This window comes from Haliotis rubra, unplaced genomic scaffold (assembly GCF_003918875.1).
Source record: "Haliotis rubra isolate DU_JTF1 unplaced genomic scaffold, ASM391887v1 Scf235, whole genome shotgun sequence".
In the NCBI taxonomy this organism is placed as follows: Eukaryota; Metazoa; Mollusca; class Gastropoda; order Lepetellida; family Haliotidae; genus Haliotis; species Haliotis rubra.
In genome coordinates, this window is record NW_025766392.1 from 1,237,879 (window position 1) to 1,382,057 (window position 144,179).

The 144,179-nt window shown below is 41.7% G+C and overlaps 4 protein-coding genes and 2 long non-coding RNA genes across 8 annotated transcripts; 3 read left to right on the plus strand and 3 right to left on the minus strand.

The window, feature by feature from the left end:
- Window positions 1–40,602: 40,602 nt before the first annotated feature.
- Window positions 40,603–70,701, plus strand: LOC124278345 (RNA-binding protein fusilli-like). 2 transcript variants are annotated; one of them, XM_046714067.1, is made up of 13 exons: window positions 40,603–41,029; window positions 41,149–41,292; window positions 43,765–43,990; window positions 56,903–56,992; window positions 60,435–60,489; window positions 60,890–61,000; window positions 61,729–61,904; window positions 62,461–62,555; window positions 63,094–63,309; window positions 64,361–64,621; window positions 65,331–65,559; window positions 65,990–66,261; window positions 67,180–70,701. In XM_046714067.1, the coding sequence occupies exons 1-13, from the start codon at window positions 40,907–40,909 to the stop codon at window positions 67,336–67,338; spliced, it is 2,157 nt and encodes a 718-aa protein (XP_046570023.1). In that variant the 5' UTR covers window positions 40,603–40,906; the 3' UTR covers window positions 67,339–70,701. The 2 variants fall into 2 exon arrangements, with proteins under 2 accessions (XP_046570023.1, XP_046570024.1); XM_046714068.1 differs by having other exon boundaries at window positions 40,605–41,029; window positions 65,990–66,131; window positions 67,180–67,315.
- Window positions 63,459–90,958, minus strand: LOC124278347. The gene is made up of 4 exons (XR_006899068.1): window positions 89,440–90,958; window positions 84,895–84,900; window positions 71,690–71,700; window positions 63,459–63,468 (listed from the first exon to the last, which is right to left on the minus strand). It is a non-coding gene; the product is annotated as an uncharacterized LOC124278347 (long non-coding RNA).
- On the minus strand, window positions 73,490–83,778 carry LOC124278346. Its single transcript, XM_046714069.1, has 6 exons — window positions 83,494–83,778; window positions 82,557–82,659; window positions 80,592–80,754; window positions 79,941–80,090; window positions 73,940–74,206; window positions 73,490–73,886 (listed from the first exon to the last, which is right to left on the minus strand). The coding sequence occupies exons 1-5, from the start codon at window positions 83,692–83,694 to the stop codon at window positions 74,020–74,022; spliced, it is 804 nt and encodes a 267-aa protein (XP_046570025.1). The 5' UTR covers window positions 83,695–83,778; the 3' UTR covers window positions 73,490–73,886; window positions 73,940–74,019.
- Window positions 90,959–94,305: 3,347 nt separating the features above from the next.
- LOC124278349 lies at window positions 94,306–94,821 on the plus strand. Its single transcript, XR_006899069.1, has 2 exons — window positions 94,306–94,436; window positions 94,636–94,821. It is a non-coding gene; the product is annotated as an uncharacterized LOC124278349 (long non-coding RNA).
- Window positions 94,822–95,532: 711 nt separating this feature from the next.
- On the minus strand, window positions 95,533–115,030 carry LOC124278348 (ubiquitin-conjugating enzyme E2 Q1-like). 2 transcript variants are annotated; one of them, XM_046714071.1, is made up of 10 exons: window positions 114,726–115,030; window positions 109,731–109,853; window positions 105,491–105,633; window positions 103,843–103,925; window positions 102,089–102,165; window positions 99,061–99,141; window positions 98,695–98,730; window positions 98,600–98,657; window positions 97,603–97,679; window positions 95,533–95,929 (listed from the first exon to the last, which is right to left on the minus strand). In XM_046714071.1, the coding sequence occupies exons 1-10, from the start codon at window positions 114,894–114,896 to the stop codon at window positions 95,786–95,788; spliced, it is 993 nt and encodes a 330-aa protein (XP_046570027.1). In that variant the 5' UTR covers window positions 114,897–115,030; the 3' UTR covers window positions 95,533–95,785. The 2 variants fall into 2 exon arrangements, with proteins under 2 accessions (XP_046570027.1, XP_046570026.1); XM_046714070.1 differs by having other exon boundaries at window positions 105,491–105,636; window positions 114,726–115,029.
- Window positions 115,031–115,834: 804 nt separating this feature from the next.
- LOC124278351 lies at window positions 115,835–135,026 on the plus strand. Its single transcript, XM_046714072.1, has 11 exons — window positions 115,835–115,927; window positions 116,885–118,586; window positions 123,186–123,336; window positions 124,789–125,057; window positions 125,765–125,857; window positions 127,034–127,175; window positions 127,605–127,769; window positions 129,688–129,883; window positions 130,952–131,067; window positions 132,244–132,909; window positions 133,528–135,026. The coding sequence occupies exons 2-10, from the start codon at window positions 117,863–117,865 to the stop codon at window positions 132,701–132,703; spliced, it is 2,316 nt and encodes a 771-aa protein (XP_046570028.1). The 5' UTR covers window positions 115,835–115,927; window positions 116,885–117,862; the 3' UTR covers window positions 132,704–132,909; window positions 133,528–135,026.
- Window positions 135,027–144,179: the final 9,153 nt, after the last annotated feature.

Below are 144,179 nucleotides of genomic sequence, written 5' to 3' on the forward strand. Positions count from 1 at the left end.
GTGTAAGTTGTAAAAAGTATTGGTCCTGGCACGGAACCCTGGGGTACGCCGTACCTAAGCTCTGTCATCTCAGATCTAATACCGTCTACATCGACACATTGGTATCGACCTATCAGAGAGGATTTCAGCCAGAAAAGTACATCGCCAGTAACGCCAAATCTCTGCTCAAGGGTATCAAGAAGTCTTCCCTGATCAGTGGTGTCAAAAGCAGCGCTTAAATCAAGGAGTACCCAACACTGCTGCACCATCCTCGTCGATTGCCTGTCGGAGATCGTTCTGAACGCGAACAAGGGCAGTCTAAGTACTATGGCCAGTTGCCGTAGGCTGATTGGTGAACTTCAGCGTTCCCTGACCTGATCAAATGCTGGTTCAGTTGTGAAGCAACTACACGCCCAAGGACTGTCGAAACAAACGACAGGTTAGACACAGGTCAGCATCAAGTAGTGTTTTTTTCAATAAAGGCGAGACAAGGGCCTTTTTGAATGCTTCAGGAACGGTTGATGCAAGAAAGGATTGATTAACCATGGATTCTATAAGAGATAGGCTCCACGCTCTGTACGCATTTAAGAAACCGAACTACTTGACAGCCTCCTAGAAGCGGTCACTGACATCAACGCATTGTCAACCTTTGATAAGCTTCCGTTACAGGTGGGATAAACATCGCGTTGAAAATACTGCAGAAGCGGTAGTAAAATATTCCGAAGATCGGTGCTACTGTTTGCTAGTCCAAGAACCCATGTGGCATTTTTGTACAGAGAGGTTGAAAGATTTGAGCATGTATTACATGCTCATTTCCTGTTCTACGCCGCACTAAGCAGACTTGCACACTTTCAGCAATATAACGGCGGTCTGTGAATAATCTAGTCTAGACCAGACAATCCACTGACTGACATAATGACCATCCAACCGCGAGACTGGGATACGTCACACTACTGTTGGAGACATGCCAATGCATTAACACCTAGCACAGATACTCCCCCCCCCCACCCTCATTTTCGTTTCCAGTACCCCGTGGATAACTGAGGTATCCTATGTCAAACAAACACATTACACATACAATATGTCAAACAAACACATTACACATACAATGTACATGGATGTGCACACGCATTATGGTAGCCTTTCCACATTCCATAACATCAAACTGGGCACAATGTGTGAAGCCCATTTCTGGTGTCCCCCGCCGTGATGTTGCTGGAATATTGCTAAAGGCGGCGTAAAACCTTGGAATATTGCTAAAGGCGGCGTAAAACCAAACTCAGTCAGTCAGTCATAACATCAAACAGGTATGCAATATAATAACTGTGTTTACAGTGCAAAGATTATACAAAAATAACTATCATTAAATGAAATGATAAGGATTTAGGTGCGTGACATTTCACCAATAAAGAGAACAATTTTCAAGATAACCATCTTTTTACTCACTAAAATTTTGAACCATTATATATGGGGGAACAACAGCCGCGACTGGCTACACGGCTTCTGATATTGCGTTAAATAATAATGACTCTGTCACTACTTAGAAATAGTTGAATTTACAGTCTAAGTAAACTTCGGCTCAGTATTATTCGTTACACTGCTCTACTGCTTACTTAGACTGTCGTAGAAGGTCGCGGTGTAACGAATAATACTGAGCCTAAATTTACTTAGACTGTTGAATTTATATCGTTCAAACATAAAATATGTTATAATTCCATGTAATGCCATTGGGTTGTATCTGTGGTACAACATATGATTTACACAATACGGTACGTAAGGCAGAGCGATATGATGTCTTCGATGACTATATGTAATCTCAGCTAATACCATTGGAACTTATACAACTCTGCATACATATGAATTGCATCTGAAATAGCAATGGTAACATGTGTTTGCAAAAAAACGCGAGTGAATTCTGCCCCACCACAGGTATCTGTGACAAACACAAAACCCCATGGCGGAACATATGGTACAAGTGAAAATAGGTCACTTCATTCACTTCATCTGTGGTAGTCACAAAATATTTGACTTATAATGCTTAAATGATTTGTTTCTTAAATAGCTCCCACCCAAACAAATGCAACAGCAAGAGACACACACACACACACACACACACGCACGCACGCACACACACACACACACACACGCTCTCTCTCTCTCCTGTCGCTGTCTCTCTCTCTGTGTGTCTCCATCTCTCTACTCTCTCTTTTATTTCATTAAGATAACATCGAAAAGTTACGTTTACTTGTGTTCTCTTCAATCAAACATCGGGGTATATGGTAATTTGTTCGGGACGGGGTCAAGTTTGATCCAATCAGAGATCATCACAATGCTACAACGAATTTATCTTACCGAATGTTTAAATGCTAAATGGTCTTATATCGTGATAAATAGTTCATATCGTCCCGTCTTATTGCATCATAACCCTGACAGGTACATTAACTTTATTTTCAGGGGATTTTGACACACCCTATAAATATGAATAAAGCGGTATTACAAGCAAAAGACAAACAAGCGATGAGCTTTGTTTATCCACGACTGACTGAATGTACATACCTATACTGACAGTACAACACAGAGGTGAGGTGACGTGAAATTGGGTTTAACGTCGTGCTTGAGAATATTTCGCTCATATGGCGACGTGCATGCGTGTGTATGTGTATGTGCGGCTGCTTGTACTAGCCCAGACTAAAGCTTGTTTTATAGTGCTAGCCCATTGAGATACCATGCCGCAGTGAAGCATGAATACCCCACTCAGACACATTATACTGACTCCGAGACGACCAGTCCTTGTTTTACCCATTAATGCCGAGCGCCAGGCAGGGTCCAACAAGTAACATATTTTAACGTGTTTTGGTATGACGCGGTCGGGGATCGAACCCGCGACCTTCCGCTCTCCGGGCGGACGCTCTAACCACTACACCACGGAGGCGGTTATAAGAGACATCACACTCATGCATGTATTAAATAAAACGATCATAACTTTAGTACATTAATCTGACAGAGAGACTGGTTAAGCTTGCATGAGCAGGGTGGAGGGTGCAGGCAGGGCAAGGGGGTAAGGGTTCAAGAGGAGTCGGGTGCAGTGGGGTGGGGGCGGGTTCTTCGGGTGGTTAGTGTGCATATAGTTACGGGTGAAAATAGGTCACATCATTCACTACATCTGTGGTGGTCAGAACATATTCGAGTTATACTGTTAAGCCTATATCGTAATAGCCACCGCCCATACAGATGCAACAACCAACAATCAAACACAAACCACACAGAATAGTGGGTCTAACAACAAATAGCTAACCGATAGGCATACCCGGGCAATGTTTCGTCCCATAATTACATGACCCTGGCACGTTATACTAGTGAGTGAGTATGGGTTTACGCCGCTTTTAGCAATATTCCAGCGATATCATGGCGGGGACACCAGAAATGGGCTTCACACTATGATGTACTACACGTAACTGTTCTGAATATATCAACCTGAACACGTTCAATACACAAAAATAACCCTGAATATTTTAGCCTATACTTCTTCGAATATACACAAATCTTATACCACCCCCTGAATAGTATGTATTGTCTCACCTAAAGTGAATTCAAATACAAATGTGACAAAACTTTCATCACAATTTAAACATAATATTTCTGTAAAACGAATGTTTTACACATTGTACAGTTGTGGGGAACCGAACCCAGGTGTTTGGTGTGACGAGCGAACGCTTTAACCACTAGGCTAAACCACCACCTCCGTACGTTTTACTACCGCTTATCAATTTTGATAGAAGCAGATAACTCCATATAAATTGAAAAGGATCCCTATTGAATTCAGGGATTCCAAGCCAGAGGAAACCCAGACAGAGTTGGGAGGAAGTGAAATAATAAGGTTCTGTGACCATGAGACACACTGCTGGCACGTCTAAGGCCCCAGTGATGCAGAGCAAATATTCCTAGTACAAGGAGGGACGCTCATTTTAATATCCTAATCTCCTAGTGAATTCGTATTTTAAAAAAAATAACAAACTAAAGCGGGAAAAAGATAAAACTCCTGCAAGGTGAATGCTATCATTTAAAGACAAAATTACGACTTCAAACATGCCCTTGGAAAAATGCATCTATCTTTCAATTCCATTATATTTCACAAAGGAAAGTTAACCCTATTTCTTTAAAACACAGTGTAAAGTCCGTAAATGGCTTCACTGTTGTTGATTCAATATTACTGACTGACTGACCGAGTTTGGTTTTACGCCACTTTTAGCAATATTCCAGCAACATCACGGCGGGGGACACCAGAATTGGGCTTCACACATTGTACCCATGTGGGGATTCGAACCCGGGTCTTTGGCGTGATGAGTCAACGCTTTAACCACTAGGCTACTCGGAAATCTAACAGAAGAGTACCCCAGCGCCCCCAATATTACTGACTGCTCAGTACCATTCATGTAATATTCCTGATACTTTGAGTGTACATATGTTCTGCAGTGTGTGTGTGTGTGTGTCTGTGTGCGTCTGTCTCTGTGTGTGTGTGTGTGTGTGTGTCTCTGTCTAAGTGTCTGTCTGTCTGTCTGTCTGTGTGTGTCTGTCTGTCTGTCTGTGTGTATGTCTGTCTGTCTGTGTGTGTGTCTGTCTGTCTGTCTGTCTGTCATGTGTGTCTCTGTCTGTCTGTCTGTGCGTGTCTGTGTGTGACATGGATACAGATACTGATATGATTAAAACAAAAGTATTCCGACCAGGCTTCATGTTAATCCCATCAGTAAGCGTGGTTCAGGACCTTCAACTCCTAACACCTCTGTTTTGTCGTGTATAACCCGTTAAGCATATAGTTTATGGAAGTGCAAAATTAAAGAAACATCACGATGAGGCAGCAACAATATTTGGTAAGCAGGCAAAACAATGGAGCGTAGCACCAGAACAGGGAGTTTCCTGGGAGACCATGTAGCTCCGGTGTTTTAAATATGATTAGTTATAGCACTGAGCATTGGTCAGTGTGTTAGTAGTAGACAAAGATCTGGGCTGGCAGAAGCTTTTATTCATCGAACACACGTTGTGTTGATCACAGCTGGTGACATTCTTATCTCTGTCGGAACAATAAAATTGCTTAGGCCAATTCTAAATCACAAGTCATTGTTTTTCTGAATCACGTACAATCCTCAATCGCCTTTTGGGATCAACAATGGAAGACCTCCTTTTCTGTATTTACTGGGGCTCAGTTTCAGTAATGTTCACCCATTCAATACGAATGAATCATGTATCGTTGTCATAGCTGTTAGGCATGTTTATCATAAAGCTACACACTTTCTAAGAAGTTTGTTTATATCTAAAAAAATATGAATAAATATAAGCGACAAAACCCTTTCTACATCCATAAGAAATCTCTCCTACAAGGCAGAGTCGATTGTACAATGTCGATTACATTATAAGCAAGTGTTTGTTTAACGCCGCTCTCATCAATATTGCAGCTGCAGGTTGGTGGTCTGTGAATAATCGAATCTGGACCAGGCAATCCAGTGATTGTCACCATGCGATAGGATGACAGAGCATATGTTTATGAATCACTATAAAATAGTGATGACACCGGGTGTTTGCGAAAGGGTGAGCGAATCCTGCCCCACCGGTGACACTCGTCATAAACATAAGCAGAGGCTAGTCAATTGTTCACCTGAAATAATTCGGGAACGTTTGGTAAGAGTCAAAATTGGTAATATATATTTTACTGACATCATTTATGCCACTGATCATGAAATTTTGAAACGTCTACCATAAAGTATTACTGAAAGGCTTTGTACTACCCGTCCATTTTAAAGACATTTTTGGTATGAAGTTTGTGTGCGACTTTCTCCGTCCTTCTGAATCCTCCTTGTAAATCATCCCCATGTTCAGCAAGTGTCGACCGAGGAAACAACGAAAACGTCAAGTGTACCCAAGAAATGCATTAAGGAAGTTGTGGCTAAGTAGACTTGTTGCGTTTCCGACACATTGACTTCTTAGCGGATATTCTATACCTACATAGCCAAAAGCATCCCATGTCGATTATGTGTAATATAACGAATCATACGTACTTTTCAAGCAGATCTACTGTTGTTACAATCGTTATATCAAATTTTATGTCGGGATTGGGATTATTTGTGCATTCATAGAAACATTCACATGTGGATCATTTCCTGAAAACAATAACATTAGCTGATATTGCCACTGTCTAGTCATTAGATTACGATTTAAGGTTTGTTTAAACCTGTGTCAAAATTGAACAACTTTTACCATTATTTGACTCGATATAAATTGATGGCTATATTTACCCACCTTTGTCATATCTATTAATAACTTCCCTAATGCTCTTAATTTCATGACCTCAGTAACAAATGAAGATTTGGCTGCAGAATGACACGTACATTTCAAAGTTAGTCCTGTGGGCATCGGATGATACGTTTGTTTCCTCTCATGGTTATATTTTGGAAATACTGAAATCACGTGTGGTGATGAAGGTCACATCACTGTAGCATTTGCTGCAATTTGTTTACTTTCACTGTTTTTACATCAATCTCTAGGTACCCGTGGAAATCCGGGTTAGAATTGATCTTCAGCAACTGCTTGTCGTAAAAGGCGACTAACGGAATCTGGTGGTCAGGCTCGATGACTTGGTTGACACATGTCATCGCATGTCAGTTTCGTAGATCGATGCTCATGCTGTTGAATACTGGATTGTCTGGTCCAGAGTCGATTATTTACAGACTGCTGCCATATAGCTGGAATATTGCTGAGTGCGGCGTGCTCACTCCATGAATCTTCAGAATATTGCGTGTTTGTAATAAGACTGCGTTATGGGCGTGAAATAGTTTAACCTGTCTACCCAATCTTCTGATCGTTTGTGCGCGTGTACACACACACACACACACACACACAGTGAAATAGTTTAACACTGCACGCTACCCACTAACACGCACACACACACACACACACACACATACATACCGACTGCCTGCCTACCCTCCACCCAGTCCTTGCAAGCTGGGACCAGTATCTCTGTCAGAGTAATATTATTATTAATATTTATATAGCGCACATGTCCACGTAACTGGTATGCAATAACTGCTAATATACTGAAGTTATGATCGTATTAGCCAATAACTGCATGAGTGTGATGTCTCTGTGTTGTACTGTCAGTGTAGGTATGTACATGCAGTCAGTCAACATAGATATTCAAGAACTCCTCGCTTGTTTGTCTGTTAATAAACCCACTTTATTCATATTTATAGGGTGTGTCAAAATCCCCTGAAACTACAGTTAATGTACCTGTCAGGGATATGATGCAATACGACTGGACGATATGAACTATTTACCTCGCTCTTCAATTGAGAACACAAGTGTAAATTCAATTTTATGATGTTATGTTACTGAAATAAGTGATACATCTGAATATCAATAACAACAGCTTTTAGGATAACGTGTTAGGACAACATGTTTCCTTGCCTTCGGGATAATATAAATCTGTTTCCTCAGAGAGATACTATGTGTTTCCCACCGCTTCGATATTACCGATAGCATGCTCCCCAACCGCTTGGATATTATAGATAGACTATTTCCCTACCGATAAAGTATTGGATAATGCTTTTTCTTTATTTTAAAGACCATGAGATCTTCTGGCTTATGTGTGTGTGTGTGTCTGCGTGCGTACGCGCGTGTTTGTGCGTGTGCATGTACGTACGTACGTACGTATATGTATATTCTGATTTTCGGAAATTATTATCCAAGTGATTCCCCTCTATAAAGAGAGTAAAAACACTCTATTTTGCTTTGGACTTGTAACCACATCGCCTTCGTCTAACGCTTAGTCTCTGAAAATATTTTAAACTTTGATAGAAAGAAAGAACTCCATTATATTCAGAAAGTTGCCCCATTGACATGTAAAATTCATGGCCTAAGAAATTTTTGGGCTTGCGTCATTTAGGGCATTTGCATTACAGATAGAGTTGGATGTCAGGGAAAATAATATGATTCAGGGACTGTGGGACAGACTAACACGTCCTTAATGAAAGTACCGACAGCAGAAGGAGACGTACCAAGCACACGTCCATGTAAAGGAGACTCGATAGACCCACGTGTCCGTGTTTAGGTGAGTTTATTGTTATACCGCCTGATACAGTCGAATACGTGGTATCTACAGCCAGAGGACTCATGCCAGGAGCCCTGGCTCCGTATTGACACAAAGAGGCAGATTGTCTGTTATAGTTGACACCCTACTTCAATATCTCCTCCCAGACCTATTAAACGTCCACTTGAGGGGTTTATTGATCATCACGTACAAGAGGCACTTAACAGTTATCTGACCAAGGACAATTTTGTCCAGATATTATAACTATTGTACAAGCCGGTCCTTTCGCGTATGTATATTTCAGTGTTGTTTGTAGATGGATCGCTGATGATGATTTACGGCATGCGACTGGTGTGCAGATAACGTTGTATAACTTAATGAAGCGGCATAAAATCCCCACAGTTACACGTTGAAGGTATGGCTGTCGCCATTTTGACATGGCTGTGTCCATTTTGGATCTTCTGCGGTATTAATCTCCGATACATTTATCAAAATTGAATAGACTTGTCCAAGTGAGCCAGAAGCTTAAATAACAATTATTTAAAAATGTTATTTGTTACACTTGTTAATTAAGTGTGACGTATTTCTATGTCACTTTGCGTTGTAATGCGTGAATAAAAATGTATATACACATAAATATACATGAAATCTACTTTTTGTTTTGTTTTCTTTCATAGTGATATGTGATGATATGCCCTGGTCGGATGTCTCGAAGTTCGGATAACTCGAATGTTTTTTCTTGGTCCCGTGAATATCGAGACAACGGTGCTCGACTGTATTTGTTGGGAGTTTCCACAATAGCAAATGAACTGCCGAGGTACCTTCCACACACCGGGAAGTAGTATGTAATGCGCTTTTGTTTAGGTTTCGTGATTCCTGCATATAACACTGCAGTCACGATTAGGTCAGTAGGGCTTACGTTGAGGTCGGCATAATGGGAGCTTGAAATTAAGGCTATTTGTTCACGATTAACCTCCAAGGTATGTCAGCAGTATTACACATCGTTACCAAGGAAGGACCTTGTTGGTGTAATTCAAAAGTATGTCTTTGATTAAGATGATTCGGGTTGGACACCCCCTAGATAGCATTCAGACGTTGGCCCAACGTTGGCAATGGTTTTGCCAACATTGCCAACGTTGGGCCAACGTCAGAATGCTATCTGGGTCGCAGATAGGTTCCATCCGCCTTATTCAGGTTTGAAAGATAATTCATTATTCATACAAGGACCTACATATTTTGCTTCAAGATAGACATGTTGGTCAGGGTAGGCAACGATCGTGAGCTTTTGTTTATTGCATACATGTCGCTCTACCTGGGCATTATACTAGGAATGTCCATGTCGTGTAGCTTGGTAGTATCCGCCATTATACAGGGACTGCACCCGGGGTTCTCCCCTGCAATGCTCCTGGATCTGCTCGATTAAAACAAATTTTAGGAACAAGAAAAGACTTAAATTTCCTGCCACACAATAGTCTTTCAGATTACATTGCAGCTTAAAGTAGCAGGAGCGCCCAAAGTGACACAGGTGAAGCCTACGACTTGGAATTAGTCTTGGAGAAGAAAATACAAAACCCAAGGATCGTTATAGCAGCACACCTTTAAGTTAGTTTCAGACCTGTTACTGTTACTGGAGCCAAAGCGTGCAAACCACATCGAGCAACTCCCGACAACTCCTGGAAATAAGTGTGATACATCGGGCCCATTCATATGGCAGACCCAGCTCATTCAGTGTGGGTTCACGCATGTGCACCGTGACACTTCCGGGAAGGGACATCCTGGTGATTTGCATTACACCAGTGTCACGCAGTTGAGATGCAAATACAACTTTAGGAGGACAAAGGGTTGAATAGAATGTTTATCTGATGATGGTGGTGAAGATTTGGAGATCTTGTGTGCTTTCCGACATAATGCTTATCTCTCCACGGTATCTATTCGTATAGCCCTGTCTACAAATATCCACCAACCATTCTTGAAGGCAGGGTCACGTGATTACAGGGTCAAGGTCAGATAACTTCATGTATATAATCGTCTTTGATAAAGAACTTGAACACATAGAAAGTACACTCTTTCTTTGTGTTGATGAATATCCGCTTCAAACGCACAGAGGTTAATTTTCAAGAGAATATGGTAAAACAATAGCAATAGCTCTCCCCAACTCACGTCTGTTACCGCGACTAAGCTCCCGACAGAACCGCTGCTGTGTTCGCTGTGAAGAGATTAGTGAGATTCAGACACAGAAGAAGGTGAACGTCACGTCTCACCGCCCGGAACAGGGAAGCAGACGACATAACCTGTGTTAACCACAGAGGGACATGCCAACAAACAGCTCGGATACTGATCACAAGATTTTGATTCTCCCACGTTTAAAGAAGTGAAGCGTGTTCCATTTGGTGGCTTCGCAATCAATCTACGTGTGGATACAAGAAACTACCCTGTTATGGCCGCACGGGTGGCCGGTAGTTTGACGTGGTTAGTGTGGCATCTGATACGTTCAGTGATGTATGGTGGGGATCTGTGGTTTGGGCTCATTGTTAGTGTGGTGTTTGGGGGAGGAGGTTTCACGACAGAATGAGTGTTTGTGAGGTTGAAGTTACTGATGATGCTTTTTGTGAGATAAAATATAGTGATGTCAGCTTTAGTGAGTGAGGCTTGGTGAGGTGACATTGGTGCCTTGTGATTTGGAGAGGAGAGGCGAGATTTAGTGAGTCGAGGTTTGATTAGATAAGCGAGGTGTGTTTGATGTCGAGTTGTCGAGTTGAGACGAGGATTGGGAAGGTGACGTTTGGTACGGCCTGAAGTTTGGTGATAAGTGAAATTTGATGGTCTTTGGCGAGGTGAGGTTAGGTTAGTTTTTGTTGAGGACAGAGGTTTGCAGATGTAAGATTTTGTGATATTTATATTTAAGACTTGGTGAGCTGTCACGAGGTGATGTGGAAAAAGTGAGGTCTGGTTAGGTTTGTTCAAGATCATTTTTCAGATGAGGTTAGAGGAAGTTAGGGGGTTAAGGTTGGGGCAGCTGTATGATGCTTAGTGTCGGTGAAGTGAGGTACAGTGAATCGAGTTCCTATATGTACTGTTTGGACAAAACAAAATGTCATGTCAGCCTATCGGTATTATAATTAAACTACCTCCCCACCCGACAATGCATGTGTTCAAATAATGTACGTTTCCGTTATCAGAACATCACATCCAGATGTCTTGAACTGACTAAAATATCTATTAGAACCTCCCATTCTCTGTCACACGGGATTTCAAGTGTTCCCGTCGTGATATTGCTGGAATATTCTTAAAAGCGGCGTAAACCTGAACTCACTCACTCACTGTCACACGGAACAAGCCACTTTTTTAGTAGTCTAAAGAGCAATAGTTGCCAATCTCCACCTAGAAAAAAAACAGCCACATCTTGTTAGAAACTATATATCCGTAAAGTGCCAAGATATCTCATAGTTGTATACACGTTAAGGTGTTTACTAAATTAAGGTTTAAATGACAGTGACTCAAGACAGACGCTACATATATGTTTATTGTTAAATATGCCATGCACTCGTATCGAAAAAAACTGAAACGTGTAGGCTAACTACGAACAATTGTACAGTGGTCAGTTAAACTTGCATGTTTCATTTGATTAGATTGATGCAAGAGTGATATTGAACATGGTAACAGACACATGTTGTGCAGACACAATGATAAACTGATTGTCAGCTCACAAGAAACATAGTCCATGGGGAGGGAGTCAAGTTCTTTGAGTGTGATCATCGTAATCACTGCTATTTGGCACATACGGAAATAGCCTACGGATTCTGTCCTTTGGACTTCTGCTCCATTCTTCCTGCACCGCTTTGGTCAGTCGCGCAAATGTCCGTGGCGTATGTTGACGTTGACGGCGACGTTGACGTTGACGTACACGTCTATCGAGTTCATCCCACAGATGCTGATGTATTAGATTCATGTATCAGAAGTATGTAAGCAAACAGTGACATGAGTTGTGTCTGGTGTAGCCTTGTCCTGTTGAAACAACTCCCTCTGTCGGTTGATAATCGGAAGACTGACTGACTGAGTTTGGTTTTACGCCGCGTTTAGCAATATTCCAGCAATATCACGGCGGGGGACACCAGAAATGGGCTTCACACATTGTACCCATGTGGGGATTCGAACCCAGGTCTTCGGCGTGACGAGCCAACGCTTTAACCACTAGACTACCCCACCGCCCGATAATCGGAAGAAGGTGACGTTGAAGTATTTGGTCCATGTACCGATTCGCCGTCAGATTCCGATGTTTATTTATGTATACAGCTAGAAGGGTTAATGGTTGCATTAATGAACTACAGTTCATGAACAAATAAGTAACATCGTTCAATCGAAAATGTTACATAATTTGTATTGAATGTTTTTTATTCAATAAACAAAATCAACATTCTCATCCCCTATTCGTTTCTGTTACTGAAGAGTGTGGGGCGGTGGGGTAGCCCAGTGGTTAAAGCGTTGGCTCGTCACGCCGAAGACCCGGGTTCGAATCCCCACATGGGTACAATTTGTGAAGCCCATTTCTGGTGTCCCCCGCCGTGATGTTGCTGGAATATTGCTAAAAGCGGCTATAAATTGCTATACTGATATAACCTTCGATGTAATAAAGACGCACATATTGACTTATATGTTATGTTTTGTGTGATGTAGATGTCTTTTGTTAAGGAACATTAATAACAATTGTTAATTTTTTTGGAGGTTCGAAATGTATTTTAACATTTTACATCTCTAAAATAATCTCCTCATTGGAAAATGTAATAGATATTGAATTCAGTAAAACGGAAGGCAATACTAGTTTCGTTTGAATTTGAAAAATATTCACAGCATTTCACCGTCCTTTGACAATATTGCACAACTGGTGAAGTAGTGATATTAGGTTTGCCGACCGAGCCGACCAGTCCTTGTTGTACCCATTAATGCCGAGCGCCAGGCAGGGACCAACTTTGCATTTAGAACTAAACATATCCCTTAGAAAGCTCTCTACACGTGTGTGCTCTACACACATGAGTCAATGAGTCAAAGAGCTCAATAAGTATGTGTATACAAAGCTTTATGAATCCGATCGCAGATCCTCGCACTTCAAGTGCTATACACGCGTGTAACACTGTCATTTGCTGGAAGCGCTCGGTAAAGTCCCACTAGTAGCAGTGGCGTCCACAACAGTGGGAGTGGTAGATAAGCCTGCAAGTGTCTACAGTACCTATGGTCGGCAGAAGTTCTGCCGGGATCTACAAACCACAAGCGACTGGGGAAACTGTTGTCATGCTTCAGAGTTTTCTTGAACAGTATTATTGCACTTGTATCTGAACTAATCTGAACTAATCTGAACTGAACAGAATTTTTTTATTCTCAGGTCGCTAGCAGCAACATTAGAGGTACAATTCAAGTATTGATGGGACAAAAGGTTATGTACATGAAAACAATATTACAGGGTTATTCTTCACACAAACGGATAAGGTGCGGAACACAACTGAAAATATATGTACAACTATTCATGAAATATTCCTTCCAGGCTGGAACTTTATCCTGATTATTTTAGATAAGTTAGATATTTCTTAAAGTTACTAATCTTCAGCTTTGAAAAAGTAATGACCTGTTATACAGCATGGGGTTGGTAACAATATCTATAAAGAGCTGTATCCTCTCTTCTTCAAATGACGGGCACCTTATTAGATGGCGAAATTCATCACCCATGTCATCAAATTGACAAAGTGGGCATATTCTTTCAGTAAATGGTATTTTCCTCTACACGGATGTTTCGTCCGTAATTATGAATGTATCTAAGTATAGTTCTCAAAACGTTACCATCTGTAGAATTAAAAAGTATTCAAAATCAGTTGTTATTTTTTTTCAATTCTTAGCATGGGACCTTTCGAGTATTTATCTCTTGCAGATATCAAAGCGTTTGAGCCTGATGTGGTAGCATGTGTGTGTGTGTGTGTGTGTGTGTGTGTGTGGTGCCAACGTGTGTGTGTGTGTGTGTGTGTGTGTCCGACCCCCACCCCCCTCCCACCCCTTGGCTCCGCCAACGCACACACACAAAATCTTCAATGTGGTCTTTTCCACACACACACACACACACACCCACACACTGGATCCGCCCATGGGGAGGAAGGTGATGCGGGTGTGAGACATATACCACCGCGATGAAACCCACGAGGACGGGGTGGTACAAACATCATCACACGTTCATTGCTCAAAATAATCCACCATCAGTGGTACATGAGAATAACAAAGGAGTACATACAAAATGAACAACATGGTGACTACATCAATTAAAGTGTTTACAAACAATCTGAATAAACATGGTTACATTTGTAAGGGTAGATATTTTACTTGAAAAAAGTTTATAGAACTTTGACAAATTTGTCCAGGAACTATACGGTTCTTTTAACAACGATTTACGTATGTCTGCAAAATAATTACATTTAAACAAATAGTGAAACTCATCTCCAATCAAAAGTGAATCGCATAAGTTACAAAATCTGTGTTCTTTTGGGGTAGTTTGCCATCTCCCAGTTTCTATGGGAAGTTTATGGTTGCATGTTCTAAATTTTAGGATCGGTTTAGAAATATCTGAGAGAAGAAGATATTGTTCACATTTTGGAGAGCGCTTCAAAACTTTATAATATATTCCTTTAGAGGAATTTTGCATATCGCTAGTGATATCGCTTTTATGATTGTAAAAATTGGTCTTTTAAAATAGATTCAACATTTGAAATGATCCAACAAACCTCGAGACGTAATCAGGGCTAAATTGGGATTCAAACCCACTCCCCACGCATGTTGAGAGTCGGCGTTCCTACCGAGTCTTTTGAACCGTCCAGAGCCCTTCAAGCCGCTGTGTGGCGATCTCAAGTTACGCGGTTGAGGATCAGGTGTAATTAAATCGGTTTAGGTGGCACAAAGGCAACAAATAAATAGTGTTTCTGGAGCAACAGGAACGTGTATTAACTTGAGGGGTAAGCGGGTACGTAGATCGGGGTTTTGGCGTGATGGGGACAAGGGATCTGCTGCCAGAGGGTAGGGTAAACTGACGGGTGTTGTGGGGGTCTGGGAGAGGTGGTAGCGACTGGGTAAATATTGATAGGTGGGATTTCATCCTTTTTCACAGTATAAAAGCTGTCACAGTGGTATTGAGCCGCAAAACGCAATTTAAAGAAAGTTATTTTTAACCCCACCCCTTCTTCTCACCCCGAATGGGCGGTGGGGTAGCTTAGTGGTTAAAGCGTTCGCTCGTCACACCGAAGACCCGGGTGCGATTCCCCACATGGGTACAATGTGTGAAGCCCATTTCTGGCCTTCCTCGCTCTGATATTGCTGGAATATTGCAAAAAGCTGCGTAAAACCAAACTCACTCACTTTCATCCCGAATATTACCTTGTCGTTTCCTCACCATACACCATGCGGATTACATAGGACTTGTTCTCGAAGACGATATAGCAAATATATATACACGCCAATCAATGAACGGCAATACCGTTACCTTACAAGCTTCATACTAGTACCGTTACATGACAGTATCACGTCATCACTGACTGACTGACTGAGTTTGGTCTTACGCCGATTTAGCAATATTCCAGCAACATCACGGCGGGGACACCAGAAATGGGCTTCACACAATGAGGATTCGAACCCAGGTCTTCGGCGTGACGAGCGAACGCAGGCTACCCCACCGGTATCACGTCATCAGAATCTACACACGTTAAATAGTTGTAAAGACAATGGTGCACCGACACTATGTCACAGTGTTCTAGTAGCCAGCTGTTTGCTGTAGTCAGCTAGTATTAATATCTGAGACAGTTGTATTAACGTCCCGGGATAGATACTAATCAGTCACACTTTGTGAGACTTTAAAGCGGGCAGCGACTCGAGTAATGCGGGCCTTGCCGGGTGATCGCCTACTGGTAGAATTACTGCCTATAGTCTTCACCCACAACGTGGCAGGGAGGGCTCATCTAGAACAATGGTTATCTATATTGTTGAGACATACTTAACGGGTGGGGGTGTGCAAGACGGGAATGCCTGGTTCCGCTCTACCACCTGTGCTCGATATAACGCGGGCGAACCAATTATTCTTTAATTAATGGCATTAGCAGACATGTATATGTATACTGTAACACCGGGAAGAACGGTCGCCTCATTGATCACACACACATAGGACATGTCATGCACGCCTCAATACAGGGGAGACAACTAAGAAGTACAGGTAGAGCACTTCTATGTTGACTGACTGACTGACTGAGTTTAGTTTTACGCCGCTTTTAGCAATATTCCAGCAATATCAAGGCGGGGGACACCAGAAATGGGCTTAACACATTGTGCCCATGTTTCTATGTTGACAGTAGGCACTGAACTATAGTCTTAAAAGAGTAGGGGAACTGCATTTTTAATTTGCGATTGAAAAAATTGGGAAATGTATCGGCGTCAATCAATGTTGATATGATAACAATGAATGTTTTGAGAGTGCATCACCACTTGCACGTCCTTATGACCAAAGTTGTTTGTATAGTAATCGCTCTTGAAAGATGATTGGTGTATGACGTGAAATTTGCACGTGTACGATTTTCATTTTCAAACAAAAAAACCCGACTAGAAACAAACACTAACAACTGTGTAAGATGATTGTCACATATGTTATATTTGGGATTACACTTCCTAAGTAAAGTACAAATGCTAGTACTTTTTGGGGTTGAGTCCCATCCGGGATTCGAACCCACACCCTCTTTGTGTGCTGGCGATTTGGTGCCTGACTCTGAGGGTGTGGGTTCGAATCCCGGATGGACTCAACCCAAAAAAGTACTAGAATCTGTAATTTTTACTAAGGAATTAAATCCCAAATATAACATAATTTGTACTTTCTACTAAGGAAGTGTAAGCCCAAATATAACTATCAGAGGGGTACACCAAATGCAGTCAAGACTACCAGTTGTGACTTCCATTCTTGTGGAAGCCGCGGTGGCTGAGCGGGTTAGGCGGCTGACTTTGTGTGCTGGCATTGTGTGGGTTCGAATCCCGGATAAAAAGATGAATTAATCATAAATTAAAGGTCTAATCAAGTGATTTGAAAATGTCTCCAGTGATTTATTGACCTTCTTGAAATCCGTCAAAATCAAGAATGATACCATATACATGTGTATGGGTCTACTGCGTTGGCACGTGCATCCCATGCGTTGTGTTTAGAGGTGTCATTCTTGATTTTGACGGTTTTCAAGAATGCTTCTACCTGGCAAAAGATACTTTAGCGACGGGTATGATATACATCCACGGAGGCATGGTAGTGTATAGGCGTCTTGGCGAAGAAGCAACACAACACAAACAAATGAGTGAGTTTGGTTTTACGCCACTTTCAGCAATATTCAAGCAATATCATGGCGGGGGACACCAGAAATGGGCTTCACACATTTTGCCCATGTTGGGAATCGAACCCAGGTCTTAGGCATGACGAGCGAACGCTTTAACCACTAGGCTACCCTACCGCCCCAGCACAAACAAGACTGAACATAGCTTGGCAGCATACATATACTACTTAGGTTGAGCGAGGGAGGGTATTAGTTAATTGCATGCGTGAGTGAGTGAGTGGGTTGGTTGGCGAGCGAATATGCTGTTATCCAGCATCACCAACTTTGCATCTTTATTGTACTACAGTTTCATGTTCTCTCTTGTCATTATCTGTAAACAAATAACTATGCACAATTCTGACGGAGTATGAATTACACGTAATATGAATATACAACAAGATATAAAATGCTGACGTATTGGCGCAGATGTTGCAGTCGTGTTGCCAGTGGCACCAGCCGTTGTCGTCCTCCATCCGAGGACAAGGCAGTGCAGAGGACATCCATTTGTCCTACACAGGGACATCATTAATCGTTTAGCTACAATGTGACAGGCCGAGATTATATCTCGGGTGACTGTGTATCCGTCTCATCAGCTGTACCAGATCTCTGCCTACAAAGCGTTTGCGGGTACAATGGATTGACCAGGACACGTGCGACCATTCCAATTCTAACTGGAAGTCATTACAGAATGTAGTTCCAATACAGAAGAATATTTCATTAATATTCTTTTCACTTGGTCCGGTTAAAGCTCTGGTGCATCAAAGCGAGTCTTCTTGTAAGGCACGGGCAGTTATTATGCACTACACAGGTGTGCGTTGGGGGAACGTGGTGGGGGAGAATGGGTTATTGCGCTGTGAGGGAATCAATGCGGGGGAGTCAGGTAATAAACGGGGTAGGGGGTCCAGGATAGCGGGGTAGGGGGTCCAGGATAGCGGGGTGGGGAATCGGGATGTGAAGATGAGATTTGGTGGGGGTAGTGGGGAGGGGGGTAGATGGGAGGTTATAGACAGACAGACAGACAGACGGACATAGTGTATTTAAGTGTCACATGTATGCAAAAAAAATATAAAGTACATAGACAATAAACACATACTTTTTTCATACATCCAGCCTTAACAGGCTTATGAGACACTGTTATCTATACATAACTAAAAGGGGGGACAAAATACATCATGGAAATATTTTCATAAAAGCATATACATATATAACCTTAGGTAAAAATATCTCTTCTTTTAAACATTTCATAAACAGAATTTGCTAAAATAGATAAAATGTACGGTTATACCCCTTGTAGCAAGGAGCCGGGTGGATCTGAAGAAAACACACGGTGTATAATAAGCCGTGCTTGCTTTAACGCAGTCATTCTCCCAGGTTTGAATATAACCATAACATTTGTATAACATAAAGTTTGTTCTGATACACGGAAACACGACAACATTCCCATTGCGTCGCACAGTATTTTTCATGCTAGGTGTCAATTTGATTTTTATGCCGTCGTCGTTCAGTCATAAACAAATATCAGTTATAATAGGTTTTCTTGATCAATGCGCACTATATTCCGAGTAGCTTCCAACAACAAGCCCGAATCCGACAGTAGCGGTTATGGTTCATGACAATACCAACAAAACCAGTATAGTGGACCGAGCTCAGTCTCTTAACCTCACCCCCATCCCACCCCCACCCCCACTAATTATCCGAGTTAACATTTGTGTATACACATGTGTTCTAATTTCAATACACTTCCCTTAACCCACCTCTCTTATATTAGACTGTCAAGTTGTTCTCGTGTAGGATTAAAAAATATACATCATAAACATGGCGCCGATATATATGTAAGGTTGTCCTTCACACTAAACTAGACATATTGGATTTGGCTTTTTTAACTCAAGTCAGAAACAGTGAGAACACGGTGGTCGATACGTGCTCTGTACACTGTAGTAGATGTCGATCTGATGGAGGTGCAGCTGTCACAGTCCCAGCCTCATTCTATATTACCAGGCGGCAGCTGATCAGACTATGAAGCTGTCTGTGAATATAATCAACAATAATGTATGTATGTATTTTCTTTTATAATTAAAGTCAATATTTATAGAAGTTTTAAAGTTATTGCTATAAAAAAAATATTAAGAACTATAGCTAGCCATGCATGTGTTACTATCTTTCATTTAATGTACGAAGTCATTATCAAATGTTGAATACAATGTTTATTTGCTGAAGGTTTCTCCCCAACATCTGAAGGCCGTTGATTGTACCACTGAAGTGTGGCTAGTTGAATTGTTTGTAAGGGTCCGGCTATTTGATGTTTGTGAGTGGGGGATCGAGTATGGAGGCTACCCATATATACTATCCATCAAAAGTTTAGACTCACTAGTGTAAATGTAGCCACTTACTTCAGTCAACTGTTCTAAACTAGAATTTGCAAAATATTCCATACTGTTTAAAGGTACTGTTTACACATGAACTGATGTATTGTAAAACAAATTCGTAACGTTGAAAAGATTATTGTCATGAGTTCAATAAATGGTGAAACTCAGTGAAAATTGGCGAATTCTTCACAAAACTGTACACCAAAACGCAGCTGTTCACATGCACGGTATTTTCACATGCTTTTCAGCAATTTGAGGCATGATCCTCACACAATTCATCTGCATAAGGTTTGCAGTTGGTTCCCCCCAAGTTAGTGGAGAAATTCATCTTCGATGTAACCAACTACATATACATAACATATAGTGAATGCTTTTAGTGAGTCTAAACTTTTGATGTATATAAAGGTCGAAGTTCAGCAGTGTACAGCAGTACAAGATAATTTTGAAACACGTAGGAGGGAAATTGGTGTTGTCACACACACACACACACACGCACGCACGCACGCTCACAAAATGAACCCTAATATTTGGTTAAAAACACATATATGTATTTGTGGCAGATAGGTATATTGTTAGTTTAAAGTTTGAGCCAAATGATTCTTTTCAGTTCAACTTTTGGAAAATATATGTTTTTTACGATAACTTCGAATATATTTCGATTAATAAGGAACACCCTCTGTGTATGATGGCCTTGATGGTGAAATATAATATCATTGATGCTAGGAAAAAGCACATCGCGAAATACAAGCTCAGCATCCACAACTGAATTAACAGAATGTACTCACACAGTACAGTTGAGAAACTGAATTTAAACTGCAGTTGCATTTTAAGGAAATAAGTAAGGGATTATTGTAAAATGTTCTTTGTGGAGGAGTCATGTGTGTGTGGTAACGGCATAAAAGAACGCCAGTGTTTCGCGAAATTAGTCTCTTGTAATTTCACAATATACTGTGATATAAATGTGTGAACAGTGTAAATGAGGAATTTAAGAAAAAAGCTCGTTGATCCAGAATTCCGTGATAATAATATATTCATAATAACCCCAATACAGAGCGTTAAGTTACTACCCTGGTCACCTGACCAGTGTACTCGAGATCTTCGTTCTCAACTCCATATGGAGTATGGAGTCTGAGAGACACATCTTCAGTGTAACGACTCAATGATTCGGAGGAATATCATGATGTAATGTAATTATTTACAATAGGAAAAACAGAATATATTTCAGCATCTATGGCTTTGACATTTTAACAAAGAAATATCCCAACACACAGAGGGGCAGTTTTGGAATACATCTCTACACTAAGATGTTTGGTATTCTGCAAATATTTATCAAGAAATATATCCCCAAGTGCTTTACGGTTAAGAATAACTGCGGTAGTGTACTATGGTGAGTGAGTGAGTGGTGGGTGGGGAGTGGGTGGAGTGAGTGAGTGGGTGGAGTGAGTGAGTGAGTGAGTGAGTGCAACGAGACCTAGTTTACACAAATACACGAGTCCATTATAGATACAAAGTCATATATAAAGGGGATTTCTTCAAATACGCATTTGAACGCCTGTTGTGGTATACTCGTTGTGGTCATGCATATAATATCGCCTGATACCCATATTAAATACGTCATAATCAAATACCCACTTGTGGTTTGGTTCAAAGCCACCATAAAACACGAGTGTATACTCAGTTGCTTGGCCGTTTATGAATTAGACTATGGAGTTTCGGTACGCCAGGTGTTCTCGTCTCCAACCCAAAAATGTAACATTTCCAAAAATATTTTGTGTGAAGTGGTTCCACTTAACAAACGATTCGATGTTTAATTTCAAATTACAAATTTGATGAGTGAGTGAGTGAGGTGTCTGGGTGCGTGAGTGAGTGAGTGATTGTGTGAGGTAGGGGTAGAGGCTATTCAATGACCCCCCACCCCCCCAGCCCCGCCCATCCCTCTGAATCACGACCAACTGTGTACGTAGATTGATCTGGACCAACTGTGACACAGCTCCAGCCCCTGGTGCCACCCAGCAACAGCTGTCATGGCCGCGAGTTCAGGCCACAATGGCGGGCCTAGGGTACAGATGGACGTGGAGATAGACTTAATGAGGTTCACCGTCGGCGGGTCAGCAACGGTGTGTTGCACTTAGTAGTGAGATGAATAAACCCAGACTCTCCGACTTGCTCGACCTTTGTCCAGGCTCCCGGGGTAAACATGGCGTACCACCTCGATATCTGCTTCCCCGGATGTTACAGATGTTGCGTCACTTACTGAACGTTAGGGCATTTCTGAGAGAGAGAGAGAGAGAGAGAGAGAGAGAGAGAGAGAGAGAGAGAGAGAGAGAGAGAGAGAGAGAGAGAGAGAGAGAGAGAGAGAGAGAGAGAGAGAGAGAGAGAGAGAGAGAGAGAGAGAGAGAGTGTGGGGGTGGTATTCCATTTGTTACAGACATATATCTCCCAGAAGTATGTTCAATATCCACCAATACCCCACACCATTCCATTTGTTACCGACATATATCTCCCAGAAGTATGTTCAATATCCACCAATACCCCACACCATTCCATTTGTTACCGACATATATCTCCCAGAAGTATGTTCAATATCCACCAATACCCCACACCATTCCATTTGTTACCGACATATATCTCCCAGAAGTATGTTCAATATCCACCAACACCCCACACCATTCCATTTGTTCCCGACATATATATCTCCCAGAAGTATGTTCAATATTCACCAACATCGCACACCATTCCATTTGTTACCGACATATATCTCCCAGAAGTATGTTCAATATCCACCAACACCCCACACCATTCCATTTGTTACCGACATATATCTCCCAGAAGTATGTTCAATATCCACCAACACCCCACACCATTCCATTTGTTACAGACATATATCTCCCAGAAGTATGTTCAATATCCACCAACACCCCACACCATTTCCATTTGTTACAGACATATATCTCCCAGAAGTATGTTCAATATCCACCAACACCCCACACCATTTCATTTGTTCCCGACATATATATCTCCCAGAAGTATGTTCAATATTCACCAACACCCCACACCATTCCATTTGTTACCGACATATATCTCCCAGAAGTATGTTCAATATTCACCAACACCCCACACCATTCCATTTGTTACAGACATATATCTCCCAGAAGTATGTTCAGTATTCACCAACATCCCACACCATTCCATTTGTTACAGACATATATCTCCCAGAAGTATGTTCAATATTCACCAACACACCACACCATTCCATTTGTTACAGACATATATCTCCCAGAAGTATGTTCAATATTCACCAACACCCCACACCATTCCATTTGTTACAGACATATATCTCCCAGAAGTATGTTCAGTATTCACCAACACCCCACACCATTCCATTTGTTACAGACATATATCTCCCAGAAGTATGTTCAATATTCACCAACATCCCACACCATTCCATTTGTTACCGACATATATCTCCCAGAAGTATGTTCAATATTCACCAACATCCCACACCATTCCATTTGTTACAGACATATATCTCCCAGAAGTATGTTCAATATTCACCAACATCGCACACCCACCCTTGTATAAACAGACTTTCACTGCAAGGAATATCGATATGAACTAACACCTGTTAGTTAAGAAGATTTCGTCAGGTAGTTTTAACTTGTATGTCGAGTAGACGTGACGAAACAATACTGCTGTGGATAGAAATGCGTGTGCACTAACAGGTGCCACTTTACACGTGAGCCAGGAAGCCGTCAGCTCTCCCCCACAAAATTTCGGCAGTTGACATAGGCAGGAGATAGGCGACCCAGCTGTATTGGAGCACACTTATCTCGGCAATTCGACTTCAACAGCTGTTCGTCTCACATATATATAACGCTCCATACATCGATAGTTTGGGGATTCTCACCACATGTATCCGAATACCCTTAGCCACCGTCAACACAGCCGCCGCGTCACGTGACACGTGCATCGACGTAAACATTGATTTTTCTTTAGGTATTATTTTGTTTAAACCAGCAATGTCTCCGCCTATGGTGGGGGTTAGTATCCTCCCATCGACTCCTACGCTGCAACAAAATTCTATAGTTGCTATGGAAACTCAGTTTTGTCACCAGCTGGTTCTGTAATAAAGGCGATATTTCAGAAATATCTGAAAACTCTGCACAAAATCCGCACGGAAGTATGGATTACTTTGCCCAATTGATGTTGCCATTCCAGTAAAATGCAATGTTCAACGAAGCATAAACGTTAGCAAAATGGCCAATGTGTAAATTAATGTTTTTGTTTAAACACAATTTACCCATTCGACTGTGTTCAGGGTCGTTTTTATCTGGTTCCGTGGTTGTGGCAGATTGGTCATGGAAACAGTGTATTTTTATCATTTTGTCCTGAAAATTCAGCATGGGCAGTAAACATGTTTTTGAACTCTGAGGTACAATTGTGTTTTTTCTAATACTAGTATTTAATTGAGATGGGTTTTCGTGTGTAGGGATTGGTGATGGAAATAGTTTATTTTTCCTAATTTTTTCACGAATTTCAGCATGGGCAGTGAACATTTAAACTCCGAGGCACAATTTTTTTTTCTAATATCTTTTTTTAGATGGGTTTCTCGTGAATAGGAACAGTTTGTAACCATTTATATGATAATAACTGCCGTTCTGCTATGCTGGTGAAGGTGTGTGTGTCAATATTGCCATCACTTTATATTCAGTGTCTCACTCGCATACAGTATTATAAACTGCCGGAAAAGAAATTATACCCTCAGGTTTGATGGTAGGTAAAAATGAAACCAGAGGATAATTGTTATCAAGTGGGGATGTATTTGATACGAGTAGTATAGGGAATATTATATGCATCATATCAATTAGTATCTCATAACAGGGGACGTCTCAAGAAACATGTAGGTCGCATTTTCCACAGTGAATAGTGATGACAATAGACAAGATAAAATGTGCATTTTCACGTGTAAATCTTTTAGTTAAGTGAGTGAGTTAAGTTTTACGCCGCTTTTAGCAATATTCCAGCAATATCACGGCGAAGGAAACCAGAAATGGGCTTCACACATTGTACCCATGTGGGGAATCGAACCCTGATCTTCGGCGTGACGAGCGAACGCTTTAACCATTTGGCTACCACCCGCTGCTTTATTGCTGATGCGGCTTAAAGCAACATTTTCTCTCTTACTCTTTTAGTTAATACACCTGCTGTGCCTTATATAGTCATTGGCAAAGGTTATTTCAACTATAAACACAACGTGAAGCATCTACTACTAGCTTTGAAGGTATTGGAACAATTTTGTTACACACAGGGTTTTCTGTTTTCAGATTTTGCCACAGTTTTGCTAATTCTCATTAGCTTCGTGTTGGTACGTGTTCAATTAAATCTCTCTTATTCTTAAAAAGGAGAAGGGGCTTATTCAGATTGTCAATAACCCATTTGTTGACGCCTGCAATGTCTTTTACGATAGGCGGCTGTGGGGTAGCTTAGTGGTTAAAGCGTTCGCTCGTCACGCCGAAGACACGGGTTCGATTCCCCACATGGGCACAATTTGTGAAGCGAAGCCCATTTCTGGTGTCCCCCGCCGTGATATTGCTGGAATATTGCTAAAAGAGGCGTAAAACCCAACTCACTCACTCACTCTTTTAATGATATAATCATACATGAACCTGGGACAATGTTAAAGGAGAATACTGACCCAAAAGTTGTGTTTTCATAGGGGTAAAAGTATTCTCAAAGTCACCTTCCATGATTATAATTTAACAAAAAGTTTGTAAAATCGCAATAAACACGTAAAAAACGCACTCGTATTTCGGCGTATTACGGAAACACCCGAACTGCTATGTAGTTGGAAATGTCCGTGCATAACATAAGGCTCATTATTATACATGTCCAAGTTTTATATGGGGAAATATACAAAGTGGTGCTTCATATTTTTTCAGGCGTATACATTGAACATATGAACTCACAAATATACTATTCAGACTTTGCTAAGGATCAGATCATGGATTCAACAGAAGACGTTTATGTGGGGTCAAATTTGGTTTAAATATCTAAGCTTATTGTAAGCATGGATCCTAGGTTTCAGTATGTCATTGCATCTTGTGGATCCCATACCTGCTATTGACATGTGTTGTTGATTTGCAAAATGGCTGATTGGTGCCATGGAAACCATTTTAATGGTTACTCATGTATCAAGTGCATAAGGTTAGATTAAAGTGACTGTTTGCCTAAAGATGTGTTACCATATTATTTTTTATCCAGTTTTAAATGGATACTGTTTCAAATTATAAATCTACGTTTAAGTAAAGTTGTGAATTTTTGTGATCCTTAGCAAAGTGTGAGTAGTATACGTCATATTCTGATACCTGCTTTATATTGGCGCTATATATACTTTCAACATGACCTACAGACATTCTGGAACACAGTTTATTAAAGGCTATCACAACAAGAGATTACATATATAAGAGGTCGATGCATCTAACCAGAGACCATATAATCTATTATATGGTCTCTGATCTAACAGACAATAACTGGTTATATGTTCCCGTTAATATTCTTTAGATAAACGTATTGAACTTTGGTTAATGATGACAATAAACTCGGCTCGGGTTTCATGTTACGCTGGATTATAACCCCATATTAACCCCACCCCACCCCTCCCGCTGTCCGCTCCAGCCCTGATAGCCCACCCACCAGCACCCCTGCGAGGTCCCAGTTAAACCAACATCAACTGGTTACTTTTATCATCTCCATTATTATATAAATACCCTCGGGGCGCTGTGCCTCTATTTCTGAATCACCGAATAATCCTTTCTTTGTGGACAACAAACATACGGCAGAACGCGCCGTTACTGACGACGTCTTGGGATGGGGACGTCTTGCAGAGTTAGCCCTCCGGCAGGTCTCCTTAATGAGTGTCCCGAGGGGTGGGGGAGGGGTTGGAGGGTGTCCTCAACCACACAAGACCCAATATGTCGCCACCGTCAGATTATGGCAAGGGGAAGTCACTCGTGTGTGAAGCAGGTAGTCATATCTTAAATCAGCTCCTCTTCCTTCAAACTGACAAGCGCGCCCCGGGGCAGGATACAGAATACCACCCCCGGGCAGACGGGAGAGGTAGGGTAGCGCTGGGGTGTCACGACTTAACGGCATCTCCTCGGCGACGTGATTGACATTGCGCCAGCAAGACGACTTCCGCGTTGGTACCTCAAAGTCGTTGTAACCTATCAACTGGCTTGCTAAATTTCTGTTATAATGGCTATCACGATATGTTTCCAATATAAGATCAGCGAGTCGAGTGGGGTCAGAGGTGAGAGTTGAATCAAGATGGCTTCAGGCTCTGAGATGGTTGACCTGGGTACACAATCGTATGCAGTATGACTCACCCAAAACCCTTCTTAATCAACATTCTTGCGGGGACAGAGTGTTTCGCAAAGTACAAAGTTTACCTCATTAGGCAAAGTCTTACGTAGTGTCTCTTGCCGCATCAGCGATAGCCTGTAATCTGTGAGCTTCTGTGACACAGCAAACCGTGTTCTTAAGTGGGTAGTCGGGTAGCCAAGTGGTTATAGGGTCGGCTCGTTGCGCGAAAGATCTGGGTTTGATTCTTCACCTGGGTGTATTTATGAAGTCATTGTTGGTGTTTCAAGCATAGTTATTGATAATTTATTCCCCAGAATTAGTTAACCGAAATTAAGCCAGGAGTTGGTTCACATTTGGTGCGGGGCGGTGGGGTAGTCTCTAGTGGTTAAAGCGTTCGCTCGTCACGCCGAAGGCCCGGGTTCGATTCCCAACAGGGGTACAATGTGTGAGGCCCATTTCTGGTGTCCTTCGCCGTGATATTGCTGGAATATTGCGTAAAACCCAGCTCACTCACTCACTCACATTTGGTGAGCCAAGTCAAAGACGCTGAATTTAAACGAATGTGTAAATAACAACTTCGGCTACTCACTCACTATAGGCAAAACCCTCTTCTGGGGGTACATGCTATTTTCGTAACAACCGATTCCAAACCAGCCATGATTCGTCGTGCCGGAAGTTAAGCATATATATAACTTGTGAAAATGTTGTTTTTGTGGAAATTATCTGCAGGATGTGAACACAGAGTGAATAGTTTTACGCCGCGTTTAGCATTACTCTAACAGTATCACGGCGGAGGACCCCAGAAATGGGCTCCACATAATGTACCAATGTGGGGAATCGAACCTGGACCTTCCGCTTGACGAGCGAACGCTTTAACCACTTGGCTCCGCCAAGTTAATACACATATACATTGGATTATATTACTCAAAATATGTAAGGAAAATTCCCTATGACCCACGTTACACTAAAGTGATATCTTATGTTCCTACCAAAAGTTGAGTTGAATACATAATTTCATAATGTATATCAAAATTATTAAGAGCTGTAAAATCTTCCCGGATTTTCCTGGGACCATGTGCTAGAGTTTTTTTCCTCTGGTAAATGCGTTGACATAATGCAGCAATGTCATGGTGTCATGTAATGCTCACGTTCACTTAATCAAGGCCGTCCACTAGCAGTAGGCAGCGTTAGACATATGCAACATGATGGGTGCACCACATGATGTAGCTATACTGACGTCTCTTATGTGTGAGTGTATGGTATAGCCGTGTATATCCACAAGTGAGACTGATTCAGTTAACCGTGTATATATACGAGGGAGTGTATGGTATAACCGTGTATATCCACAAGTGAGACTGATTCAGTTAACCGTGTATATATACGAGGGAGTGTATGGTATAACCGTGTATATCCACAAGTGAGACTGATTCAGTTAACCTTGTATATATACGAGGGAGTGTATTGTATAACCGTGTATATCCACAAGTGAGACTGATTCAGTTAACCGTGTATATATACGAGGGAGTGTATTGTATAACCGTGTATATCCACAAGTGAGACTGATTCAGCTAACATTGTATATATACGAGGGAGTGTATTGTATAACCGTGTATATCCACAAGTGAGACTGATTCAGTTAACTTTGTATATATACGAGGGAGTGTATAGTATAACCGTGTATATCTACAAGTAAGACTGATTCAGTTAACTTTGAATATATACGAGGGAGTGTATAGTATAACCGTGTATATCTACAAGTAAGACTGATTCAGTTAACTTTGTCTATATACGAGGCAGTGTATGGTATAACCGTGTATATCTACAAGTAAGACTGATTCAGTTAACTTTGTATATATACGAGGGAGTGTATAGTATAACCGTGTATATCTACAAGTAAGACTGATTCAGTTAACTTTGTATATATACGAGGGAGTGTATAGTATAACCGTGTATATCTACAAGTAAGACTGATTCAGTTAACTTTGTATATATACGAGGGATTGTATAGTATAACCGTGTATATCCACAAGTGAGACTGATCCAGCTAACTTTGTATATATACGAGGGAGTGTATGGTATAACCGTGTATATCTACAAGTAAGACTGATTCAGTTAACCTTGTATATATACGTGGGAGTGTATGGTATAACCGTGTATATCCACAAGTGAGACTGATCCAGCTAACCTTGTATATATACGAGGGAGTGTATGGTATAACCGTGTATATCCACAAGTGAGACTGATTCAGTTAACCTTGTATATATACGAGGGAGTGTATGGTATCACCGTGTATATCCACAAGTGAGACTGATTCAGCTAACCTTGTATATATACGAGGGAGCGTATGGTATAACCGTCTATATCCACAAGTGAGATTGCTTCAGCTAACTGTGTATATCTACATCATGGCGTGAGAGGGTCGAGCGACGTGTGGAGGCCGGGAGATAGGGAGATATAGATATACACATGTCGTGGAATAAGAGAGCATCACACTCCAGTGAGCCAGGGGCGTGAGGAACATAGCGAGACCTGTATCTATTACCTTATGTCTATCAATGTTTGTTTATGACAGGGAAATCCACTTACACTGATAGGCTTACTTTCAATCCGACAGGTTTTGACAATGTCTGCTTGAGCTCTACAATCCCGCTCTCTGTTTCTACGTACTGAGGCCGTGTGAGTCTTCTTCACAGCGTTGTCAGTTTTTGTTGGTTTGTTTGCTGTTTAACGCCGCAGCTGTATGTAAATATTCGACTCTCGATCAGACAATCCAGTGATCAATGTCATGAGCATCGATCTACGTAATTGGAATACGATGACATGTGTCAACTAAGTCAGCGAGCCTGACCACCCGATTCCGTTAGTCGGCAGACAGTATGTTATATATCGATGATATCAACACAAAGTGCTGTTTATATTGTATTGTTTATATCAGTACAAAATGAATATAGGCGATGCGAGTACTCATCTAATATGGATACATTGTGAATATCATATATTTGTACACAGTTTATACAGGGAATATGGGTACACAGTGTTTATAGGTAATATGGGTACACAGTGTTTATAGGTAATATGGGTGCATTGTGTACAGCTGATATTAGTACACAGTGTATACAGGGAATATGGGTACACAGTGTTTATAGGTAATATGGGTACACGGTGTTTATAGGTAATATGGGTGCATTGTGTACAGCTGATATTAGTATACAGTGTATACAGGGAATATGGGTACACAGTGTTTATAGGTAACATGGGTACACGGTGTATATATATAGATAATGTGGGTACATTGTGTATAGCTGATAATAGTACACAGTGTACCCGTGTATACAGGGAATATGGGTACACAGTGTTTATAGGTAATATGGGTACAGTGTGTACAGCTGATATTAGTAAACAGTGTATACAGGGAATATGGGTACACAGTGTTTATAGGTAATATGGGTACATTGTGTATAGCTGATATTAGTAAACAGTGTATACAGGGAATATGGGTACACAGTGTTTATAGGTAATATGGGTACATTGTGTATAGCTGATAGTAGTAAACAGTGTATACAGGGAATATAGGTACACAGTGTTTATAGGTAATATGGGTACATTGTGTATAGCTGATAGTAGTATACAGTGTACACAGGGAATATGGGTACACAGTATTTATAGATAATATGGGTACACAGTGTTTATAGGTAATATGGGTACACGGTGTTTATAGGTTTGGCTTTGTTTGGATTTCATAGGATATTCGAGATATTGATGGTTTCATTTCTGTTTTTAAGCAAAGATTGTCTGACAATCTTTCACAAGATTGGTACTCATCCCTACATAATACAACCAAGTGTTCTAATTATATACTTTTCAAGTCCCTCCTGAATGTTGAAACTTATCTCAGGTTAGACGTTGCCCTTTATATTTAAGAAATTGTTTAACAAAATTTAGATGCGTTAAATTTAAACTTAGTTCTGAGACCGGTAGATATAACAATATCCCTTGTGATTCAAGATTCTGTCCTTTTTGCTACAAAATTAATATTTATTTAATTGAAGATGAAATACATGTTTTACTTTATTGTAAAGCCTACCTAGATATAAGGAATAAGCTTCTACGTAAATATTTTAAACATCCTATTTCACAACACAGCTCTATAAACATAATGACTTCAACAAACATAAATGTTATAAATAAGTTATGCCTATTTTTATATAATGTTGGGAAAATAAGAGATTCTGATGTTTTTATGTAAAATGCATGTCACTTCTTATCATATTTATGAATGTATTTTGGGCCAGTGGCCTATTACTGAATAAAATGTCTGTCTGTCTGTCTGGGTACACGGTGTTTATAGGTAATATGGGTACACGGTGTTTATAGGTAGAATGGGTACACAGTGTTTATAGGTAATATGGGTACACGGTGTTTATAGGTAGTATGGGTACACGGTGTTTATAGGTAATATGGGTACACGGTGTTTATAGGTAGAATGGGTACACAGTGTTTATAGGTAATATGGGTACACGGTGTTTATAGGTAGTATGGGTACACGGTGTTTATAGGTAATTTGGGTACACAGTGTTTATAGGTAATATGGGTACACAGTGTTTATAGGTAATATGGGTACACGGTGTTTATAGGTAATATGGGTACATTGTGTATAGCTGATATTAGTACACAGTGTACACAGGGAATATGGGTACACAGTGTTTATAGGTAATATGGGTACACAGTGTTTATAGGTAATATGGGTACACGGTGTTTATAGGTAATATGGGTACACGGTGTTTATAGGTAATATGGGTACACGGTGTTTATAGGTAATATGGGTACATTGTGTATAGCTGATATTAGTACACAGTGTACACAGGGAATATGGGTACACAGTGTTTATAGGTAATATGGGTACACAGTGTTTATAGGTAATATGGATACACGGTGTTTATAGGTAATATGGGTACACGGTGTTTATAGGTAATATGGTTACACAGTGTTTATAGGTAATATGGGTACACGGTGTTTATAGGTAGTATGGGTACACGGTGTTTATAGGTAATATGGGTACATTGTGTATAGCTGATATTAGTACACAGTGTACACAGGGAATATGGGTACACAGTGTTTATAGGTAATATGGGTACACAGTGTTTATAGGTAATATGGGTACACGGTGTTTATAGGTAATATGGGTACACGGTGTTTATAGGTAATATGGGTACACAGTGTTTATAGGTAATATGGGTACACAGTGTTTATAGGTAATATGGGTACATTGTGTATAGCTGATAGAAGTACACAGTGCATACAGGGAATATGGGTACACAGGGTATATAGGTAATATGGGTACACGGTGTTTATAGGCAATATGGGTACACGGTGTTTAAAGGTAATATGGGTACATTGTGTACAGCTGATATTAGTACAATGATATTCTGAACAATCTGCTTGTTGACGTGTCGTTGTGTAAACGTAAAAGGTATGAGAAGTATGAAGATAACTTTGAGAGTATCTGTTCGACACATGCTTATTGTAATGATACACGCCACATTTTCCTCTTGATCCCTGTCTTAATTCAGTATCAATCTGGGAAAAGTGAACGACGAGTCACATGACAGAACGTCAGTTATTAATAGCACTTAATGATATATTAATGCATGTTCAATATATTATGTAACCAGCTTGTGACATATGGCTGTCACTTCCACACATGCACTTGTGAGGCTTGGCGTCACCAGAGTGCAGGCATATCTGTTTTAAGATTCATTATTTTAGATTGAAAGCAAGTTCATCTGTTGCCTAGCTTTTTTTCTTGGTGTAAACACTTCAGCACACGCAATTTATGTTTTTACACCATTACGTTCGGGGTTTCTGATCATATGTATATCATCACCGAAATATACTATTTGTATTCACACCTGTCTCCTTCCAGAAACCAGTGATCGGGGGTTCGAATCCCGGTTCCACAAGCTTATGTGTCTAGGTTTTTCAGCACCATACCCGTATTACCTAGGTGGTGAATACCCAGGACCTGAATCACTTCTGGCTGTCTCTCCACATGAAGACATGTGGTGATTTAACTCACTCATTCCAGGAAACAAACCTTATCTATATTTTGACAATACAAGCATTGAAGATCCGGGCTAGAAAGGTCTTAGCAATCCATGCTTGTCGTAAGGCGACTAACTGGATAGGGTGGTCAGGCTCGCTGTCTTGGTTGATACATGCCATCGTATCCTATAGGTGTTCATGACGTTGATCACTGGATTGTCTGGTCCAGATACCATTGCCGCCTTATAGCTGGGATATTGCGGCGCTGAATAACAAACCAACCAACCAGCCTATATATTTACCACACAACTTCAAATCACTCCGACCACGTAACGGTAACTGACGAGATGTGAAACCATGAGTCAACTCCAAGTCGGACGTAACGGTAACTGACGAGATGTGAAACCATGAGTCAACTCCAAGTCGGACGTATCCGAAAACTGGACATAGTGACCTTCATGTGACCTTGAGGTCAGATTAGCGTGTTATGATGGAGATAGACCATCTATATTCTATCTGCTGTGGTCTAAATCGGTGGGCATTCATCACGACCGATTGAGACCTTTAGTTTAATCTGTTCCACTTGGGTGATAAGGGTCAAATGGATCTCGGTGAATATACGACTGAATGACAACGGATAAACATTCTATTTGTTTCATGAGTTATTTATGGGACGCAGTGATGTGAGTTGAGAAGCTAGGTTTCTCTCCACAGTGTGAACATGTGTTGAAGCCTTTTGCATTGCGATAGATACCGAAAATGCAGGAAAACGTATCAATGTTTGGATCCGAAGTCGAGACTTCAGCTTGAACGTCTTACCACCTGGCGAGTTAATGGGAGGATGAGTTAGTGAGAGGATGAGCGAATGTGTGAGTGAGTGAGTCAGTGAGTGGGCGAATATCTGGGTTATAATTGGTCTTCAGCAACCGATGCTTAGTGTAAGGGGCGACCAACCTAATCGGATTTCATCGCGCCGAATGTCATCGTATCCCGATTGTGTAGATCGATCGATGTTCATGGTGGCATTCATTGTATTGTCCAGTCCAGGCTCCAGATTATTTACAGAAAGCCTTTCTGTAATTGTAAATTTGCTGAGTGCGGCGTTAAACAACATACAAACAACAAACAAATCATGACACATCAAGACAGAAACTCGAGACAAACGGCGTGTGGATGCCCCAAACTTTCTTTAGATTATCTCCCCTGATACAAGGTCATGGATACTGTCACGCGGTCCGATAGCTACTCTGATCACCCGAGCGTTAAAAGTTAGACGAAGATTGCACGGAATTGCGTTGACAGACACCGGATTTATGTCTGCTGCTAGAACATGTCTGATACCGAAGAAACCTGACTGTACTGGACAATTCTCCACAGTGGTGCCAAGTGTCTAAGTAGTCATGACATTAAATAAACGGATCAGGGTCCATGTGTACAAAGCGGTCTTAGCGCTAAGACTTGTCTATGATAAAGTAAGGCCTGATTTGTGCATGAATCCAGGTATGCTGCAACATTAAGAGTTACCAAGATAGAAATTGCACCGACGTATAGTTGATTGTTACCCCAACTTTGACCCTGCTGGGTACTTTAAGTCAGAACATGTTCGCATGATCCCTACTTTGAGTGAGTCTAGTTTTACGCCGCCTTAAGCAATATCCCAGCAATATCACGGCGGGGGGCTTCAAACATTGTGTTGCCTTAACAACAGGTCTAATTGAAACTCTCTCTCTCTCTCTCTCTCTCTCTCTCTCTCTCTCTCTCTCTCTCTCTCTCTCTCTCTCTCTCTCTCTCTCTCTCTCTCTCTCTCTCTCTCTCTCTCTCTCTCTCTCTCCCATATTTACTAAGTCTGAACTACATATCTAATTCACATGAATAACATTTAAAGTGTCTGAAATACAAATCTCATTCACAGAACTAATATTTAAAGTGTATTAACAACAGATCTAATTTTTTAAAAAAATACCCTTATATTTACTATGACTGAACTACATACCTAATTCACATGAATAACATTTAATGTGTCTGAACGACAAATCTAATTCACAGAAATACTATTTAACTTGTATTAGCACCAGGTCTAAGTAGGAAAGAATTTTTATTTACTTTGTCTGTACCACAGATCTAATTCACATGGTTAACATGTAATGTGTCTCAACTGCATACAGACCTGTGTATTCTCAGCTGCTTACAGACCCAATGTTACATAGTCAATGCTACGAGAAAAGGCTTCCACAGGGCCCTTAAGCGACATTAGATAGTCGTAAAGCGCCACATTAACATTAACTTACGACTATCTGTCTAGCCCAGGGTTCCACAAAGCGACATTACACTATGTCTGTCTTAAGCCTGTTTCAAGTATCGGAGGTACGACCGCCTTTAGACGCTAGCACACACACACCATCACACAAATCATGTTCATGATCTCAGTGTCAGGATTAACTGGTCTAGATACGACCATTTATGTGCCGCCTGGATTAAGCTGGAACACAGGAGATTGTCGCTTTAAGTAGCAGCTACTCACTCACATGTATGCTTCATAGACAGAGAAATATTGTGTAGAACAACGTCCCTTACACGAAAACCTTCGTGGTTAAAACGTCAGCTTGCGTGACATCTAAGGCCTGGGTTCGATACCCCACACGGACACACTGTGCCCCGCCTTGGTATGGTTGGTATATTGCTCAAAGTAAGGACAAATCTCACTCACTCACTCACTCACTCACAACCCACATGCGATCCTGGCTGTCTCTGTTGACAGCACGACGCAGCACTCCATGTGGCCAGTAAAACTATAGTGATACAAGACACATCTTATGGATAACAACTTCTTGATTTATTTTTCACGACGTTTCGGGGCTAGTTCTTGCCCCTTCGTCAGGTGGATGATAACCTGACGAATGATCATCCACCTGACGAAGGGGCAAGAACTCGCCCAGAAACGTTGTGAAAAATAAATCAAGAAGTTGTTATCCATAAGATGTGTCTTGTATTACTACACCAACTTCTAAATGCCTTTAAAGAATTTCAAAAATACAGTGGTTAAACCTCTCAGTAGCACCTACTTTAGTGAATGTTGTTTACGCGATTTTTAGCAATATACCACCCATACCACAGCGGGCGTACCAAGAATTGACAGCACGCATTGAACCTTTCATTTGAATCAAACCCGGAATTTAGGCGTGACGAACGAACGCTTTAAACCACAAGGCTAACACTCAGCCTCAATACTCACACTGGTATGAGTGCGGTGCGGTGCGGTGCGGTGCGGTGTGGTGGAACGGGTGTACTGTGTAATCTGGGTGTTCTGTGCATTCTGTGTGCACTGTGCCATCTGGCTGTACCTTGTCATTGTTAATTCCAGCATCTTTATTTTTGGCGTGCTCATGTTTAAAGTACGCTCTCTGTTTTAAATTTTGTCATAGGTTTAAAAACATGTGAACTGACTGTTGATTTACATGAAAGTAGCACGCGGCAATAAATTATCATACTATAACAAATTATTTTTCTATTGAAATAGACATAGGAGGCCAGTGATACACTTCAAGACATTTCATCATCCATCTTTAATTCTACATGTGGTTGATGTATAAACACGTTTTCCAAAGTGTGCAAAAATCTACAACTCGTCACGTCAGCATAACGCACGTAATATCTTCCAGTCATTAGAACTTATCAGACGTCTGAAAGATCAACGATTAAACTTCTTTATATGAGTGAAATTTTATTAAAAGTATTGAAAAATACATCTGATCTTGGTCCAGATTCGAGCGTCACGTAGCTACTGCGCATGTCTGAATCTTTGTGATTTGCTACCGCATAGAAGAAAACTACTTATGCTGAGTAAGATGCTCGATTTCAGGCGGAGCATCATTAAACGTCTATGCGTGTATTTGTTGAAGAGTCGCGGCTGTGTAGTTATAAGTAGTATGGACATTAACGTTTAATGACTTGGTGAAATTACTTATTTTACTGGCGGTGTAATCTGGGTGCAAGGTTTCGCGGAGTAATACGGCAGTATTTCCATAACAGGTTTCCGCCCGTTTTATATAGTGCTGTTAAGTCTTTGCTGTCCGACATGAAGCATAATGATACACGGACCACTGGCCGAGGAGATTCCACGTCTAGACGCTCACCGAACACACAGACGAACATGAAAACTGTTCGGCGAAATAAGTCGCCCGCGGCATACATACCCATAGCTGTCGTTCATACTAATGCAGTTTAATTTATATTTTGTTCAGCAAAGTGAAACGGGTAAAGTATACATCATAATCACGCTAACGTATCTCTCCTAAACAAAAACTATAAAAGGACTCATTTCAACTTAACAACACTTTGGCTTCACTTCACTCGGAATATATATGACCGCCTCCGTGGTGTAGTGGTTAGAGCCCCCGACCGCGTCATACCAAAAGACGTTAAAATATGGTACTTGTTGGTCCCTGCCTGGCGCTCGGCATTAATGGGTACAACAAGGACTGGTCGGCTCGGAGTTAGTATAATGTGTCTGAGTGGGGTATTCATGCTTCACTGCGGCATGGTATCTCAGTGAGCTTATACTATAAAACCAGCTTAAGTCTGGGCTAGAACAAGCAGCCGCACATACACATACACACGCATGCACGTCGTCATATGAGCGAAATATTCTCAAGCACGACGAAAAAACCCAATTTCACCTCACCTCAGAATATATATATTGTGGGTGGGTGAGTGGGTGAGCGAGTGAGTGAGTGAGGCAGGGAGGGAGGGAGCGTCGCATAGGCATTATTTCAGCCATATTGCAAAAAGATCCAGTTTACACGGTCCATTAAAAATAATAAAGGCAATATGTTCAAATCCGCATTTGAACGCCTGTAGTGGTATACTCGTTGTGGTCATACATATAAAATCGCCTGATACCCGTATTAAATATATCATCATCAAATACCCACTTCTAGTTTGGTTCAAAGCCACCATCAAACACGAGTGTATACTCAGTTGCTTGGCCGTTTGTGAAGTAGACTATGGAGCTATGAAAGGAGCCAGTTTGAAGTATTTCCCCAACGTGTTCTGTTTTTTCACATGAGTTGTAAAATGGTACACCTGGCGTTGCCTTCGTAGACCCAACATGTAACATGTCCAAATATATATTTTTGTGAAATGGTTTCACATAAAAATGATTCGATGTTTAATTTCAAATTAAAAATTTGATGTTAATATACCCTATACTTATATTTCCTATGTATTAACTAAACAATTTTTATTTTGTGCGGCAAAGTGTATGAATAAATATTTTAAATCAACATGAAATACTAAGCCTCTGTATTGTGTCATTACAGAAGCGCATATTCACTTTACCCTCGAGGCGCAAGATTCCGTCTGCCTATTGTCTATGATAATTATTGTCTAACGATTAAGTCTATCAATGTGGCCCAATTATGACATTTCAAGCAAGCAGGTTTTTATATAAATTTTTATTTACTTATCCAATAAAATAGATTACTGCTATTTGTCTGAATTATTACCGCTCAATAAACCTGTCAGTGGCCTCAAGTAAAACCTGCCATTTGACTTTATGGCCACGCCCCTTGGGCTGTCACGTGATCAACCGTGAATAGCAATTAATGTGATTCTAAAAACATTTTATTGGCCGTGGCATTATCGGAGCTTAGCGGTACTGAATTATAGCAGTATTAGCTCTTTCCTCGGGCAAAACGGATTAGAAAGAAAAAAACTAACACATATGTTGACAAAGTTTGTCTTATGTGACCTCTGTAGATTGGGACTGGTGAGCTGTCTTAACCAGATTAGTGCGAATATGGGACTAGTCACGGTCTGTTCAGTTGGAAACTCTGGCAGTAGAGACAGTCTATACCATTTTTGGAATTGACGAGGAAGTAGTATTTACTAGGTCATTAAAATGACAAACGTCCACATCAAAGACGTCGTCATGTTGGCTGCTTCTTGCATCTTCAAGTCAATACGTGTCAAGTGATTTATCTCGTCGACATGCAGTAAAAACACAGACTCCTAGTGGGCGTTATGAGCCTATATCGTTGGATAAAGTACATGTACTATACAGATACATTTCGCTTGTGACATGGAGATGTTACAGTATGCATGCATTATAAACAACTGTGTATTGGATGTACCTTAACACAACCAAACTCGTTTAAAATAGAGAGCTAATAGATTAAACAAAATGTTCAACTCTTATATTCCAATGTGTACGTAGATTTCTACATTCCGTCCACATATTGTCTATGATAATTTATGAGTTTCGCGACCTCTACGGTCGCATAAACACGTTTCAAACAAATCGGTTTCACTTGAATTTGTACAGACTTGTATTATGATGATAACATTTGGTAAAACATACACATATGGTTGTAAAAGAAAGTGTTAAAACTAATGAAATTAGGAACATTAAGATATTTTAATCAAACACAGAAACATGTCCTGCCCTTGCCCACATGGGTAACATTTAATCATAACAGGACATTTGTTGAAATGACGTGCAGAATATGCTCATATATATACTCGGACACGTAACACTCGTTAATGTGTTTCAACATGCATTTATTTTGTGAAGGGATATCTCAGGCTGGGTGAAAGTTGGATTTAGGTTTGTGAGATTAAATAGCCAACGCATGTGAACATTTCAAGGAGCAAACAGTTTAAATGTCCTCCATGTTGAACAAGCCAAAGCGGGACGTCATGCAGGCTGCAATACGACGACTGATCTTAAGTCAATGACTTTGTTACCTCTATAGTACTTCAATTTGCAGTTGAGGTTAGAATCAACCTGTCTCACCACTGCACTGTACATGTAGGTGATCTGCGAAAAAAAACCATCGGCAAACTCTTTCCATTGTATTAGTTAAGTGAGATTTATGACTCGCGTCCCGCTGTGTGTATATTTAAGGCTCGTTGCGTCCAGACTGAGTAAAATTAATAAAGGACATGCCAAAATTGTTTCTAACTGTAGTGTGTGTAATTTTTTTCCACTTATATCTGAGAGTGTGGTAGAGTTTAAGACATTACTACTTGGCAAGGAGACGTCACTTCGAGCCTTGTTTTGTGTCGTGTCAGACGAGGTGTGACATGAACGCTCTGCGCCATAGAGCACTGCTAACTTAATAACAAGATACGTCAAACACTAAATAAACTCCACACCCGATACAACTAATCTCCCTCACTACTTAAGAGGTGTGAAAGTTTTCTGCCTGGGGATAGGCTACCTGTTGGATCTGAACCCAGACTTTGTAGGATGTCGTCTGCCGGGAAGGGTTTATTGTGTAGCAGACGACACTTTTGAGGTCACGAACTAACCCAACCGGTCCAGGAAATGACGGGCGCTCGTTATAAGGCGCTGAGCGGCGCAACAGGTAGATCAGTTACCTGAGGGCTGCGGTAGGAGAAGCATCTCACATACGACATTCGGGACAGACGAAACACGTCGCCATATTGAATTGTGGAAAGTTTACGGTTAGAGAAAGTGAAATCCCCGAGTTTATCTACGGTAACAGCTGGGACCTGTCCACATACCTGTCAGGTACAAGTTGACAGAGGTGCGCGCGCATTGGGTATTCAGCGCCACGTTCAATGCGTTGAACCAATCAGAGAGAGGGTGGCCAGTAAAGTTGAGTCTCGGCACATGGTCTAGAAGTATAACAAAACATTTGGTGGTGGTCTTGCCTCGAGTTCTAGTCAGTTAGCAAGACGCAAGGGACATGGCCCCATACCTTGTAGCGTTGTTTTGCGCCTCAGCCGGGAAGAATGGAGAGGAACTCGGTTCGGATGAGGAACAGATTGTGTTATTCGTCTACCTGTTATTTGATGTCACCAATAACAAGGTGAGTCAGTGGGAACTCTGTCAGTGTCACCACCTCCATCTGGGACCATCTCCCTAACCCCTTCACTCTCGCCCACCCCCTCGTGGTCTCCCCGTTACTAACTATACCCCTTATTTCAGGTGATTGCAGTTCAACATCACTACGTGAAACCTCAGCCGAACGAACTGTCGGAAACTTTGCTGACTGAGGACTGTAAGACAGAAACTGGAATAGATGAAAACGCTGTTAAAAACGGACAGTCACTGGACCATGTATTGGAGGAGGTACGTTCACAACTCTAGCCTTACCTGTTGATTACAGGTATTCTTTTTGATCTCGCCGCCGTTCAGGCGAGAGATGCATGGATGGAAGGGAAAACAATTAGCATGCTCAGCACTGTTTTAGGCACATTCTGTGCTGCGATTAATTATAAAACTCTCGAGTATCTCGCCATGCAACCTGTTGCACGGATATCGATCGCGCTGGGCTTCAGCATATGACGTTGCAGCGTGTCGTGGTAGTCGTTGAAGGGGTAGGCAACACAGGGAAGGGGACTCCGGGAAGGGGGACACAGGAACGGGGGAGGGGGTCGTTATCTGAACTCCAGACGCAGGGTTCTCATGCCCCCACAAACATCAACACCTTCCTCTGATAACATTATCTATCTACCTACATTCATGTTCACCTTGTCACATATTGTACACAGGTAAGTCCGGAAACCTTACCTGTATTAGGGATGTTTTCACTGTAGCCTAGGATCTGATTTCTTGTCGATATCAAGCCCAAACCTACATACAAAACGTACTCCATTATTTACAGCCTTGATTAATGTTTGATTGCCTATCAACAAATTATGGTCATTTGCTCCGTCTCGTTTGTGTTAAGGTAATGATACTATTTAACCAATCAGTAAACAATCCCCTTGATGTATATAGGTGCTCCTACTTCAGTCAAATCATATACGAAGCAAATCTATATTCGTGTACACAGAAACTTAAATATGCTACCATATGGCAGATTTCTAACTTATAATTGAACTTCTCAGTTAAGAGATTTACCTATTACTTACATAAAATTGCAATTCTACGTTACAATTTCCAGTAGATTATCATAATTATTAATCTTTCACTATTCATGATAAAACTTGTGGAGTGTATATACTGCTGTGAATATTGAACACACGGCCATGTGTGGGTGTCACGTGACTCCCTGACTCAACTTCATTCATTGTACAAGTGAGAATATTGAAACATTAGCACTTAAACAGTCACACACAGAGCACTAGAATCTCCGTGGAGCTCTTGTCATGTGTAAACAAATATATGTAGCGTTAGTACCCGACCATAAATTACAGCCTTATCTATGTTATGACTTTAATCCATATTGTTCTCCGAACCTTTATCTTCTAATTAAGGTGCACGTGGAGCTGATGTGTAGGTATGATGTATACGAACCTGATATTTGGTAGTATATGGGTTTATTCCACATATACCAGACATGCATACCGTTTACTAAACATGCCTCGCTATACCGCGCCGCTCTCTACAGCTTATCCCAATTCTCAGGGTAAACATGGACAGTAATGTACACGATACGATTCACATACGGGATGTTGTTTGTTTATATGTTGTGACACTGTTTGGTATATATAAGCAAACATATAGACATCCATATGTAGTAATTATATCACGATATATATGTTGTACCTTAAACTAATCTAATGTGGTCGTACATGTCATACAGTCGATGTAGACGTTGTCCACGCGGACCACAGCACACACTCAGATACTGTTTTCAGCAATATGGCTTTAAATATAGACCTTTATGTTTCTATACGAAGCGCTTAGTATTCGATGGACAGTGTAGGACTAGATTAATGTTTAGATGGACATTTTATTCTGTAAAAGGCTACTTTCCCAAATACATTCATAAATATATATACAGTATTTTGCATGAGTTTTACAGAAATAATATGTTTAAATTGTGATGAAATACTTGTCACATTTTTATTTGAATTCACTTTAGGCGAGACAATAAATAATAGTCAGGAATTGGTATAAGTTTTGTGTATATTCGAGGAAGGATAGGCTAAATTATTCAGGGTTATTTTTGTGTATAGAACGTGTTCAAGTTGATATATTCAGAACAGTTACGTGTGGTATATCATATTGTGAAGCCCATTTCTGGTGTCCCCTGCCGTGCAATTGCTGGAATATTGCTAAAAGCGGCGTAAAACCAAACTCACTCAGTCTAGTAAATCTTTGAACTTGTTATGTGGAGTTTGAATGCTGGAGGAATTTGCACCACAACCTTGCTTACCCTCCACCAGTTGACACTTTAGGGAGTTACTCGTTTGGAACATGCACACCTATAATTACCTATCTTAATCACACTATCTGTTTGAATATAGGAATATGTTTACTTCGCACTGGCCAGCTGTGTACCTTATCAGCAGGTTTGTCACGTGACGATATATCCATATTAACAATAATGGTTAAGTCTGGAATGGCAGAAATCCTGCAAACCAGTCATACAGGATGGCTTCGAGTTCAGTCATGGTGTTTGAAGGCTGTGGGGTAGCCTAGTGGTTAAAGTGTTCGCTCGTCACGCCGAAGGCCCGGGTTCGATTTCGATTTCATGGGTACAAAGTGTGGTGTTCATTTCTGGTGTCCCTCGCCGTGATATTGCTGGAACATTGCTGGAACATTGCTAACAGGGGCGTAAAACTAAACTCAGTCATGGTTTTCCTGTTCCAGTTTGACCGGTTCCTGTGTGCTAAAGGTGCCCACCCTGACCACGGGTCAAGAACATTTTGCTTTGTGACAGATGGTCAGAACCATCTACGTCAGTTGCTGCACCCAGAGGCATGCACCAAGAACCTCTCCCTCCAATCATACTATGGCTCATTCTACGATCTCAGGAGGGAGTTCAAGAGATTCTACAAAACGGACACTATTAAGAATATCAAAGAAATGTTGGAATGTATCCTTTAAAACTGAGTGTGACAATGTGTGATTCTGTTGGAAATCATGGGTGAGTTATTTTCTTTTGTATTTAAGCGGTGTGACTATAGCATTATCGCAACATATGCTGGACGCTAAGCTGTTGCTGTTATCCAACATACATGCCCTGGTTGTATTAGCTCTTCATCCTATTTCATCCTTCACAGCACATATTCCACACTTGTTTCTGGTCTCCCGGTGATCAGTGTTAGAGACATCAGTTGTCTGAAATAATGTCCCACACATGCCACGTGGGGGTCAAGGTCAATCACTGGTTTGCCTGGTCCAGAATCGACCTGTTAAAGGCTACCGAGACATAGCTATATTGCTACTCGCCGAGTAGGAAGTACATGTATTCGTCTTGCATCTATCTATCTATCTCCTCCAGAAGTGGGAAGTGTATTAAGGAGTGGCCGAGACAATATGAAATATTTTCCCTGTCAGTACGGTATATATCACATGGCAATATCGAAGAGATAACCTATTATTATCTAATATTTCACTCGGCAGTGATGGTTGTGTTTCGTGGAAAATGTATTTTCACAGGGAATATGGAATATGTTACAGCACAGAGTCAATTTTGTTTCGCAGCGTGGAACAGTATATTAGAAAATATGTAAACTTTTGCTTGGCCCTAGTTTATAGCCAGTATAGAGTTTCTCTGGCAATATCAAACAGACCGCGGGGCAGGATGAAGCATTATATGTGGCTGGGTATTAAAGTCTCTGAAACCTGTGTGGAGTGTTCCGACAGTCTCTGGGCTACTGGACGTCTCGGAATGTGTAGTGTTGACATGAGGACCAGCTCGTGGAGGCCCTGGGCTGAAGCTGCTTGGCAGTCTGAGGCTAGCAGGGATTCATGTAGATCCTGGTTTGACTTGACGTACTCTTGTGGCCTCATCGTACGTGTATGTTGACGTAGCCTGTGAGAGTGGATGGCGGTTGAAGGTTCATGTGATGTAGTCGTAAGAGATGCAGCTGTAGATGATGGTTATAGCGGTAGGTGTTGTGGCTGTAGGTGATGCAGTTGTTGGTGATTCAGTCGTTATGGTTAAAGTGGTACATGTTGTTGCTGTAGGTGTTGTGGCTGTAGGTGATGCAGTTGTAGGTGATGCAGTCGCTGGTGATGCAGTCGTTATGGTTAAAGTGGTACATGTTGTTGCTGTAGCTGACGTAGCTGTAATGGATGCAGCCGTGATTGCTGTTCATGTAGATGCTGTTGCTGTAGCTGTAGATGTTTCTGTTGAGATGTATCTAACCTGGACAATACCCAGAAACCTGACGCATGATCTACCCGACGTCCTACTTCTCCCATAGCCAGGGTATCTGCTCTAATTGATCAGTGACTAAATCACAACTATGTCTGACAATACAGTGTCCTGGGTGAACTGCCACCAGCATTGCCGGGCGATGTGTCAGCTGTGAGATGGTATAGCAGAGATAATGCATTCTCCATGCCTGGTAGGTTTGTGTTGTGAGTTACGGAGTGTCACAGGGTCGGGGTTTCGGCTCTCGGGTGTAACGCCACACACATCAGCAGGCATTCACATGCAGCAGACCAGAACACCCCTCCATAGGCGTGGCACTAAACATTCTTACAACCAGCGTTGTGTGCAACACCGTAGGGGCAGGCCCGGGGGAGCTCTCCTCTTCATTTACAGCAATCTCATCCTTGATCTTCTGTGATTTAAGTTATAGAAATGTCGAAGCAATGTGTCGAATTCACAAGCATATAACGGGGTACTTGGTGTGCGTCAGTGTGTGGTAAAACGAGGACACGGTAGTAGCACTCCCTGAAATGATGAAGCGAAGGAAATTCATTAGGTGACGGGAACTTATCACCGTTCTTAAAACAGAATAGGGTGTTTAAGGATCTGGTTCGCGTTATATCGGGGCCCTGGAGCAGAGTTGTTGTATATGACATATGAAACTGCTTGAGTGACGGGGATATATCGTGACCATATCGCCAGTAGCTGAAACACCGGTAGAGCAGGTCATGTGATCCAACTTTATTTACATCACGTATTTACTGTAGAATTTAGCTTCTAAGGTGCTTAAGACTGTGTGAGACTGAGTGTGTGTGTGTGTGTGAGAGAGAGAGAGAGGGGGGGGGGGGAGGGAAGGAGAGAGAGAATGAAGGAGAAAGAATGAAGGAGAAAGAGAATGAAGGAGAGAGAAAGGGGGGAGAGAGAGAGAGTAAGAGTAAAGAAGTGGGTGAGAAATGAAATGACACTTTCTGGTTATCAGGATATGAGATTATGGAAACTGATATGTGAATATTGGATATTGGTCATGTATTTCTCCGCATGCACGTGTGCACGCCATACGCAAGATTCGACTGATACAGCTCTACATTAGGCCATCACAATATGTATATCACATCTATTGTCCAGATGAGAGGCACATTAAGACCGATGCTGCCCTGACCCCTGCAGCCACTCGGTAAACAGCAGACTTGACCCTAAATATAGCACACTGAAATATCGCTGTGTTTTCAGGGACGAGTTGTCCTTACACCGTCCCCATTATGCTGCCATTGTCTTACATGCCCGATTGTGTGATATATCCAATATCCTCAGCTGTGTGATATATATTATATGCCCAGCTGTGCAATGTATCCTATATGCCCAGCTGTGCGATATATCCTATATGCCCAGCTGTGCGATATATCCTATATGCCCAGCTGTGCGATATATCCTATATCCCCAGCTGAATGATGCCCGAATGTGGTAGGCCCTGTGTGTCCTGTTCACGACCCGACTCAATAATAGGAGTGAATGACCGATTCAGTTGCTCTGATGCCAGCCTCAGTGGTATGCAATAGACAATCTTCTGAATAATTTACGGTATATACCCGTAGCAAATCAAGGAAAATATATGCCCAGATTGTCCCTGACAAGCATAACAACGGGAATGTCTGGTCCAAATTGACTTAATTTCCCATATGCATGTCATGTTCGGTACGCTACACACTCTGGTTTGACAGCTACAGGAGACCTATGCTTAATGAACGTACGTGTATAGCGCCTGTTGTCCACTACAGGTATACAATGCGTTCAACTGTATGTGGGGCGGTGGGGTAGCCCAGTGGTTAAAGCGTTGGCTCGTCACGCCGAAGGACCGGGTTCGAATCCCCACATGGGTACAGCGTGTGAAGCCCATTTCTGGTGTCCCCGCCGTGATGTTGCTGGAATATTGTTAAAAGCGGCGTAAAACCAAACTCAGTCAGTCAACTGTATGTTGTGATAACAGGAGCTCGAAGTAGACAGCGAATGCATCGTCTTGTACTGAACCGTGGTCAGCTTCTCGACCGTCTGTGTGTACCCACAGTCTACTATGTGTCAGCCTAAATTGTCCATTTGTAGGGCCTGTATCTCTATCAACATCATCTACCCCGATTCCCGGTTATAACAGGTGTCCAGCAAAACTTGTTGGTCATTGGAGGCGACTGGGTGGATCGGGTGGTCAGAGTCAGTGGTTTGGTAGATAGCGTGTGATCGTACCCTACGTCGTGGATAGTGCTCATGCTATCAATCACTGAGTGTCTGGTCCAGATACGACCATAGACAAGAGGCTGTCATATCGGGAATAATACTGAGTGCGGATGGGTACAATGTGTGAAGCCCGTTTCTGGTGTCCTTCGCGTGATATTACTGGAACATTGCTGGAATATTGCTAAAAGCGGCGTAAAACCATACTCACTCACTCACTTAGTGCGGTGTTAACTGTTAAGAAAAAAACAACAAAAACAAACGAAACCTAAGTATTCTACGTATTCTGTTCTGTCTGCCAATGTGATCTGACTGTCTGATGAACTCACGGAGACAGGTAGTCAGGGCCGTTTGATGTCAAGGGGTTAAGGGTTAATTACCTGAGGTCAGGGTTCACCACCGGATTCTCTTGTGATCTAACGTATTATTCGACATGACGTCACGTCCAAGATAAGCGTAAATTCAAGTTTCTCGTGGCTATACAGGGGGATCAACTTCGCGTCTTTCTTCAACTTGTACGCCATTGTTTACTGTATAGGACAATTGGGATTGAGGCTGGGGGACAATACACGTGATTTAGTCGGTGTGGCCAGGTACGCGGGTAGTCATAATGCCCCTGTTGCCCGTGGCGGGTGTTACAGCCAGGTCATTAAGGCAATCAGGGGTCCGTGTACAGCTGGGTCAGCGTTGTCGGGTACAGCTTAACCCTGGTGTCAGCTGCCCTGGGTAGCTGGGACCCAAGTGTCAGGTGGTCTAGGTTGTTGGGACCCTTGTGTCATCTGGCCTCAGTCGCTGGGACCCTTGTGTCGTTGGGCCTACGGGGCGGTGGGGTAGCCAGTGGTTAAAGCGTTGGCTCGTCACGCCGAAGACCCGGGTTCGAATCCCCACATGGGTACAATGTGTGAAGCCCATTTCTGGTGTCCCCCGCCGTGATGTTGCTGGAATATTGCTAAAAGCGGCGTCAAACCAAACTCAGTCAGTCAGTCGTCGGGCCTACATTGTTGGGACCCTTGTGTCGGCTGGCCTCAGTCACTGGGACCCTTGTGTCGGCTGGCCTAAGTTGCTGGTTTTGGTAAGGTGAAGGTTTTGGTATGTGTGAGATCGGTGACTGGATCAATATCCAGGTAGACTCTTTGAGATATGTGTCTGACTCTACTCGGGTGGACTTGTTGGGTATACACGCTCAGACTGCCGATCTACCCGAGATTAGCGAATCCACTTTCCTTGAAGGTCCGATCAGGTTCCCCTGCCTGACTTTCTATCGCTATTCCCATCTTGAGTTTGCTCTGCACCCGACTGATCAAATCGGAACCTTTCTACCCTGGCCTATCAACCGTAATGCCAACTCTACACGATATACCCACAATGTAGGCTGCCTATACAATGCCAATACATTGACTATAGATTTCTCTTACGTATTCAATCATAGCCCGTATCACGCACACAATTTTCATGTTTCGCTCTATCTGTAGTCTCAAATTTCACAGATGCTTTCCAAATCAAGTTTAAACAAGGCAGCAAACAGCTTCACACCTCTATAATGTGACACCCAGACGGCGATATGTTTGGAAGAGGTCTTAAAACAAAACTCTCAACGATAAGACAGAAACCAGATTTCTCCGGTTACGTATCTGCATGATCAACTGAGTTTGTCAAACTGGTGCTCTTAAATGCCAACATTGGAATGGAATTGACTTTCTCACGCCGGGCCTTCCTCAGGGCCTTCCTCAGGGCGTGTCTTTGTCTCAGAAGCAGACGATCTGTATAATACATGGGCCAGAGCTCTGAGAAGCAGGCGATCTATCTTACATATTAATAAGCGAACTAGTTTATTAAGATGTGTGTAAATACATACGAATAACGTTGATAATGCGATATGTATTACACCCTTACTGTGATAGACATGTACCCGAGCTCTGTCAGATACAGACAGCTATCTCGCACATGTTGCTCGGTTTGCTCCGTTAGAAGCAGACGATTAATCTCACGTTTGTGAGCTCATTCAGAAGCAGACGATTATTCTCACGTTTCTGAACTCGTCAGAAGCAGAACATCCACCGATCACACATGCTGCTGAGTTCTGTAAGCAGCAAGCAAACTGTCTCACAATATTGACCCATGCTTCCCTCCCCTATTTTATCTATGTTGGTGTTCGCAAGCAGACCATCCACAGTTCACACATGTGGCTGAGCGCTGTTAGAAACTATCTTTACTAACACAGTATGTACACATGCCCCGCCTCAGGTCTCCAATTGGTGTTCCCTCCCCTTATAGTATCTATCTTGGTGTTCTCCGATTCACTAAGTGACCCTCCAACTTTCCTAAAGATGGCCACCGTGTTTGTTGATAGGGCTGTTTTTGTCGCGGCGTTGATATTACTGATCACTCCGTACAAGTGTGGATTTAACCCTCTGTCTCGGGATGGGGGATGCAGTATGACCTTCCCCGCTATAACGCTTAGCGAGTCGTAGGGTATGCGTGGGTGCATATCCACCCGTATTACCGGACTGATACACGTGGCCCCTTATACTCTCTCTGGGATCGGCTGTAAGAAAATAGCGTGTTTGTATGTTCAGCCAACACGTTTGTCTCGTTTGACAGCGATGGTGCACAAATCGCGTATATAAGATTAATTTACATATTTGTATCCCCTTTGCCGACTCGGGGTGAATTTTGTGTACATATATATATTTTCTCCCCGACATAACGCCACAAAATGTATCGTAAGTTGTCCATATATCCAGAGAACCGAACGGAGGTCGGAGTTGACACTGAGGTGTCAGAGAACCGTTTTGTGTAGTCGGTCATCGATATGTCGGAGCCAATAATTGATCACTTCTTGTGAAACAAAAATAATAGTGCCACACCGGCCGGGGGTGTCCTACCTATGCCTATAATGTTATGTTGGATATGATTCGTGTTTGGGTATATACAGTTGTACAATGCGATAATACACGACATAGCCACGTTGTGTGTATTAAGAGACACACGGTATCCAGTGCCTGAGCTAGAACATTATCATGTAACCCGAATGTTATCTCCCTCGTTAAAGTTGACAACAGATCTCATCACTTTACGGGATTCATGTTTTATCTTGTCAAGTCGTTTTTCATACTACTCTCTCGTTGTCGCCCTCCTTCCTACCCCCACCATCACCCCCTTCCCCATTCCCTATACTCCTCCCTCCCTCCCAATAGCTCTGCTTTTTTCGAGCCCAGTCTGTTAGAGCGATATTCACTAATATATGTTTGCTGATAACTTGCTAGCATTTATTATGCTTCACGGAGTCTGTCAGCTTAACGATCTGAGTGTGCTGCTTATCAATAAACGGGTCCTACCGTGGGTTCAATAACGACATAATTTAGTAAATTTATCATATTCCTATAGAAATCCATATGTGCGATGCCCAGCATGGAAAGGTCATTGTTGGGTAGATATTACATTAACATGTCGCTACTAGGACCGACACACTAGTAACACAGAGGACGCGGTGTCGGGGGAGTGAAGGGGGATTCCTCTGTGTGGGAATGACGAAATATTATTAGATAGCGTTCGGAATTAGGGATGACGGTAATGTAACTGTTTAAAATGAGTCTATAATCCCTGTATATAATTAATATGCTCCCCACGTCAGTCTGTACAGCTGCGACTGGGTAGGGGGGGGTTTGGGTTACTGTAGATATATAGGTCGCTGTACCGAGAACCACGAATGTCAAACCCACACCCATCAGTTCAATCACATAGAAATAACCCACAGCTATTATTGAGTAGTAGAGTTTTGTCCAACTTCTGATTCCGACCTGAAGTCGAGCCAGTTTGTACCCCCTCTCCCCCTAATTACAATTACCCGATCTACGGTGGGGACAAAGCCTGTGTGATTGAGAGGACACGGTTGAGTGGCCAGATGACGGCCGTGCCAGATTCAGTTACGTGGTCCGTTGTTAGGATAACAGTACATTGGGAAAATACAAGACTTTTGTGACAAAAGAGCTCTATGGGCGCCGCCATTAGGCCTCGAGTTCCCATGGTTTGCGTATAACGTCCTACTAACGATGTGCACGTACGTCTACGGTATCACAGGGCCACAGCATCGTATTCTCCAGTGAAGCCGTGACGATATGTGGGAGAATGTTACCCGTGTCAACACTCAACGTTTCACTCTTTGATGCCGACAGTCAGCTAGACTAATATGACAGCACCCGCAGTGTGCGAAACGGGTGCGGATATAAAGTCGCATATTAACCGTGTTAACGTCTATAGGTGTATTAACTGTTACGGAGGTGCGTGACCCGGATGATGGTATATTTTATGCAAGGACGTGGCAGGCGCTGAGAGGGGTATGGCGGGACCCAGGTCATTGGGTTATATGGTTTATAGTTTACAGTTTATTATTAGCGGTAATGTAGTTATATTCTCCAGAGCCCGAGAATGGTGCATAAATGCCGTTTCTTTATATGGGCTAATGTTTTCCGACGTGACATAGGCGATGTTGTTGAAGATTGTGGCGGCGCTCGGCACATTTTCTTCACTCACTCAAATCTGCTATTCAACATGTTGCACATGGCAGCAATAACACATCGACAGCTCACTTGTTAAGACTTGTGTAAGATACACCATGCATCCCGACTTGACCTTACTTCAAGTAGCGGTAGTTGTTGCAGAGAGCAGAGAGGAAGTAGTTGTAGACGTCCCCTAAATGACAGGTTTATGGTGACTGATGTGATTGATCCGGGCGAGTTATCTCGCCAGTAGGAGATTATGACAGATCAACGTCTTCCTCAGTTAAAGGTAACGGTTGTCACATTGGACTGATTTGCGATGTGTTTGACTCAGGGGTACGGCGACTCCTCATGCTGTGGGTGATGGATGATGATGCCCGTCTCCCTCGCCCCAGGCAACGCACATCTAGGTCACGTGACACTGTGCCCCCTCGGGGTGTTGGTGAGATATCCATGCGTAACGTCTTGGTTGTTTTTGCTGGTGTGGTGTACGACGTCCACGGTATTCGGGGTTAATGGCTGTCTTGGATTTGAAGGATGGGCGAGCAACCTCTTTCTAGTCAATGTTTATGGTTTGCAACAGCAACGAATGAACGATATAGTGCCTCAGTGATTAACAGAAACTTCTGACACTTGCACCGCATCGAAAACATCAAACTATGTGTCGATAAAGATGCTTTGTTGCTAGGAATGTCGGAATTGCACTTATTTTAGCAGGGGTTGCGTCATAATGGCACAAGCAGTCTGTACCGGTATCTGGACAATCTTGTTTATCTCGATGTCGGCTATAGATAGAAAATTGAAGGGCACAGCAGGTGCGCGATTCCACTGACGTGTGATGGTTATATATAGCCCTATTGTCAACGCATTGCCATACCTTCAGGCTCGTCTCACACAATAACCGTATTCTAACCGCCGGCCAAACTTAATCGCCAATCTTTAGACAAACGCTTTAATGAACGATTTTATGCATGATTGGATATCAGATGTATATCTCGTTTTGTTGCACTGTAACGTTTGACTTCGGATTGTGTTCAAGTTTGTTGGAAAGTCTGAAATGAATGCGGGTTGGCACCTTTACGACACAGTCTAAAGACCACATTGCGGCACCACCCGTCCCGCCGATTTACGGCATGCTGCGATATCTGCATGTTTTATTTGCTTACCAAGGCAGGGTGCTGCAGTCTAAAATTCCTAAATATGACACGATGTCATGCAAATGTCGCCTCACAATCCAGAGGGCACACAAGTATTTTACGACAGTATATACGTCCTACGTCACTGTCGTCGAGCGTACTTTCACATTGCATAATATTTGCATTTCATTAACATGTCATTAGTAAGGACACGTTTCATGCTTGAATTGTACAACTGTATTTAGCCTATATGTATCGGGGGCCGAGGGTTTGTTGTCATGGCAACAGAATCACGGTAGAAGGCCTATTTTAATAGTTGCATGCAGGGAGATGATATCAATGTCATGAAACGGTTACGTTGAGCATGAAACCAGTGAGGTATAACGTCCACATTGTTCGGGCGTCCCGTGGCAACACGTGGTGTTTGATCTACGCATGCATTCACGATCTAAGCATGGAGTGCTCTTGTGGGCTGCTTTAGGGGTTCATAGTCATACTCCACCACAGCGAATCATTTGTTTTACCTTAAATATTGAAAAATAATTTGACCTGTATGTTTGTGTGTTACATCAATGTACATCACATGTACTGTTTAATTATGTGACAATTGTGTCGTCACGGGAGAGGCAAGTCACCATGAGCCTGAAGCAGCCAAACAACTGGCACATCCCATGGGGATTCCGGGTTAAAATAGGACCCCTGTTTCGTAAGAGGTCGTTAGAGGCAATCGCTGTTCGAGCTAATAGGTTGAGGCCAGTAAATAGTCCAAATCTTAAAGCAGACAATCCAGTGATTGATATTCTGAGCAACTATACACCTCGTGGGAGTACGATGTGACGCTGTGAACCAAGTCCCTGAGCCTCTTGACAGATCCATTATATCGCCTCTGAGGATCATCAACCTTTACGTTGCCGGGAACCCTTTCGGAATCCAACGCCGAGTATGGTACAAACACTTCACTACACCAATGAGGATTGTCCATAGACACAATACCGGTCACCACTGTACAGAATCACATAACCACCCCCACCAGCTACCCTCCCCGGTATCCACCCGTACACAACGATCTACCCGGACCAGTGATCACAACACAACGGTTCAGCGAGGCATGACCCGCTCAGCTGAGGGTCGGTCGCTGTCTATTTCCCCTGTGTTGAGAACGCCGCTGAATGGCCGACAATACGCTCCCCCGTGTACAACAGTGTATCAATTAGCAGTAGCCCCGGCTTGGAGGTGTCGGCAACTCGTACAGCAGTATATTTGTGTGTACAGTATACAGTGTGCTGTATAGCACTTACCATTCGCCATTCAACTACATACATGTGAACACTATTGACGTGGATAATAGTAGGTCGTGTAACAGGGATTAACTGACTATATGCAACAGCGTTGGGCGTTTAGTGGATCTGTCCCATACACTCTTCTAAGGAAGCGGTTCCTTGTCTCTTATCTGTAATGATGAGAGACAGAGAAGTGCTGAGCAATCAGGTAGTTGGCTAATAATTCTGACATGAATGTACACAACTCAACAATCGCCTACCCCCGTCAATGCGTACCCCTCCTACGTCAATACGTCCCCCGTTTATTGCCCGCAACGCCTAGTCTCCTCCATAACCTGTTGATCCGATTAGAAATATCATACTGGCTCTAGTGTAATCCCCACAGTTTGTGGGCAAATAGGAATATCTGCTTAAGTGAGATATTTACTAAGTGTATTTACTTTCGGTATTGCCAAATAATAGGGCAGCATGCGATAATCTTGAAATGAGAAATTGATGTAAGATATCCACAACAGCGTATTATCCCCCCGACCCCCACCTGCTGGTAATGGTGACACGTGTCCCGGGGGAGGCGCTCAGTCGGCTGTCGTCGGAATCACTCTGCATAGTTGCATCTAGGAGACTGATTGAAACATATTTTATTCAATTAAGAAACGGATTGGGCACAAGTTATCCAACTTAAATAAGCCCTCTCCACATAGTTACAAGTGTATATTACAAAAAAGTTCAACAAGAGGCAGACAAAGGGTATAGATATGTACAGACAGAGTTATTTAAATCGTTTAGTGTTATGGATGTAGATATGTACACTTTTAAAAACATTCTGATTTTCGCTAAGCGAGAGACCTGCATTGCCATTTAAGATGAGATTAATATCAATCTAGGAGACATGCTGGGATAGTTCCCAAGTAATGTATGGTTGTCTTTAGATGCGTTTATAAGTTATTGGGATGGTTCAGATGTTCAGGGGGCGGTGGGGTAGCCTAGTGGTTAAAGCGTTCCCCGGATTCGATTCCCCACATGGGTACAATGTGTGATGTCCATTTCTGGTGTCCCCCGCCGTGATATTACTGGACTATTGTTAAAAGCGGCGTAAAACCTCACTCACTCACTCACTTGAAAAGCATGACCCTCGTTCAAAGTAAACTAATCATGCTATTCTGTGTTCTACCGTGTTGGATGTAGCACATTTCTCCGATATTAAGCTGACACTCCTTAATTCATCTAAACACATGAACTCCCTTTTGATAATTTCATTTGGTTCTTTTAGGACGTTGCATAATAAATCGGCTCTTGTTTCCATCGTTTGTCTCACCCAGCTGTGTGTTTAACACTTATTATTACATCATGTTAAGGGATGGTATTATCGTCTATTGCTAATCGCCTGAAATTGAAATGTTTAAAAATCTCAGTATTTAACGGTATTCATAACCTGAATTTGAGGGGATTTCTTGCATTTGTTTCAAAAAGTCCGTGATGGCAGCCGGCTGTGAAGAGGAGGCGAGGTGACCTTGGAGGCCAAGTCTAGCTCTTAATGTCTCGGGGTAGTATTTGACGGGCTTTGCGATTGTTTGAGTTGAGCATGGCCAAGTTTGATCAAACATGCAATTCTTGATCTGGCTAAGTCTGAATTCGGAGGCTGGTCAATCTACAACTGGTCCTCACAACTGTTCCTTGTGCTCTCCCATTGTTTGTGTACAGGAAGTTGACGCTTTAGAGCAAACTCGAGATATGGATCTTTCACAAACACCCAACAGACTCAGATTAGAGTCAGGACCCAGGCCGCGTTAAAACGTTTCGTGGTCTTCATTTTTGTTGGTCATTGCCATCACTTTCACTGTCTCTACATGGCTAGGTGGCTGTTTACATGCTGTAGGCTGATAGTATCGCCCAACGTTCATTTTCGTCTACCCAGAGTAAAATGTCTTGAATGAAGGTGTTATATTTATGCTAGTAGACTAACGCTTAGTCTCTGAAAATATGTAACCCTTATGAGAAACAGAACTCGATTATATTTGAAAAGGAGCCCCGGGTAGATGGGAGGTTTGAACCTAAGGAAATCTAGACTGGCTTCGTTTAGAGCGTTTGCATAACACAGTGCTGGATTAAAGGGAAAATACTATGGTTCAGGGTCCGTGAGATAGCCTATATAACGCAAAAGAACACATAGTTGTAACATGGCTGTAACCTTGTGATACAGGTCACCTCGACCCGTTATTCTGTGCGATGATGGAATACAACTGAAATGTTCTTGATGATTTAGAACTGATTATAACGATAGTGACATTCAGAATCAGGACGTCATATTTGTGAATTAATTTTTTTTTTACACAACAGCTTTATTTTAGTTGACATGTGAACAGCAAAATATGACGATTCGTCATGTAATTTTATGGAAGCTTTGACGAGCGGCGAATTTATTATCCGTTGTAGCCTACTTGTGGAACATTCCATTCCCACATACTATTTCCTTAACGACATGTTCAGACCTCGGTCTCCAAGAGGACCAGTCCGTGGAGTATGGTGTCAGACAGTGCCAGGAAATGGCCAGCATCCTACACAGACTCATTAACGATGGTAAGTATAATAATTAGTTGTGTTGTTAGTACATGAGTGTCGTAACAACACGACACGTTTTTTGTTTTTATTGCACCAAATAAAATTAATTCAAAGAACGTGGAAAAATAGGTGTTCTGGGGGATGTTCCAACTTGGAAAAGAATCCCGCTATAACTCCTGTGACATCTTTGCGCATGCGCAAGACCTTGTGACCTTGAACGTAAGTCACGTTGGGGCAACTGGTGTTGAAGGTGTACATTTGTTCGGGCTGCGCGTGTGTTTGCCGATGGAGTAGTCACAGGGGGGGGGAATTCAGGGAGTCTTAGTCAAATATTTATTTCTGCCGCAATCCCTTGCTCCCATCTTCTTAGCTTGTCGTCTGCTTTAACCTCCCGACCCCATTCGGTTGACCCCTGCAGCTCGACATCAGTTGTCATGGTAACGCGGCAGAGCTGTTACCACGGAAAAGCAATAACTTTTGAATTTGAATACCTATAAATTCACTCTGCAGCTTTAAAATCTCTCTACTCGACGACTTTGGAATTACTGTTCATGTGCCCAATCCTACTGGACGCGCATAACGGGGGCCAGTGGGTACCATTAAAAGATTATCATTTATGAACAAGCTTAAACGCTATATAATATATGGATTTGAAAAGACCGATTGATTTCAGATTGACAATTTCAATCTATGCAATATATTAAATAATAAATACTACAGCAATATCTTTGTTGACTTTTCAATGCGACGTGGAAAGACAGCGTGGGTTGTAAACTTGATATCTTTGGGACAAAAACATATGTTGTCAGGGAAATATTGTCTAGGTGACAGTGACTACATCTATCATGTTGCCATATAAAACTTGCTTATCTATTAATATTCAAAAACAAGATGGCGCTGCGCGTATTGATCTCATTGCGAGCTGATAGTTGAGCACCAGATGTCGCTGCGCTGTCCGAGCTGGCGAGGTTCCAGTCGGTTGGCACAGATGTGGAACCGACTGAGTTTGTCCCGACCTTATTCACTGCTCCCTCTCTGACAATTCTCCATAATATACTCATGATTTGGAATCGATCACGTGACTACTAACCCGCCAGCTGTTGTAGAGTTGATAATCGACTCCTTCCTGAATACGAGAATGCGCATAATTTGTTTATCATATATGTGGCCACGTGTTTCGACCTTTTGGAGAAGTGCATAATGTCAGGATACATTTTCATGAAGTTACCATAGTAACGGAATAATAACCGTATTTATTCTGTTATGATGTGTGTGTATTTAATGCAATATGTTTTTTTCATTTCGAGGGTTGTTACGGAGGTCAGTGCAGTTCATTGTCGTTTACGATCTACGAGAATTCGCGAGTGTTGACGAGAGTATGGTATCGCGTTACTTTACTAGACGACTATCACGTCATTGAACTGTAGAATTGTTGGTGTAATTACCTGATACAATCACAGCCTTCGACGGCTTAAAACTCCACATCAACAGAAGACTGACATACGTAGTGACACGTAGGCGTCTGTGTATACGTCCATGTTTAGAAGATGAACTGTGATATGACGCTTCACCTTGACGCCATAGAAGTAGTCTTCGGTAACCCATGATTGTCGTAAGAGGCGACTAACGGGATCGGGTGGTCAGGCTCTGACTCGGTTGACACATGTCATCGTATACCAATTGCGTACTCATACTGTTGATCACTGGATTGTCTGGTCCAGACTCGATTATTTACAGACAGCTGCCATATAGCTGGAATGTTGCTGAGTGCGGCGTAAAAGTAAACTCACTCACTGTTAGGGTTCTGTCGCACTAACTATATGAAGATATTCAGGTCATTCTGAGAAGCAACATATCATGACTCACCACCGACATGCTTCACTGAGGGGGTTTAATCCTGTGCTTCCTCAAGCGTCTGCCGTCGCACGATCTTGCTTGGTTTGCGCATGCCTGTGTGTGTAAGACTTCCGGTTGTGTCACTGGGGTTTCAGGTCACGGTTTCGGCGTTAAAGTGCCACATGCCATGTTGTCCCTCTAGATTTGTGTCGACGCCCGGTAGCGTAATCGCCGTCAACACTCGCCATATCTCGTAACCTTTCAGGGTGTACATTTAATTGGTAGCAAATGACAAGCGCTAATTCGTGCGGCTCCATGCAGGTGTGGGTAAATATGAGTGTTATCTCCCACTTAAAGTCAACAAGCATTTACCCCGTCCCTTCCCAGCCGAGACCTACATCGTCCCTGCCGCTAACCCAACATCACACCTTCCGAGCGAGGTGGTCGCACACCCTTCCGCGTCTCGTCGTTCACCTGGGAGTCAAGAGCGTTTAGGCACACCTGGGAAGTGCAGTAGCGGTGCAGTAGCGGTGCAGTCGGTGCGGCAACCGCGTACTCGCTCACACAGGGAATGCTCCTGCAGAGCATCGTGTTTCCCGACATTGCATTTCAACCGCCATTTTACCCACCTGACAAAAACCGTTAGTTCTGCTTGATGATTCCGTCATCCGGGTATTCGCAGATAATGACCGCCTGGGTGTGCCAGTAGCCTCCCTAGGATTGACAGGATTTGTGGAGAAAGGGCAGAGTAATGGATGAATGACATATTTGGGCTATTATCCTAATTCAGTGTTCAAAACATTCCGAAAAGCACATTAACCCACATTATCCGAAAGCTAAACGAAGGAATATGTACAACTGAAACCACGTTAAAGGATGCCAGGTTGGAAGGCTGATGATCAACCATCCATGATTAACTACAATCATATTAAAAAACATTAGTTCAGTATGTTGTTTAACATATTATCACTTACACATACTCCCTAAATCTTGTTTGTCGAGCCCTGTATATTGTATACTGACCCGAAAAGGTTAGAGAATCATATATATTTCAGGGAATGTATTTTTTAAATTGTTGCGAGGTCTTCACTGTTAACTCGAAATATTTCCCCAAATATATAGGAAATTTCCCCAAATATTTACGTTTCCTAACTTTTTGGATTAGTATATATGAATCAAATTTTGTTTGAAGTTAATTCCTACGATTTGAAGCTACTACTGTGGTCCCAAACCGGAACTAACAAGCTATGAATTCAACGGGCTACTGGTATCGATAGCAAATAGATCTAACGACAACCGTCTTTGCACAACGACTGTTTATAAAGATACTCCTGCCTGCAAGGTGGAAAAGGGGTTGCATTCAGTGAGTTTACTTCTAACACACGTATCCTATTGCTAACTCGAGCAGGACATTCTCATCTGAAACAGGATATTGTTAATTTTGTGAGAAGAACGGCTAATGGAGTCACTGAGGGGGGATCTATTGAACTGACAAGTGGTGACAGGTCGCTCGATGTATTGGTCGATTACTTTGTTACAGTATATATTACCTGCGTTGATGTTGAATAACAGTGCGACTAGTGATATGTGTTCCATGAGTTCTAATGACGTCATTCCCTTGTAGGTCACGTGCTAGTGGAGCCAGAAATTATCAGTGAGCGTCTGGAACCGGGGATATGGTAAGCGTAACTTTCATACGTGTTCATTAATTTCTTTAAGTCAGTATTAAATACTAATTGACGCATACTTGTCTTGACGTATAACGTTCAATATCCGGGCTCTCAAGAAGCGGTGGTTTTCCATAGATCAGCTTCCGGTATTTGCCGCGAGACACTTGTGGCTATTTAATTGTCTCTGTCAGAGCGCGCGCTCCCGTTTCCAGGAGACAAGGCATCGGAAATTCTACCAGAATTAATAAAAGATGGAATTAGCGATAAGGCGCAATAGAATTACCATTGTTTGCTAAAGTAACGACATTCTTCTTTTTCCTGAATGACAATATTAAAACCAGTCCACTCATGGCGTTGTTCGACGTCTTATCAAGTTGGATTCTCGCATCACTTGTCTTTCTGTCCACAGCAGCAAGACCGACATCGTCGACGACAATACGGTTGTCAGGGCACGTGGGTTGCCATGGCAGTCGTCAGACCAGGATATCGCACGTTTCTTCAAGGGCTTGAATATAGCAAAGTAAGTTTTCGAACACGAAGCGATATTTCTATTAAACAGGACTTCCGTTATCAGTATGGCAAGGATGATTTTCGGCGCCTTTTGAATGGAAAATATTTTTAATCTGACAAATGAAGTTGCTGATACGCTAGCTGTATCTGGTCCCTTCGACATTTAAAAAGTGCGGATGATACAGAGAGAGATAAATAACACCTGGTGAGTGTTTCAGGAACATGAGGGGTGGTGGAGTGGCCTAGCGTTTGAAGCGTTCGTTTGCCGCGCTGTATACCCGGGTTCAGCTCCCCATATGGGTACTGTGTTGGGTCGTGATATTGCGCCGCCATATGGCTGGAATAGTGCTGAGTGCGGCGTAAAACTGAACTAAAACTCGTGATATTGCTGGAGTAATGCTAAATTACAGCGCCGTAAAAATTCAACACAACGAGGGTTTCAATTTCCCACATGGGTACAGTATATGAAGGTCGTTTCTAGTCTCAGACTGTGATACTCCTGGAATATTTCTAGAATATTGCTAAAAGCAGCATGAAAACGAAACCAAACTCCCAGTCACAAACATAAAGGTAAAAGGGGAAAGTATCTAACAGCTCGTACAGTGTTCGTATAAGCACGTAGGAGTAAATGTCTTCATTGTCGCTGTGGTAGTGGTGGGCAATGTTAAACAGTGAGCGACAATAGCAACAGTGTGAGGAGATTTAGTCAGCCTCTACACAGATACTGTGTATTTACAGGGGAGGTGTGGCGCTGTGCTTGAGCCCTCAGGGACGACGGAATGGTGAAGCCCTCGTGAGGTTTGATGGGGAAGTTCACCGTGATTTAGCGCTCAAGCGTCACAAACATCACATAGGGCAGCGTTACATCGAGGTGTACAAGGCTACTGGCAAAGACTTCGTCAACGTGGCAGGAGGTAAGATCCTTTGTGTTTCACGAGTTACCTCCCCTGTCGAGTTTTAAAGATGATTGATTCGCTGGGTTATTTTGGATTATTCGTATAACATTCTCACTTATAAGGTTTACATAACAGCTGTATGTGGCAATTACTGGTTACAATAATGAAACAGAAATTGTTTTAATATCATCCAATATAAGTGAATATCCGGATTAGAACTGATCTTCAGCCATTCATGCTTCTTAGGACACCATTACAGGGATCCAGTGGTCTGGCTCGCTGACTTGGTTTACCCATGTCGTTTCCGATTCACGTAGATGGATGCTCATTTTGTCAATCACTGGGTTGTCTAGTCCAGACTCGATTATTTACCTCAGACATTTGGCAGGGATATTGCTGATTGCGACGTTCAGGAAACAAAGAAACAATAGGCTCTATGGAATCCATCCAAATGTCTGTGGTGAAACCTTTGACAGTATAATACAGGAAAAATTGTAAAAGATCTGATTACCAAACCAATACTCCAATGGAGGTTTTAAAAAATACTTTGTCAGTTGAGTTATTTCTTCTACAGGGAGTAATTCAGAGGCACAAGCTTTTCTTTCACGGGGAGGACAAGTCATCATACGCATGCGCGGACTTCCGTTCACGGCGACTTCTCAACAAGTGGTGAGTACCAACACTTTGGATTTGTTTGCGGTGTAGACAGATGGAATAGTTATTTGTGAAACAGACTTTCAGATGCACACATGAAGACACATTACAGTGTTCACGTATAAACTGTAGTCATGGTGACTGGGATGGTGTCAACAGAGTACAGGCTGCACGCCACATCATTCTGTCTGTGTTATTTTCAGCAGTGCTGTGTATGATCACGTGACCTATGGGCTCCCCCTGGAGGTAAGTTTTGGGAAGGGCTAGTAACAGACCTGGCGTGTGGTGATTCTTGTTTGGTGGGTCGCATCCACGGTGTTAATGGTCCAGTCGAATTGCAGGTGTTTTGGATTTGGACGGTGCGGGGTGGTTGCTGGCTATTTTCAATTACCTCTTTCACTTCCGACGTCCATTTCTCACTGGTGGTGCCTTTCGGGCGTGGATGTGGGCGTGTCTACACTAGTAGTGGGCGGGGTCGGGTGGGGGTGCTGCATGTCGGTGTACTGTCCATGTCATCTACTAGCCATGCTATTTCCTGTGTTTGCGCTTGCAGCTGGAGTTCTTCGCGAGAGAGCCGAATCCATGTCAAGTTTTGGACGGAGAGGACGGCATCCTGTTCGTCCACTACCCTGACGGGCGCTCTACCGGAGATGCCTTTGTTCTGTTTACGTCCGAGGACGAGTCTAACAAAGCCCTGAAGAAGCACCGAGAGATCATGGGCACTCGATACATCGAGCTGTTTAAGAGCACAACAGCGGAAGTCCAGCAGGTAGCTCTCCTGCTTAAGAGACCCAAAGTTGCTTCACTTCCGGATAGTTCGCGCCGCCGATACAAATAACACGTGGAGTAACTGTCATAGTAGTGTAGACACGCGAGAGAAGACCCGTGGAGGATATGTTAATTTGAGGAGGAAGAACCGACAACAACCCTAGGGTCAGCCCCCAACACCGAACATCTGCTTCCTACTTACCCTTTATATGTCAGTTAACCCTCAGCAGCATTTTGTATATTTTGTGGTTTGAGGTATTTTAGAATATTTGGTTCAAAGGTGGTGACAGGGCGTTTGCTCGCAATGTGGTTTTGGGACTGTTTGTTTACAATTTGGTTTGAAGTGTTACCATAATGAGATGAAATAATGTCTAACTACGCATATTTTTTCATTGTTCAGACATCATTCATGAATCGTCATCCATTTTTGAAGAAATTCTCAAAAAAGTAAAATAAAATGGGAAAAAATCGAATTGTATGCTGATGCCATTTGAGATACAGTTAATGATCTGTCATCCTTTTTTGAAGAAAATCTCAAAAATGTGAAATATACTGGAAAGAAAAATCAAATGGTATGCTGATGCCATTTGAAATACAGTTAAGTTGGGTACACACTTGAACCAGATGTCTAGCAGTATTGTTATATAACGTATATATAGACACACGAGGGTGTAGCATAACATACCGCACTTAGTGACACTACATGACAAGGTGCTCGTCACGTGACGATCTACGCCACATACGCGCTCAGCTTTTGGTCTCTTGGCAAATATCTCTTCCTTTCCACTCTTTTCATGAAGAATATCTCCATTTAATTGTAAAGATTAATATTTTCATATTCTATCATTTTGTTTATGGTAAAAGAGAAATCATTTTCTTTATTTTCTATCGTGAAACATTTTTACCATTCTAATTCATTTTACACAAATCAACTAATCTGGTTTTGTTGTTAACATTTGTTTGTGTTTTTGTAACGAATTTGTCTGTTTATTTGGTTGGAGGAGTCGTTCGTCACTAACACTGTAACTGTAGCTGTGCAATGTCCTCAACAGGTTCTCAATAGGAGCATGGATCCTCGCAACCCCGAACAGCAAGACGGACAACTTCCGCCACTCATTGCGCAACTTCCGGCGCAAGCAACGACAGTGCCTACCATCATTCCTCAAAACCTAATTACTGCCGGGACAAGGAAAGACTGCGTACGCCTGCGCAACTTGCCTACCATAGCACAAGTGACAGATATTCTAACATTCCTAGGCGAATATTCTCAGTTTATTGTGTATCAAGGGGTACACATGGTCTATACAGCTCAGGTTGGTGCTATTCCTTCCTGTGTAGGGGAGATAATTCATCATTCGTTGTTTACTCATATCGTTTGCATTAATTGTGCATGTCGCACATTGTAGTTTTTTCACATTTAATGCTTTCACTTTGAACGCATTTGATTTTAATCGTCTTTGGTTTTGCACTTCATAAATAACTGCATGGTCACTGATGTGTAACAGGTTAAAGCTCCCTGCCCTTTAATTATAATTATATAAACTCCCGTGTTATTATACACGCTTAATCTAGGCCCCCGTGTAGAGGAAATATTAAAGTGTGCGGGACAGTCGACATTCAGAATTACCATTGAGTGATGGGGTAGCCTAGTGGTTAAGACGTTCGCTCGTTACGATGGCACGGGTTCGATTCCCATATGTGTAGATTGTATAATGCCCATTTCTGGTGTCTCCTGCCATGATATTGTTGGAATATTGCAAAAAGCGGCGTAAAACCCAACTCACTCACTCAGAATTACTGTCGTTTCTCTAATTATAAGGTGCAGTTGTACATTTTAGTTTGTTAAAACCGTATTTCATTTTACGATGTTATTCGCGTCATTTATATTTCACTTCATGGTGAGTCTCGAATACTAAATAAACAGACCTCCTAATCCCTTGTATCAATGGGTTTGACGACCTCAATACTGTCATTAGTGTCTCGTTGTGTAACATTGATCTGATTCCTGTGTACTATGTTTAGGGCGAGCCATCGGGAGAGGCATTCATTCAGATGGACTCAGAAGAAGCATCGAGCATGACCGCCATCAACCGACACCGACGACCTATGACATTTGCCAACAAGAAGCGCTTGATTGACGTCATACAGTGCTCTGGCGATGACATGAGCCTTGTTCTGACCAATGGCATGCCAATGGCCACCATTCCTCAAGCACCTGCCCAGATGATACAGAGGCAGATTATAACACCAGGTGAGTGTTCCAGAACCCTGACCCAACATTGTTTTTATCCAAAAACATTACATTATGTAAACTACTTAAGAAATCTAACGGACAGGTTTCAAACCCTTATTTCTGCTTCAGACTGTGCTTGTACATTTACGATTTCTAAATAGTTTCGAGCCTGGGATTTTAAAAACTCTGCGGCCATGAGGTAGCCTAATGGTTAAATCATCCACTCGTCATGTTGAAGACCCGGGTTTGATTCCCCACATGGGTACAATGTGTGAAGCCCATTTCTGGTGTCCCCGCCGTGATATTGCTTAAAGCGGCATAAAACTAAACTCACTCACTCCTTTAAGTAATATCCCAACTATAAAACATTGTTACCATTCATCTAATGCATCCAACACACAATACTTCCTTATCACAATGTATCACCTATATTTTTCCCTTTTCCTAGTAACAGCACCGACCATCATGCCTTCACTGGGGACGTTGCCGTATGCCCAGTTGCCACAGCCACTGCCAGCCGCCTTTCCCCCAACGATGACTCACATCCCCCAGCGTCCGGCGACGTCCTTCTACCCTCCCATCCTCTACTGGTACCCCAGCCCCCCTGTCTCCCCTCAGACTTATCTCACCCATACTGGCCCCTCGGTCATCGTAATGAGAGGCCTGCCTTATAATGTAACCGTCCAGGACATTATCAATTACTTCCAAGGATTCCCAGAGGTATTTAAACTCTCTTACACTGCCTCTTGCCGAACACGGACAAACTGTCCCTACACGAGCAACCTGATGCATGCAGCAATGTCTCACACATATCTCTCCGTGCCATTACATACTAAAGATATATTTTGGTTAAATGTACACTTGATAGGTATATGCAGTATTTTAGTTACTGCTTGGATGATGGTGGTCGCAAGGGTATTGGACACCCGCCCTCTCCTTGTTACTCAAAATACGGGGCCCTTGATTCCGGGTAGACCCAGATTGTCTGTGTTCGGCACATCGGGATGTCGGCCGCAAGTGCTCCGAGTTCCTGCAGCTTTGGATCATGTGTCGTAGTGATATCCCAGTCCGCCTATCTTTCGCTTGCCTCCATTTTTGTTGGTAATGGTTCTGTCTATACTGGGTATTCCTGTCCCAAACGCCTGCGCCTCTCATTACCCGAGGTGGTCTGAACACATCACATAGCAACTCTGCGTGTCACACGTGATAATCATGTGATCTCGCGTAACCCACAGGTCTCGCGAGATTCATTTTTGAAAGATGGATATCGCAGACTTGAATTGGCAAGCTTTGTTGCGTGTGTTGGGTATGGTGTTAAATTAATAGCCTGTGTGTCTTTATGTGAACACATTGCTTCGGTTTTGTTTATATTTCAATTTTTCGTTCCGTTGCTCCCTTGTTCCTTGCCTTATTTTTGGTTTGGTTTTATTACTGTAAAAAAATCTGTTTGCATGTTGCACCCCCCCGTAGTAGTATAAACACAAAATAATAATGATAATAATAATAATAACAGTAATTTGTAATATGTTAAGGCTTGTCCTGGCGTTAATTTATAGACATACCAAATGTAAACATACTTAAGCAGATTTAAACATTTCGTTGATCTCCAGAATCTTATTTTATGGGTTTTGTTTTCAGGTGAGTCCAGAGACGGTCCAACTCCAACACAGCGCTGACGGGAAGCCAAATGGCGATGCTTTGATCACCTTCTCGTCACGTGCTGAAGGCGAAAGAGCAATCATCGAGAAAAACAGGCGCCATTTGGGCAACCGCTTTATAGAGCTTTTCATGGCATGACGACCACGTGATGGGAGTCCATGACAACAGACCTGCGCATTATGACTGAAAATGGTGACATGAATTCTGCCCGGCCCGGCAATCGTGCTGCTTGACGTTGTTTTAGTAATATTTTACGTCCCCTCCACATGCCAATATGGCCGTTCTGGAAGGAAAAAACGCCAGCTTTTAGTTTACTAGACTAAAAAGGGTACTTTTATTGTGTAATTTGAGAGATTTATTGTGCTTCTGTACAGTGTCGACTGTCGCAATGTTGGAGAATAAGCTGAACCAGATCTTATTTATTTTGTGTTGAAATTTTAACACATATTTTTCTAGTTGTAAAATATTAAAACCACTTTTCATATTTATATACACTATCAACCATGCATTCCTCATCATGTCGACTTGTAGACAATGAAAATTGTAACTATTTATTCGATGTCGATATTACTGTTGTATTTGTAAAATAACGTGTTTTATCTTGTTACTGAATAGATGAATTATATATACATATACATTAATTTAGAATATTTTAACGAGCGGTCTTCTACAGACCACTCCAGTGTTGTACATAGAGACTTGTATAGGATTTGTTGTGTACATATTTTGATGACGTCATTGTTATTTGTTATGTCTGTTGATGACGTCGCGTTTTGACGACGGCCTTATTTTGTATAAGCCCTCTGCGCAACTGGTTATCTAGTCACTTACACGTTACCACACCCTGGCTGCAGTAGCCGCTCTCTGGCCCCTACCGTGGATTCATGATAAGCTTGTTTCCGTGATGAAACAATTTAGTCATTTTGTCCTGCAGTTGACTGAATATTCTACATGTCCGATCGTATTTACCATCTTTAATACGTTTACCATATTAAATTCCCTTCCAAAAATATTGCCCTATTTTGGAAATGTGCCTTACTTACGAAACGCCAAAATATCTGTGATTTGAACCAAATTATTTTTCAAGGATGGAGTTGATGGTACAACTTCGCAATAAAACTCTATGCATTTGATGAATAGAAACCACATTGGCTGAGTCTCCCTCTATCTGGACTGTCCCTAGGACCAAAGATTAGGTAATATGTTCGCCATTGCGTCATAGATGTGTATAGACCAAGAGGGTTCCACTCGAAATCAAACTTAACAGCTGCAATTATTTTCTAGTTATTTGTGATGTATTTCATCACAACAGTGAATGTGCCTTTACGTCATATTTATTATTTTTTGCCATATTGCAAACATATAGATTGAATGTTATATCTCTGGCTGATTATTGTAGTTGTAATGTCTGTGTAGCTGACGTGAGGTGGGGTCGAGATGTCGGTGCTCACCTCAGTTATTGAAGGTCGAAAAAGAACGGGAACACATGTGGGATATATCCATATCTTTACCATACATGTGGAGGCTGCATGTTATATGTATCGTATTAATATTTATTAATATACACACGAAGGCAACGTTTGAGGGATACATCATTCTGAAACTGGGGCGGTGGGAAGCCTAGTTGTCTAAGTGTCCGCTTGTCACACCAAAGACACGGGTTCAATTCCCCACATAGGTACATTGTGTGAAGCCTATTTCTGGTGTGTCCCCGCCGTGATATTGCTGGAATATTTCTAAAAGCGGCGTTAAATTAAACTCACTCACTCATTCTGAAACTTGGGTTCTTGATGTCAGTATTATAACGCCCACATTGACAGTGCAACGAAACTTTCCATTCTGGATCTATCCCAGCAACATTCCATGAGCCTTCAGTGACTGTGGTGAGCCAATCTGGAGGTTATGTTATCAGTTATTGCTTCCTCGGTTAGTGTGCACAACTCAAATATTTGTTACCAGCTTGCTCAATGTTTGACTATTTGAAATAAGTACACGTATCGTACTCGGAAACAATAGAAAGTAAGTAATGGCGAATTGTCAAGTGCCATTGTCTAGCCTGTCTCACCGGAAGTGCGATCTTGCCATGCGTCTGCCGAGGAAGCAGTTCCGGGTCACGGTTCGTAGGGTATGGGCACTGTGATGCATTTTTGAAGCAATCTCATTTTACTGTCTGACGTCGTTGCGGGTGTTAAAACACCAACTAAATGGCGATATTATTGAGTAAGAAGTATAATGTTATAGCACGGTCGTGCAGGTAGATGTTAGATATGTTGGCACTCATAGGGTGCAGTTCTTGTCTATTGGATCTACATTATTTTAATGTGCAATATCATCATTTGTCAACAGTGCATGCGAAATGCGCAGGTTGCTGCGCATTGTATATTTACTTGGGTTTTGTAGATCTGTGCTTTATTACTGACAGCAATCACGAATCCTGACGTCATGGAGTCGTCACCTAGATTTTCGTATATGATTGTATTTTTGCGGGCACCTGCCCATCTGATTGTACTAAGTGTAGTTAGTAAGCTGATACTCCTGAATAAACTCCCTTCATACACTTGGTGGTGGTGCCGATGCTTTTATCATGGTGATGGTTCGAAACTGTCTTTACTGCTGACTCTACTCGTCAACGAATATGGCGTTGTCAACACTTCCTCTTCCGGGATGAAGCAAATAAACCCGTTTATCCAGCCCCTCCTCCTACTAACTGTCTCCCTAAACCCCTTTGCTCATGCGTGGGACTGGAAAGCGACTATGATACTCTTTCGTGACAACGTGACGTTGCTTTAACTATATGTAACAAAATGATCCGTTTTGATCAAGCTAAATACAAATATATTCCATCAGTCAACGAGGGAAACGTAAGTTATGGGTGTCGCAATATCATGTATTAATATTAACGGTTGCTATAGTGATGATTGCTATAGCAGCATCTCTCTCCCAGTTTTCACCTAACCCAATGGTGGTGGGATGTGCACGCAGCTTTCTGCGGTGAACGGGACTTATTTCAGTGTCAACATTGCCGAGGTGTGAGTTACGCAAAACCCTCACGTAAACTTCTAACAGATCACTGGTTTGCTTATATTTGTGCTATGTCCGTCCCATTAACAGGTCTCCATATTTTTTAATCACTCACCCCTAGCAGCCTCGTCCAGATCACGTGATGATCATGTGACGGTTTGACATGGCTGGTCAGTGCTGCTGTTTTCAGATGAGAGGAGAGATACGTGCCAGAGAAACTAGTCATATTTATCTGATCTTAATATTTTTAAGCGATGCCTCCATGCCCTGTTTGGAGCTCAGGCCACTTGTCCTGGTGACATGGCCGCCATTATACGCCATCACTCATGTCAAGATTTTATCTTGTCTCCTATTTTCATAGATTTATTTAGAAGTCGCCACATTTGGCAGTTATAATGTATTCTATTCGTGTAAGTATTGCCCTTTTAATTTATTTCGTGAAATAAACGTATCGATCGTTAGTTAAAATATTGAATATAACAGTGTATTGGTTTTGCTTATTTTCCGATCCTGTCTACATGCATAAATCCGGTGGCTTCCTGTACAAATCAGCGCTTGTATAGATCTATTTCAAAGGTGATATAGTCCAAGTGAAAAGGAGGAAGAAATTCGAATTCCGTATCTGTTGCAGTATTAAAGGGTTGTTTAATAACAGTTTATTATGGGACACTTTGCTTCTAAGACATGTTCAGGAGGTTATGGCGTCGTTAACGGAAGCCTGGATAAACAGGAATACCCTTTTCTGCATTTCCTTTTCGAGTTGATAATGTGTTCTTGTTTTAACGTTTAACGCTGCACTCTGCAAAACTCTAACTGTATGTTATTGCCTGTAAATCATCGCGCAGGACCAGTGATTAATATTGTGAACAACAATCCAAGACCTCTGGTTAAGATGACACGATATCGACCAGTCACTGAGACTGTCAATCCAATCCATAACCTCGCCTCTTACGACCAGTATAGTTTAATTGGGACGTATTTTAATCCGTGATCCCAAATGTACTTACTTGGGGATAGTGATTGTTAAAGGATCGCATGAGAGTACAAGACTGCTAACATCTCCGATGAATTTCATTGAGAAATGAATTGAAATAAATTGGTATTGGAAATATTTGGGGGCCCATCTTATAATATGCAATGTTACGGCACTATTGAAACGTAACAGTATGGGGGAATAAGCCTGTGAGAAAGTAAAACTCGGTAACAGCCAAATATTAAGGATTCTATACGAAAGATAATTATTCGTTCCTCCACCTTGTATATAAAGTCCCCAAGTCAATATGGCAAAGTTGACCGATAGCTCGATGGTTATGGTATACAATCGTCACGTTGTAGCTGCTGGTTCGATCCCCAGTGCGATTACATAGCTGTTTTAATTCTACTGAAGAAATGCCGTGAGATAATCAAAACTGAATATGTAACAAAAGATTGTATTTCGTTGCGTTGTCAGAGAAAAACATAAATAAACTCTGGTTGAAGCTATTCTATTAGCCTTCTCCCCCCACTCCTTAACCCAACGTGAGCTAAGATGGCGTCACCGTGTTGAGTCATGTCGCCATTCATTCCACAACTTGACGCAAACCGCCCACTTGAAATTCAAGTTGGGTGCGTGGTGGTAGTTAAAGCATTCCCCATTGTCGCTTAAGGCGCGGGTTCGATTCCCCAAAGAGTTTCATTCCGGATGACCCAATGATCAACGGAGGTACATCGCTTCTATTCTGAACACAAGCTTTACTTATTTTGTTTGAATATAATCGCCGCGGAAGTGATGATGGATAAAAGATAAACCATAAAACTAATTGTTCACACACATTAGGGGGCGGTGGGGTAGCCTGATGGTTAAAGCGTTCGCTCGTCACGCCGAAGACCCGGGTTCGATTCCCCACATGGGTACAATGTGTGAAGCTCATTTCTGGTGTCCCCGCCGTGATATTGCTGGAATATTGCTAAAAGCGGCTTAAAAGCAAACTCACTCACTCACACACATTAGGGCAACACTTTGTTCACTCGGTCAGCGCTTTGGTCACACTCGAATGCACGCTGGCAAACTTCGTCCAAACACACATGCTTGTTTTCAACACATTGTTTTAACCCCATATCCAGAATAAGTTGTTCAGGGGCAGTTTATTTATTTACGTGTATTCTAGAATATCTTCGTGTTTGAAAAGGTACGGTGGGATAGCCTAATGGTTAAAGCGTCCGTTCGTTACGCTGAAGACTCGGGTTCGATTCCCCACATGGGTACAATGTGTGAAGTCCATTTCTTGTATACTCCGCCGTTATATTGCGGGGATATTGCTAAGAGCGGCGTAAAACTATACTCCCTCACTCACGCAATGAGTTCTCGGACATGCATGCACGACATGAGGTATTGTTCAGGTATACGTGGGTGTCATGACAATATTTCGTTGAAACACGTGAACGCCAGAATAACACGTTCAAATACATGGACGTGAGGATAACATGTTCAAGCAAATGCACGTGAGGTTAACATGTTCAAACATGGACGTCATGATAACATGTTCAAACACATGGACGTGAGGATAACATTGCTCAAACGCACATGCACTGTTTTGTTCAAACACAATGGATAACATATTGTTGATATACACGAGGACATCAGGACAACACATTGCTTAAGCAGGCACGGACGTCATGATGACATATTGTTGAAACACGTATGCGCAACAGGAAACATTGTTCAAACACACACGGACGTCATGACACAATGTTAAAATACACATTGGCGTCACCACAACTTATCGTTCAAACACATAGGCGTGTCAAGATAACACATCCTTTAAACACACTTTTACGTCATGAAAATATATTGTTTGAAAAGAAAAGGACATTATGAGAACATTGTTCAAACACACATGCGGGTCACGAATACATATTCTATATTCAAACATTCATGGCATGTCATGTGACAAATCCGTGGCACGTCCTGTTTAGATAAAGATCAAACGTGTCAGAAATGTAACAACAGACGCTACACCTATTAACTCTGCCCAGTAGAAACGGTGGGGTAGCCTAGTGGTTGAAGTGTTCGCTCGTCACGCCGAAGACTCAGGTTCGATTCCCCACATGGGCACAATATGTGAAGCCCATTTCTGGTGTCCCCCGCCGTGATATTGCTGGAATATTGCTAAAAGCGGCTTAAAACTATACTCACTCACCCACTGCACAGTAGACGCCTTCACGGGGGACTTTTCCTCTTTTAAAGATGGCTATGGCATATATGTAGTTAAAATAATAACAGTAGCCATTTGATATGTCAAAGAAATGCATTTTCCTCTTGATAACATGATTCAAAACAGAACATAACATGACACACATAATATATGCTCATTACCACAATGCTACACAATATTATGTTCATTTACATGTGAAAATACGATATACAAAAATATTATTACTTCTTATGTAAGTATTACCATGCAAACATTATTGTTGGTCACAGATGGTTGGTTCTTTACTTAAAAAAGCGCCAAGGTATGAAAGCTCCAATCATTAGCACGCCGCTATTTCCGCAGAGGCGGTGGGGTAGCCCAGTGGTTAAAGCGTTCGCTCGTCAAGCCGAAGACCCGGGTTCGATTCCTCACATGGGTAAAACATGCGAAGCCTATTTCCGCTGTCCCCCGCCGTAATATGGCTGGAATATTCGATTCCTCACATGGGTAAAAAAGCTGTCCCCGCGTAATATGGCTGGAATATTGCTAAAAGCTGCGTAAAACTAAACTCTCTCACTCACTCCGTGTAGACACCTTGCGATCCTCTTGGCGCTATATCTGCTCTTCACATTGTTACCGACATCCAAATGGCGAGAGGAAGGATGACAATGCATCCCGCCAGCCCTTCGCCGTTGATGAGCCACTGGTGACCGACTACGACACCCGGTGCTTGGGTGTAGATGCTGCCCAAGATGACGGGGTTCACCTGGTTCCATAGTGTATGCATCAGACCACTCGCCCAAATCGAGTATCTGAAACACAAGCTCTGGAGAGTGATATGCCGAGTGACAGACCCATATCGAGTATGAGAAACGCAAGTGTGGGATTGAAGCATGCACAGACACACCCACAGGGACTGATGTATACACAGACACACCCACAGGGACTGATGTATACACAGGCACACCTACAGAGGATTGATGTATACACAGGCACGTCTACAGGGATTGAAGTATACACAGGCACGTCTACAGGGATTGAAGTATACAAAGACACACCCACAGGGATTGAAATATACGCAGACACGCCCACAGGGATTGAAGTACACGCAGACACACGTACAGGATTGGAGTATGCACAGACACGCCCACAGGGACTGATGTATACACAGGCACACCTACAGGGATTGATGTATACATAGGCACACCTTCAGGATTGAAGTATGCACAGACACACCCACAGGGACTAATGTATCCACAGACACGCCTACGATTGAAGCATGCACAGACACGCCTACAGGGATTGATGTATACACAGACACGCCTACGATTGAAGCATGCACAGACACACCCACAGGGATTGATGTATCCACAGACACGCCTACGATTGAAGCATGCACAGACACACCCACAGGGACTGATGTATCCACAGACACGCCTACGATTTGAAGCATGCACAGACACGCCGACAGGGACTGATGTATACACAGGCACGCCCACAGGGATTGATGTATACACAGGCACACCTACAGGGATTGAAGTATGCACAGACACGCCCACAGGGACTGATGTATACAAAGGCACACCTACAGGGATTGAAGCATGCACAGACACGCCCACAGGGATTGATGTATACACAGACACACCTACAGGGATTGAAGCATGCACAGACACGCCCACAGGGACTGATGTATCCACAGACACGCCTACGATTGAAGCATGCACAGACACGCCTACAGGGATTGATGTATACACAGGCACGTCTACAGGGATTGATGTATACAAAGGCACACCTACAGGGACTGAAGCTACACAGACAGGCCCACATGGATTGAAGTATACACATACACGCCCACAGTGATTCAAGTATTCAAACACACACTCACATGGATTGAAGCATACGCAGACGCCCACAGGGATTCAAGTATACAAAGACACACCCACAGGGACTGAAGCTACACAGACAGGCCCACATGGATTGAAGTATACACATACACGCCCACAGTGATTCAAGTATTCAAACACACACTCACATGGATTGAAGCATACGCAGACGCCCACAGGATTCAAGTATACAAAGACACACCCACAGGGACTGAAGTATACACAGACACACCCACAGTGACTGAAGTATACACAGACACACCCACGGGTTGAAGCATACACAGACACGCCCACAAGGATTGAAATATGTACATACACCTCAACAGCGATTGAAGCATACACATATACGCCAACAGGGATTGAAGTATACACAGATACGCCAACAGGGATTGAAGTATACACAGACACACCCACAGGGATTGAAGTATACACAGACACACCCACAGGAATTGTAGTATCCACTGACACACCAACGGGTTGAAGCAAACACAGACACGCCCACAAGGATTGAAGTATACAAAGACACCTAAACAGGAATTGAAGTATACACAGATACACCCACAGGGATTGAAATATACACAGACACACCCACAATGATTGAAGTATACACAGACACACCCACAGGGATTGAAGTATACACAGACACACGAACAGGGACTGATGTATACACAGAAACGCCAACAGGGACTGATGTATACACAGAAACGCCCACAGGTATTGAAGTATACAGACACGCCCATTTGGATTGATGTATATACATACACCTCAGCAGAGAATGAAGTATACGCATATACACCAACAGGGATTGAAGTATACACAGACACCCACTGGTTGAAGCATACACAGACACACCCACAAGGATTGAAGTGTGTACATACATCTCAACAGGGATTGAATTATACACAGATACGCCAACAGGGATTGAAGTATACACAGACACACGCACAGGGATTGAAGTATACACAGACATACCCACCGGTTGAAGCATACACAGACACGTCCACAAGGACTGAAGTATGTACATACACCTCAACAGGGATTGAAGTATACACAGATACGTCAACAGGGATTGAAGTACACACACACACACACACACACACACACGCGCACACACGCACACACACACACACACACACACACACACACACACACACAGGAATTGAAGTATACACAGACACACCCACAGGGATTGAAGTATACACAGACACACGCACGGGGATTGAAATATACGCAGACACGCCAACAGGGATTGAAGTATACACAGACACGCCAACAGGGATTGAAGTATACACAGACACACGCACGTGGATTGAAGTATACACAGACACACCCACAGGGATTGAAATATACGCAGACACGCCTACAGGGATTGAAGTACACGCAGACACGCCAACAGGGATTGAAGTATACACAGACACACCCACAGGGTTTGAAATATACGCAGACACGCCCACTTGGGTTGAAGTATTCATTGACACACCCACAAGGATTGAAGTATACACAGACACACGAACAGTTATTGTAGTATCCACAGACACACCCACGGGTTGAAGCATACACATCCACGCCCACAAGGATTGAAGCATACACATACATTTCAACAGGGATTGAAGTATACACAGATACACCCACAGGAAGTGAAGTATTCACAGACACACCCACAAGGATTGAAGTATACACATACACCTAAACAGGGATTGGAGTATACACAGACACACCCACGGGTTGAAGCATACACAGAGACGCCCACAGGCATTGAAGTATTCACAGATACCTCCAGACGGATTGAAGCATACAGAGACACGCCAATTGGGATTGAAGCATACACGGACACACCCACGTCGAGATCTGAAACACGGGGTGTAGAGAGTGAAATATTCACAAATACCGTATCTCAAATCGAGTATCCCAACCACACATGAAGAGATACGTGCACTGTGAGGGGTTGATTGACATATTCTGAACCTCGTATAGAAATTGGGGTAATAGTGAAATCTTTGGTTGTTGACACTTCATGTTGGCATAGAGGCACATGCACAAACACTTCAACTGCCATCTGAACAAATCGTTTCGTTCTGAAAAGTCAGCCAAATAAACATTGCCCAGGGTCCTGTGACCTTTGGCAAACTGACAAACTAAAAGCACGTTCTGTGGTCAAGTACCTGGAGAAAAGACAGGAGTTCAACACTATAGTTTGGCATGAAATGCATGTGGACCCGTTTTTATGTAAATATCTCTTCATCCAATGACCCAATCGATCTCAAACTGTGCAAGTGGATGTTTTGTCAGACAACCTAATCACATTGTAAAATCACCGATTTTATGCATTTTGTATTAGAGAATCTGTCTATGTAACTGTCAATAAAATACACAGCAGAACGCAAACTGCTTGCAGAGGAGAGGAGCCAATGGCCTGTAACAGCGGCAGTGTTGGGTCATAAAGGTCAACGTTCGTCAATGTAGGTCAGCTATGCACGTGACAGGTATGAAGAGGTGTTCATTTCTAGCAAATAGCCGGCGAATGACATCTCTGATGACCCTGATGTCAAAGAATCTAACTTTCGATGCCTACCTTTTTTGTACAAGGTTTTGTTTATTGGTTGTTGGTTTATTTTTCACAATTTTTAGCACGATGTTCTTTTCATGCCAAGAGCAAAAGTTGTACGTTTCATGTAATCCGACACCTTATAAATCGGTTTGCTACGTTTGCTCTCTTTTAAAAAAATTCAACACATTTCTACTTAAACGTTTAGCATCATCTGAATAAGCTTTCATGATGACAGCTAGAAGTAGTCAATGGGAATGATCAAACGGTCTATCACTGTGCAGTGCACAGGTAACTATCATGAACTGCACGTGCATTTACCTTTATGACCCAACACTGCCGCTGTTACAGGTCATTGGCTCCCTCCCTCTGCAAGCAGTCTGCGGTCTGCTGTTGATTTTGTTGACAGTTACATAGACAGATTCTTTAATACAAATGCATAAAATCGGTGATTTACAATGTGATTAGGTTGTCTGACAAAACATCCACATGCACAGTTTGAGATCGATTGGGTCATTGGATGAAGAGATATTTACATAAAAACGGGTCCACATGCATTTCATGCCGAACTATAGGGACAAATGACCTTTCATGTGCCAACGTGAAGAGATGGCCAACAGAGTTCAAACGTGGAAGGGAAGCCTTAAGACGGACCCCCATCGTGGAAGGTTTGTGACTGCAGCAGACATCAGATAATATCCATAGAATGCATTATACTACCATTATATGACTGAACGTCATCTTGGTATTTCAGTAGGTGTTTCCCAGAAGATTGTACATTCCATTATCAAAACAACTTCGGTAATGAAATATTAACAGCTCTTTTAGTTCCAAGGCTTTTGATGTCTGAAAAAGCAACAGGCATAAAGACTCTGATCTAGTTCTGTATAAAGCGGAATCAGAGTTTCTTGCAACGATTTGAATCAATGGATGAAACCGTAATTCGCCAATTTCAAAACAATAATGAAATCAGCTAAGCATTTGACATCAGCACCACAAACGAAGGCAAATATTGTCCTATCGATTGATAACGTTGACATCAGCACCGCAAACGAAGGCAAATATTGTTGTCCTATCGGGTGATAACGTTGACATCAGCACCACAAACGAAGGCAAATATTGTCCTATCGGGTGATAACGTTGACATCAGCACCACAAACGAAGGCAAATATTGTCCTATCGGGTGATAACGTTGACATCAGCACCACAAACGAAGGCAAATATTGTCCTATCGGGTGATAACGTTGACATCAGCACCACAAACGAAGGCAAATATTGTCCCATCGGGTGATAACGTTGTGGTCTCTGTGTTCTGGTTTCATCATGGTAGACACTCTTCCAAAAGACCAGACATTAAACGGTCACAGAGGCACTCTTGTGAGGTCATTCCGGAACGAACTAATGACGTGAGGAGTTTAGAAATTGTGAGATCTTTCATTGCACCAGAAAGCAAATCAGTCTGTGCCATGGCTACAATCCACAAGTGTAGCTTTGAACTGCTTCTGGAAACGCTGCACGTTCCAGATGTGACCCCGACAGATATCCCTGTTCCCAAACATGAAGACAGTTCTGTCCGAAACCATCAATTCAGGCGATGTCGTACACCTGCCGTGAGGAACGTTTTTGACAACCAAGATGTGAACTTCCAAACAATCTAAGACAAAATCTTTAAACATCGCTTACACAAATTGAAATATAATCGTTTAAATGTTTAATGTTATTAGGTCAAGTCTTTCTACTTGAGGCTCAGATCATGCAAATGATCCCTCATACCAGTCAAACCTGTGACCATCTGGGTTGGAATCGGTCTTCACCGCCCAATGCGTATCGTAAGAGGGGACTAACAGGATCGGGTGGTCAGGCTCGCTGACTTGGTGGATGCTGAAGGTGTCAGTCACTAGATTGTCTGGCTCGCCTATTCACAGACAGCCATCATATAGCTGGTATATTGCTGGGTGCAGCGTTAAACAGACAACTAAACAGTAATACCAGTCACATACCATCCAACCGACCCCCCACACCCACACCCCACACACACCTCCCACACACTTCTCCACACGTCATGAATCTCTAGTGTCCCCATCTACACCCACATTCGTTGTACAGAGACAGACCTACCCCGACTTGATTGCCACCCAGCCATGGGGGAAAGCTGATAAAGTCACAGATAAACACTGCACGAGCACGGTGATGCGGGGCCTTGGGGGTGACAGTCGTGACGTCATCAGTATCAACACGGGCACGTGAAACAGTCCCCATGCTACACCGCTGAAAAATTGAGACCAAATTGTTAACACACATAAACATATGCATAGTAGTATATGCATCTCTATTCCCCTCCAATTGCGTTGATCGATGCTCATGATGTCAATCACTGGATTGTCTGGACTGCTCGATTATTTTACAGACCGCCGTCCTATAACAAACTATACCCCAAAGTAGCAGGGCACGGTGAGGAACCAAGTAGCTGGAAACAGTGACGTAAGAAAGAGCGGGAAACACAGTGACGTATCAAGCAGCGGGAAAGACAGTGACGTATCAATTAGCAAGAGAACATAGTCACGTACCAAGTAGCGAGAAAATGTTGACGTACCTTAGACGCTGGGGAGCACAGTGATTAATGTAATAGCTGGGGACGAATTAATGTACCAAGAGCAGGGGAACACAGTGACGTACGTTCGGGTAAATACAGTAAATAACCTCAGTGACAGCGTCAGACCTTGTGCGGAGTACCATTTTTCAACGTTTCGAACCTGGAGCGTTACGTACCTAAGTAACAGAGCGACACCTGGCGTGAAGTGGGACATCAATGACGGCAGCAAGAAGCATCTCCACCCCACTTCCTCCCCCGCCGCCCTGAGGAAGCTGCCGAAGAAGGTGCCGTTGAAGAATGTGCCGTTCAAGACGTCAGCTTGGTAGTCAGGCTGGTGATCTGGCACACAGAAGTGGAGGAGTCAATCTAACTTTCCTTGATGAGAACTAATGCTTCATCTAATAAATGCAAATTGAAATAACAATGATTTCATACAAAGGCGGATCCAGAGGGTCCGCACATCTCCCTTTTTGTCTTGAAAGTATATTAAATGACCATTGACACTCTTGAAAACGCATGAAAATGAACCGTGCACCCCACCCCCTTTCTCAGAAAGCTGTATCGATAACCCCTACAGGACCTCAGTTTCATGACGATCATGCAGAAGTAGCCAATCATGAGCATTATGTTCAAGAGGTTCCTGAAAGAGAGAATCATCATCAGGTAGCACAACATCGAGGATTGCCAGAACTGAACGCAGTTGAACCCTCTCAACGTCAAAGACAACCGCAGAATTAAGCAAACACAGTTGCATTCTAGAAACTGGGCCAACACAGCGTCAGGATGAAAACGTCCTTGGTGTCGGTGTGATCAGCAGGGCGTGGAACTGATACCAGACATTCAGGCATTCGACAACGTACTTTCCACCACACAGCAGGAAAACAGGCTCTATTTATCGCAGAAAGACGTCAACACTGGTCCCACACCCCAAATGACTTGCGGAAACTTGCGTTAACGTTTCAACTCCGATGGTACGAATTCTTCTCCACGAGGCTGTCTTGGAAAGCATGCGTTCGCATCCCACTGACCCGACAGACGTCATGGGCAGACGAGTCTGGATTTGGCTGAAGATCACGCCATTTGACAGGTTTGCGCTATAAGGATATGTGTACCTGAGACCTATGCTGGTGCACTGGGACTGGACTTCGTCCTCTTGGACGCACGACTTCATCGCGAGTGGGAAGTCAGTACCTACTTAGGGCAATAGACCGTTGTCCGCATGGAGTGGACAACAAGGTCACACCAAACCCACGTGGAACGAATTGCAGATTTCGTTCCGGCAACTCTAACAACTCTCCGGCAATGGTCTCGCTAAACAGTGGAACAATTTTCCTTGCCTACCATCGCATTGGCAGCATTTGGACGGGTGATTTGACTCATAATCAGTCACGTGTTGTTTGCTGTCAGAGTGTGGCACATGGCAACGACCTTTTGTTCATTAAACACGTCTTCGCGAAATATTGTCCGTGGCTATTTCCACATAAACATACTTATGACGTATTACCTTTACAAGTGGTGATTCTGAACAGATCTTGAAAAATATAAACAAATTGGACCTTATGTATTGAACGAAACGATGTCATGGTAAGAGAGTTGTTTTTCTCCTACCATAGCTACTTGTAGTTATTACTTTATTCAAGCGATATAGTGACGTTATTTCTATACAAGCTCCTCACAGCGAGATCACTTGTCCTACTGGGAGCGTGACGTATTTGTCACACACCGCCATAGCGCGCTTCCTACACAGTGCTGCGTGACATGCGTGACAGCCATTTGTCAACACTCGTCCCTTTTCGTAACCTCCATTTGACTTGTCCCGGAATAACACGAGTTGGTCACGAATGGCGTGACAGCGTGTAGAGACAGATTCCGATCACGAAATGTACTGATGACTTGTATGAATTCTACTTGCTTATGCATGAGGTCGTTTCGACTAAACTGTATGATGAGACTGGCTAGACCCGCTGTTATCGCGCACTGATGATGGGGTTACCTGCTCAGCGTTCCATTCACGGGGTTGTCTGGTCCAGACTCAATTATTAACAGATCTCTTTGCGGCGTTAATCAACATTCATTCACTCACTAATACATATGTTTTACGCCAACATATGGGACTTGGATTGTTGAAGACATATACTCACTGAGCTGTGCCCATCCCATGAGGAGGTCAATGACGACGCAAGCTCCCACCAGGGCCGCGACACTGTACACCGCTACCGCCGAATAGGCCACAGCTTCCAAGGGCTAGATAGAAGAAGAGTCACTCGAAGTACAAAGTAGTACTCCATATTGCAGTATTAGAGTATTTGAGAGAGAGAGAGAGAGAGAGAGAGAGTGAGAGAGACAGAGAGAGAGACGAGAGAGAGAACACAGAGACACACCGAGTGAGAGAGACACACACACAGACAGAGGAAGACAGAGAAAGAGAGAACGACAGAGACAGAGAGGGAAAGAGATTAAGAAAGAGAGAGAGAGAGTGAGAGAAAGAATCCACAAAATAATAACACCACGAGAGAAAGAGGCTTATTTATATATGACTTCACCTGATTAAGTTAGTATTATGTACAGTGCACCCTGGTTATAATGCCAAACTGGATATAATGCCATTTGCCAATGGTTTTTGGAACAATAGTATTTTTCCTGGTTATGTGCCAGTTACAGGAGGCATCAGTTCAATCACCTTGTTAATTGCACAGGTCCTCTAACTGTCCTACCTGGTTATAATGCCACCCTGGATATAATGCCATATTTCCTCCTGCACAAACGGTGTCATTATAACCAGGGTATACTGTATATACCAGTAATTATTTCCTTATCGAAGTCAACCCCAACCATTCCACTTGTAATTTCATATATCTCCGTAATAAAGCGTAAGTACAGAAAATACCATATAAACTATTGCGAATCATAAACAGTTCTTTTATGAATAGTTTTTGCGCACACTTTAAGCAAGTCTTTCTACAATAATCTAAGATGACATATCACGTGATCCGCTCTGATCTGGTACACTGCCTGGCACGTGGTTAGAGAGTCAAGGCGTTGACATACATAGATAACATGGTGGGGCACGTGACCTACCTGGCGCACGCCGAGTACTCGGACAACCAGGGACCATACGTCGTCGGTGAAATACAGCGCCATGGCTGTCGGCAGGAACATCGCCTTTGCCAGTGTCTGGAAGCTCAGCCATTTCACATGACCCACATACACCCATGCTATCGTTACGACGTTGACTGCGACGACGTAAGACAGACTCTGGTACACAGTCATTGACGCCATGACTAGGTCTCTACGCTGATGGTATCAAGTTACGTGACTGACCGGGAGATGTTGCTATGTGTGGCGGTGTGTTGCTGTGGACTGCTCGAGCGCGTTCTTTTTCAAGGCGGGAACAGATCGATAACACAAATGTTACAGTGACATGGATTTGGATTTAGCGTTATTCTTATCATATCACGGCGGTTTGTTTGTTTGTTGTTTAACGCCGCACTAAGCAATATTCCAGCTATATGACGGCGGTGTGTAAATAATCGAGTCTGGACCAGACAATCCAGTGATCAACAGCATGAGCATCGATCTACGCAATTGGATGACATGTGTCAACCAAGTCAGCTAGATGCGGGCAACACACATTAGACATTATTGTGTGTGGGGTTCGATCCCGGACCTTCTACTTGATGAGCTAAACTGTTAACATAGAGGCCCATTAACCCACTGAGCCGAAGCTGAGCCGCGCTTAGATTGTTGTGGTGAAAAATGTAGTTTGTTTGTTGTTTTACGCCGCACTCAGCAATATTCCAGCTACAGTCGAGCACCGTTGTCTCAATATTCACGTGTGGAAACAACCTCAGTTCAGAGGGGTATTTGAAAGGTATGTGAATATCGAGTTTCTTTGCAAATATCGAGTTCAAAGGGTAATTTTGCTTGTTGGAACCATGAAATTATATCGAGACATCCGAAATATCGAGACATCTGTATCGAGTTAAAAGAGCTTGAATAATAAGAAATTATGAATGATTTTGCCGGACCGAGATGTTAATAATATATGAGACAACCGAGATATCGAGTTATCAGAGTTCGACACAACGGTGCTCGACTGTCGATGGCGGCGGTCTGTAAATAATCGAGTCTGGACCAGACAATCCAGTGATCGACAACATGAGCATCGATCTTTGCACTTGGGATACGATGTGCCGGCCAAGTCCTCGAGCTTGACCATCTGATCCCGTTAGTCTCCCTTGACGACAAACATGGGTTACTGAAGACCAAATGTAACCCGGACCTTCACGGGTAGTAATGAGAGAAAACCGAGTTAAGTTAAGCCATTCCCAGAGCTGTCTAAACGAGAAGGTGTTATAATTATGACAAAAACTAAGACACGACAGGATCTGTTTGAATTAAGATCTTACGATGGGTAAGATGGCGAACGTGAGATGTACAGTTGGGTAGTATGAGTCTTCTGTATCAATGACGACAAACCGAATGCTTTCCCTTTGCTCTTTCAAACATGAGTGAGTGAGGTTAGTTTTACACCGCGTTTAGCATCATTCCAGCAATATCACGGCGGGGACACCAGAATTGGGCTTCACACATTGTACCCATGTAGGGAATCGAACCCGAGTCTTCGGCGTGACGAACGAACGCTTTTACCCACAAGGCTATCCCACCGTACCTTTTCACGAACATATTCTAGAATACACGTAAATAAATAGTACATATATTTAACAATTATCGCTTACGCCTGACAGAGTCGATAACCGATGATATGGCAATCATCTCATACCCAATATTATCAAAAATAATTATAACATGCTTTATTTCTACTAGTTTGTAAAATTCCCGAGATGTAGTGAGTTGGTCTGTTTTAGTTTCATTTGCTGTAGGTGTAAAACAGGTAAATAATTGAAACCAGTATTCTTCAAATTGTATTAAACAAGCTTCTATTGTTGAATAAAACAGTTTGGGAAAATGTTTTGAAAGTTTCGTTTCACTCCCTATAGAGTTCCGCGCACAGGATATCGCACCAAAGAGCTTGGATGGTACACTCTTTGAAAAAACAATTGGCTCGTCACGCCGAAGACCCGGGTTTGATTCCCCACATGGGCACAATATGTTAAGCCCATTTCTGGTGTCCCCCGCCGTGATATTGCTGGAATATTGCTAAAAGCGGCGTAAAACTAAACTCAGTCAGTCAGTCAGTTGAAAAAAAAATCGTCTAATGAAATGAGCAACTCGTCCATAATGTAAATCTGGATGGCATGACGTCTTAAAAAACATTCCTGAGGAATGAATATTCCTTTATGCTTGATAACAATTCATCAGGATTGTGTATGTTTTGTGGAAAAAACAAAATAGTTGGTATTTATAACTGCGCCTGTATCCGTGCATTCAATGATAGGTCAAGGCGCTACAAAAAGGGTACATATATGTACAATGTATACATGACATTACAAACAGTTGGTGTTAAGAAAGGAAGAAAGGTTCTAAGGGAAGGGACTTGAAACAGTTCAGTGATTCGACACATTTGACGTCAGCTGGCAGTGAATTCCAAAGCAATGCTGCAGTGTAGGCAAAAGGTCCTCTGGCCATAGGAGACAAGTCTGACTTTAGGGACTGTAAGTAAGTGCTGATTCTGGGATCTTAGACATCTCGCAGGGGTGTACAGTGTAAGGAGTTCAGACAGATACTCTGGAGCTTGACTGTGGAAACATTTATATACAAGGCACAGGATTTTGAAGTTCACACGGTACTTAACAGTGAGCCAATGTAGGAAAATGAGAGGTGGAGTGATGTGATCTCGCTTAGATTTCAGACATACAATACGGGCAGCAGTGTTTTGAATTGTTTGGAGGTTCTGTATTTGCATAGAGTTCAATCCAGCGTGGAGGCTATTGCAATAGTCAAGTCTAGTAAGCACAAGAGATCTTACTAATGTATGGGCACAGTCTGTGGTGATGTATCGGCGGATTGAGCTAATGATTCTGAGATGGTGATGGCAGACTTTACGTAGATAGTTAATGTGGGCATCAAGTGAAAGATTAGATTCGATGTACACACCAAGGTCTTTGGCAACAGAGGAGGGTTGAATGCCAAAGGATGCCACCTTGACACCAGAGACTGATACTCCCTGCAGCTGCCTATGGCTGCCGGCTATCAACAGATCAGTCTCACTGTCACTGAGCTGCAGCTTTCTAGATGTCATCCATCTCTTTATGTCGGACACACAGTCATCAACAATCTGAAGGTCTTCCAGAAGTGTGCTCCGTCTCAAGATGGTAGTGAGCTGAGTGTTATCGGCATATCCACAGTGGCTGCAACCGTGCTTGTTGATAACTGCTGGTAGCGAGTTCACATAAAGCAGGAACAGAATCGGTCCAAGGACCGACCCTTGAGGAACCCTATAAGCTAACTCAAGTCTAGATGAAGTAACACCCTTATCTGACACTTCTTGGCTCAGACCACTCAGAAAAGACTGAAACCACCTCAAAGCAGTTCCTCTCACTCAAACTTGCAAATCCAGGATTTCTAATAGCTGTTCGTGTTCTACAGTGTCAATCGCTGCACTCAAATCAATGAACACAAGGGCAGCCAAATTCACGGAATCCAGAATATTTCTCAAGTCACTGATCAGAGATGTTCCATCAGCCTCTTTGCTACAGCCTTTTCAATGAGTTTCGATAGAAATGACAAATTCGACACAGGTCGATAGCTTTTCAGCTGTGAACTGTCCAATTTGTTGTTTTTAATCAGAGGTTTGACGATTGCATTTTTCAAAGATTGAGGAAATGTGCCAGTTGAAATACTTCTGTTTATGATATCTGTGATGACCGGAAGTAGGCAATCTCAATGATCCACAACAAGCTGTGTTGGCATAGGGTCCGAGGCACAAGTGGTCTTATTCGATTCCATGATAAGTGATTTCACATCAGATAAAGAAAAGGGTTGAAAATCAAGGAGAGGCGATCCTTGGGGTACGGATTGCTGGTGATACAGCTGATCCACGACAAGACAGACTTGTCTGATATCCAGGATGTTGTCTTTAAAGAACTCATTAAACGACTCAGCGAGAGCAATAGGATCTGAAATATCTGGAAGTATATCTTCACCTTTTTAGCCCTGATTAGAATTCAAAACTTTTTGAAGCTCACGTGGTTTTCCTTGGAGACTGGAGATTTTCTGCCTGTAGAATTCTCTCTTACTGTGCTCTATTGTCTTTGAGACCTTATTGCAAAGTGACTGATATATCTGGCGGTGTACAACTAAAATTGTTTTTCTCCACTTCCGTTAAGCACGCCGTCTGAGACGTTTGGCTTCTCGTACAGCCTCACAATACCAAGCACAGCCTCTGTTTGATTGGAGCATGTTTATTCAGGACTGTACGGAGAGCAGTGTTGTAGTGTTGAGTCAAGTCAGATGCATCACCTTTGTTGGACTCAGACGTGAGGGTCTGCGAGAGATCGGAGGAAAATGTATCTCTATCAATAGTTTTAAGATTTCTGCATGATCGGATTGATTTCTCCAAATCAGGACTCTCCATGTTCAACACAGAAAACACAGCATGGTGGTCAGATATAAGTTTGTCCTCAACTCTAACACAGTCTATGAGATTGTCACTGGACGTTATATCCAATCTAATGTATGACCTGATCTGTGGGTTGGTTGTTTAGTTTTACGCCGCTTTCAGCAATATTCCAGCAATATCACGGCGGGGGACACCATAAATGGGCTTCATACATTGTATCCATGTGGGGAATCGAACCCGGGATCTTCGGCATGACGAACGAACGCCTTAACCACTAGGCTACCCCACCGCCCCTAAGTAAACTATGAAAAATAGTTCAGATTTTATGTTTAAGGATATGTGTTGTATGTGTGCCATGCAATATGTCTGCATTTGACGCATAGCCAAACCAACATCCATGTTTTATAGGTAGGTCCGGTTTACTTGTCATATCCCACACAACCATAGTGACAGTGTGTAGGCGATGGTATTCACCGTATCATTAGGACATCCTGGACATACAACAGAGACAGATTACTCACATACAAACATGTATGCACGTTGTATTCTGTGGCGGGGTGGAAGCTGTGGAGTAGTGACTTTTGTTTGTTTGTTTATTCCAACTGCACGGCGATGTGACTTTAGAGTGATCTTAGGGGCATGCATAATTTATATAGATAAACACAGGTGAAGTTGAGCAGTGTACAATAGTACATATAAGTGTGAGTGAGAGAGTAATTTTTGCGCCGCTTTTAGCAATATTCCAGCAATATCACGGCGGGGACACCAGAAATGGGCCTCACACATTGTACCCATGTGGGGTTTCGAACCCGGGTCTTCATCGTGACGAGCGAACGCTTTAACCACTAAGCCACCTCACTGCCCCTGAAGACGTTTAAAAAACTAGTCAGCTCATATAGGCCAGCTCATATCCTGCTATCTTATGGTTGACACTGTCCTATCCAGAAAAAAACCCGGTTGACATCAGCTCACAATCGCACGTGTTTTGGTAATAGAAACTCAGTTCTTTGCTGCCAATGACAATCAGTTCCATATATTGACAACAGTTTCTACTGCCACTGAATTGTCTTACACACAACACTCCCCTTCAATAGAACTGTGTGCACGTGAATGTGCATTGTTTAATGCCGCGCTCAGCAATATTCAAGTTACATGACGGCGGCATTCACGTAATTGGTTGATATTTTGATCAATCTCAAGCTACGATGACACGCCATAAGCTGAGTGGTGAGCCTAGTGATTTCCTGCAAATGCAGTAATCTAGACAAGCCACACATTCTAGACTTGCATGGGCCGTATTTGGTATATTTGTTTCAGGGTTAGTATGACAGACAAGAGGGTGTTCGTTAGAGACGAATTCTCACCAGGAATCCCAATGAGGCCAACATGTAAGAACACTCACTAATAAAAACGTATTTTATTACAATGTAAGTAATTACATTAAAATTACATGATAAAGTCACAGATGAAAAAAAAAGAAAAGAAAAAAAAAGGATCAACACTGCCCAGAACAGACACGCACAGGAACCCAAACAGAATGGACCTACAACAGTCTTCGTAATCTCCAATCTGTTATGATAAATAACCTGGTCCCATTTGTTATCATCTTTTCATTTTCAACCAGATTAAAAAAATGGCCCTCCAATAAACTTATTTTCCAGAGACAAATTGTGTCTTGCTAGTGAATATGAAGAACATACAGGCAGAGACGGTGACGTCACTTCCGAAATGAAGCTAAGATGGCGAAAGGGCCCATGTCTTTTATCAAAACAGAATGGAGACAGAGTATACAACTCAAAAGATGTTAAAGAACACAGGTCCTTTCATATTACTATGCCATCTGTCATGCCATGAAAGAGTAACTGTACAGTATGAAAGAATAGGATGTGGCATGACAGATTAATTACCAGAATGAACCAGGCGTCATGGCAGGACAGATTAACTATAGACATATGAAAGGAGCATGTGTTCATAAGTTCTTTTGAATAATATACAAGGGTTTACCCACAAATTACTAGAGGTGGTCTTGCTATGTTAGGACAGTGATGAGGCTGGATAGCATGGTGTAGGAGGACGGTCAGCGGGGAGAGTGGTTGGTCCATCTATTCAATGACTTTCAAGAGTCCTGTAGTACCCAACCATGGTATGTATGGACACAGTAAGCAGATTCAGGGTATCCCCCAAACACATGCCCTTGATGCGGCATAGGCGATCCAGAGGGGGTGAATCTGCAAGGATGCAGAGGGCCCCCACCCTCATATCGATTAAACTAACCACGCAGTTGTACTAAAATATATAATTAAATCATATATTACAAAATTTATATTAACTGACTATTTTTGCCAAAAACCCTGAGCCATGTGCTAAAGTACTTTAGCATTTTTTGTACTTCTAGTGCCCTATCTCTGAAAAAAGATTTTTAAGCTTCTGGAATGGTTTTGGTATAATGAGGGTTTTAAACATTTTTTTCAGTTCTCAGAGGTTCACCATTTTGGTCAAAACAGCACGGATATGGTGATGACAAACTTATAGACATAAACAGGCGATTCCAGCCCAAGATCTTAAGTTTCTGAAGGAACACAACTTCCCCCACTGAGGCGGCAAGGACACCTTAGCATCACCTCAGGTGTAAACCACACTGGTTGTCAAGGTGATATCACCACATCACTGGTTTTAACTTATTTTATTTTTAAAAACCACCAGATCCACACAACATTTGTATTTACAATTTCATATTTTGTACTTACATTTAATCCTTGCATACTTAATATTCTGAGTGAAATCGTCTATATACAAATTTGCAGATCAACTAATTAAGGGTAGGAGGAACTGTCAATTTAATCGGTACATACTTCTCCAACTAAAAGGTTGCTAGGCTATGGGAAAAGTTCATATTTAGGCCACAATAAATAAACTACAGAAAAGTTGATATTTAGACATGAATAAATACATGATTATATTTTAATGAAGCGATTTCTTATGACAAAGATGGAAGTATTTTTCTTTTCATATTTCCCTCAATGATAATATTCTTGATTTCCCACCAGCGATGGGCACGAGAGTTGTTGTCACACCGTACATGTCAGTACATAGTGAAGACAAAATACCATCAAACATGATTATCTTGCTGACTAAACATGGAGGGTAATTGATTTGTGACTGAACTGTCCACAATAGACTAACATCTAGTCTCTGAAATGAATATATACTGAGGGAAAAAAATAAGGATCACATGAAAGCACAAATGTTCCTTTATATGTTTCGAGGTTTCTTCACAAGCTATGCGATACAACACTTGTGAAAAAAGTGGAAAAAAATATAAAGGAACACTTGTGCTTTCATGTGATACCTTTTTTTTCCCTCAGTATATTTTACAGGAGAAAAAAAGGTTTCTAAATTATGTTAATAAAATACAATAAAAAGGAGCAGGGTGATTTTCTTCATTTACACCCTGAAACTGCTGTGATCTAGACTTGCCACACACTCATGACTTGCATGGGCTGCATTGGGTGTATTTGTTTCAGGGTCTGTATGACAGACTTGGACTACAACACAGATGTCAGTTACCTTTTATACTTTTGTTATCTGTGTTTCACAAAAACTGCAACAGAGGCTAAATAAAGTCTGAATTTTGAAGTTGATCTGGAGAGAGTTGACTTCTAGTAATTAATTCATCATTCAACAGCACTTTCAGAATGTAATGTTGGTTGGTTGGTTTTTAACGCCGTACTCAGCAATATTCCAGCTCTGTATGGTGGTCTGTCAATAATTGAGGCTGGATCAGACAATTCAGTGATCAACATCATAGGCATCATTCTACACAATTGGGATGCGAAAACATGTGTCAACCAATCAGCGAGCCTGACCATCGATCCCGTTAGTTGCCTCTTACGACAAGCATGGGTTGCTGAAGATCAATTCTAACCCAGATCTTCATGGGTCAGAAAGTATTGAAAACAAAAAGCACACATACCAGTACCGAACTAAGATCTTAAAGGCCTCCATTAGCTACAAAATGAGTGAGTGAGTTCAGTTTTACACCACTTCAGCAATATCACTGCAGGGGACACCAGAAATAGGCTTCACACATTGTACCCATGTGGGGCAGCTACACAATGACTGAAGGTCGCTAACCTGGTTCTGCAATATTCCAGAATGTGTGCATGAATAAGTAAACTGGACTTCCTTATCTTGTCACAGAGATTAGATAGATATCTAGCAATTTTATGTGCATCAGAACTGTGTAGTGTTAGCAAGAACTCAGATCTGATTTTAATGAGATCTGAATGTTATCATGTCCAGATCAAAGGTACCTCCCAGTTAGTAGGCTAACATAAAAATGACAAAAAACCCCAACAACCCAAAGGTCCAGTGAACAAATACCATTTAGTATTAGCCTGGCCTTTGTATGGAGGTTGTATTTTTGGATTTTATATGTCTGGCAGCCATGTTAGATTTTTCAATTAAAAATTCATTATTTTATACTAAGGCCAGACCAAGTTTATTTCTTGTTTTACGGATCTGCCAGTCGTATTTTTTTCAAGAATAAGAAAAAAGAAGTAGTTAATTTTCCTGCTCAAAAAATAAAATCCTAATGTTTTATTGGTCAAAAATGTAAATTAACAAGAAAAATGTTATTTTTTTAGATTGTATTTTGCCCCATATACACTTCATAAATTGCCAAAAGTAAAATACATTTAGTATTTATTTATTTTTATTTTTATTTTTTTTCCCTCCTGCCTTTAGGTTTTCTGAGTACAAAACCGTAAAACAAGAAATAAAGTTGGTCTGGCCTAATAGATAAAACTATAGTAGAATTTTGGACAGGCCCACATCAACAGCGATGATGAGGTAACACATGGAATGGATATTACAACAAAGAAGGAGCTCAAATGAGGTAGGAAATAACAACCAAACAATGTTCTTACAATGGGAGATAATGTGCACAGTATTTTATCTATGATGCACCAAATTCATGTCTAAAGTGAGTGAGTGTAAGTATGGTTTTACCTTGCTTTTAGCAATATTCCAGCTATATCATTGCGGGGAACACCCAAAATGGGCTTCACACATTGAACCCATGTGGGGAATAAAACCCAGGTCTTTGGCACGACAAGCGAATGCTTTAACCACTAGGCTACCCCACCGCCCTGTCTTGCCTAAAGCAAGCTCAGAGCAATACATTGGCACCGCAGTAACTGAAACAGTGTGTATTGGATGTTTAGTCTCAGCTTCCTGGGGAGTATACAACTCAAGCTGCCTGTGATGAGAACTGTCAAAACTGCAGTCTCATCATAACTGTCTAAACTGCAGTCTCATCATAACTGTTACACATTTACTGTTGGGTGAACAGAGCAATATCTCAAATACATACTTTCATAAAAAGAGAAAAATATGCTCATACTGGTGTATTGTAAAACAAATTCGTAACGTTGAAAAGATTATTATCATGAGTTCAATAAATGATGAAACTCAGTAAAAATTGGCGAATTTTAAACAGAACTTTACACCAAACCGCAGCTGTTCACATGCACTACATTTGCACATGCTTTTCATCAATTTGATGCATGATTCATCTGCATAAGGTTTGCAGTTGGTTCCCCCAAGATAGCGGAGAAATTTATCTTCGATGTAACCTTATGTATACATAACATATAGTGAGTGATTTAAGTGAGTCTAAACTTTTGATGGGAAGTATAGTAATATATATCATGTAGAAGTATTGTAAGGATATCTGCACTGTTCACAGGGTGGAAATAGTAACGGCCATTACATAGTCAAGTTAACCAATATGAAGGCTTTCTGTAGTGAGTCTCTGTCATCTGGTCAGTGAGTGAGTTTAGTTTTACACTGTTTTTAGCAATATTCCAGCAATATCACCAGAAATGGGCTTCACACTTTGTACCCATGTGGGGAATCCAACCCGAGTCTTCGGCATGATGAGTGAACGCTTTAACCACTAGGCTACCCCAACGCCTGAGTTGAGACATAACTGTCTGTGAAAGATGGCAAATAACATCCTGGACTGTAAACAGAAATAAAACAATTAACTGGTCGATAATAATGGTTTATGTCGCAGAAACACAAATATCTGGACAGTCTGGAGAATATCTGGAGAAATCACAATTAGCTAATCAATCCTAACGGCCAGATAAGTAGTGAGTTCGTAAAAACTGGCTGGTCAACAGTACATACACCATAACAACAGGCTTGTACATTTTATTACACAAACTATTACATTATTGTAAAATGAACTCTCACCAAAATGTGTGAAACAAAACAGAGTTTAATTTTCAGTTGACATTCAAAGAGGAACATCCCAAATTTACATAGGAAATATCCGAAAAATAAATAGTTTGTTATAAGTGAGGAAAAATTGACTAGTTTGTTTGGAAGAAAATACCCCAAAGTCAACAATTTTTGTTTTAATAGTGAAAATGAATAAATTGTTTGACTTCTCAGTCAGTAAAGACTTTGTTCGACTCAGCTAGGTTAAAAAGTGTCGGGCTCATAATCAGGAGAGAGTGAAGCGTGGGAGAACAGTGGCGCCACTGTTCGCCAAAACGGAAACAGGGATAACTCTGGTGAGTAATGATTTTATGTATGTTTTATTGAAGGGAGCTTCAATAAGGAGATACAAGTGTTCCACTAGGTTCGCAAGAGGAAGAAGACAAGCAATAAGCATGAGTCAGGATAAGGAAAAATATATATCCTCCCTGCTTCCCTTCCTTAATCTGTAAATCAGATGGATGCCTCCCTAAGGAGAAGTGGAAGGAAAATGATGTACCTTTAGAATTCAAACACTTTGTGGAACACTTCCTGTCTTACAGTAGAAAACATCCTATACAGCAGGAACAATATTTACACCTGCAGGCATTCACAACGGTTTATGTTCAGCGTATGTAAACAACATAGTAACTCTATGCGTACAATCATGAGTGATAGTCATAATGGGTTTGTATTCTACAGTTGTAGACAGTAGAGATGTCATGATACACCTACTTCAGTACCGATACATACTGCAATGCTTGATACAAAGTCCCAGTACATCCCAGTACAACTTTACCGTCAAGCAGTTTGTGTTTACCATGCATGACTGTTTTGGGGCTCATTCTGAGTGACTGCATTTAGAATTTAGAGAGGCAGTATGGCAATGATAGCATGAAAAGTTATCCAACTCAGTTTTGAAAACATTACTCTTTAAATATCGACACAGAATTGAGACATCAGTAGGTCTATCTTTGTGACAGGCAGTAAGGCAATGCTAGCCTAAATAGTTGATAGTTATCTGACTCAGTTATTATAAATAATACCATTTGAAATCGACACAGAATTGAAACACGTGTAGGTCTATCTTTGTGATAGGCAGAAAGGCAATGCTAGCCTAAATAGTTGATAGTTATCTGACTCAGTTATTATAAATAATACCATTTGAAATCGACACAGAATTGAAACACGTGTAGGTCTATCTTTGTGACAGGCAGTAAGGCAATGCTAGCCTAAATAGTTGATAGTTATCTGACTCAGTTATTGAAAATAATACTCTTTCAAAATTGACACAGAATTGCTGGTATTCTTGGATGGTATTGTCATGTGTATATTTGATGCAGTCATGGCATATCTAGTAGACATGAAGTGGTATGAATGCTCCCTGTCTATATCACAGTTTAAAGTCTTCCACAGGCTTGGACAGACAGCCATCGATGTAAAAAATGAGAGCTTTGGTACGACAACACCTGGACAATGCAAGTCACTGCAGGGAGTTGCCATGGCGACTGATTAGATGAACATGATCGTGATGTCCAGGTGGCTGTCTTGCAGGAAGTCTGTCCTGGTCATGTGACCCTTTCATTTGTTCCAGCCATACCTGCTGACCATTCTGTTGAAAGCATCGCGGGCTTCACGTTCTGTGTAGGCATCATTAGGTCTGGAGCTGTCCAGGCTGGCATTTGGATCAGACATGATCTCCGCTCTCACTTGAACCAAGATGCTCTGTAACCATGGTCACAAGAAACATTATCAGTTGTGTATATTTCTGACCAAGTAGTTATTATGTTAGGTTATTGTGATGCTGGGGTGGTGGGAGACCCGGGTGGAGGGAGACCCGGGTGGTGGGAGACCCGGGTGGTGGGAGACCTGGGTGGTGGGAGACCTGGGTGGTGGGAGATCTGGGTGGTGGGAGATCCGGGTGGTGGGAGACCTGGGTGGTGGGAGACCGGGTGGTGGGAGACCTGGGTGGTGGGAGATCCGGGTGGTGGGAGACCTGGGTGGTGGGAGACCTGGGTGGTGGGAGACCCGGATGGTGGGAGATCTGGGTGGTGGTGTCTCCCGGGTGGTGGGAGACCCGGGTGGTGGGAGACCTGGGTGGTGGGAGACCCGGTGGTGGGACATCCGGGTGGTGGGACATCCGGGTGGTGGGAGACCTGGGTGGTGGGAGACCCGGGTGGTGGGAGACCTGGGTGGTGGGAGACCGGGTGGTGGGGAGACCTGGGTGGTGGGAGATCCGGGTGGTGGAGACCCGGGTGGTGGGAGATCTGGGTGGTGGGAGACCCGGGTGGTGGGAGACCTGGGTGGTGGGAGACCCGGGTGGTGGGAGACCTGGGTGGTGGGAGACCTGGGTGGTGGGAGACCTGGGTGGTGGGAGACCCGGGTGGTCCCAGGGGTGGTGGGGAGATGGTGGGGACCCGGGGTGGTGGGAGACCCGGGTGGTGGGAGACCTGGTGGTGGGAGATCCGGGTGGTGGTGACCCGGTGGTGGGAGACCTGGGTGGTGGGAGACCCGGGTGGTGGGAGACCCGGGTGGTGGTGTCTCCCGGGTGGTGGGAGACCTGGGTGGTGGGAGATCCGGGTGGTGGGAGACCCGGGTGGTGGGAGATCCGGGTGGTGGGAGACCTGGGTGGTGGGAGACCTGGGTGGTGGGAGACCCGGGTGGTGGGAGATCCGGTGGTGGGAGACCGGGTGGTGGGAGACCCAGGTGGTGGGAGACCCTAGTGGTTAAAGCATCTACTCGTCACACTGAAGACCCGGGTTCGATTCCATACATGGGTATAATGTGTGATGCCCATTTCTGGTGTCCCCCACTGTGATATTGCTGGAATATTGCTAAAAGCAGTGTAAAACCATACTCACTCACACACCCTGTCTATCACTATTATTACTTGGCACCAAATATGAGGAGATTGAAACAAATACATTTCTCGACTTGAAGTTACAGACAAGAGCATGAAATATTGATTAAATGTGACTATATTCTCCATGCGAAAGTAATCATCTATACCACATTACTAAAGTGAGCCATATTCTCCCGCAGTAGGACAGTAGAAAAGCACCAAGAATGATTTTGAGCAACAACACCATGCTTTCTTTAGAGGTGACTAATGGAATTAGGTAGTTTGACTAGGTCATTCATGTAATCATATTGGGTGAATTGATGCTCATTACTAGTCTATCTGGTTCAGACCCAATTATATATTTGCCTTAAGCAATATTAGAGCAATATCATGGCTGGGAACACCAGTAATGGGATTCAAACACTGTGCCCATGTGGGGAATTGAACCTGAGCCTTCGGTGTGATGAGTGAACACTTTAACCACTAGGCTACTCAACTCTCCTCCTCTCCTCCCCAACGATATCAGAAAAACACTATAGGCATAGTAATGTCTCACCTCAATGTCATTAGACGGAACCCAACCCGACTTGGTCAACATCTCCATGCAAATACTGCCTCCAATTGTCACATGACCTGGAATAGACAGAGATATGCCAAAAGGGGCTAGAGGTCAAAGGTCAAAGAACAGAGAAACATAATGAGGCATGTATGGGTGGGATTAAAACAATTACCCACAAAACTGCTGACAACTTGGTCTGATGACTCTGACGAATGGCGGGTACCTACCTGTCAGGAACTGGAAGCGTGGTCTGATGACTCTGATGTGGTGGTACCTACCTGTCAGGAACTTGAAGCTGGTCTGATGAAGATGAATGGTACCTACCTGTCAGGAACTTGGAGCGTGGTCTGATGACTCTGATGAATGGTGGGTACCTACCTGTCAGGTGTCTGTGGTCTGATGACCTGATGAATGGTGGGGACCTACCTGTCAGGAAGAAGCATGGTCTGATGACTCTGATGAATGGTGGGTACCTACCTGTCAGGGGAACGTGGTCTGACTCTGATGAATGGTGGGTACCTACCTGTCAGGAACTTGAAGTGTGGTCTGATGACTCTGATGAATGGATGGGTACCTACCCTGTCAGGAACTTGAAGTACTACCTACCTGTGGAACTCTGCATGGTACCTGACTCTGATGAATGGTGGGTACCTACCTGTCAGGAACTTGAAGCGTGGTCTGATGACTCTGATGAATGGCGGGTACCTACCTGTCAGGAACTTGAAGCGTGGTCTGATGACTCTGATGAATGGCTGGGTACCTACCTGTCAGGAACTTGAAGCGTGGTCTGATGACTCTGATGAATGGTGGGTACCTACCTGTCAGGAACTTGAAGTCAGGAACTTGAAGCGTGGTCTGATGACTCTGATGAATGGTGGGTACCTACCTGTCAGGAACTTGAAGCGTGGTCTGATGACTCTGATGAATGGTGGGTACCTACCTGTCAGGAACTTGTAGCGTGGTCTGATGACTCTGATGAATGGTGGGTACCTACCTGTCAGGAACTTGAAGCGTGGTCTGATGACTCTGATGAATGGTGGTGCGAAGGGATACTTGAAGCGTGGTCTGAAACTGCATCTCGAAGGGATAGTCCTGAGAAAACTGCATGTCCAGCGTCACAACCGGCTGTTACACAAAGGCCATTAGTTCATACACTGTGGTTACTATGACAACCATGACCAGTGATGATTGCATTTACAGCACTAATCACAAAATGTCTGAAATGCTTTCAGGTTTATGATGAATTTTCCTAAATAAAAATATGAATGTTAAACTTTGCATTTTAACATCAGTTCAACCCAATAGTGACAAGTTTGTAACAAAATATGCATAAATAATATATAATAAAAATATATAGAAAAAGCACTTATAGTGCTAATTTGTTCAATTTGAAGGCACCGTCCGAATGAGGCTTCACTACAGCTACAAAAGGGCTGTTGTCACAGCAACACCTACCTCCTGCTTGTATTTGGTTGAGTACTGCTGGAGATCTTTGCCGAGGCGACTGTCGGTCGGGACATCAGTCAGCTTTACATCCTGGAACAGGGAAACAAGAGATGAGGTGAGGTGAAATTGGGTTTAACGTCGTGCTTGAGAATATTTCGCTCATATGACGACGTGCATGCGTGTGTATGTGTATGTGCGGCTGCTTGTACTAGCCCAGACCGAAGCTGGTTTTATAGCGCTAGCCCACTGAGATACCATGCCGCAGTGAAGCACGAATACCCCACTCAGACACATTATACTGACTCCGAGTCGACCAGTCCTTGTTGTACCCATTAATGCCGAGAGCCAGGCAGGGACCAACAAGTACCATATTTTAACGTCTTTTTGGTTTGACGCGGTCGGGGATCGAACCCGTGACCTTCCGCTCTCCGGGCGGATCTCTAACCACTACACCACGGAGGCGGTCAACAAGAGATGAACCAATGCTCCTTGATTGAAGCGGTCCATATAAATTCCTAGAAAGTATCCATGTCTTCCACTTCACCAAAGCCAAGTGGACACCTTCAACTATATCCACATGTCATCATCCAACTTTAAAGCCTACCTTACCGATCATTTCATCCACAACTGTTACAATCACCAGTCATTTCATCCACAACTGTTACAATCACCAGTCATTACATCCACAACTGTTACAATCACCAATCATTACATCCACAACTGTTACAATTACAATATTACATCATTTCACCATCCACAACTGTTACAATCACCAGTCATTACATCCACAACTGTTACAATCACCAGTCATTACATCCACAACTGTTACAATCACCAATCATTACATCCACAACTGTTACAATCACCAATCATTTCATCCACAACTGTTACAATCACCAATCATTACATCCACAACTGTTACAACAATCACCAGTCATTACATCCACAACTGTTACAATCACCAATCATTTCATCCACAACTGTTACAATCACCAGTCATTACATCCACAACTGTTACAATCACCAATCATTACATCCACAACTGTTCCACAACAATCACCAATCATTACATCCACACTGTTACATCCAATCATTTCATCCACAACTGTTACAATCACCAATCATTCATTACATCCACAACTGTTACAATCACCAATCATTACATCCACAACTGTTACAATCACCAGTCATTACACTGTTACAATCACCAATCATTTCATCCACAACTGTTACAATCACATCATTACATCCCACAACTGTTACAATCCCAATCATTACATCCATTACATCCACCTGTTACAATCACCAATCATTACATCCACAACTGTTACAATCACCAATCATTACATCCACAACTGTTACAATCACCAATCATTACATCCACAACTGTTACAATCACTGTTACAATCACCATCATTACATCCACAACTGTTACAATCACCAATCATTACATCCACAACTGTTACAATCACCAATCACATCCACAACCATTACATCACCAGTCATTAATCCAGCCTACCTTACCGATCATTACATCCACAACTGTTACAATCACCAATCATTACATCCACAACTGTTACAATCACCAATCATTACATCCACAACTGTTACAATCACCAATCATTACATCCACAACTGTTACAATCACCAATCATTACATCCACCACATTACCACAACTGTTACAATCATCATTTCATCCACAACTGTTACAATCACAAATCATTACATCCACAACTGTTACAATCACCATCCACAACTGTTACTGTTAGAATCACCGATCATTACATCCCACAACTGTTGCAACAAGTGTTTGCCACTGATATGGCAATGTCCCCACTGCTAAAGAATGGAATATCTATATTTACTACTTTTTATTTTTTGGTCACATACATGATGCCTGAAATGGCGTGTCTGCATAATCACCCAATGTAGGCTGTCAACAATTGAAAACATTGGGTGCAATGTTTTATGAGATATTAAATAAGTTTAAATCAAGTTTGGCGGTCAAAGTGTAGCGTGGTGACCTTGAAGATAAGGTCAACATTCCAGGTCACCCAAATCGTCTGGTGTGTCTGGGTAATCCCCAATGTAGGCTGTCACCAAATTTGAAGACTTTGGGTACAACAGTTCATGAGATATCAACTGTTGCGTTAACAAGAATCGTACAACAGTCCATGCGATATCGCAAGAATCGGACGCATTTGGCGGACGGATGCTGTGAATACATAGTCCCCACTTCCACGTTGCGGCGGGGGACAATTACCAATCTTTACATCCACCCCTATTATCATCACTGTTCATTCAACCTGTGAAGATCCGGGTTAGAATTGGTCTTCAACAACCCATGTTTGTCGTAAGACTGACTGACTGACAGAGTTTGGTTTTACGCCACTTTTAGCAATATTCCAGCAACATCACGGCGGGGGACACCAGAAATGAGCTTCACACATTGTACCCATGTGGGGATTCGAACCCGGGTCTTTGGCGTGACGAGCCAGCGCTTTAACCATTAGGCTACCCCACCGCCCCTTGTCGTAAGAGGTGACTAAAGGGTTCGGGTGTCATCGAATCCCAATTGCGTAGATTGATGCTCATGCTGGTGATCATGGAATTGTGTTTCCAGACTTAATTATTTACAGACCGCAGCCATATACTTGGAATACTGCCGAGTGCTGGCGTTAAACAACAAACCAACCAAACCAACCACTGTTCATTCCATCCACCCCGAAAAAACATCTCAGTCCTCAACAACCATCCACCCTATCTATATCCCCAATCATTACCAACCATCCATCTGCTCCCATTTCAAATCATTTCATCAATCCATCCCTATTACCATGTCCACATTTCCAACTAAATACCATCATCCATATTCCTCTATCTCCAAGCACTGTTAACATTGCCAACCGTTCAAATTCAATGACACTGAACAAAGCAGGAGAACTCTATGTGTATCATATGTCTCCCAAAATCAATTATGCTTTAAGTTACACAGGCAAGTCAAGCATCACATACTTAAATTACTGTTTGACTCACCCACATAAACAAGTTGTCTCCCCTTGGGTTTGCCACAATGCCATACTCTGGGCCAACTTTGAGAATATTCTTTAAATCTGAAAACAATAAGTGAAATCACATAAAGAATTTTCTTTTTCAGATCTACATTTAATGTCCTGGCCACACTCTTACATTTAAATTGCTTAATATAACTTTTATTTATTTATTATTATATTAATCGTATTCGGTAAACATTATATTTGGGATTACACTTTTTCGGTAAAGTACAGATTCTACAGGTTAGGTTGAGTCCCATCCAGGATTCGAACCCACACTCAAGAATCAGGCACCTAATTGCCAGCAACCCAACAAAAGTACTAGAATCTGTACTTTACTGAAAGAGTGTAATCTCAAATATAACATGTGTTACATATAATCAGTTGTCAAGTGATATTCTAAAATGATTTTCAACAATCCAAACTATTTTGCACAAACATCTGCCTCATGTATAACAAAGGTGTATTTAGCCATATTTTAATGAAATATCTACCTGGATGATCACATGTCGACATACTCTTTTCGCGGTGGAAACAGCGAGATCGCGAGAAACCACATCAGTGATGCATGCATAAAACTGTCCGGCAATACACCAAAGTGCTGCCGCGTAACCTACCGTATATGACCGTCTATAAGCCGAATTTTGAGGACCAAAAAAAGCAGTCTGTAGAAGGGGGTCGTCTTATCCATGAGTTACACTTTCGTCAAACTTTTTTCCAGGGGTAAGAAAACAACATCGTATCACTTCGCGTGAACAAACAACAGAAGACGACTTTGTCAGTAGAGACGTCAAATTTGCAATTAAACATCACTAGACAAGATTAATTACCATTTAAGTTATAAGTTGTTTTTGCTGGGCATTGTTTTATTTGCAGGGATTAAGATTACTGTGCGTATTTGTCTCGTACACAAAGCCGGAAATAGCAATCAGCTGTGCACACGTTTCCCGGCGAACAAGTTCAAACATGCACAATAATATAACGGGACAAATTCTGACGCAGTCATCAGTAAAATATAATACAGAATACCGTTATTTAACCCAAAGAAATATATCCTAGCATTGTGTAATTTTAGTTACAGTTTTTGCTCTATAAATTAATTAAGATTACCGTGCGTATTTGTCTCGTACACAAAGCCGGAAATAGCAATCAGCTGTGCACACCGGTAATAGTTATGATTATAAATATTTTACATTTATAGAGCAAAACCTGCAATTAAAATGACACAATGCTAGAATTTATTTCTCTTGGTAAGTAATAGTTTTAGATACTATATTTTTCCGATCACTGCATCAGAATTGGTCTAGTTATATTATTGGGTATATTTTAACTAAATCACTGGTAGATCGCCGGGAAACATGTGCACACCTGCTATTTCTGGCTCCATATATGAGACAAATACACACGGTAATCTTAATCCCTGCATATAATACAATTCCAAGCAAAAACAAATTAGAACTGAAAAGGTAAATAATCTTGTCTAGTGATGTTTAATTGCAAATTTGACGTCTTCATTGACAAAGACGTTTTGTCTTGTTCGTTCATGCGAAGAGATACGATGTCGTTTACTTGCCAAAAGGTTTGATGAAAGTGTTACCTGTAGATAAGCTGATCCCCTTCTACAGGCTGCTTTTTTTGGTCTTCAGAATTCGGCTTATCTATGGTAATATACAGTACGAAACAGTTTCAGTGTTTCAGCTTCACTCTTACAGATGTTTGAGAGCATGTATGACTCACCTCTCCTCAATCTCTGTATGGCAGTGCTTGTTGCTGTGTTCATTGGGCCAAAGAATCCTGGTTCATCGTCCATATCCACATCACTGAAAGAAATCCATTCCTTGACTATTTGCTGAGGTGAGGATCAATGACGTTTAATGTCTCAAGATTACAAAACAAGCGGGAGTTGATTATGGAAAATATTCCAACAAGATGTTCTTAAACGTTTTGATTTATTTGAAGAATAAATCAAAACGTTTAAAGATATCTCGTTGGAATATTCGCTCGTGAATAAATCCAAATGTTCAAAAATATCTTGTTGGAATATTCGCTCAAAAATAAATTGAAACGTTTAAAAATATGTCAGAATATTTTCCAAAATTCAACTTTCATGAGTTTTGTGATCTATTTATTACATACAGGGTGGGAATATAGTGTGAGCCATGATGACAAATCAAGCAGATGCTGCTGGATGTAAACAAATGAAAGGGAGATAACTCTGTCTCGACTACTTTATAGATGAAAATAAATAATAAAAATATTCATTTGAAAAATGATACTAATCCCCAAGACACTAAGATTGAATTTTCATTTTCGACAAACCTTGTTTGGTTAATAATTTTTGTGAAAAACTGCTTAAATGGAGTTATCGAGGTGGCAAGAGACAGTTCGGCATTATGACGTCACTATCGTTGAATAACCTAGTTTGGTTACACAACACTCCTTGGATAACTTTCAACTTGTTACACAACAGCAATAACCAAAATGATCTCACATGTGTAATACCAATGTGTACAACGCTAGACAACAACAACCATTGTCTTTATAAGTCTTGAGCATTATGTATGACATGGCTTGGGATCAAACAACAGACCTTCGACTTGCTGGGCAGGTGCTCTATCCACTGGACCAAAGTGAGTAAGATTTCCGCCACTCTTAGCAATATATCATGGCAGGGGACATCAGAAATAGGTTTCACACATTGTACCCATGTGGGAAATCTAACCTGGGTCTCGGCGTGACAAGCGAACACTTTAACCACTAGGCTACCCCCATCACTCCTGTACCACAGAAACTAGCATAGATGGAACATGTTGGAGTCTGGACTGTAGGGGATCACCAGAAATCACCTTCATTAATTGTCTGACTGACTGACTGAGTTTAGTTTCACGCCGCTTTTAGCAATATTCCAGCAATATCACGGCGGGGGACACCAGAAATGGGCTTAACACATTGTGCCCATGTGAGGAATCGAACCCGGGTGTTCGGCGTAACAAGCCAACGCTTTAACCACTAGGCTACCCCACCGGCCCCTTTCATTAATTGTATTGATGTTGGGAGTCAAACTCTGGTTGTTGGTAAAACTTTAACAAGTAGGCTTCTTAGCAGAGTAGGCTTGGGTGTGTGTGTGTGGGGGGGTATATGCGTGGGTGCATGCATGCATGCGTGCGTGCCTGAGTGAGTGAGTTGAGTTTTACACCGCTTTTAGCAATATTCCAGCAATATCACGGTGGGAGGGACACCAGAAATGAGACCTCAATTGTGATTCAGCACTATTACATCAATATCATCAGGGTAGTAAATAATTAAGTCTCCCAAAACCTCCCCGGACCAACCCCACACTTTCGGGGCCTTCATCCAAACAAGGATCAGGATGTGGTCCACCTACCTGCCTTCCTCTTTACCAGTGTTGATCGTGGCCTGAATGTCATCCATGAACTCCTCAGACTCAATATAGTAATCATCATTTTCATCATCATCGTCTTCATCGTCTTCCTCCTCCTCTACTTCAGCATCTTGGTCCTTCTTATCCTGGTGTTAATAGGGACACACACAACTAGTAAGACAATGAAGAGGTGAACATAGCTGAGTACAAGATATCTTGTGGGGAGATGTTTGTTTGTTTGTTTGTTGTTTAACGCCAGCACTCAGCAAGTTTCTAGCTGTATGAGAGTGGTTTGTAAATAATCAAGTCTGGACAAGAAAATCCAGTGATTGACATCATAAGCATCCATCTATGCTTTGGGGATACGATGACGTGTCAACCAAGTCAGCAAGCCTGACCACCCGATCCTGTTAGTCGTCTCTTATGACATGCTAGGGTTGCTGAAGATTTCTTCTCGTTTTGTTTGTTTAATGCTGCACACAGCAATGTTCCAGCTGTATGGCAACATGGAAATAATCCAGTAAATGAATCATGAGAACTGATCTATGCATTTACAGTGATACTTATCAATCAAGTCAGTGAGCCTTACCATCCAATCCCGTTAATCACCTCATACAACAAACAAGGGTTGTTCAAGACTAATTCTAACCTGGACATGTATATGTGACTGTTTGATATCAGGGCTGGCTATCGATATAAGATAATAGACATTGATATTCAATGATAATCGTTAAATAAATAACCATAACATATCGAAAAATATCGGAGATGTAACATTGAGCAAAAATGCCAAACAGTTTTGAAAGAAATGACTATACAGTCGAATCCATATGTCTCGAACACGGTTGAGATGAATTCTTGGTTGTGTCAAACTCATCTCTTGGTCCCTGTCGATGTCCTTATATTTATCATTATGTTTACCCTGATGTCTCAATCTAGATGTGTCGAATTCCTGGTTGTGTCGAACTCATTTAAAGGTCTCCCAAAACCATAATAAGTACAAATTTACTCTTTTGTCTCGAACTGTCAGAGATGGTTCTTGCAACTGAAAACTTCATTCGCACAATCAAAAGTCATGCTCATAAACGTGTTACTAAAAGATCAAAGGTGAGGATTAATGGATTCAACAGTAAAAGTGGCATCTTTAACTACATATCTATACACACATTGTCATCACACTTACCAACTGATTTATTACTCTCACAATTAACCTTAATTACCTTGTTACCAGTGACACTTTGATCACAGACCAACAAGAAATCTCTAAACAAACAATGGTGCAGGCTGTTGTCACATGACCATCTGTGTTAGTGGTCATGTGATTACCCAATTTATATTGACTGATAAATGGGCAGAGGCCCAGATAAGCTGCGTATCCGGGTAAAATATGCATAGAAAATTTCCATTTACACATTGAAAAATAACTGTTGCGTACCAATTACGCATTAAAAATGTTAGATATGCAAAAGGTTTAAAACAAATGTGTATGGAATATATTTATAAAAATCGCTTGCGCAATGAAAAAGACATCAATTGCTATCAAGTTGTACTGTTTGTATAGGACTAGTGTTGTACTGTCAGTATAGGATGAGGGATTTTTTATGAAATCATTTCCATTATATTTAAGTTGGTCTTGATTAGGTATGACATAAGGCAGAACATACCTGCTTAGTAAACTGACTGAATGACACCATACTTAGGTGAGTAAAATGACTGAAATCGCACATATTTGAAAATTGTGGGTAACGGAAAATGAAATACCCACTCAACATTCATAATACCCACTCTAAAAAAATACAGTGGGTACAGTACCCACATGAGCTAAATCTTATCTGGAGCTCTGAATGGGTATCTTTCCATGACAAGCCTCCCAAAAGACAGACCGCTTATAGCAACAAATTTTATGATTGGTTGCATAAGCTGTACCCTTGATAATAATGGTATGTGCCCAGATAAAAAAGACAACACACTACAGTTTTATCAATTCATGTAATGAATGATTTTTAAATTAAGACATATTGCATCAACATATACATGTACATCAACATATATTTAACAGATCACATTTACTTGTAAATATTATCAAAACAATAATATATATACATGTACCTATCAAACATATGAGACCAAGTACCATGTTATTTTACATTCTAAGATGCCTAGCGGTTAGAACAATCGAAAAAAAAATTACATTATCAGACAATAAAGGTATAGTTTTTTTGATGACGTAACAATTGAATGACGTTATCCCGTCACTGCGCCATTCTAGTGTGCCCCCTCGTAATCGAACCATTTTACATTACGTCACAATGTAAGCGACGTCACGATGCATGTCAGTTGTCATCGCCTCGTACGGCCTCCTACAGTAAACTACTCCGTTGCATCCCGTTTCTTGGTTTGCAGTTGCTTCACGCAGCTAACATCACTGGTGGAAACATTACGTTTATGTTTTACGACGGTTAAAATGTGTCAATTCGACTCACAAGTTTTCAGCGACACGGTAACGTTCGCAATGTTTACATTCCCACAATGCAATCGTGGAATGTCGCTTGACTACTCAGCTTCATCTGGATGTACTGATCTAAACTTACGTTGGTAGTAGAAATGCGACGTTCATATTGCCCCATATGGTTAACGTTAATGACAGATGTAATTAAAATAATTCAGAGAAGATATTTAATCCGAACTTAAACCGTCATCAAACTGTTATCATTTGTTTTTTCTGGTAACATTCGTTTTAACGTAGGGGGACAGACACATCAATAGAACAGCGCGCCAGTTAGCCCTGTGCGAGGATTCTTAATTTAGGTCACCGACACCATCGTTTGTTTTCTGCCTTAAATTAATCGTAATTATCCTTAGAAAGTATTAAATTTGGCATCTTAGAAAAGAAATACAATTAGCTCTACCACCATGTATAGTGTAATAAAACACACTTTAAGCCCTGAACTATTATAACGTTAAAGCACTCGGACGCAAGCGTCCTCGTACTTTAACTATAATAGTTCAGGGCAAAAGAGTGTTTTATTACACTATACATGGTGGTAGAGCGAACTGTATTTCTTAATCACATGTTTGTCAGTACACAGATAACACTTGAACATCATCATTTTCTCCTTCCCCCTTGTTCTTGGCATACAGTTAGCCAAAATTCATGTGAAAAAAACTCATGGGAAAAATATCTATTATAAAACATCCTGTTCCCCAGTTATATACTTTGTTCATACTGAATTTTATAAATACTATTTCACTTTCATCTTCAGTAATAAAAACATCCTGTTCTCCAGTTATTTGCAAAAACTAATTCAACAACAACAAAAAACGTCATGGGAAAAATAACTATTATAAAATATATAATAATAGTGCTGTCAACTAAACTGGGCCACTGATGAGTTAAATTATATGTACATTGTATTCTTATCTTTTTGTATGCATATTTATTTGTCATGACAAATAAAGTGATTGAAATAATTCACATTTTTATATATTTCAATTTAATGATCAGTACTGCAATAAAAGTTTATTACAAAGATGTATTGTTTGTATGTTTATTGTTTAGCCAACTGTGGTATGTACTTTGGTTGTGTTGGTACGTGGTCATTTCTATGCTGACGGATGTGTCGAACACTCAGATAAGTCGAAAATTTCTCTTGATCACGATGGGTTCGACACAACAGGGTTTGACTGTAATTCACATCACTTGTGAGTGGCGACATGTTTTGCATTGACTATTAACAAAACAGCGTCCTGACCATGAATTAAGCTGACCATGAATTAAAACCTAATTTTGTGTTGTGTGAGAAAATTAACACTTGTTTCACAAAAGTTAATGTACGATATTATCAATAACACTTTTCATATCGATAATCATTAATATTTTTTCATATCAATAATGTTTCCTATTATCAATCATTTTAGCCAGCCCTAGTTGATATACAGTACTGACTGGCAAGTAATGCTGAGTGATCATGACCAGGCAGACGGCTCACCTCAGCCATTGGGTAGGGGACATATCAGCATGAGAGTGTAGGAATGTCCTGTATGTTCCTGGGCCCCATTCCACAAAGAGACTGTAGCGCTAAGATGATCGTAACTCCCATACTTTAACATACACTTACGACTGTCGTAGTGCTATGATCGCTTTGAGAGAGGGCCCTGTTGCCATGTTTTATGACAACTGTTAGAACTGAATGTGCACCACATGATACACCACGACCAGATACTGAAGCAAGGGTCTGCCTACCTGCTCTATGTCTTTAGAACAACAGGTGAGGATATCAGACAGGGACATCACTTTGCCACTTGTCACTGACTCTATACTTGGGTGCAGCTTCAACAGCACCGACTCGCTTTCACTCCACACATGCTGAAACATAGTCAGAATGCTGCGGGTACATGAAAGATAAAAACGTATGTGTAACAGTGTTCCACTGCCTTGTGGAGTGGAGTGGAACGGAAGGGAGTGAAGTGGAGAGGAGTGGAGAGGAGGGGAACGGAGCGGAGAGGAGTGAAGAGGAGAGGAGCGGAGTGGAGTAGAGCGGATGAGTGAGTGAGTGAGTGGGACACCAGAAATGGGTTTCACACATTGTACCCATGTGGTGAATCGAACACAGGTCTTTGAGCGAATGCTTTAACCACTAGGCTACCCCACCGCCCCTGATCCATGAACAGATCATAGCACTAAGGCTATCCTAACTCCAATATTTTAACACAAACTTGTGACTATAGTAGCACTACGACTGCCTTGTTGTACAGTGAGTGAGTGAGTGAGTTTGGTTTTACGCCGCTTTTAGCAATATTCCAGCAATATCACGGCGGGGGACACCAGAAATGGGCTTAACACATTGTACCCATGTGTGTTGTACAGTGGCCATGGTTACTTCATGATGTTTGTCACACAATCTATATAATAGCAAGTTCAAATTCACAAAAGTCATTAATTGTTTCATTTCGTATCAATCTTCTGTAAAGAAAACACACAACTAGTCACACAATCAATTATTTGAGGTTACTTTATACTTCATGAATAACATGAGAAATTCTGATTGAGTGAATGAGTTGAGTTTTACGCCGCACTCAGCAATATTCCAGCTATGTGGCAGCATTCTGTAAATAATCGAGTCTGGACCAGACAATCCAGTGATCAACAGCATGAGCATCAATCTGCGCAAATGGGAACTGATGACATGTGTCAACCAAGTCAGCGAGCCCGACCACCTGATCCCGTTAGTCACCTCTTATGACAAGCATGGGTTACTGAAGATCAATGTTTTAACCCGGACCTTCATGGGTCCGAGAAATTCTGAAATGGTGATAACTGTTACAGTTAGTTGTGAGAAAACACCTATTTGTACTGCCATGATTCCCTTCCGCCATGTTATATAAAAACACAATCTGTGGCAGTGAACAAACTGAACACATCGGCGAATAGCTAATTAAGTATCATAATGAATTCTGTTTCATTAATTTAATGAATGACAGAGTAATTTTGTAAATACCGCTAAAATATGGCGATAACTGTTCGGCAGCCACTAGACATTCAACCTTTTGGATTAGTCTTATTCCTTATCAGGCTATTGCTGATATATATGAGTTAACATATTAACCCCCTGGCTGCCGAGTTTTTTTTCAGGCGCACATTTTCATACGGTTTGAAAAGTGATCGTTGTGCGAGAATTGCGCTCGCGTGGTCCTGGATCTACGTACGGCTATAAAATTACACAGAAATGTAGAATATTAAATTTCCTATCCGTTGGTATAAATATAAGTGCAACTACCTCGGCGGTTTGAGAAATAGACACTGCTAAATGCTGTCCAATTTTTTTTTATGCGTTAAAAAACAGTAATTTTATCCGCTTTTTATCGGCGCACCGATAAAAGCACTGTGCTACGAATTTTTAATGTGGCATCTTTGCAGAAAGTGTTAGCGAAGAAAATACAGCTTGATATCTGAACGACATAAGTGTATATGAATTGGGTTTATGTGCTTGTGCATAGCGTTATACGCTCAACATTAAAAATGACCTCGCACTAAATGTCAAAAATGGATTTTCTTCTATGGCGTCAAAAGCGGCGACAGAGAGTTCATACACATATAATGATAAGGGGCATAACTCCGTTATGCGTAACACTAGGTCCATGTAACTCAGATCACTTGAGAGAATTTGTTGTGGATCTGGACGCTAATATTTTCGTTATTTTATGTTCATGGTGAACCAAACTATCCCAATTCACAGTTCCCAATGTGAGCGGATGCAGTTTGGTAGTTTCACAATTTACAAGAAAAATGACAACGTATTACATGTGAAAGCAGGTAATAGCGATTTGGATGGCCCTATCCGATATATAAGTTAGCTCTTAGATTCCCATATTGTCCTGTTTGTGTAGATGTATTTTGACTAATTTTGCATCGTTATTACCAGAGTACTAGCCATATCTTCAAATGTAATGAAATTGCTCAAAATAATACACCATTTTAGTTGACGTCATTGCTTGTTTTATGCATTTTGCGGACGTCGGAAAAAAACGACACTGGTATGCTGTTTAGTACATATCTCACCTAATTTCCTTTAATTGTGTGAAAGGTCCTCGCTTCTATGTCAGAATTTAAGACTCTTTAGACAAAACATAAAATGATTGATTTTTCCATTTAAATAGTGTCCTGAATATATCAACAATTAGACAGTTTGACTGTGTATCTTTTTGTGAGAAACACGGCACCTGTTTGGCATCAATTTAACGTAAATGAAAAATAACATTTCACAACACCGAATATTTTGTTTAAGATAAGAATTTTCTTTGTTTATGATTATGTAGCTATTTCTCTTCATAAGTATGCAATGGAAGATGCAAAAGATAGTTTTTTATATATGGAACTAGTATCGTACTATATATTAGAATATGGATGTAAGATTTGTCCAAATTAAGACATGACATGGTTTATATATTTTTAAACAATTTTCGTATAAATATAGTTAGAGTTTGATATCCTGTCATCACAATATTTTAAATCGAATATGAATTGATTATATTATCGAAAACAATGATAGTGAATCATAAAAGCGTTTCCGACAAGCGCACCTGGCCAATCAATTTACATCATTGTTTTCTCTATAAACCGACACACAAATGTATAAAAAAACAAGACAATTCCTTTAAATATGTGTGCATATACATTTCATACCATATATAAATCATTTTCATTAATATTATCAGTTTTACTTATAAGGTTGAATTAAATCGCCGTTCATTAACCTGTTCATGTGAAACTGCAATATTGGTCCAAATGCATTGAATATTGTACATCATCGGAACTAACGCAATTGCAGTTATGGCTACGTTTGATCTTCTAACACTTGTGTAAAGGTTTAGAATATGGTGTATTGCACTAAATATGTCAATTTCCTGTGTAAATATGATTCAAACAATCAAAAACTTTCAAAGAATAAAACACCGTAAACCCTATCACACATTATGATATGATATTGAACAAGGCTAAATGTGGATACTGAAGTCAGTTTCATGAAAAGTATCTGAACTATAACGCAAAATATACACCATAATACTGACAGTGTAATCGGAAGGATTGGGCGATTGTGTTTACTCTTGTTCAACCGACCTTCACCTCAAAGAAATTGCCTAATATGTACAACAATGTTGACGTATGACATCACTCTACCGCTGACCGATTTCTTACAAAATGGCGGCTTTGCTGACAAAGGGTACACAGGATTTTCGCGAGGACCCTTCCATTGATTCAGGGATCGCTTTGTCCATAAATATGAGATGTAAGTAATCAGAATGATTCTGACTATCTGTGTATTGTTATATGTTTTATCGTTTTCACTAAAAGTAAGAGAAAAAGACAGAAATCCAGATAATTACCGTTGTGGATTCTCTGCGATTTTCCGCCAGTCATGGCGATCACGCTGCCACGGAAACTTTGACAATTTCTTATGAATTATCAAATCATTGCATTGTATCTATTTATAATTTCCCATTTCTTGCTACGATACTCTTTCCATGCATATTCCAAAGGTATTGAGCCATTGCAAGCAATGAATAGACGGATGAATGTTGGAAAATTTCAGAAAATGCTACACAGTGTAAAAATAGGTTTTTGTCTTTGTTTACATTTCGAACCAACCAGCGAGTCTTCGAAAGCACAGCGTTCGCTTTTCACACCAAATATGTTTTCGTCTCATTTTATCTAGACAGTTGGCATTGGTGACAAAGACCACTTGCAGTTTGAGTCTAAAATGTATGGGGAGTTTATTGATGCATTTTTTGAAGCTGAATATGAAATATAACATTGATGTAATATCGTCTCAATACCGGCCTTCAATGAAAGCGTGATTTTGTAAACACTATCCAATATGGCAGAAAGCGCTCTCACGGCGTTAGGTGTAAGTGCATTTTCGAAAACATCCCAACCGATTCTAGATTCATCGACTAGCGTTTCAGAATTTTACTTAGCGATTTCATGTAAAACTGATATGAGTGATCATGAATATGTTATTTTGAAATTCAATACTCCCAGTAATTATCCGGTTTTCACATTTCAAAACATACAGCAAATAACGCTGTGAATCGCGATTTCGTACTCTGTCAAAAATGGCGACATTTTCGATGAAGCCTATTTTGAAAGGTCATTTTCAGCACTTGAACTTTGTCTAAAATAATAGTGGATGGTATCAAGAAACAGGAAATTTCCCGAAGAATTCGAAACTGTGAAGTGTATTTGTGTGCGTGGGATATTTTGATTTTTATTGGACTTGAAATTGAGGGTTGAAGGGGAAGGACATATATGTCCCTGTGGCACCCAGGGGGTTAAAGCATATTAGCATTGTCCAGTCCTCCCGAAATATATCCTGGCCTGGCATTGAAGTGAGTCTATTTTAGCAGCACACCACACTCATGTTTATATATACAGAAATATACCCAAGATACACTTCAGCAGAACCCCAACCAGACAAACAGCTATGTAATGATGATTGTGATTATGATTTTGATTCTGAGATCGGAATGTATAAGGTAGAGTGATCCTCTCAAACTAGTCTGACATTTAAATCATTGAAAAAACACTCATACATTAATACCACATTTATGCCATAAATCTTGTGACTATTCTTGGCATATTAAACATGTTCAAGAATAATAAACTGATTAGAGATTAAGCAATTTAAAAAAACCCTCATGACTAACAGAATATCAGCCTTTCTGATATATATGTAATTACCCATTTCGCCGGACTGTCATCTGGTGCGACTTCAACATAAAATGTTGTATCCGTATTCTGTCCTTGAAAATTTAGCCTCCTCAGTGAAGCGTCAAAACCGACCAATTCCAGGTGGGAGTTGTTTGAGGTTTTCCACTCCTTAACCTCTTTGCTTAAAGAATCAACATCCATTGTAACGGTGTCCAACAAGAAACTCTCAGTGTATGGACGATTACAACCACCGGACGACAATGGATCCGATGAGGAAGTTTCTCTTTATATCAAATAGTACGTGTTACTAACTATAACTCTGGGTATTCTATTCTTACAACATTACTTGGAAAGAATTACCCCCGAACCGGCCCCAAGCCGAACCGGCCCCTGATATTTGACCCAAACCGGCCCCGAGAAGTAAATATTTCTACATTGACATATGAATTAAAGTTCCTTTAACATCAATGACGAAAACATATTACGCATGTGTCTTTACATGTAATATCGATTTTTGAAAATATATTAGCGAATATTAGTGTCGATGAGAGGCAAGTGAACATGCAAGTGCTGCTGATCACGAGATCCCGTGGTAGAGGACATTTTATGTAATTCTTTTAAGAATCTAAAAGATCAATTGCAAAACAATACTAAAGTAAAATCTTCATGTCTGTATATATATAATAAATTAATTGAAATCTTCATGTCTGTATATATATATAATAATTTAACCGAAATCTTCATGTCTATATATATATATATAATAAATTAATTGAAATCTTCATGTCTGTATATATATAATAAATTAACTGAAATCTTCATATCTGTCTGATTAATTGTCTGTCTGATTATCGTTAATTAACCCAGGGGCCGGTTCGGGTGCGGGGACGGTTTGGGTTAAATATCCAGGGGCCGGTTTGGGTTAAATATCCAGGGGCCGGTTCGGCTTGGGGCCGGTTCGGGTATATCCCCTTGGGAATTACTCAAGATCGCTTACTGTATACAATATAATATGTCAGTTGTTTTAAAGTGTATGTGAGTTACACTATGCGACATTTAATATTTCTCATTATTGCAGAAATGTTTCATATATTGCATTATGATTTACACTATACAGTGTGATAATTTCGGGGTTATCAGCATTTGTGATTGATGTAAGGGAAAATATGTCAAAATGGCCGCTGCTCCCTCCGAAGCAGACAAATTGCGTCAACAAATTGCATTTTTAACAAGTTAGTACATTATATTTATTTACTATTACTGGTTGTAGAGACACTATTGCAAGACAAGCAGGTGCCGTAATACTGCAACGAGTGAATCATGGTCACATTGTGGTGCAGGTGTTCATAATTGATCACAGCCCTCAATGTCATTGTTTAGCGTGATGTCTTGATTAGCTGCGCATTCCGTAGTCAAGAACGCTCATTATTACTGACGCCCTCACATCGGTCGATGTTCAGAGTTACGGAAATATGAGTTGATTTTGTCTTGTGAAACGCAGATCCAATTTAAGTTTGGAATAACTATAAAGACAGCTTGTCTTAGGTCGACTCTTTATTATTGCATGTACACATGATGGAGATACGCCCCGCCCGCCCTTCTCCAACATGTTACAGAAAGACAAGGAACTTATAATGAATTGTTACAGGATAGTTGAAAATGTTGTGAAAAAGCCATAACATGTCTCCATTTTTATCACTGATAATCTGTTCAAAGTGAAAGTGTCAAACCGTTTTACAGTGCGAGTACTGGGACACATTCGATTTTGAACAGGTAGTGGAAAGCAGCAGGGGTGGTTTTAAAACTACAATGCTGTGCAGGTCTTAGCTCAAATGTATGCAAACTGGGACCAGTTTTACAGTTAAAATGTCTTTGGCTTCTTGGTATAATATTACCAAATTAATAAAAGAACTAGGATTACGATTATTCTGTTAGTGAACATTCTGAGTGAAAACATTTGTAACTGTGTTGACGTCAGCATGATCAGTATGTTTTGTTACTGGTAAGGTGTACATAGTTTTCATCTGAAATTGAATTTGAGCTTAAGCATACAAGATCAGGGGCTTTTTTTTGGAGAATTTAAGTAATCTGAAGTGTTCCTATAAAACATGATTAACTTACATCAGAACATATGGGAAATATCACTGTAAGAAATATTAACTGGTAATAATTATTTTTGCTTCTAACAGATCTGATAAATTCTGCTCGGGCTCCAGGACAACCAGCCGTTCATAGCATGAGACATCCATCTCAAACCTCACCGAGCTATGGGCAGGTCAGAGGCCAGATGAGGCCACAATGGAACAACTCTTTCAATATTGGAAGGCCCACATATAATCAGCCAAGATTTCCTACAAGTTTTCCATATGGTGTTTCCAACCGCACACCTGCTGTTGCAGCACCATCTCGTGTGATGATGGGAGCAGGTAATCGTCAGTTCCCACTTGCCAACTCAGCTCCTGTTGTCTCTCACCAGGCCCACAGAGCTGCTGGAACTTCTGTCTTTAACAGACCAACACAAATGAACATTTCCAGGACAGTTTATCAGCCAAACTTAAACCAACCAAGCAATCAAAATATAGCTGTGAGTTCCAATAATATCAGGAGTGTTATAGGATCGCCTATTGTTCGGCAGCAGCAACAACAACAACAACAACAACAACAACAGCAACAACTACTATCACATGCTCGGATGCTTCAGCAGGACGTGTTACAAAGACGAGGAGTTCCACAAGATGCAAAGATTGGTGCTAATTATATGCAGATGTCTCGCCACAATGCAGATATATGTGTTGAGGCATCACAAGCAGCACACACTGGAATGCTACCTGGACATCATGTATCTGCTGCCTCACGAATGCAGTCTTTACAGACGAACACCACCTCGCAGGATGTGCTCACGCCAGATTACCTTAGATCTGCCCTGGTTCCGTCAAGGCCTGGGAATTCTACATCAGCCTCCAGTTCTAATGAAGAACCTAAAATGCAGCAGATGGCAGTATTAATGGAGGAATTACAAAAGACACAAACGAAAATCCAAGCACTGCAAAATCAGCTTCTGAATACCCCTCAGAACACTCAGCCTCCACAGCAGCAGCAGCAGCAGCCTGCTGCTTTCCAGTCTCAGGTTGCCATTCAGTCCATTGCTACTCCTGGGGGGAGTTGCAATGAGGATGCAGTCAGCAATGATGAATCCAGCTTCTGGAATTTCAGCAGTGCATGCCTCCTCTGCGATAGGTCACCCACTGGCCCAGACAAACAAAGTGTGGTCAAGATATGGAGCTGGTCAGCCTGTCCAGTTTGTGAGGAACATGTCAAGCCCACAGGTGGTTGGGAGGCCCATTACTGCAGCACCCGTTTGGAACAAATTCCATGCTGCTCGTCAGGTTTCTCAGCACACAGCAGCTCTGACAGGTTCTGGTATAGTGAAACCTTTACATAGACATATGTCCCCATCAGTCATCAACACCAGGTTTCAGTCGCAGGTGATGGCTAATAACATCCAGCAATCAGTTCAAGCTGCCCAGACTCACAGTGTACAGCAGTCAGGTACGTCTCAAGTGATGATGAGTAAGTACAAGCTGCAGAAAACAGTGCCAGGTATCGGTACTGCACACACTATCGTCAGCAAGTACAAGATAGAAAAGTCAGACATGTATGGTAACAGAAGCATACAGATGAACTACTTCAACAGTAAGTACATGATACAGCCTACTCGATACAGACCCAGCTATGTACCCCGGTACATGTCTCGATATGCCCTCCCACCCACCATGCACAGGTACCCCAGACGCTACATGTGGAGAGGAGTCCCGAGAGTATGGCAGGCCTATCAACAGAGGGCAGCACCGTGGAGTGCACAGGCAGCTTCATCGTACCAGCATGTCGGAGGTAGGTACTTTCAGTGGCATATCTAAACTTCTCACTCTCAGAATAAGAACAGTATCCACATTAGTGAAGTCTGAATGCCCTTTGAATCAGTAAAATAATTCTGTGTCAGTTGATATCAAAAAGTTACTTCAGGGTTGACTTCAGTATGTTTTGCATTTATCAGCTTTAATGGAGGATTAACATAAACAAACAGTGAGCACACTGTGTAGTGGATAAATTTTCTGACTGGTTTTTATGTTGAGATCTCCGTAAGTGCAAAAACATATTGAAGTCAGTTCCTGTTAGTAAATTAATCAGAAATAGTAACTTCACGGATTGCTTATTGCTCACACCCCTGAAGATCCGGTGTAACAGGCCAAACTTTCGACTTTCCCCGGGGAAACTTTAGCCTAGGCCAAATGTTCTCCCCCTAGGCTTAATCTTCCTAGGCCAAACTTTCCCCACCCTCGAATCAACTTTAAAGGCTACTTGTTTCCCATCCTTGTTCTTATATCAAAAGGGGGAGATTCTGGCCTAGCTAGGCTATTTCTTCCACAACCTTGTTTTCTTGTTTCGTCTTGAAAAAGTCAGAAACGAAAAAAAGACATAGCTATTCACGTGAACACATTGATAAGATATTCATGTTGATGTCAAGTTCCATTAACATTATTTACAAGTCATTTCATGTTCATATATAACATGTACATGGTTCCCATTTTGTTTCAATACCCTTCTATAAGGTGAGAGTAAAAACAAAAGCAAGCATAAAAGCAAAGATATTATATCATTACTATTGTTTTATATTATCATTTACATATGTTTATATTTCGATAATTTACTTATCCCCACTTACTCAAAATTGGCTCATGTCAAAATCATTACTATATTCAAAACTTTAACTAAATACCCAGTTTTTACTTGGATGTCCATATCCATTCAAAATTTTGTTCCCTCACTCATGGCTTTAAATATGGCATGCATGTCGGTGACATCAACTTAACAGTTTGGAGCAGATGTGAACATCAACACAACAATAACAACCCAACACAATATCTGTATCAAATGCTGTATCATCTATCAAAGTATCATTCCACTATATTGCCATATTCAAAAGACAAGGTTTGATAAGGGGTATACTTGGCCCATGGATATCTGAATCATATTTCATTCACCCAAAGTGATTATGGATTAGTAAACAAGCCTATGTGAATAATGTTCCATTACATTTATACTTAAATACAACAAATATTAGATAAGAAACAGCATGATAAGAGAGCAAGCAACCTGTGTATATTACATCTTATTTACCCATCAAATGTGCGATTGAATGTTTACATCTTATGGTGGACAGATGAAGAACTAATGCAATGTGTCTTCATAGGAATGGCGGCAGGAGCAGGATGGATTTAGAGATATATGCTGTTCAAACATGTATGCATTCAAATCACTACACCCAAGTCCAAGGCAAAAATGGACTATTTAGCAAAAATGTGTACCAAAATATAAGTCAAACCTACTGTCGGTTTATAAGAGCAAGGGTGGGTTAAGAAGTAGCCTGGCTACGCCAGAATCACCCCCTTTTGAAATAAGAGCAAGGGTGGGGAAGAAGTAGACTAGCTAGGCCAGAATCACCCCTGTTGATATAAGAGCAAGGGTAGGGGAAGAAGTAGCCTAGCTAGGCCAGAATCACCCCTTTTGATATAAGAGCAATAGGGTGGGGAAGAAGTGGCCTAGCTAGGCCAGAATTACCCCTTTTTGATATAAGAACAAGGGTAGGGAAGAAGTAGCCTAGCTAGGCCAGAATCACCCCTTTTGATATAAGAACAAGGGTGGGGAAGAAGTGGCCTAGCTAGGCCAGAATCACCCCCTTTTGATATAAGAGCAAGGGTGGGGAAGAAGTAGCCTAGCTAGGCCAGAATCACCCCTTTTGATATAAGAATTAGGGTGGGGAAGAAGTGGCCTAGTTAGGCCAGAATTACCCCCTTTTGATATAAGAACAAGGGTAGGGAAGAAGTAGCCTAGCTAGGCCAGAATCACCCCTTTTGATATAAGAACAAGGGTGGGGAAGAAGTGGCCTGGTTAGGCCAGAATCACCCCCTTTTGATATAAGAGCATGGGTAGGGAAGAAGTAGCCTAGCTAGGCCAGAATCACCCCTTTGATATAAAAGAACAAGGGTGGGGAAGAAGTAGCCTAGTTAGGCCAGAATCACCCCTTTGATACAACAACAGGGGTGGGAAGAAGTAGCCTAGCTAGATCAGAATCACCTTTTGATGATAGAGCAATGGGTAGGGAAGAAGTAGCCTAGCTAGGCCAGAATCACCCCTTTGATATAAGAACAAGGGTGGGAAAAAGTAGCCTAGCTAGGCCAGAATCACCCCTTTGATATAAACAACAAGGGTGGGGAAGAAGTAGCCTAGCTAGATCAGAATCACCCCCTTTTTGATATAAGAGCATGGGTAGGGAAGAAGTAGCCTAGCTAGGCCAGAATCACCCCTTTTGATATAAGAATTAGGGTGGGGAAGAAGTGGCCTAGTTAGGCCAGAATCACCCCCTTTTGATACAACAACAAGGGTGGGGAAGAAGTAGCCTAGCTAGATCAGAATCACCCCCTTTTGATATAAGAATTAGGGTGGGGAAGAAGTAGCCTAGCTAGATCAGAATCACCTTGATATAAGAACAAGGGTGGGGAAGAAGTAGCCTAGCTAGGCCAGAATCACCCCTTTGACGATAAGAACAAGGGTGGGGAAGAAGTAGCCTAGCTAGGCCAGAATCACCCCCTTTGATATAAGAACAAGGGTGGGAAGAAGTAGCCTAGTTAGATCAGAATCACCCTTTTGATATAAGAGCAAGGGTAGGGAAGAAGTAGCCTAGCTAGGCCAGAATCACCCCTTTTGATATAAGAATTAGGGTGGGGAAGAAGTGGCCTAGCTAGATCAGAATCACCCCCTTTTGATATAAGAACAAGGGTGGGGAAGAAGTAGCCTAGCTAGGCCAGAATCACCCTTTTGATATAAGAACAAGGGTGGGGAAGAAGTAGCCTAGCTAGATCAGAATCACCCTTTTGATATAAGAACAAGGGTGGGGAAGAAGTAGCCTAGCTAGATCAGAATCACCCCCTTTTTGATATAAGAGCAAGGGTAGGGAAGAAGTAGCCTAGCTAGATCAGAATCACCCCCTTTTGATACAACAACAAGCGTGGGGAAGAAGTAGACTAGCTAGATCAGAATCACCCCCTTTTTGATATAAGAACAAGGGTGGGGAAGAAGTAGCCTAGCTAGATCAGAATCACCCCCCTTTTGATATAAGAGCAAGGGTAGGGAAGAAGTAGCCTAGCTAGATCAGAATCACCCCCTTTTTGATATAAGAGCAAGGGTAGGGAAGAAGTAGCCTAGCTAGGCCAGAATCACCCCCTTTTGATACAAGAACAAGGGTGGGGAAGAAGTAGACTAGCTAGGCCAGAATCACCCCCTTTTGATATAAGAGCAAGGGTAGGGAAGAAGTAGCCTAGCTAGGCCAGAATCACCCCTTTTGATATAAGAATTAGGGTGGGGAAGAAGTGGCCTAGTTAGGCCAGAATCACCCCCTTTTGATATAAGAACAAGGGTAGGGAAGAAGTAGCCTAGCTAGGCCAGAATCACCCCCTTTTGATATAAGAACAAGGGTGGGGAAGAAGTGGCCTAGCTAGGCCAGAATCTCACTTTTCATAGAAAACAGAACAAAATATCCTAGTTTAAACAGGGGGAAAACTTTAGTCTAGCCCAAACTTTCCCTGGGGTAAGAATAACCTAGGACAAAACCTCCCCGGGGAAAGTTTGGCCTAGGCCAGATTCTCCCTGGGGAAAGTTTAGACCGGGGAAGAAATGGCCTTCTGCACCGGGTTAGAATTGATCTTCAGCAACCTATGCTTGTTGTAAGAGGCTACCCTCGGGATCAGGTGGTCAGGCTCGCTGACTTGGTCAACACATGTTATTGTATCCCAATTGCGTAGATCAATGCTCATGATGTTGATCACTTGATTGCTGGTCCAGACTCAATTATTTAGAGACCACCACCATATGACTGGAATATTGCTGAGTGCAGCGTTACACAACAAACAAAATACAAAAGTTTATTGCTCATTCCCACTATCTTCGGAGAGCAGAACAAAACAGTCTACGTATGTTTATATGTATAGTAAAATATTATGTAATGAAAATGCTTATAATGAACTTACAGATATGAGGAATTCGGTTTGTTTTGTTCTGGCCATTTGCTGTACTTCTTCAGTCAAAATCCATAATAATGCACTATGGTTGCAACTAACTAAAATTAGTGGTCCCTATGAATTTCTTATACCCAATGTTTACTGTATTCATTTCTGTTTACTTAATTGTAGATATAAACATGATAATCAAGGTTTCACTGTTACATCAAATCATGTTAAACATAGTATCAAACACCCAGTGATTAACAACAATTAAGAGAAAATCTTTGCATGACTATGAAAGTTATACACACTCTTTGAAAATGCTTTGAGTAATAATATACCAAGACACATTGAGCATTTTCATTCGAGTTTATGGTACTTTACTTATCGTGCATATGGTTTGTCTTCAACACGCTGACCTTTGTCACTGCAGGTTACACAGGCAGGTATCCACAATCAACATCTCGGGTCTGGAAAAAGCACCAGTGGTTGTCATGGAAACAGAAATCTCGTTTGACCATGAAAAACCTTTTGCAGAAGAGGTTACATCTTCTGAGGAGATCCAACAAGCATCGTGTGTCTCGGTAAGCTAATCACCATTGTAGACTGGTGATCATGGTGATAGTGAGATTTATCATATGGAGCATGTCAAGGAATGGCATGTTCCTCTCTGCCTGACTTAGTTCACCCCATCTGATGTTAAGTATACTGTAGTATACTTTAGTAGTATTGCAGGTTTTCAGGTGATAGCTCATGATATATGTTATCACTGTTTGGGCTGAACCCATGCTTGTCGTAAAAGGCGACTAACAGGATTGGGTGGTCAGGCTCGCTGACTTGGTTGTCACGTGTCATCGTATCTCAATTGAGAAGATTGATGCTCATGGTGTTGATCACAGGATTGTCTCATCCAGACTTGATTATTTACTGACCACCGCCATATAGCTGGAATATTGCTGAGTTAAACAACAAACAAACAAACTATTTGGGCTGGTTAGTCTTTGCTGTTTTATGATAAGGGTTTGTGTTTTGGACAGCAAAGAAAATGAAGTAGTACTAAATTCTACAATTCCAACTCCTGACATCCTTCCTTTTCAAGACGTTAATATGTCAGTCACTCTAGATAGAAAAGAGTTCACAAGTATCAGAGTTTCTGTTATTGTCCTGAAACTTCTCAGATCCTATAGTGCGTTTGGATCAAAAGCAGACCGATGAATTGCAATTTTACTCGAAAACTAATAAACATATAATACTCAATGAAACGCTGATCATAATCAAAACATCAGACCATCTCTGTGATTTGTGTGCAGAATTTATGTCCTAAAATTAAAAAAGTTGTTTAACAAACTATCATTAAAATATTGGCACAGTTCACTATTTTGCACAAGGGAGGAGTGCAGAGACAGGGACAGCCAGATGTGCGAGAAAGGATGGAGATGGCACAGCACAGGTTAATGAATCATTAACTTTGTCGGCACTTGTGCACATGCTTCTCTAACACCTGGCTGTCCCTTTCTCTGCACTCCTCCCTTGTGCAAAATAGTGAACTGTGTCAATATTTTAATGATAGTTTGTTAAACAACTTTTTAAATTTTTTGACATAAATTCTGCACACAAATCACAGAGTTGGTCTGATGTTTTGATTATGATCAGCGTTTCATTGAGTATTTTATGTTTATTAGTTTTCGAGTTAGATTGCAATTCATCGGTCCGCTTTTGAGCCAAACGGACTATAGTCATATCAACACCTTCTTTCTGATCATGCTATAACTACATTAGCAACCTTATAACATGTGAGTGGGTATGGTGTAACCTAGAAGTTAAAGTGTTTGCTCATCAACATGAAGACCCATGTTAGATTCCCCCCATGCGTGAAGCCAATTTCTGGTATCCCTTGTCACAATTTTGCTGCAAAATTGTTAAAAATGGCGTAAAACCCAACCCACTTTCTCAATAACATGATAATGTCAATTGTCAACTTGTCAAGTGGTGCTTGTTATATGTTTGGTAAATATTAAAAGATCTCTCTTCTCCAGACTGAAATTTGATCGGCGTCAAAAAGCCACTGTGGGAAGACTTGCCATTAAAGATAGCCCAAGGCTGGCCATTGAAGACAGCCCAAGGCTGGCCATTGAAGACAGCCCCAGGCCGAGGTCCTCCAGACATGTCCTCATCAATGGCATACTATACAAGTCCTCCAGTACCACTCTGACCAAAGCAGTACCCCCACAGAAGGCACCAGCAGCAGGGGTGGGAACAAGAGCCCAACCCCTCACTGGCAAGACGAGATCAGTTGTTGTCAAACGTGAGTATGTGTTTTGAGATTGACAGTAGTGGCATGGTAGTAGAGGGTCACCATGGGACTCATGTATTATGAAGAGAAGATTCGTGCACCTGGATTGCATAGGTAAAGAGTCTCTGTGCATGCCAGGAACCTGTTCTGGGTTCGAATCCCGGTTTACCCATCATAGGTTCATGTTTCTTGGTCTGTCTGCACCATACCCATGGCAATGTGTTTCACCAAAGTGATAAACATATGAGTTCTTCATCATATCTGACTTTCCTCCAATTTCAAGCTGAAACACCATGATATGACTGGAATATTGCTCAAAGGAGCATTAAACACAACTCACTCATTTAAGAGACATGTAAGGTGGGGAGGTATTTCCAAACATGTCTACCATGTCTACAGTAACATTTTCAAAGTAGTGTGGTAAATACAAATACCTTATCTCTATGGACTTGATTTATATGCCACTGAGAATGTACACACTGAAGGTCAGTTGTTTTTACTGAGTGAGTGAGTTTAGTTTTACGCCACTTCTAGCAATATTCCAGCAATATCACGGCGGGGCCCCCATAAATGGGTTCACACATTGTACCCATGTGGGGAATCGAACCTTGGTCTTCGGCTTGACGAGTTAACGCTTTATCCACTAGACTACCCTACCACCCCCCTGTCATTATTGTGTGACGAGCAGGTCCTGTATATTCTGGTACACTCTGCTACAGAGCTGAATGCAGCTGCCATGAAGACCATCTCGGTGAGAGGAGTCAAGTTCCGTATGGATTCCTCAGGACGCAGTCTCCAGCGTATTGACCAGAGTGAGTACCTTTGCCTTCACTCAACACCCTTGATTATTCGTCTGAATGGGCTGTTAATGTATTTTTGTATATATGGTTTCTTGTTTTATCTTAAACTCTTTGAATCTGATGAAACTGTTGTGTTGCTCATGTTGACATAAACATGAAAGGTTCATTGGCCTCAGTGGGTAGTAATCAGATGAACAGGATCTAATGCTAATGGTTATTAGCTAGTCATAATGAACATGATCCTTGTTCTGAATGGACATGTTCAAGTCCAGGCCCCGATTTCTCGAAACAAACTTAAGTTTTTACTCAAATTTCAAACTGAGTTTGACAATTTGAAACAGCTGAAGTTTTAACTCAACTGCATTTTTAAATAAAAAAAGCCTAAACAACTTAAGTAATCTATCCACCAAACTCAAATTGTCTACTATGTTTGAGTTTAATATCAATTTCAGTTTATTCTAGGAAATGCATTTTCTCACATTTGAGTAAAAACTCTAACTTAAGTCAAAACTCAGACTTAAGTTTGTTTCGAGAAATCGGGGCCTGGTCTGGTAAACTGAATGAGCATGGACTAGCCCATTTGAATATGATATAGCCAAGACGAATACCATTGTTCCTCGCGAAGATGAATTAAACAAGATGAACTGGAACTAACCCTGATGAACAGATAGCCCAGATGACAGAAACTAGCCCAGCTCTGAACAACAGAAAAGCCCTTAACAGAAACTTACTCTGATGAAAAAAGCTAGCTCTGAACAACAGAAACTAGCTGATGACAGAAACTTACTCTGATAAAAAAAGCTAGCTCTGAACAACAGAAACTAGCCCAGATGACAGAAACTTACTCTGATAAAAAAAGCTAGCTCTGAACAACAGAAACTTGCCCAGATGACAGAAACTTACTCTGATAAAAAAAGTTAGCTCTGAACAACAGAAACTAGCGCTGATGAACAAGAACTACTTCTGATGACAAGAGAGAGCTCTGATGAACAGGAACCAGCCCTGATGAACATAAATTGCTGTTCATGAGAGATGACTAAATTGGATCAGATGGTAAGGTTTGGTAACAGCATGGGATCTTGTTAAATATTTGAGAGTCATTATGTCACCCATGATTTGAAATCAAGGCAGGAAATACTGCTATCTGAGAAAACCAACCAAACTCTCAAGCCCATGTATCCCTTACAGCCCAGTCTCCGACCAAGTCTGTAGGTAGGAAGCAGCACAGAGCAGAGATCAAGCGTGTGGACATCGGCGGTGTTACATTCATACAGACGAAACCGGGGACACTCGTACGATCTACGACTGTCCGAACCAGAGCTGTTGCTAGGTAATGTGGTCTTGGGAAATGCTTGAATGCTTCAGTACTGAACATATGTTACTATGGATACATGTGGTGTGTATCATTATTCCTGAAAATGATAATTTGATTATTACCAGTATGTGGGGAGCAAGGGAAGTGCCATGAACATTCAGGTCATTTCAGACTGGTAGTTCACATAACATAAACTGTCATACTGCTATAGTTAAACTGACAGGCAAACTTTAGTCATAAGGAAAAATCTGGTGTTGTTTAACTTCTTTTCTGTAGTATATGTCATATTAGTTGGTTTCAGGATGTTTGAGAGAAACAGCTTTTTGTAATTTTTTAAATTAGCTCACTTGTCATGTCTACCCTTGGGGAGATTTGTTTGTCATAATGCCCAGGTACAGGTTTGAGCTTTCAGTGCTTATCTGTGTGTTACTGTTTGTACTTTAGTCGTGTGAAGAGTCGAGTCATCATAGCTGCGACAAACAGCCTGCATAAGGACAACACCAAGTCTGTGAATGGCTACTGCGTCTTCTACAACAAGTTTGGTCGGTGCAGGCTGGGTACAAGATGTCCTTACAAGCATGATCCAAACAAAGTTGCTGTCTGTACACGGTAAGAGTGACACAACATGTCAACTAATATGATTATGAAAGATCCATGACGATATCTTGAACCAAATTTCGCTGATACAATTAAGTGAAATATTTGTATAAATTTGTCCTGAAACAATTATTTGTAGTAGATATTGCCTTTGCTGCAGCCATTGACATGCATATGACCAATTAAAAATCAATTAATTATAATTTGTTTTAGTTTGGGATAGACTGTTTACAGATTTTGAGTTGTGGTTATGATAAACAGAAATGATATTATCTTGCCTCACACATAAATGTCGTTTTCTGATTGGCTAAGCGTTCTTCTATTATTTTCAGTGTACCCCGCTTACAAGCGAGTCACATTTTCTATTTATTACCCACGTGATCAACGTATGGGTAGTTGCATACTAATCTTGTACGTCACACGAGTGTCGTAACGACTTGACCTGAGATTCTAACGATTTGATTGGATAACCGATGACCTCTCCATTAGGTCACGTTGTGACGGAACTACTTTTTCATTCATATCAAACATGTGAATTCATTCATTCTACAACTTATAAGCATTGTGGGAATGTAAACATTGCAAACGTTGCCGTATTGCTGTTTAATTGTGAGTCCTGAGACATTATATGCGTCGAAAAACATAAACGCAAAGTTTCAAACAGTTGCCACCGCCGTGTGAAGCAACTGCAAACTAAGAAACGGGGTGCTACGGAGTAGTTTAATGTTACAGTGTGACGTCATGCAAAAAGTGTACTACAGAACAACATTCTACCGCAACCTCTTTATGAAACTGGTTTCAGTTTGAAACCATAAAAATAACAAAAATGTGCTATTTTGTCAATTTAAAGCATGTAAGTCGTGGGTAATAAATAAAATACCACACTCGGTCTCATAACATACGAAATATACTAAACAAGTGTCGTCTTGTCATCTGGTACTCCATACTATGATCCTATACCCGTGCTTCAAACAGTTCAAAATTACCATTGAGGTGTTCGGTAAGATAAATACGTTGTTCACTGGTCCCTCGGGACCCATGGGTTGATGTACCCTCGATGTCTGTTTATGTTCCCTGAGCCCGACGACCAGTGAACAACATATAATATATAATCCTCAAAACCATGCAGTCGCACAGGGAAATGCTTATTTCAAAGTTTGTATATTAAATTACCAGTTGTAGATGCCACTTATCCCAGATATTCCTAGTTGCCTCTTGGCAAACACTCTCCCTCTTCCACCATGAAGAAAATATCACCGGCACCTCCATTTAACATAATAAATTACTCGTCTCAGTGGCCTTGTAATCTGATGTTTCTTTAAATTAAGAAGAACATTGTGTTGTACCCATGTTTGTTGTAAGAGGTAACTAATGGGATCTAGTGGCCAGGCTCGGTGACTTGGTTGACACATCATCGTATCCCAATTGTGTAGATCGATGCTCATGCTGTTGATCACTGGATTCACTTAATTGTGTGACTAGTTGTGTGTTTTGTTTACAAAAGATTGATTACAGGGAATGAAACAATTAATGACTTTTGTGAATTTGAACTTGCTATTATATAGATCGTGAGAGAGAGAGAGAGAGAGAGAGAGAGAGACACACACACACACACACACACACACACACACCAGTAAGTTAAAAGAAATTTATAGGGTTCATAACTTTATCTTTAGTTTTTCTCTAATGTTACCTACCATGAGGAATTTCCTTATGCTGTCCATACTATACTGGATTATCTGGTCCAGACTCAAGTACTTACAGACCACTGCCACGTGGCTGGAATATTGCTGAGAGTGACGTTAAAACAAAAACAAAAAACAAAATATCTTTACACAGGGACCAAGTGTAGTGGTGTTTAGGTAATGGAGGCTGCCTGTGTTATATCATGTAATGATAAAGTAAGCTACAGCATGAGTGACTGTTGCAGGTTTTTGAGGGGAACATGCAAGGTGGACTCCTGTCCCTTCTCACACAAAGTGGCGCGGGATAAGATGCCAGTGTGCTCCTACTTCTTACGTGGCTTGTGTAACCGTGACGACTGCCCTTACCTGCATGTCAAGGTCAGCAAGGATGCAGAGGTGTGCCAGGACTTTGTTCGAGGGTTCTGTCCACGTGGAGAGCAGGTGAGATTTGCCAGGATTGGATTCTTAGTAATGTGTCAGAGTATCTATCTCCAAATGTATTTACACATATTTAATTAAACAAGCATCCCATTGCATGCTTATTACCATCACAGCCCTGCAGAAGTCTATACTCATCCTATATTCAACGTTAGGTCTTGAAGTATGAGACACATGTGAAGATCCAGGTTAGAATTGGTATTCTGTAACCCATGCTTGTTGTAAGAGGCTACTGGGGCGGTGGGGTAGTCTAGTGGTTAAAGCGTTGGCGTCACGCCGAAGACCCGGTTCAAATCCCCACATGGGTACAATGAGTGAAGCCCATTTCTGGTGTCCCCCGCCGTGATATTGCTGGAATATTGCTAAAAGCGGCGTAAAACCAAACTCAGTCAGTCAGCTGTAAGAGGCAACTAACGGGATCAGGTGGTCAGGCTCGCTGACTTGGTTGACACATGTTATCGTATCCCAATTGCGTAGATCGATGCTCGTGATGTTGGTCACTGGATTGTCTGGTCCAGATTTGATTATTTACAGACTGACACCATATAACTAGAGTATTGCTGAGTGCAGTGTTAAACAACAAACAAACAAGTCATTGATTCAAAATGGTCAAGTGGTTTGTACTTTTGTAGGGTGGTGGGGTAGCCTAGTGGTACAAGTGTTTGCTCATCACACTAAAGGTGCGGGATCGATTCCCCACATGGGTACAATGTGCGAAGCCTATTTTCTGGTGTCCCTCGCCGTGAATATTGCTGGAATATTGCTAATAACGGCATAAAACCATACTCACTCACTCACTCACTGACTGGTTGGTGGGTGGGTGAATGTTAGTTACTTTGTTGCATGGTCGATTGTGTTGGTAGCTCGTCCCTTACGAAAAGAGAAAAACATCTATCCAATCGTTTAGAATACAATGACTAATATGACAGATATAATGGTTTCCAATTCAGTGTTTGGGAATTATATACATATAACCATAAGCCATACTTTTGACAGTGATACAAAACTGTGTGTAAACATCAGGTATAAGTAATAAGATTGCATGATTTGACAACTTTGTGCCTGTTCTAGTGTTCAAAGAAGCACACCCTGAGATGTCCAACATTTGCTGAATCAGGGTCGTGTCCACGAGGCAAGAAGTGCCCCATGCTGCATAAGAGAAGCGCCAAGAGACTACAGACGAACAGGTAACATAGCCCCACATGGTTAAGGAAGCCGTTGACAGTCTGAGGATGCGAGTGTATTTTTCCCTGTGGTTATGATATGTAAGGCTTGTGTTCCCTGAATTTGTTCAGCCTACCAGGGAAGGCAGTATCTGACTCATTGAGCGACATTGCTGTAATATTGACATGTCACCTAGTGGCTTACTGATTGATCATCAATTATTTATAGGCCATGGTTGGTAGAGCTGAAATATTGGTGTTTGAATCGTTCTTCAGCAGCCCATGCTGGTCGTTAGAGATGACCAACGGGGATTTGGTCACCAGATCTGCTCCTTGTTCAGTTACGTAGGTCAATGTGATGTCAAGCTCTGGATTGTCTGATCAAGACTTGATTGTTTACAGACCTCTGTCACATAGCTGGAATAATGCTAAATGGAGTGTTTATCAACAGTCAAGGTGGGGACAGATTTTCTCAGAAACCGTTACAGATCGGGGAAACGAAATTTTTATATGTGTTTGCAGGACATGAATGCCTTGATAGAGTTCAGAAACAGAAACCGTGTTACAATTTGTTACAGAGCTATGTCCGTTGTCAGGACATGAATGTCGTGGTGGAGTTAAAAAAACAGGAACCAAATAGGAACAGAACACTGTAGCAGGGGATATTGATGACCATGTCTTCTTGTTTTTTTCTATTTTTTTATGTGACAATGTTTAAAATATTTTGTCACATGAAGATTTTGCAGGACAGTGTTTCTTGGTCTGTGATCAGGTTATCCGCTGTTGGCTGGTACAGAATTGTTGTATGGATGTTAGTGATGGTTATCGCTCATAATACGCAGATTGATAATTGGAGCTCAGTAAACAATCAATAATCGATTGTAATCGTGAACCCCACCACAAAACGCATGTTCACAATAACGGTACACAATCGTAACATTGTGCGATTAATACCATGATCAATGTTGTTTACATTGCAGTTTTACGAGTCAGGAAACTGCTTCAATTGTTAAAGTCCTGATTTAACAAACATAACAATGGATAAACATACCTTATAAAGTTTATATTAATGTTTCATGTTTTATGAATATCGATTAGTCTCGCAAGCTCATCAATAATCGCTGCTACAAGTGCGATTGATCATTTGACTGATTATTCAATCAGTTGCTCCAGAACTAATGGATAACATGCTATTTTCAGACCAAATGGTTCAGCAAAGAGTGATGAACAGAGACAATCTGAGGATGTGACAGCTGCCTCGGACCAAACAGCAGCTTCAACGGCTGCTGATACAGCTGCCAGAGAGACAGTAAAGACAGATGGAAGCACAAACAGTGATGAAGGCTCTAGTCAAAAGACATCTGTTGATGCCTCAACCATGGCATGTGATGATTTGCTGGAATTAACCTCAACTGCTAGTACGTTGACGGATTCCCAATCTGGACCCAGTGCTGCACCTGTGGTGGAAGATAGGTCAGATTCTGCAGACAGGTCTGAAATTGATTCTGTGAATGTTTCCAAACACAGCAATCTTGATGGTGAGTGTACACCTTCCTCTGCATCAGTCAGTACTGATGGAAAGGCAAATGTTGCTGGATCAGAAGAGAAGACTGTGACAACACCGACAGAGGTTGCGAGCAGCGACGCGAGCGTCGGGTGACTGTGGTGCAAATGCAAGTGTTCAAGCAAATGACAGTAAGACCACTGCAGAAGCTTGTGTTCAGACCACATCAGACATGTGTGTTCAGACAAATGATCCAGACTCCCCTTCTCCAGAGAAGTTACCCTCGTTCATATCCCTGGCAGATATCAGTGTGAATGAGGAGAACCCTGGGAGCAAGTCGGATGGAGGCCAGGCCGGTACAGGTGAGTTATCACGTGACTGTGGATCGTGTTACATCTCCACATACAGCCTTAACACTTTGAATCTTGCAGATACTGGAAAGGGGCAGATATTCTTGTGAGTGTGTGAGTGAGTGAGTTTGGTTTGACGCTGCTCTCAGCAATATTCCAGCAATATCATGGGGGTTCCCACACATTGTACCATGTGGGGAATCGAACCCGGGTCTTTGGCGTGATGAGCGAACACTTTAACCACTAAGCTACCCCACCGCGCCAGCAGGTATTCTAAATAGCAAAAGCTCATGACCTAGCTGAAGATCAAATGAGATCCGCTGTGCAGATGCCAAATATTCCTGTTGACACACTTATATTTCAAGCGGTTCACCTGGACTTAAGGCCTATCCAGAGCTGCCTCCTCTACCATACATGCAGGGGTAGCCAGGGGTAGCCAGGGGTACTCCAAACCCAAACCATCATTCTTTCTGCGGTTACTCTGTTTTTATTCATGTTTTTGGATACACAAACCCATCATCAACATGTTTTCAACTATGGATCTAATGATAAGATGTTATTAGTTATGTTACTTCAATAATCAAATTACCAAGGAACCTTTTCCTCAAAATTCTTTTCCATGTGTTTCAGATTAGATCTCTGCACATCCGCCTCGCTTGTGATGATTATTGACTGTACTTAACCAAGGACTGTCATTCTAGCACTTTATGGAGGCAGTAGCAAGAAAGTGCATGATAGACAACTTCTTTATATACATTTGAGTCAAATATCTGTGCAGATTCTAGATCTGTGATGAAGCATGAGCCCTTGAGCCACATTTTGCTGCCGACGCTTATGAAGCATGCATGGACCAAGTATGTGTATTAGAATGTTGGTGAAGTTGTCATCCATGCTGTTTCTTGTTACATGCAGGATTTGTAATGAGAAACTCCTGTTACAAGACAGTGTGAGTGTGTATTATATTATGTAAATTACTGATTATTTGTACCACTTTGTATTGACATTGCTGAACATGGTCCAAGTTTGTTAAATGATTGGATGGGTTAACTACCTTGTATATTCAGTGTTAAAGGACAATGTAGACATATTTCCTATTGTAATGTAAAAAAAGATGTATTGGGATGATGTGTTGTACATATGTGGCTTGTTGTTTGTGATGCTTACTGATGTAACCAATCTGGGGGAAACACCTGGATGAAAATTTAACCTTTGCTTTTCCTCTGTCTGAAATCTTTCACTTAGGGCAGACCAATTTTATTTCTTGTTTTACGGATCCGCCTGTCGTATTTTTTCAAGAATAAGAAAAAAAATATAAATTAATTTTCCCTGCTCAAAAAATAAAATCCTAATGTTTTTATGTGCCTAAAATGTAAACTTACAAGATATTTCTTTTTAGATTGTTCCCCCCAACCCCCATATACACTTCATAAACTGCCGAAAGTAAAATACTTTGAGTATTTAGAAGGAATATTACTTTGACTGGTGATTTTATTTTTATTTTTTTCCCCTCCTGCCTTTAGGTTTTCTGACAACAAAAATTCCGTAAAACAAGAAATAAAATTGGTCTGGCCTTACTTGTGAGCTTTGTTTCCCTCAGCTGAACATATATTTGTGTTGATGTGTTGTGGCTTAAGTTGAATCAGTTGTGTCTCATGCCGTCGATGTTCAGTTTACATCTGAATGACTAAGATAATAATCTGCCTTTACTCTGATAGATGTTTTCAGTCTAAAAACTGTCCCTGTCTTCTTATTAGCCAAGTTGAAATAGAAATAAAATAATTGTTAGGTAACACTTGTACAGAGTGGTTAAAAAAGCTATAGAATGTCTTTTGAGATATTGGGTTGAAGGTCACATAACTTGCTTGGCAGAGTAATGTCCCTTAGCTGTGTGAGGATCTGCTGTGTGTTATTTTCATACTGGATGCTCTTTGATTTGTATTCTTGGCCTCTCAGCACGATACTTTGCCTTGTGAGTTGAACTAAAGTTGTCAATGTCTACACTTTGTGTCACTCTAGGTTTTCCTATCATGTTATACCCATGAAGATCCAGGTTAGAATTGGTCTTCAGCATCCCATGCTTGTTGTAAAAGGCAACTAACGGGATTGGGTGGTCAGGCTTGCTGATTTGGTTGACACATGTCATCATATCCTAATCACATAGATCGCGGCTCATGCTGTTGATCACTGGAATGTCTGGTCCAGAATTGATTATCTACAGACTGTCGCCAGTTAGATGGAAAATATTGCTGAGTGTGGCGTTAAACAACAGATAAACAAGCAAACAAATCTATCATGTTATACAGATAGAACAGAAATACTGTTCAGGGGAAAGTTAATCCCAGCTCCTTTACCATAGCCACATGTGCACTGTGTGAAGCCCATTTCTGGTGTCCCCCCGCCGTGATATTGCTGGAATATTGCAAAACGTGGCGTAAAACTGAACTCTCTCACTCCTTTACCATACAATCTTAATTTGTCTTGAATAACTTTAAAATTGTTTATGTTGTGTTTATCACTTCCTTATTTATATTTGTTTTGTTTATATTTATTTTACATGTTTAAACATCAATGTTCAAGGGGTTTGTGTCGTGAAGCAATCGTAACTCTACGACTATTGTAACTGGCACATCTCAACTCGGACTTACGACAGTCACATCTGTACGATTGCTTTGTGCAACAGTCCTTGCCTGTTAATAATACTGACTGTATTTTCATGAGATGAGGGGCGGTGGGGTAGCCTAGTGGTTAAAGCGTTCGTTCATCACACCGTAAGCCCGGGTTTGATTCCCCACATGGGTACAATGTGTGAAGCCCATTTCTGGTGTCCTCTGCCATGATATTGCTGGAATATTGCTAAAATCGGCGTAAAACCCAACTCACTCACTCATGAGATGATTTTCGGAAGCAGATTGAAGAGTCAGAATGTATATCTGAATTAACGTTGTGAAGAATTTAGGTTTGATGTTTTCAGTTTCAAATGTGGAGAGCTGAATCTAATTATTAGTCCTGTGTTCAGACAGCCTCTGCACAAATGATCAAGGTCTGGATGTTTTCTTGTGTGTCAGTGACGTGACTGTCAAATCTTTTCTGGCTCCAGCTCTTTTGATTACTAGAAATTCCGAAGCAGGTTTTTTGTTGTGGTCCCTTTATTAGCATGTGTGTAAAATATTGCTGACAACAGAATAGATGTTTATCATCCAAAACTGTGTTTCACAGGAGATATTGCTTGTGTGAGGTCAAACGATATCTCCTAGGATTTTGTACAATGCCCTGACAATGCTAGGGCATCATGAACTTGATGACATTACAATACTATGACATCGCTGCACTGCAAGTCTAATGGTAGTACCGTGTTCAGAAATGTACATTTTGCATTGAAAACTAATGAAGAGTGATTTTTGATGATAAATAGAATCTCACCCTTGTGTCTTCTGATATCAAATATATCAACACTCGTTGATAAAAGTGAAAACATACTCGGCAAGACTCAGATACTTGTAACTTTATCAACTCGTGTTGATATAATGGATATCAGTAGACACTTGTGTGAGATTCTCTATATATCGCTGTCGCTGATGTTACTATTTGGTACCTGGAGTGTTATGTGGCTTGCATGTACTATACATTGGGTATAAAATCTCCCCCTTTTCTTCGAGCTGTTTTGGTTTCACTGGCAATGTGAAGAGTCCGTCACTGACATCACATGTATCTTTTGTTGTCGAAACTTTGTATGTTCTACTGATGTTCTTGAGTTTGGATCACAGATGGTGGATATAAATTGGCCTTGATTTTGAAAGTTTCTACAGATGTCAAATTGTAGGTGGTGTCTTATTATAGATGGTGATGTTTGTTAGTTTTGCTGTTATTAATCTATACATGTTTGTTGAGTTAGTGTCAGAATTTCTGGTGTCATTTCTAATTGATTTCAAAATCTCTAAGATTGATCGTTTTGTATTATAGAAATGTCAGGTCATCCACAGGCTCAGCTTTTTGTTTGCTGACAAATGTGCTTTTCCAGCCATGCTGACATCTGTATCTTGGCAATGTTGCCAGTATCATTCACACTGTCAATACTGGCAGTATCATACATGTCAATACTGGCAGTATCCTGGGATGGTGGAGTAGCCTAGTGGTTAAAGTGGTTGCTCGTCACGCAGAAGACCCGGGTTTGATTCCCACATGGGTACAATGTGTGACATCTGTATCTTGGCAATGTTGCCAGTATCATTCACACTGTCAATACTGGCAGTATCATACACGTCAATACTGGCAGTATCCTGGGATGGTGGAGTAGCCTAGTGGTTAAAGTGGTTGCTCGTCACGCAGAAGACCCGGGTTTGATTCCCACATGGGTACAATGTGTGGAGCCCATTTCTAGTGTCTCCCCGCCTTGATATTGCTCGAATATTGCTGGAATATTGCTAAGACGGCTTAAAACCCAACTCATTTACCCCCACTCACAGGCAGTATCATACACTTTATCAATACTGGCAGTATCATACGCATGTTGACAATTGCAGTATCACATGTATTGTCAATACTTGCAGTGTTAAACTTATTGTCAATATTTGCAGTATCAAACTTATTGTCAATACTTGCAGTATTCTACACGTCAATACAGGCAGTATCATACGACTTATCAACACTTGCAGTATCATACGAATAATCACATTTGCAGTATCACATGTATTGTCAATACTTGCAGTATCAAACTTATTGTCAATACTTGCAGCGTCATATTTGCAATACTTCATGGGTTTTTATGCACTGTGTTCTTCCATCACTTGTAGTAAATAGTGCCAAGTGTTCATGGATGTCGAAGGACCATATTGTATACAAACCCATGGAGAATTGACAGTATCATTCATCATTATAGCATGTTCAAGAAAATCCAAATTACATTCTTACTTCTCAACATTTTGTAATGTATAAATGTAAAAATAAAATTTTGGGATTGATTTGAGGTTCAGTTTCAAAGAGAAACCTCAAAATGAAAGTTAAAGCAAAAGTGAAAATTGAATGTATAACAAAAAAACTTCCTTCAAAGACAGCATGAGAATCATCTGTAACCCACGAATCAATACTGGTCGGGGTTGTGTAACTCCCAGAGTATACAACACACCTATTCATAATAAACCTGTCAATGACTGTACGATCCTACTGTTTGTTATTATCATGACTATCATGCTCTGTGCTGGGGACTGGATTAGAAAGGTTCCCGAGGAGTCTGTTGCTCTTCACCTGTGGGGAGCTGGATTGGCATGTACCCAGTAGTATATTGGTTGTCACCTTTGGTAAATGGGGTTGGTACGTATCCATTACTCCATTGCTCATCACCAGTGGGGACCTAGCTAGGTCCCCAACACTAATTTCCTAGCCACCTTTTATAGACTTCGGGAAGGACATATCCCCAACACTCAATTGCTAGCCACTTTGGTGGGATTTGGGTAATCACTCAATTGCTAGCCACCTTTTGGGGATTTGGGTAAGGACAGATCCCTAAAACTCTGTTGCTTATCACTCCGTGGGAACCTGGGTAGGGACAGGTCCCTGACGCTCTGCTGCTTGCCACCCCGTAGGGTCTTGGGTAAGGATAGATTCCTGACGCTCTGCTGCTTGGCACGCTGTGGGAACCTGGGTAGGGACAGGTCCCTGACGCTCTGTTGTTTGCCACCCCGAAGGGTCTTGGGTAAGGATAAATTCCTGACACTCTGCTGCTTGGCACTCCGTGGGAACCTGGGTAGGGACAGGTCCCTGACGCTCTGCTGCTTGCCACCCCGTAGGGTCTTGGGTAAGGATAGATTCCTGACGCTCTGCTGCTTGGCACGCTGTGGGAACCTGGGTAGGGACAGGTCCCTGACGCTCTGTTGTTTGCCACCCCGAAGGGTCTTGGGTAAGGATAAATTCCTGACACTCTGCTGCTTGGCACTCCGTGGGAACCTGGGTAGGGACAGGTCCCTGACGCTCTGTTGCTTGCCACCCCGAAGGGTCTTGGGTAAGGATAGATGCCCCACACCCTACCACGACCAAGTGTGGGACGTTCTGTCACCTGTTTGTCTGGCCCTGATGTATTATTTACAGGTCACTGTAATATACCTGGAATATCGCTGAGCGTGTGGTAGAACAACAAGCATCTGGGCAAACATAAACATGTGTACAGAGACCAGCCAGTGACACATGTGACCTGTCCCAAGGGGCGTGGTAGGGGGACAGTCATTTAAGGTCCAGACAGTCTGCTGTTCAGAGTTGCATCCTTTCGGAATGCGAGAAACCTTTGATCGTGAGTCATGGATTGCCCAGATTATGTATCTTGGTATGTCAGCATCATACCTCAGCTTAAGGATTTCACCTAAGCAGAAAACGACAGATAACCCTCACTTCCTGCTTTTCTCCCATAGTCAGCTGAAATGCTGTGATATAACTGTAATACTGTTTGAAGCAGTGTTAAACCCGACTGTCTTTATGATACAGATTTGGGCGGTGGGGTAGTCTAGTGGTTAAAGCGTTCGGCTCGTCACGCCGAAGACCCGGGTTCGAATCCCCACATGGGTACAATGAGTGAAGCCCATTTCTGGTGTCCCCCGCCGTGATATTGCTGGAATAATGCTAAAAGCGGCGTACAACCAAACTCAGTCAGTCAGTATGAAACAGATTTGTTTAAGATGTGCCATGTGTACAAAGTAAAGACAAGGTAATAGTAATAACAACGATGATAATAATGTACATGTTTATGATACACCAATACACACCCAAATGCATGTTCAAGCACAACCTTATCATTGTTATATGATTGTTTTACACTATATTTTCGCTCTCAGCTCGCTCCAGCTTTAAGGGGCTAGCAGGTTAATGGTCACCCCTCATCCTACTAGCCGTGAAGATTCGGGAGAATTGATCTTCAGTAACCCATGCTTGTCGAAAGAGGCGACTAACGGGATTGGGTGGTCATCGTATCCAAATAGATTGATGTTCATGCTGTTGATCACTAAATTGTCTGGTCCAGACTCGATTATTTACAGACCGCTGCCATATAGCTGGAATATCGCTGAGTGCGGCGTAAAACTAAACTCACTCACTCACTAATCCCACTGGGTACCCATTTACAACTAGCACATGAAAGATGTCATATGATATTCATAGTATACTCCATGCGAACAACCATGTTGTAAAGAGGCAGTTGATGTCATACAAGTAGCCAAATATGATATGTTGGTTAAATGCACTTGACCTGCAGTCATAAATCTGAGTCACATGCTTTTCTTCACAGGTTATAAATGACGTTATTCCCCTTCAGAGAAATAAATGAGGTTATTGAATTAAGTTATTTCCCTCCATTGCCCTTCAGACCGGCTTCCTCCTAAACTAATGTTAAAAGGGAACCAAGTTTGGATTATTGATAAAGAGTTCTGGCAATTTTGATCAAGTTGTTCACTTGTTTTGCTTCTGTGTGAAATTATATGATATCAGCCTGGTAGTAACGGTTACCTTACTACACACGAACAATGTCTGTATCCTGCATGGAAGACGGGTAGCCAAGTGGTTAAAGTGTTCGCTTGTCACGCGGAAGACCCGGGTTCAGTTCCCCACATGGGTACAATGTGTGAAGCCCATTGCTAAAGTGGCGTAAAACCATACTCTCTTACTCATTCTTACTGGAACTGCACAGATGCATTGGTTTACTTTCATGTATAGTTCAATTACGATACTTTGCAGGAAGTGGACTCTGTCTGGACTGAGGCGTCATGGTGCTAGACCATGCAGTATATTTCATATATTGGCTTTGCACTGACGGCTGGCTTTGTAAACCAGGGGGCGGTGGGGTAGCCAAGTGGTTAAAGCGTCTGCTCATCACACTGAAGACCCGGGTTCAATTCCCCACATGGGTACAATGAGCTAGGCAAATTTCAGTAGATTTACACTGACTTTCTGTACAAAACCACACCATTATCCCTATTTCAGGGTTTTAATCAATGAACATAATGATATATCAAGGGAGGTAATTCTTGATGGTCTGTTGAGTTGAAGCAAGTGTGACAGGAATTTTCCTCAAATGATGCATGAAGTAATGTGTTCTAAACAAAACTGAAATCAAAATGGACACCATGACAGCACTTAAAATGTGAAATGAAATAAATATTGACACAAGTTTTCAAAATTTGTCAGACAATCTCTAGTTGAAGTATGACATGTGACTACAGCTGAAGCTACAATTTGAGAACCATGTGCTTCTTCTAGGTGTACCATTAAAGGTTCCTCTGAAATCTGTGGGAGCAGTCACTACCTCCCCATGTATAGCAGGCCATACAGCTCTTACAGAGACCAGTCGTACAGTAGTTGTTCACAAACCAGGGCACAGTACCTCGGTCATACAAAACTAGGTCAAGGCATCACCGAGGTTGTTGAGTGATATCACTCAAGGCTACAGCTTGGCAGTTTTGAATTCACAACCACATACTTAGAGTCAATTTAAGCTTAAATAATTGATTACAGTCACCTATATCTCCCAATATGTTGTAAGTATGTAGTCAGTTTAATGTTGTATTCACTTAATATGTTTCATCATGGTTATTTTTAACTCATTTCAAGTATGTACGCTTGTATGAATGGAGAGTATTACAGTTTTGTTCGATTTCATTCTAAACGTGACACTGATTTTAATTGAAAAAGAAATTAGTTGCTGTGCATGTGTTTTTCTCTGAACACTTTTTGATCAGTTTGTCTCAAAATCTTTACTGTGTTGACATGAGAGCATGTTCACCATTTTGACATTTTGTATAAACATTGTGAAAGTATTTCACATTATTACAAGTTTAAGGACTGATGACAATATTTTTGTGTTTAGAAACAGATTTACTCTGCATACCAGTTTTTATGTTTATTACACAATAAAAACAAGATCACAACTAAAGCATCACAGACGGCCTATATAATTATTCACACATGTATGCACATGCACGCGCATGCGCACACACACTGCAGGTGTGTGTGTTAGCCTAGTGGTTAAAGTGACTGCACATCATGCCAAAGACTCGGGTTCGATTCCCCACATGGGTACAATGTGTGAAGTCCATTTCTGGTGTCCTCAGCTGTGATATTGCTTGGTTATTGCAAAAATTGGCGTGAAACTAAACTCACTCACTCACGCTGCAGACAAGAGTATCAAATCTGTAATGTTTTCATCACTATATTCCAACACAAACCCCAGCCATTCTATTATCAGCTAATCAAAAACAGTGGTTGTCCATTAATGTTGCACATTGCTTGGTTTGTTCATATAGTTTTCTGCAAGGAGTTTTAGGGTAAATATTCCCAGCCACTTACTGTTATAAAGCTGGGTTTTGTAACTGCCTTTTGTGACAGAATAGCCAATAGAAAGTGGGTACACTTAAGGAAAAGGATGCAAGCCTTCCAGTCACCACAACTATAATGTCTCTATCCACATCTCACCTGAAAGCTGCACATCACACTCAGATATGGGAAAGGGCTAGATTTCAAATTTTCTATATTTTGAAAAAACATTTGTTCATCGTCAGTTTCTATTGCGTTCCTGCCCATGATGTGTTGCCACATTTACTGTGAATATTGTACAAACTGCAACTCTGATCATGTACATGTTGTTATTTTATAATGCCTACTGTCTGTAACTAAGAAAGAAATGATTTTCTAAAGATATTACCTTCAGCTGTCAGTGTCCAGCAGATCAACTGTTTCAGTCTGAGGTGAGTGAGTGAGTTTAGTTTTACACCGCTTTTAGCAATATTTCAGCATATCACGACAGGGAACCCGAAATGGGCTTCATGCATTGTACCAATGTCGGGAATCGAACCAAGGCCTTCGGCGTGTCAAGCAAATGCTTTAACCACTAGGCTCCCCCACTGCCCCTAGTGTTAGGTGATTATTGTGATTTGATACCTCTAACTGACCACACATTAAATCCACTGTATATCAGTGACTCCTTATAACTTGAACTGATCATCTTGCCAATCATGACATGTAGGAAACTTTTCTGATTCCTGCGGTTACTTTTCATATCAAAACAGGTGGTGGGGTAGCCCAGGGGTTAAAGCGTTCACTCATGCCACCAAGGACCTGGTTCGATTCCCCACATCTGTACTATGTGTGAAGCCCCTTTCTAGTGTCTCCCAAAATGATATTACTGGAATATTGCTAAAAGCAGCATAAAACCAAACTCACACAGCCAAACAGATCATGTAGCAAGTTACATTAATCATTTGTGACAGGTGCAGCTACAAGTGTCTAGTTTCACCATTTCCGACACTGTATGCTAATAGCTGTATACAATAAACATAAACCGAGGCCTTATTTCCTTTGGAAGTAGGTTTATTATTATTGTATAATTGATGTACATCATACAATTTTATACTGCAGACAGGAGCTGAATCAAATTTGCTGGGCTGCCAAATAATGCAAGCCTTGTCTCCATATAACTAGAGTGGACTTTTTACTGTGCGAACTTATTGATCTTTTTAGGGCAGAACAACACTCAAGATGTTGTTTGAATTATTGATAATTTTGTCAACATCTGTCAACGCATTAAAACTTTGTCACCAAAATAAATATAAAAACATCAATGCTATGAATTCTTGCTTGGTCATGTTTGTATAACATTTGTGTGTGTTGTATTTTTAGATGTACATTTCTATACATCAGGTGATGCATATGATGTTTTCAATATCTTTTGTGGATTTAAATGTTCAGTGGCCCAGCTGTATGGCTTCATTCAGAGGCCCAACTGTATGGCATCATTCAGTGACCAGCTGTATGGCATCATTCAGTGACCAGCTGTATGGCATCATTCAGTGACCAGCTGTATGGCATCATTCAGTGACCAGCTGTATGGCATCATTCAGTGACCAGCTGTATGGCATCATTCAGTGACCAGCTGTATGGCATCATTCAGTGACCAGCTGTATGGCATCGTTCAGTGGCCTGACTGTATGGCATTGTTCAGAGGCCCGACTGTATGGCATTGTTCAGTGGCCAGCTGTATGGCATTGTTCAGTGGCCATCTGTATGGCATTGTTTAGTGGCCCAGCTGTATGGCTCCATTTAGAGGCCCAACTGTATGGCATCATTCAGTGACCAGCTGTATGGCATCGTTCAGTGGCCTGACTGTATGGCATTGTTCAGAGGCCCGACTGTATGGCATTGTTCAGTGGCCAGCTGTATGGCATTGTTCAGTGGCCATCTGTATGGCATTGTTTAGTGGCCATCTGTATGCCATTGTTTAGTGGCCCAGCTGTATTGCATTGTTTAGTGGC

Coding starts and splice junctions, on each gene's coding strand:
- LOC124278346 (XM_046714069.1), bottom strand. CDS start 83,694: ATGGCGTCAATGACTGTGTACCAGAGTCTGTCTTACGTCGTCGCAGTC. Junction 80,755..82,556: donor CATGGGATGGGCACAGCTCA/GTGAGTATATGT, acceptor TCTGTGTGCCAG/ATCACCAGCCTGACTACCAA. Junction 80,091..80,591: donor GGTGTCGCTCTGTTACTTAG/GTACGTAACGCT, acceptor TCAATTTTTCAG/CGGTGTAGCATGGGGACTGT.
- LOC124278348 (XM_046714070.1), bottom strand. CDS start 114,896: ATGGATGTTGATTCTTTAAGCAAAGAGGTTAAGGAGTGGAAAACCTCA. Junction 105,637..109,730: donor GTTCTAAAGACATAGAGCAG/GTAGGCAGACCC, acceptor CCCTATTAACAC/CAGGATAAGAAGGACCAAGA. Junction 97,680..98,599: donor ACGCTTCAAGTTCCTGACAG/GTAGGTACCCAC, acceptor TGTCTATTCCAG/GTCATGTGACAATTGGAGGC.
- LOC124278351 (XM_046714072.1), top strand. CDS start 117,863: ATGAGGATGCAGTCAGCAATGATGAATCCAGCTTCTGGAATTTCAGCA. Junction 125,858..127,033: donor TCTCCAGCGTATTGACCAGA/GTGAGTACCTTT, acceptor TATCCCTTACAG/CCCAGTCTCCGACCAAGTCT. Junction 127,176..127,604: donor CGAACCAGAGCTGTTGCTAG/GTAATGTGGTCT, acceptor TTTGTACTTTAG/TCGTGTGAAGAGTCGAGTCA.
- LOC124278345 (XM_046714067.1), top strand. CDS start 40,907: ATGGCCCCATACCTTGTAGCGTTGTTTTGCGCCTCAGCCGGGAAGAAT. Junction 62,556..63,093: donor CGGCGACTTCTCAACAAGTG/GTGAGTACCAAC, acceptor TTGCGCTTGCAG/CTGGAGTTCTTCGCGAGAGA. Junction 64,622..65,330: donor ACATGGTCTATACAGCTCAG/GTTGGTGCTATT, acceptor TACTATGTTTAG/GGCGAGCCATCGGGAGAGGC.